This window comes from Physeter macrocephalus, chromosome 8 (genome assembly GCF_002837175.3).
Source record: "Physeter macrocephalus isolate SW-GA chromosome 8, ASM283717v5, whole genome shotgun sequence".
In the NCBI taxonomy this organism is placed as follows: Eukaryota; Metazoa; Chordata; class Mammalia; order Artiodactyla; family Physeteridae; genus Physeter; species Physeter macrocephalus.
The window spans coordinates 14,648,868-14,755,705 of record NC_041221.1 but is presented as its reverse complement, the minus strand read 5'-3'; the positions used below and the strand labels follow the sequence as shown (position 1 = coordinate 14,755,705).

The 106,838-nt window shown below is 60.7% G+C and overlaps 2 protein-coding genes across 4 annotated transcripts; one reads left to right on the top strand and one right to left on the bottom strand.

Annotated features, from left to right (window-relative positions):
• Positions 1 to 26,774: 26,774 nt before the first annotated feature.
• On the top strand, positions 26,775 to 49,776 carry SLC19A1 (solute carrier family 19 member 1). Of its 3 annotated transcripts, none has more exons than XM_028492730.2 (7): positions 26,775 to 27,140; positions 30,962 to 31,200; positions 35,237 to 36,005; positions 36,083 to 36,275; positions 39,067 to 39,208; positions 40,206 to 40,322; positions 46,947 to 47,108. In XM_028492730.2, exons 1-7 carry the CDS (start codon positions 26,996 to 26,998, stop codon positions 47,004 to 47,006), a joined length of 1,665 nt encoding a protein of 554 aa, XP_028348531.1. In that variant the 5' UTR covers positions 26,775 to 26,995; the 3' UTR covers positions 47,007 to 47,108. The 3 variants fall into 3 exon arrangements, with proteins under 3 accessions (XP_028348531.1, XP_023976133.2, XP_054942444.1); XM_024120365.3 differs by lacking the exons at positions 40,206 to 40,322; positions 46,947 to 47,108 and adding exons at positions 47,213 to 48,378; positions 49,702 to 49,776 and having other exon boundaries at positions 26,778 to 27,140; XM_055086469.1 differs by lacking the exons at positions 39,067 to 39,208; positions 40,206 to 40,322; positions 46,947 to 47,108 and adding exons at positions 47,213 to 48,378; positions 49,702 to 49,776 and having other exon boundaries at positions 26,785 to 27,140.
• Positions 49,777 to 50,428: 652 nt separating this feature from the next.
• Positions 50,429 to 98,118, bottom strand: COL18A1 (collagen type XVIII alpha 1 chain). The gene is given in 43 exon segments (XM_055086470.1): positions 50,429 to 51,579; positions 52,503 to 52,618; positions 53,121 to 53,318; positions 53,565 to 53,810; positions 54,886 to 54,918; positions 55,334 to 55,462; positions 55,853 to 55,926; positions 56,010 to 56,163; positions 56,685 to 56,807; positions 56,992 to 57,035; positions 60,545 to 60,607; positions 61,109 to 61,151; positions 61,685 to 61,753; positions 63,031 to 63,105; positions 63,358 to 63,411; positions 63,608 to 63,634; positions 64,557 to 64,631; positions 64,862 to 64,924; positions 65,141 to 65,167; positions 65,247 to 65,276; positions 65,750 to 65,839; positions 66,104 to 66,139; positions 66,451 to 66,522; positions 66,954 to 66,989; positions 67,789 to 67,815; positions 69,083 to 69,145; positions 69,497 to 69,628; positions 70,762 to 70,788; positions 71,661 to 71,723; positions 72,542 to 72,700; positions 72,855 to 72,908; positions 73,215 to 73,301; positions 73,388 to 73,450; positions 74,596 to 74,622; positions 74,947 to 75,105; positions 75,488 to 75,564; positions 77,914 to 78,043; positions 78,795 to 78,854; positions 79,644 to 79,733; positions 86,631 to 87,178; positions 97,340 to 98,038; positions 98,041 to 98,070; positions 98,073 to 98,118. Coding segments are annotated over 43 exon segments (4,632 nt in total). The 3' UTR covers positions 50,429 to 51,365.
• Positions 98,119 to 106,838: the final 8,720 nt, after the last annotated feature.

The window sequence follows — 106,838 nt, the reverse complement described above, 5'->3', positions numbered from 1 at the left end:
CCAGGGCTGGAACCCGTGTCCCCTGCATCGGCAGGCGGATTCTTAACCGCTGTGCCACATGGGAAGTCCCAACCTTCTTGTCTTTAATGACCTTGACGGTTTTGAGGACCAGTCAGGCGTTTTTCAGGACGTCCCTCAGTGGAGACCACAGAGGGGAAGGGCCTTTCTCATCACGTCCCGTCCGGGGTGCGTGCTGTCACGTGACCTGCACCGTGGACGCTGACCTCGGTCACCTGGCGCAGGTGTGTCTGTGCAGCTGCTCCCCCCTTCCCCACTGTCCTCTGGAAGGAGCTCTCCGTGCACACCCCGCACCCAAGGAGGGGCGACGCTCCCCTCCCCTCCCCTCCCCGAGGACGGAGTGTCTGCAGAACCACGTGGATTCTCCCGCAGAGCAGCTTCCCTCTCCTCCCGTTTCCTTATCAATCACTCATTTATGTCCGTTTGGACCCGTGGGTATTTATTTTATTCTTCGGGCCATGATCCAATACGACCTTGTTCTGTTGCTGAACCGGCTCCAGCTCTGGCCCTTGGGAGCTCCTTCGGTTGGCTCCACTGTCCCCCCGACACACCCATCCCTGGAGGCTGTTGTGCTTTGTTTCCGGGCACTTTCCTTCCTCTCTGGCACGAGGTGCTTCAGGCTCACCCCGGGCATTTCCTGCTCCTGTCCGAGAGTCGGCGTTTCTCCAGGGAGCCCGGGTCCCTTCCGTTGGAAGTGGTGTAAGAAGCCAAGATCTGGGCGCTGGTGTGCTGACCGCTGCTGGGGTGTGGTTGCTTCTAGGCCCTCTCAGCTGACAAAGAAGAAAGTATATGTGTGTCTATTAACCCATATGTATACAAGCACACCTCGTTTTATTGTGCTTTGCAGACATTGTGTTTTTTGGTTTTGTTTTTGTTTTTTGTTTATTTTATTTATTTATTTCTGGCTGCATTGGGTCTTCGTTGCTGCGCGCGGGCTTTCTCTAGTTGCGGCGAGCAGGGGCTACTCTTCGTTGCAGTGCATGGGCTTCTCATTCGGGTGGCCTCTCTTGTTGCGGAGCACGGGCTCTAGGCATGCAGGCTTCAGGAGTTGTGGCACACAGGCTCAGCAGCTGTGGCTTGTGGGCTCTAGAGCACAGGCTCGGTAGTTGTGGCGCACGGGCTTAGTTGCTCCACGGCATGTGGGATCTTCCTGGACCAGGGATCGAACCCGTGATCCCTGCACCGGCAGGCAGATTCTTAACCACTGCACCACCAGGGAAGTCCCAGACACTGTGTTTTTTACAAATTGAAAGTTTATGGCAACCCTGTGTCAAGCCATTTCTCTTGCCACAATTTTTCCAACATTTGCTCACTTTGTGTCTCTGTGTTACATTTTTCAAAACTTTTCATCATTATTGTATTTGTTATGGTGATCTGTGATCAGTGATCTTTGACTTTACTACTACAGCTTTCTGAAGGCTCAGATGATGATTAGCAATTTTTATCAATAAAGCATTTTTAAGTTATGTACATTGGTTTTTATATACATAAAGCTATTGCACACTTAATAGACTACAGTATGGTGTAAACATAACTTTTATACGCACTGGGAAACCAAAAAATTTGTGAGTCACTTTCTTTCGACGTTCACTTTATCGTGGGTGCCTGGAACCGAACCTGCAGTATTTTCGAGGCATGCCTGTACACGTACCTAACATTCTTCCATATGTAGCCATCTGCATCCTCATTAAGCTAAACGTGAGTTCATACTGATGCCTCTAACTCTAATCCACCACCACATGGATCATTTTAGCCTTCTCCCCTTCCTTAGGTGTAACCTCCCCCTCAAACAATGAGACCCCTGGCTCCCACTATCTCATCCACTTAATTGTTGAATTCCAATATTGAAACCAAGCAGCACCCTGCAGGGCATTCCCAGGAGCAGACCCCTGTGTTCCCTGTTTCTTGTTTGTAGAAAAGCCTTAGCCACCTAAGTCTCCCCTGACTTCCAAAGAGCAAATTTAATCAGAAAAGTGAGAGGGACTTCCCTGGCGGTCCAGTGGTGAAGACTCTGTTTCCACTGCAGGGGGCACGGGTTTGATCCCTGGTCAGGGAACTAAGATCCCACATGCTGCGTGGCACGGCCAAAAAAAAAAAAAGAAGGAAAAGAAAAGGGAGAAAATGCAGAAACAAAGGAAAGCAGTCAAGCAAAACAAAATAATAACACTTTAGCCATAAAACAAAGTCAAGCACACTTCCTTCCTCCTCGAGGGCTGTAGATAATATCCTGATGAATATCCTTGGGCTGTTTTGCAGAAACTAAACCCCACCAGGTGGAGGAGGTTGACTGCAGGCTGACCACCAGCACGTAGACTCCAGACGTGATGGAGCCAGAAAATCGATAGTTGAGGTTCCTGAAATATCACCCTGTTACCTCACCACCAACCAGTCAGAAGAATGTCCCTGAGCTGACCGTGCTCCCTGAGACCCTCACCCCTAATGTTGCCTTTAAAAACCCTTCTCTAAGAGTCATTGGGGAATTCGGGTCTTTTGAGCAAGAGCTGCCCATTCTTCTTGCTCGGTGTCCTGACAATAAATGCTGTACTTTTCTTCACCACAACCTGGTGTCAGTAGATTGGCTTTGTTGTGCATCAGGTGAGTGGACCCAAGCTCGATTCGGTAACAGTATACACGGATAGAAGTACCAGAATTATTAACCCATGCCCCCAGGAAACAACTTTATCAACCTATGCATAGTTTCTTTGGCCTTTGGACTTACAGATTCCACTTGTCTACAACACTGGTCATTCCTAAGGAGGTCAGTGCCCCGCCCTCCTCAGTGAGGATGCTTTATACATTTGTGATAAAGTTAGATTGTTTCATCACATTCTGGATTCCATCCTGAGATCCCCCAACCTCCTAAATGGTCTTTTAACTTGCACACAATAAGATGTACTCTTTGTGCTGTAAAGTTCTATGGGATTTGACAAATGCATAACGTCGTATATCCACCATTACAGTTTCATACAGAATAATGTAACCATGCTAAAAAAAAATCCCCTTTGCTTCACGTACCCAACCCCTAATCCCTCCTCACAGATTCCTGGCAATCACAGATCTTTTTACCATCACAAAAGTTTCACCTTTCCCAGAACGTCATACAATCATAATTACATAGTGTGTGGCTTTTTAAGACTAACTTCTTTCACCGAGCAATATGCATTTATGATTCATCTGGAATGCTTCTCTATATCTATTGAGATGACCATATGGTTTTTCTTAATTTCTGTCTGTTATTGTGTTGAATTACATCGATTGATTTTCAAATGTTAAACCAAGCTTGCATTCCTGGGATAAACCTCACTACATCATGATGTATTTCCTTTTTACATACTGTTGGGCTTGCTTTTCTAACATTCAGCTGAGAATTTGTGCATCTACATTCAGCCAAGGAGAGAGTGAAGTGAATATTTAAAGTGTTGAAAGAAAACCTCCACCAGCCTAGAATTCTATGTCTGGTGAAGTTATCCTTCAAGAGTGAGGGAGAGGGGCTTCCCTGGTGGCGCAGTGGTTGAGAGTCCGCCTGCCGATGCAGGGGACGCGGGTTCGTGCCCCGGTCCGGGAGGATCCCACGTGCCACGGAGCGGCTGGGCCCGTGATCCATGGCCGCTGAGCCTGTGCGTCCGGAGCCTGTGCTCCGCAACGGGAGAGGCCACGGCAGTGAGAGGCCCGTGTACCACAAAAAAAAAAGAGTGAGGGAGAAATAAAGACTTTCTCAGACAAACAAAAACTGAGGGAATTCATCGTCAGCAGACATGCTCTACAATAATTTTTTTTTTAAACTTCTTCAGGGAGAAGGGAATGATATAGGTCAGAAACTTGGATCTACATAAAGAAATGAGTGTTTAAGAAGGAATAAAGGTAAATTAAATCCTTTTCACACTTATTCTTAATTGATCTAAAATATAACTGTTTAAAGTAGTAATAATAACAATGTTTTAGGTGACTCTATATATGGATAAGTAAAACAAACGACAGCAGTGGCATAAGGTATGGGAGTGCAATTTGGGAACACTCTGCTATAAGGCACCGCCACTGTACATGAAGCAGTGCTGTGTTAACTAAAAGTGGGCTTAGGTTAACCTTAGACAAACCTCACTAGGTCATGTTTCAATGTACACTGCAAACTCTAGGGCTAACACTTAAAACTTTTTTAAATCAGAAAAATTGATATGCTAAGAGAGGACACGAATGGAATTATGTAAGATGTTCAATTAAAGCAGAAAAAGTAGAAAAAGAAAACCTCACATTTTGATAAGCTGTGTATTCATCTTCATCCTGGTTAAAATACTCTCTAATTTCCCTATATATTTTTTTCTGACTTGTGGGTCATTTAGATATCTGTTTTTAGTTTCTGGATATTTGGAGATTATCAAATTTTGTTATTGATTCTTAATTGATTTCCACTGTGGTTGGAGAACATACTTTGAATGACTTGGATCCTTTAAATTTATTGAGAATTGTTTTATGGCCCAGAATATGGTCTATTTTTATAAATTATCTATGTGCGGCAAAAGATTGTGTATTCTGCTGGTGTTGGGTGACATATTCTATAAATATTAATTTGGTCGATAGTATCATTCAAGTCTTCTATGCATTTATACGTTCTGTGTCCATTTGTTCTATCAGTTTTTGAGACAGGGTGTTGAAATCTCCAACCATAACGGTTGATTTGTCCACTTTTCCTTCTGGTTCTATCAGTTCTTTCTTCCTGTGTTTTGACACTTTGTTATTAGGTACATAAATGCTTAGGGTGTTAAGTCTTCTTAATGAATTGATCCCTTTCTTATTACAGAATAACCCTTTTTATTTCTTTCCGTGTTCCTTGCTCTGATATCTACTTTGTCTGATGTTATGAGTCACTCCAACTGTCTTTTAAATAGTATTATCATGGTATGTATCCTTCCATCCTTTTATTTCTAACCTATTTGTATCTTTACATTTAAAGTGTTTTTCCTGTTGTCAGTATATTGTTTGGTCTTGCTTTTTTATCCAGTCTTACAATTTCTGTTCCAATTGGAATGTTTTGGCCATTAGAGCATCAATGTGATTATTAATTGGTTAAGTTTGAATCTATCATCTTACTATTTATCTTAAATTTGTCTCATCTGTTATTTTTTCCTTTTTTGCTTTCTTTGAGATTAATAGAGTTTTTAAATTTCATATATCTTTTATGTTGGCTTATTAGCCATAATTCTTGTTTTTTTTTCTTTTATCTGTGGCTCTAGGGTTCATAGAACACATCCTTAATTTAACACAGTAATATTATGTAACAAGAGTACATTTCCATTTCCCCCTCCCAGCCTTTGTGCGATTGTTGTTATGCATTTTGCTTCTATGCTTGTGATAAACCCCATAATACACCATGTTTTTCTTTAAGAAGTCAGTTATATTTTAAGAGATTTAAAAAATACATCTTTTCTATTTATCCATATATTTTCCATTTCTGATGCTTTTCATTCCTTTGTACCAATTCAGATTTTCCTTCTTCTCAAAGGACTTCCTTTAATATTTCTTATGATGTATGTCCACTGTTGTGAAGTCTTTCAGTCTTTGCATGTCTGAAAAAGTCTATTTCACCTCCATTTTTGGAAGACACTTTTCTTGGGTGTAGAATTCTTGGCTGAGTTATCTTTTGGTACTTTACAGGTGTTGCTCCATTGTGCTCTTATTTGCACTGTTTCTATGAGAAGCCTGCTGTCATTCTTTTCTTCGTTCATCTATGTGAAAGTGTTTTTCCTCCCTCTGGCTGGTTTTAAGATTTTTCTCTTTGTCACTAGTTTTGAGCACTTTGATCATGATGTGCCTTGGTGTTATTTTCTTAATATTTCTTGTGCCTGGGGTTTATTGAGATTCTTGGTTCTGTGCATTCATGTTGTTCAGATATTTGTCCTTATACCTTTGGGGACTTTGGTGACAATATTAAAGGACTTTAACTTGTCACATAGCTCACTGTTTTCTATTCATTTTTTAGAATATTTTTCTGTTTCATTTTGTGTCGTTTCTAGCACTGTATCTTCCACTTCACTAATCTTTTCTTCTGCAATGTCTAACCTGCTGCTCTTCCCCTTCAGTGTATTTTTCACCTGAGACATTTTAGTTTTCATCTCTCGAAGTCTGACTTGGGTCTTTTATATCTTCCGTGTCTCTCTTTATCATGCTTCCTCTTTTTTTCTACCTTCTTGAATATAAAAATATAGTTATAATAATAGTTTTAATGCCCTTCTCTACTAAATCTATCTTCTTTGTCATTTCTGGATCTGTTTCTATCGATTGATTTTTGTCCTCATTTTCAGTCATATTTTCCTGCTTTTTCTGCATGCCTAATCATCTTCTATTGGATGCCAGATATCATGTTTTCCCTGTATTGGATGTTTTTGTGTTCCTATTAGCATGCTTGAGCTTGTCCTGGAATGCAATTAAGTGACTTGGGAACAATTTGTTTCTCTCGAGACTTGCTTTCAACTTTTAATGCAAGATCAGAGCAGCCTTTAGCCGAAGGGTTGTTTTTCTCCTTTACGGAGGCAAAACCCTCTGGATGCGCCATGAACTCTGCTCAGTGCCCCATGAAGTCTGAGGTTTTCCACTCTGACTGGAGGAAGCAAGCACCATTCCTCGAGCTGCGTGTGCTCTGAGGGTCGCCCCGTCTTCTCCTTTGGCGGTCCTCTGCCTGGCCTCGGGTACTGTCCTCGCACACACACACTGATCTGTGCTCACCTGAATTCTGGATGGGGATCCTCTGCAGATTTCTGGAATTTCCTCTGTGCAGTTCATTTCAAAGTAGGACCCTGTGCTGTGGTTCCTACCCGCCTTCACCTCTTGGACTTCCAGATTTTTCCTCCACGGGGAAACCTGTGGGCTCTGCCTGGACTTCCTTTCCCTGTGCTGCAGCAGGAACTCTCCTGCCCTGGCCTTGGCCACTTCTGGGTCACACCTCTTTCGCTTCTCATCTCAGGGAACACTTCTGCTTCCTGTTTTCCAGCGTCTGAAAACTGTTGCTTCCTAGATTTGTCTGTTTTTTCCGTTGTTTCATGTGGGAGAGTAAGTCTAGGCTCTGTTAGTCCATCTGAACTGGAATTGGAAGCTGTCAGAGCTGGTCTCTTGAAAAACTTCCCAGAGGCCATCCTAAGTCTTACACAGTTATGGGACTTGCCTTGAGCATGCGGGTGTGGTACGTGTGGTGAGAATGTAGCGGGGGGGTGTGTGGGATGTGTGCCTGTGTGGGGTGTGTGTGACGAGGCCCGATTGGATGTCATTTTCCACAGAAATGGCTTTTGGGTCAGGCCTGATACTTTGTCTTAGAGTCAGAGGGAAAGCCTGCTGATTCAGTGCACGTTTCTGGAAGCTCTGTCTTCCTTGGCTGCACAGGTGCTCCCAACCCGTCCTAGCACAGGGCCCAGCGGGGTAGCTCACACCCACTGGGCGGAGTGGGGACAAGGGAGGTGGTCCATGTTGCAGACACGCCACGTGCAATCCTGGTCAAAGGACGCCGTGAAATCAACGCGCCAGGGTCGTGACGAAGGACAAACGTGACACCAACCGAAATTGCTTTTACTACAGGTGGATGGCAAGCTATTAAGCCACAGAACCCACGTTTTTATTTTATTCATCGTTATTTTCAGCACATAAAGAAGGTCATTAACTGCTCCTTCTTTCTGCCTCAGCCGTGATTATCAGAAGCCATTTGCCCAAAGCTGCGTGTTTTCCAGCTCTCGCCCTTCGGCTGGCAGACAAACGCCACGTGGCTCACGTGGCCATCCACACTGCGGGGCCGATCAACCACTGCAGGGGCACCACTGTGAGCTCCCGGCACGTCTGCCGCTTCCTTCTCCAGGCGGCGGCGTGAGCCCGTCCCTCGCCTGGGGCCCCGCTGCGTCGCGGTCTGTGTCCGGAGTGGGTCTGGAGGAGGAGGCCACGGGGGAGTGACCCTGCAGAGGGGCGGGGGGCCACAGTGTCCCCAGGGCTCCGGCTGACCATCAGCGCCAGGCCCCTCTGCAGGACGGCTGCCCACTTCACACTCCACCCCCCCCGAGGTGCCCCAGCAGCCCACGTCGCGGCCAGTTTCCCCCACTTTGCCAGTCAGCCAGGTGACAAGCGCTCTTAACCTGCACCCTGACGCTTCAGGCCCCCTCACTGCTCTGTTCACACACAGCCCTGACCACGGGGCTGTGCCCTCTGCTGACGTGTGGGTGTTCTCACGCCTGCAGCGCTCTTTGCCCTCAGTCACCAGAACTGGGCGTCATGGTTAAAACGAGCCTCTCCGTGCGCCCCCAGCCCCACCTCTACTAGGGCCACTTTGACAGCAAACTTTATTTCCTTGAAAGGATTTTATAAATATCCTTGTGCACCAGTGAAATGGTGAATGTTCAAGGTGATTAGTTCTTCACTGCTGTTCAGAAGAGAACTCGAAGCTCCTGTGTGTGGGTTTGGAGCTGTCTCCCAGGCTTTACCGAGGGAACGGGGAGGTGGACACAGTCCGCCAGCAGCCACGCAGAAGACGAGGGGGCCAAGGACGCGTGTGCCACCTTGCACATTTGGGGCGGATTCTCCCCCCGGACCCAGGCTGCCTGTCGGGGGCGGGGCTGGGACGGTGGGACCCGGGCAGAGAGGGGGCAGGTGGGAGGGAGACATTCACCGCATCACCTTTTATACTTTTTGACATTTGAATTATGCAAATACACTACCTATTCAATAAAAGAAAGACCAAAAAAAAAAACCTGAAAAAATAGGTTAAACTTTAAAAAAATCTTTGCAAGTTGGGTTGTCAAAACACGGCCTTCTCATGACTTCAGCGTGACTCTTTTTAGCTCTTGTTTTGAGCCGTCGCTCGCCGTCGGTGCCTGTGTTTCAGCAGGCGTGCTCTTTTCCTCGTTGGTCCAACAATGCTCATCAAACACGGGAATGCGCAAATACGCAGACGCACCCACCGCCGAGGACAGCAGCCCCACCTGGCGGCTCCAGGCAGACCCGTTCCCAGTGGGCCTCGGGGCTGTAGTCCCTTGAGGTGCTCTTTGACCTAAAGATGTTTTCAGGTGAATGTAGGCATGCCCGACAGTCTTTTCCTTTGTGACCTCTCCCTTCGCCTCCCCAGATCCAAGTGGTCGTTGATGTTTCTGTTAAAATTCGATTTACCTGGAGGTGTTTTCTGTGTGCTGTGAAGTTCGAGTCTACCTTCCTCTTCTTCCCAAGGGCTGAGCGTCCCAGTGCGGTGGGGGGTGGGGGGACGGGGCGGGGTGCCTTCCCCGGGGCCGTGTGTCAGCTGCCGCCACGCAGCCCATCCCAGCTCTTCACATCAGCACCACTCTCTTCCCTGAGGCTGCTCTTCTGCAAACAGAAAGTAATTCCATTATACACATTTATTCGTAGAGATGAGCTTTAGAGACAGCTTTCCAAGTTGAAAAAAACATGTTCCTTGTATCCTGATGGACCTTGTACTGATTCTACAGATCCGTCCTGGGGGAAAGGCAACTCGGCACCGCGAGCCTTCCCCTGGGCTCCAGGTACATCTTCTACTCACTTAAATGTCCGTCCGAAAGCTTTCTCATTTCCCCATATATGTTCTGTACCTTTCTTGTTAAGTTTATTTCTAAATATCTTATACTTTCTTCTAGATATGTCCATACATATACATTTTTTTTAACAAGTTACTTTACTTAATTCTCTTAGGAGTCTAACATTTTTCCAGGCGTCACACTTGGCTCTCACGGGTGGTCTCGATCTGCAGCCAATGGCAGGGGAGTAGCTCCAGTGTGGGCCACGGGACTTTGGGACCCTTCCCGGCGTTCGCGCCCGGTCACACGTCGGGGGCCCCGTCACACCCTCTGCTTGCCACCCCTGCCTCCCCGGGAGAAGCCACAGCCCAGGGATGGGGCAGAGACAGGACCTGCTGACCTCCGGGCTAACGGCTGCACCTTGAGGGCCAGGGCCCAGCTCCTTGACCTCTTTCGCCCCAGGCCCCTGTGGTCACCTCCTGCACGGTGTCCATTCTTGCCCTTGCTGCTGCACGAAGCTGGGTGGGGACGCGTCAGATCTGGGGCAGGGGGAGGGCTGGTATGGCTCAAGCCTCCAGGGAGTGTGTCGGGGCGGCTGAGGGGGGCGCTCTGGCCAGCGTTGCCCGCAGATCTGTCTGCGGTGATGGAAACGGCCCACGTCTGCACTGCCATTCAGATGCGACCGAGGGCCTGAAACACAGGAACTGGACTTCAAGTACTGCTTAATGCATCTGACAGGACGCACACAGCTAGTGGCCACTGTGGTGGACAGAGCAGGTCTGGAGATGACAGGAAACCTTAGACACCCGGCTGGCCCAGGCAGGACCACAGTGGGTGGAGTCCCAGCTGGGTTTGGGCTGAAGGAAGAACATCTGGGTGCAGAACCCCCCATGAGGAGGGCGGGAGTCGGCAGAGGGCGCTGTACACTGCGCCCCTGTCTCGGGCCACGTCTGGGGCCCCCGGGGGACCGTGGCAGGCCAGCCTCGTAGATGCCACAGCTTGCCCTCAGGTTCCCCTCCGTGATCCTGGCGTATCTGGATGGCCCCTGTCACAGCCCTCACGTGAGGTGTGGATTTGGGGACCCCCGTGGGACAGGGCGGGTTCTGTATCGGAGCTGTTGGGGAGGCCGTGTCACCCGCCAGGGTTGACAGTGGGGTCCACGGGGCACAAGGCCTGGGGTTGGAGGGGGGACACGCCCCAGCTGCTTGCTGGTCCATCCTCTCTGCTCCTCTGCACCATTTGAAGGGGGGAGAGTCATTTTTCCAAGTTGAAAATGCGGCGTTCCCTCAATCAATGTGCACCAGAGGCTCAAGAGAGACAGGACAGCACCGTGGGGGACGTGGCTTCATCCTCTTGTCCGAGGGCAAGCTGGCTGGTGTGCCCCGCTTGGAGGTGGACGGTCGGGGCTGGGTGGCCACCCCCGCCTGTTCTCGCCCCCGGACCTGCTTCACTGCTTCCAGCCAGACAGAGCCCGGGAGCAGAGGCAGAGAGATAGTGGGACCCTCCCCTGGCCCCATGGCTGGCCCCTCTTGGCTCCCTCTCGGACCGGGGCAGGGCGAGCAGAGCACGGCCGCGGCCAGATCCCCTCGGAAGGAAGCCACGTGGACCACACAGGCCGTTCCATGCTGTGTTTCAACCGCTTAGCCAGGTCTTTGTACCTGAGAGCTGCCACCCCAACCGGGTCTCCGGAGGAATCGAGTGGCGTCACGCTCCACCCGGACGGGCCCCTGACCCGCAGCCAGGCTTGCAGGTCGCTTGTCTCTGACGCCCGGCAGCCTCAGTGGGCCCGTCCGGTGCGGGGTGCCCAGAGACGGCCCCCCAGCTTCCCCCGGGGGCAGCCTAGCCGGGCAGGGCATAGCCCGCACCCCAGCAGGACAGCCGTGCCCAGAGCTGCCCCAAGAGAGCGAGAGGACTGGGGGCTGGCCTTGCCCTCTGTGTGGCCAGGCCCGAGGAAACAGCCAGCGCCTCCCTGCACCGGGTCCCTGGAGAGGAGCGGCCCAGGGCGGTCAGAGCACCTGAGCAGGGGGCTGGGCCGGCCTGGAGCCGCCTGCAGTGCTCACGTTATGCCTCCGAAGAGCCCAGTCGGCCTCCCGGCCCCATCCCTACGTGTGGGCCTCGGGCTGCCTGTCCAGGGCCCCCACTGTCTCCCTGGGGCTCTCGGGGCCCCCAATGCGGTGAAGCAGCTGGGGTGAGTCCCTCCCGCCCTCTGGACTCAGCTCAGGATCTCTCAGTGGCTGGGCCTGGAGGCCGGGGGCTCGCAGAGTGGAGCCGGCAGCACCTGAGTCCCAGGGTCACCGGCTGAGGTCCTGCCCGCCCTGCCTGCCTGGGGTTCTAGAGACCAGCTTGTGAGCCATCCACCTCCCCGGCAGCGAGGAGGCCCTGGACTCCCTCATCGGATCACGGGCTGTTTAACTATCGATCTGCCAGCAGCCTCATGTTGAAAGCAAGGCTCTACAAATACCCCGAGTGGGTGTCCCCAGGGTGCACCTTACGAGGGCGGAGCTGGTGTTGAACGAGTAATGAGTCAGACCCCCACCGCCACCGGCCGTTCCCACGCACGCCCTGTAATGAGTCAGACCCCCACCGGAGGCCGTTCCCACGCACGCCCTGTCTCGCCGCCTTGCCCTCAGGGAACCGAGGCCCAGGGCCACGGGGTGCGGTCACTAACGCCCCAGGTTTCCCATGGCGGCATTCTCTGCTCGTGCTGAGGGTCTGTGTTGCCAGCTAAGCCGCCAGCTCCTCGTCTGAGCTGGACGAGCCCGCCTCTCTTGTCACCCGTGCACCATCAGATTCTCCCAGGACAGCAGGGCAGAGGGCGGCGAAGACGGCAATTTCTAGGGCCCTGGCACCTTCCAGGGTGAGTGTCGCCATCCTGTGCCTGGTGGCCCACCCGTGCCAGCCTATCCCCGCCTGCCGTCCACCCGCCCCAGGTGAGTCAGGATTGGGCCACCTGAGGGGCAAGGGTGCTCACACAGCTCCATCCGCATCCGTGGCCTCCGTGGGCCCTGGGGCCCACCCCAGGCGGTCAGCCTGGAGACGCAGCCCCAGGCCAGCTCAGGACGCAGAATGAGTCTCTACCCCGGCCCCAGCCCCGAGCGTCTCTCTGCCGGCTTCCGTGAGCGACCTCGGGACAGGCCTCTGCACCCTAACCCCTGTCGGCTCCTGTGCTGTGGCCACACCCCTCTCGGGGACCAAGGCCAGAGCTGGTCACTCTCGGGCAGACGGTCAAGTGCCAGTGGCCCCCAGCCCCGCCCTTATGCTTGTTGCCTTCCCTCCCCTGCGAGTGAGCAGAGACCGAAAGGTCCCCCCCGTTCCTGGTGGGGGGCACGGGGTTTGGGACCAGGTAGGGACAAAAAGCTGCCAGCCGGCGCCTGGATTCACCCCACGTGGACCCGAGGCCTGGGGGGTGTGGCAGGGGTGACAGGGTAGAGCCGTGGGGGAGGGGCAGGGGCCCAGGGGCCCAGAGGGAGGCGGGGTGGGGCATGGAGGTGGGCAGAGCTCCCGGGACCAGGCAGCGGCAGGCCGGCTGACCCCAGGAGCCTGCGTGGAGGGGTCTGGCCTTGCTCCCGTGCACCAGCAACTCCAGAAGGCCCCCGTTTCCTGTCCAAGCAAGACTGGGGGAGACTGGCCGTGAGGCACCCTTTAAATACTTGGCCACGTGGAGAGACAGATGGGTAGTGGCTGAACCCAAATCGTTTCTCTTGTACCCCCGGGCTCAGGCCCTTCCCGCTGGCACCGCCGCCCGCCTGCCAGTCGACGGTGTGTCCGTGTGTCTGGTGCTTTGGTCAGCTCCGTGCTTTGAACGGAATTCGATTAGTTTTAATGAGTACAAATTTAATCAATTTTAATCAGTTTTAACTAATTTAAAATGTTCCTTAGTTAAAAATCAGGGCTTTCACATAAAAATGTCCGATAGCAGACCCTTGGCCCCCTTTCCGCATCTCTGTGCCCCCCCTGCACCAGCTCCTTCCTGCTTCGAGGCTCTGGGCCACGACCGGCTGCCCTGGGGCAACGGCTGCTGCCCACAGAGAGCTCACCAGCTCACTCTGATGCACGCCGCGCCCTCCGCCCCCAGGACACGGGCAACCAGCCGAGAGGCGGCCCCGCCTGAGGCCGGCCAAGCTCTGAGGCCTCTCCTTGGGCAGAGGCGAGGGCTCACCTGGGGCAGGCGAGGCGCCGGCTCCCCTGGATGCACAGGGCCCATGCTGGGCTCCCTTCCCCTCCCTGTGCTGCCCCCCCACCGCCCTGGCCTGCTCTGGCCAGCTCAAGGGACGCAGAAAGAGTTGGTCTCAGGAGCCAGTGCGCAGCCTGGCCCCAGGTGGGGTGCCCTAACCCTCAGGCCACCACACAGCTCAGCCCACCCACAACCAGCTCTCAGGGCCCCCGTGGGGAGGAGCCTGGCCAGTGAGGGTCCCAGAGCCAGGAGGGCAGTGAGGGTCAGTCAGGACAGGTGAGAGGCATTGAGGACAGGTGAGGGCCAGTGAAAGCAGGTGAGGGCAGGGGAGAACCAGTGAGCACAGGTAGGGGCAGGTGTGGGCAGCTGAGGGCCAGGTGAGGGCTAGAGAGGACAGGTATAGGGCAGGTGAGGGCCACTGAGGGCAGGTGAGGGCAAGTATGGGGCGGTGAGGGCCAGTTTGGACTCCCAGCCTGTGTCCTCCACGCCCAAGTCCTCCCGCAAACCCCGCTTCCAAGCTTCTAATGGCGCTCCTGCCCGTGGACATTTCTGGTGGGCGTCACCTCATATCTCTGAGCACTGTTTACCCACCCGCCCCTCTGCCGACAGACTGTCCCACCAGTGTCCTGTCTGTGACCCCAGGGCAAGCCATATGCAGAGTAGCGTGGTGGGGTGGCCCAGTCCAGCCTCCTTCCTAGAGGCGGGAATAAGCACCTCGCTGGGCCCCTCGGCTTGAGGAGAATTCCCACTTGGCTACTGCCTTAAGCAGAGCCCCCCGAAAGGCAGGCACGTGGTAAGCCTGACCCCTGGATGCACAGGGCCCATGCTGGGCTCCCTTCCCCTCCCTGTGCTGCCCCCCCACCGCCCTGGCCTGCTCTGGCCAGCTCAAGGGACGCAGAAAGAGTTGGTCTCAGGGGCCAGTGCGCAGCCTGGCCCCAGGTGGGGTGCCCTAACCCTCAGGCCACCACACAGCTCAGCCCACCCACAACCAGCTCTCAGGGCCCCCGTGGGGAGGAGCCTGGCCAGTGAGGGTCCCAGAGCCAGGAGGGCAGTGAGGGTCAGTCAGGACAGGTGAGAGGCATTGAGGACAGGTGAGGGCCAGTGAAAGCAGGTGAGGGCAGGGGAGAACCAGTGAGCACAGGTAGGGGCAGGTGTGGGCAGCTGAGGGCCAGGTGAGGGCTAGAGAGGACAGGTATAGGGCAGGTGTGGGCAGCTGAGGGCCAGGTGAGGGCCAGTGAGGACAGGTATAGGTAGGTGACGGTGGGTGTGGGCACGTAGGGGCAGGTGAGGGCAGCTGAGGACCAGTGAGGAAAGCACCTCGCTGGGCCCCTCGGCTTGAGGAGAATTCCCACTTGGCTACTGCCTTAAGCAGAGCCCCCCGAAAGGCAGGCACGTGGTAAGCCTGACCCCCTGACGCCCTGCACCCCACCTGGCGGCCACAGGTGTCCCCACATCTGCCTTTCGTGGGGCCACTGCTGCTTGTGAAGCGGGTGGTGTCTGCACCCCGCCCACTCTCCACTTCCCACTGCTACGCCCCTCCCCTCCTGACCCACCCCACGGCCTCTCCCCACCTGCCTCCTGCTTGCTGGTGCCAGGATCCAGGGCCCTCACGGTGGGCCTGCCTGGCACCCCAAGCGTGGCTGTCGTGCCTTGCTGCCTGCGAAGCGGGGCCCCTGAAGCCAGGAACCGCTTGCCACCTGGTGGTCACGTCCCAGACAGGGCACGTCTCAGCCACCTTGCTTTCAGAAAAGGTAGTAGAAGAGAAGCCAGCTCCAGAGCCGTTTACTTAAACATTTTAAATGGGTCAAATAACAGGGTACCAGGTTTTGGAAACATAAACTATGGACTAGCCCTATAAATGCGGAATTCATGACAGGGCCCTTCAGGGAAGATGAGAAGGCTGAGATTAGGGAGTGCTGACCCCCTGGATTTTCTATCGAAAATGATAAGAAGGTGTCATGTTAGGATTTGGTAAATCTGGATGGTAGGGTAAAAGTAAAATAAAATAAAGTAGGGAAAACCCCAAACACTAACAAAAAGGTTCACCTATCAATTTGTCACTAACAATAATAAGAGTAAAAATAGTAGCAGCACCGCAGCCAAAAGTGGAAGCTACCCCAGTGTTCACGGACAGATGGACAGATAAACAAAACATGGTCCATCCACACAATGGAATATTATGCAGCCTCGAAAAGGAAGGACACTCTGACACCTGCTATGACATGGATGAACCTCGAGGGCATTATGCTCAGTGACGTAAGCCAGTCACAGAAGGACAAATGCTGTCTGATCCACTTACATGAGGTCCCTGGAGGAGCCAGATTCATAGGGACAGAAAGCAGGACGGTGGGGGCCAGGGGCTGGGGGAGGGGATGGGGAGTGAGTGTTTCATGGGGACGTTTCAGTCTGAGGAGATGGAAATTCTGGAGACGGCCGGTGGTGATGGCTGCACAATAATGTGAATCTAGTTAGTGACCCTGAGCTGTGCACTTAAAATGGTACATTTCATGTTATGCATATTTTACCACAATAAAAAAGTAATAATAACAGCCATGCCCCAGGTGCGATGGGGACCCAGCCCCGCTGGCGGGGTGGGTGGAGACAGTAGGTGTGAAGGGGCAGCCCTGCAACCGTAACTCCTCTGGGACTCCATCCTGGTGGGTTGGCAGGGGATGTGGCCTCAGGTATGGCCATTACCACCTGATGCAGGACCTGTCGCTCAGACGAAGCTTAAACGTGCGACGTCTCTGGTTCCCTTGGCCAGGATGAGCAGAGGACGCCCGCAGGACAGTCCCAGGGTGCGCAGGGCCCGCTCCCGCCCCTTCTGTGGGGACCAGCACCCCACTGCCCTCCAGCCACGAGGCACCGAGGGCCCGTTCCTGGTCCGGGGCTGGGGCTGGTCACCCGCCCAAGGCAGACACCGCGGCCTCACAGCACGGAGGGTCAGGGTTTATCCCCAAGGTCGGGTGGGCTCCTTCCCTGGGGTGAAGGAAGACAGCGGAGACTCTTCCGGTGCCGGGAATACGCACGTTTCCAAAGTGGGAGAGTCTGTTGGCTCAGCTCTGTTGGGAGGAAAAGCTTCTTGTGCCCCAGGTCTTGTGTAAAAACCAACAAAGCAGTGGTACATGTGGTGACCCGTCCCGCCATCACCTGGGCGCTGGCGCAGGGCGGGCGGACGGGCAGGCCCTGGGTCGGGCAGAGCCCCGACGGGGGATGAGCTCAGCCCAGGACTGAGGGGCACAGAGGGGGGACCCGCTCGGGGCTCAGCTCAGGGAGCCAAGGAACGGCTCGGGGCTCGGGGCTGCTCTGGGCAAGGCACCTCCTCCTGTTCTGGGGACGATGGCGACACGCTCGGCCCTCCACCCAGGAGCCTCAGGAGGTCTGCGCCCCGGGGCCGGGTCTCCGCTCGCTTGGACACTGCCGGGCGCTGGCCCTGGGCCCAAGTCCAAGTGCGCGGCCTGCCCTTCCAGCAGCGCCCCTGGGCAGCGGTGCCAGCCTGGTCCCCCAGAGTCCCCTAAGTGTCCCCAGGACAGACGCAACACACAGCGGCAGGCGGAGCCGCGCTGCCTGCGGTGGCCGCCCGCTCGCCTGAGGCTCTTCCTGAGGTGGGTTCGCTCTGGTTCCTGGTTCTCTGAACGGAGGAGAGAAGCACGCAGCGCAGAGCTGCCAGGACACGCACTCCACCTGAGGGCCCGGCCTTGGGGCGGCGCCCGCTCACCTATGCCGAGGGCCCCCTCTTCTGGGTCCCGGGACATGGAGGGGGGGACAGTCCCTGCCCCCTGGGGCTGCCAGAGGGGGCGGGGTGGGGGGGACCAGCAGGTGACAGAGACACAGATCCACAGGGGGGAGCACCTGGGTGTGCACCTGGGCGCAGGGGGAGGGGACGGCCGCAGGGGGAGGGGCAGGAACGGGGAGGGAAGGGGGAGGGGAGGGAGCACGGCTGACCCTGGAGCCTCTGTGGGCTGGCCCTGAGATCTCGAGCTCTCAGTTTCTTTAGGCACTGACTCTCACGCACGCGCGTTTACACGCGCCCTGCGCGCAGGAAGGTATGAACACAGCGGCCGTGTGTGACCCCGAGTTTGTTCTCTGCCTCTTCCGGACACAGCAGTTCCTGCGTCAGGATGTGGTTTTAGCAGCCGCGGTGTCTCCCGCAGCCCCGCCCCCACCCCAGCTTGTGCAGCCCAGCCAGGTCCCGCCGACGTCTCAGGGTTTGCTTTCTAAACAGCAGGATCCTGTCTGATCACAACTTTACGGAGGTGTGATTTACCCCAGTGGCAAGGTCTTTCATCGTTAGCACGAGCCGAGCCGGCCGTGGACTTCACGCTTGTTTGCCCTCAGCCTGGAGAAGGGACTCCTTCCTCATCTCGTTGCCCCCGCCCGGCCCACAGGCTGAGCCCAGACCCCAGCTCCGCAGAGGCGATGCCCGGGCTTCAGGGGACCCCTAAGTGGCCCTCTGTCTCCCGAGGGTTTGGATGCTTTGAACACAGCGGAGAGGGCAGCAGAGGGGCTGTGCTGGCCCTCGTCAGTGAGAAGGCCGGGCCCCCAAGCAGACCTGAAACATCCAGCAGGAGGGTGGGCGGCAGCAAGCCCCAAAGGTCTGGGGTGGGGGAGGGGGGCACCGGTGCCGAGGAGCAAGTCCCCCTCCCCACCCCGGGCTTCCAGTCTCACCAGGCCCCGCCCCCACCCCGCCCTCAGGGAACCTGGGGAGGTTGGGCCGCGTCTGGCTGCCTTCCCACCCCCGCATGAAGCCCTGAAGGCAGGTGGTAGCTGAGCCGGTCATCGTCTTCCCAGGACCCCGCGAGCTGAGGGCCACCCTCGTCCCCCCTCCCTGGCCTATCCCCTAACCCTCCCAGAGCAGGGCCCACTGCAGCACTCTTACAGCCCCTGGGCAGCCACAGCACAGCGTCGGGTGGACCCCAGGCTGCTCACACTGACCCCATCCTCCAAGTATCCCGACAGTCACTGCTGCAAACGGATGGCCCTAGTAGCCTGTCTAGCGAGACGTGAGGGACATTTAGACCCCTACGGAATCACAACGAAGCTGTTTAGAATAATAATAATATCAAGTAATAATAGGAAAGTGCTCAGAAGAAATTAAAATAACCAGTGGGAAAAGAGCCAGTACAAGGTAGAATTTGAATGTGACCATTTCAGAGACTGCCCTGCCCGGTTCTCATTTCCAGAACACTGAAGAACCCTCTCACCCTCCAGAAGCACTGGTGTCCTTAGCCTTCTCTCCCACATGGAGTGACACCCTCGCTACCTGAAATATCTGGGGGTAAGAGGGGTTTCCATCCAGCCCGGAAATCACTGGCAGTGGACGCTGGCTGCAAACAAGCTATTTTTAAAACTTCCATATAACATTATTCTTAGTGGCCAGAGACTAGATGCTTTGCCTCTGAGGTTGGGAACAAAGCAAGGATGTTGGTTCTCACATGAGAATCAAAGTGATAAGGCAAGGAAAAGAAATAGAGGCATAACAATTGGAAAGGAACACGTGAACGTCTCTATACACAGATGGCATGATTGTGAGTACAGGAAAGTCTAAGAAAGCGATCCAGAAATACTAGGATCAATAAATGAACTTAGCAAGTTTACAGGATACAAAGTTCATACAAAAATAAACTATATTTGTATATTCTAGGAACAAATAATAGGTAGATAAAAATTTTAAAACACCATTTACAGTACCATTAAAATCATAAAATATCTAAGAATTAATTTAATGAAAAATTGCATGTTCTTTACACTGAAAACTACAAAACATTGCTGAGAGAAATTAAAGAGTATCTAAAAATGGAGAGATGTACCATGTTCATGGATTGGGAGGCTCATTGCTTGGGTGAAAATTCTCTCAAAGTTGGTCTATAGATTCAATGCAATCCAATCAAAATCTCAACAGGCTTTTTATTTTGTAGAAATTGAGAAGCTGATCCAAAATTTATATGACAATGTAAGGAACATTCAATAGCCAAAACAATTTTGAGAAAGAAGAGGAAAGTCGGAGGGCTCAGACACACGGAAGATCAAAGGGAATGAATAGAGTCCAGAAAAAGACCCCCCCACACACAGACAGCTGACTTTCAACAAAGGTGTCAATATAATTCAGTTGGGGAAAGAATAGTCTTTGGATCAATTAGTGCAAGAACAGCTGTGTACCCACTGGGTACCCATTTTCACAACACTGGTTTGAAATGGGCGATGAACCTGATGACTAAAAAGTCATTCTCCATCTGGTTCTATGAGAATTAGGCCACTGGCCACTGCAGTCCTGACCTTTAACACAGCCTGAAAGGTGTTCAGGGCAGAGATCAGGAATGAGGCGCTCTGGGTGAAGGGCTCTGGGAAAACTGGAAGAACAGGATGTCAGATATTTTCAGGAGAAAATTTTATGAACCCAATTCTTGCATCTTCTTATACCTAGAAAAGCAGTAAATCCATTAACACAGGCATCTGCTCCTCATGACCAGCAGCAACCTTCTACCGAGATATGTGCTTGATGGCATGTACTGCCTTCACCAAAATCACATATATACTGACCTCCCCGCTTTACCTCTTCAGAGCAGCTCCTCAGAGCTACTGAGAGGCTGTCTCCTGGGCTATAGTCCTCAGTAAGTCCCCAAATAAAACTGAACTCACGGCTCTCATGTTGTGCTTTTTTTTTTTTTTTTTCAGTTGGCAAACCTCAGTTTAAGAGCTAAATCTGTAAAACTTCTAGACCTGTGTTGTCCATTTGGGGAGCCATTAGCTATACGTCGTATTTAAATTTAAATTAATTGAAGTTAAGTTAAAAATTCAATTCCTAGGCATACTTCTAGTGCTCACACATATCTGGTGGCTGCCTGTCGGATGGCACAGACATGGGACATTTCTATCATCACAGGGACGTCTATGGGACTGGGCTGTTATACATGAAAACATAGCAGAAAATTTCCCCAAACTTGGGATGGGCAAATATTTCTCAGGATACAGCAAGCAATATTCATGAAAGGAAAATGGATGGACTGGACTTCATCAAAATTAGATCTTCTGCTCTTTAAAGGATACTTAAGCTAACAAAAAGACAAGCCACATCTGGGGGAGAATATTAATATCCCATGTATCTAACACAGAACTGGTATCCAGATACATAATAATGATTACAACTCACCAAAGAGAAAACAAATATCCTGTTTTTAAAATATGCAAAAGATTTGAATGGCACTTAAAGATACACAAACTACTAATGAACACATGGGAATGTGCTCCATATCACGACAGGTTGTTAGAAAGGCTGACGTTTAAAGAGATGACATCACTCTGTTGACAGGGCTGTGGATGGGGCAATGGTACAGCCTTGGAACACAGTCAGGCAGCTTCTCGCAAAGTTAAATGTGCACCTACAATCAGACCCTACAGTCCACTCTTAGGCATCTACTCAGAAGGGGTGAAAACATACATTCACCAGAAAAACTCGTGCACGGATGTATGTAGCATTTTTATTTATAATCCTTAAAACTGGCAACAACCCAAACGTCCATCAAGGAATGAAGGATGAACACGTGAGGTGGATCCATATAATGAAAACTACTCAGAATAACAAGGAAAGAACAGTTGAGTGAATCCCAGAAGAACTGTTGAGTGCACAGCCCACCCTGAGTAAACCCTCTGCCCTTAAAACCCTGTCCTGAGGGAAGCAGCTCAGCGCTTGCCTGTGGCTGGGAGGGGGCTGTGGGCTCTCTGGGTGGATGGACGTGCTCTGTATCCGGGTGGGTGAAGAGGTGGGCGGGGTGCTGTCAGAACTCATTGAACTGCATACTTCAATTTATTTCACTGCAACTTATTGCATGTGAATTGCACCTTAATATACTTGATTCTTTAAACCCTGCACTGCCCTCAGTGGGTGAAAGGTCGTGGGACCCCCGTCTCACTTCCTCATCTCCTGAGGGTCTAGCCCCAGCTTGTTTGGACAGGGAAACAGGCATCGGGAGGAGAGGGTGGTGAGCAAGGGAGTCCGAGGGAACAAGAGGCCGGGGCAGGGAGCAGCCGTGGGTGATGGGGAGGGCTTCTGCCTGGACCCCCCCCCACCAGCCAGGAGCGCGGGCTGCCAAGCGGACGGGGCGCTGGCACCCTGGCCCTCAGTCACAGGTCAGTCCCGGTGTCCTTGGAGCCTTGAGGTGCGTTGGGGGGAAGGTCAGGTGCACTCCATGTGACTTACAAGCATCTCCCATGGAGACCATCCCCCCCGCCCCTTCTCAGCCCCAGGGCCGCCCTCCCAGGCCGCAGGCCCCCGAATCCCTCCTGCACTTTGGGGTCGATCTCTCCCCGGAACCCAGGCTGATGCGCTCGGATTTCCAGGGGTGGCCACGAGCGGTCGGGGCCGAGCGCTGACCAGCACCTGGCCCGGCCTCGCCGCCCTCCCATCCCCGTCTCCCCAGCATTCTGACAGTGTCCCCCAGTTGCCCACCTGGCCCCGGGGATGCCTCCTGCTGGTCTGAGTCACCCTCCGGGTTTGGGGCCTCCCACCTCCCGGTGTGCCCCAGGGGGCGCGCGGGCCTGGCTCTGGGGACCCCTACCTAAGCAGCAGCCGGTGGTCCTCGCCTGCCCCCTCCACGTGCTGGATCCACTGCTGACACCACTGCCGTGTGGAAGTGAGTTATGAAGGGCTCTTCTCCTTGGAGTTTCCTTGGCTATTTTGTCTTATTTAGTCTTAGAAATGAACTTGAATTTTATTTGCCAAGTTCCATAAAACAGACAGCTCCTCCTGAGATATGGAGCAGAACTGCATTAAATGAAGAGGCGGTGTCTCTGCAGACTGAGGTCTCGCCAGACAGCGTGCTCTCCCTCAGCTGTCACGCTCAGGGGGAGGGGCTGTGCCCAGACCCCCAACTGTGAGCACCGTCCTCCAGCCCAATGGGGACATTTGTTTTTACTGTGTTTCTTGGTCAAACTGGCAAGCGTTTGACAAGCATTCCCTATGCCATGTTATCTTAATTTTTTGAGGAACTCTCTTTTGGATTTAAAAAAAAAATCAAGTTTTATTTGCTTTCCAGTTAATGAATTTCTGGTTTTCTCCGTATTTCATTCTTTTTTTACTTTCTTTTGTTCATTTTGTTCCGTTTTTGTTCTAGCTTCTGAGTTAACTGCTATGTTTCTTTCATTTTAATAGTACAGCCAGGAGAAGGTGAACATGACCTCACAGGGAATTCTCCTGGGGCCCTCTGTCCGGGCCCCACCCACGTTGGTGATGGGTGTTTATCCACAGAAGCCTGATTTCCTCTTCGGCCTGTGGCTCACTTGGAAGAATGAGTGAAAATTTTCAACCAGTCAGATTTGATTGCTTTTTTGGTATCATTAATATTTAGTTTTATGAAGTTAAGATGTGAGAATATGGCCTAAGCGAGTTTTCATTTTTTGAAATTGGTTTGAGCTTTGATTTGCAGCTTGATTTTGGGTCATCTTTTAAACTTTTCCATGGGATTTTTGGGGAAAAAATGTCTATTCTCTCTATGCATACTGCACTTTATATAAAAAATAGTATCAAAATTGCTCACAGTGGGACTTCAGTCTTCTACACACTCACTATGCATGTTCCATGGGGATCTCTTGCGTTTGGCCACAAGAGTCAGCATCCCCTCCATGGCTGGATGTGGCCGCATCCTCCCTGCATATTCCTGTACCCGGTGCAATACCATGTGACTCTTAGAACTTCTGCACCAGGCGGGGTCTGGGTGAGAGGCAGGAGCGGGCAGGGCAAGTCCCACCTCAGTGCATAGTTCAGACCTCTGCCTGTTATCGCCTGTCATCCATGGGCCAAAGCCAGGGGGCGATGACGCCCCCACCTCCCCCTGGGCCACGCGCACCTTCAAAGAGACCCCTGTTCCCAACAGCCCGGCACCCACCTTGGCTGACATGGCTCAGCTTGTTTGCTCCTGTCCTGACACAACCCCGCCAGCCAGAGGCTCCGTGACCCTGGAGTGGAGCCGAGGGTGCTCAAGCATCCCTTACACCCCTGGGGGAGGACAAGGCCCCTTCCCTGATGTCCTGAACCCCCAGTGCGGCCATTCCTGGTCTCCACTGAAAGCAATGCTGCCCACGACTGCGGGCCCTAAGCCTCAGAGGTGCCCTGACTCCCATGTCCCCCTTCCTGCGGGTGGCCGCAACCCTCCTGAAGTCCTCATCCAAGTTTTCTGGGCACCAGAGACCGCAGTACACACTTCGCTGGTGAGGGCTGAGCAGATGTTCAGGATGCGAGGCGGCAGGATGTCCGGGGCCGATCCGTCGTGCAGACCAGTGCCTCAGGGCGAGAGCCTGCGCCCCTGGCCTGACCCTGTGGTGGATGCGTCCTTGGGTGCCTTTGAGGGACTCTTTCCAGAAGGTGCTTGTTGGGGTGCCTGTGGCATGCGTGTGTGCCCATGTGTGAGTGCGCCTATGTGTGCTGGCATCTGGTCTCAGCCTTGCTTCCAGAGGTGACACATGATACCGAGGCCGAGGCTTGGGGGAAGGCACGGTCCATCCCACCGGCCGACCAGGCCAGAGGCCACAGGCTCCCCAAGGGGCCCTGAGCCTGGGGCGGCCCAGGTGTGCTGGGCGGGTCCAGGGCCCCGTGTCCCTCCTGCACTGAGCACCGCGGGTATGTCCTGGTCCCCTCCCCCGGGCTCTCTGTGTCGCTCCCTCTCTCTCCCGCCGTCCTCCTTCTCTCCATGCTCCCACACCCCTCAGTCTGGTCTCACTCAGCAGGGGTCACCTTGGCTCCTGTCTCCTTTCTGTCCCCGCTTGTTGGGCATTTTGCAGTCGAGGACAGTCAGCTTCTCCGGTGTGTGAGGATCACATTCCTTCCCCACTCTCCCCTCGGCGCAGCCTGAGGCCACCCCCACAGCCCGTCCCTGGGCCCTCCTTTCGGGGATGGACCGTTTCCCTGGCTTAGGCCAGGGTGTCCCCGCAGAGCCTGAGGGGCCTGGGCAGGAGCTGGCAGCTGGGAGAAGTCCACCATCCGCCACCATCCGCCCCGCGAAGCCTGGGAGAAGCCCTTTGGGAGACTGGGCGCCACGGACCCCCAAGGATGAGCCTCCCTTGAAGTCCTCCCAGGGGGAGTCGTGCCCCGGATTGGGACCCCGGCAGGCTGGCCTGGACAGCAGCGAGCAGGCCCCTCGCTATCTCAACCTGGACTTGGGCTGCGGGGCTCTACCCGGTGGTGGAGAGGGAAGGGGATGGAAGGGGGATGGGATACACTCTGGGGGGGCGTCCCAGGAGGTGGTGAGCTGGGGACGCCTGGAGCTGACAGCCTGGGGCACCCCGTCGCGGGGAGACAGGGCTGGGTGGGCCAGGTATGGGCTGGGGGCTGTCATTCACTACAACGGCTGAGCGCGCCTGAGCTCCCCTTTGAGAGGGGAGGGGTCCCGTGGGGCAGTAAACCCTGGACATCTCTGTGAGCAGGCGTGACTGGAGCCTGCAGGCTGGTGAGGCTGTGGTTCAGCGCTGCCGGGCCCATCCCGACCCCTCCCGACCACGGGTCCACCCAGGGACCAACTCTCGCTCCCTCTGTGACCCCCGCGGCAGCTACCCCGATCCTGCGTGGAGCCGGCATGTAAACATCTGACGAATAGACTGTTAAAGCCAAGAGAACCACTTAAAGCTACGATGACTGAAGCACAAGATCCATCCTCCAAAATGACCGCTCGCCCCAAGCCGCTGGATTCTGCACGTCTCTCTGCCTGGCAATCGCATCTTCCAGGCAGCTGCACCTGCGGGGCCTCTGGGCCCCTGTGCGCTGGCGTCCGGGCTGCTCCGGCAGCAGGATCACATCCTGGACTCCGGAAGCCCCTCCCTCTTCCGCGGAGGAGCGGCCTCCTGGTGGCGATGCCCATGGGGTGCTGTTGGGCACGTGGCCCAGCCAGACAGTGCAGCCCCAGCCGGGCTGAGCCCGCCTGAGCCCCCCGTCGGGCCAGTGACCCCCCACCCCGCCCCAGGCCCACCCCATGCAGGATCCCTGAGCTCCGCGTGGCCGGGGATCGCAGCGAGGCTTGGGCTCTGTTACTCGGGCTCCACGCATGCCCACATGCCACAGAGAGACCACCGGGTGCGGCACTTGGGGGACGGAGCTCTGACCCTCACTGTGGGCCTGCTCAGGGTCAGCTGCTCTCTGCACACCTGTGCACACCTGTGTGTGCCCTGGGCGCCCACCCTGCCTGTCCCGGTCCCAGGGTGCTGTGCGTCCTGCCCCCCAAGGGGCCGCACTGCTGGTCTGGGCCCGTTCCCAGACTTGGCCAATGGCAGTGGCTCACTGGTGCTGGGTGCCCCGTGGCCACGCTCCTTTGCGCCACCCTTTAGGGCAGCGGGAGGGCGTAGCCACTTTCCGAGGTTGTGAGGCCAGCCTCCAGGTTCTCCTCCTCCCAGCAGAGAGGAGTGGGGCGCAGTGGGGCTGCCACAGGGTCTGCTCCCCACTGCTCCAGCCTGAGGGTCACAGCCTGGGCACCCGCAACCTCCCTGCCATGGCTCAGAGGCCGGCATCCCTCACTGCCACGGGCCTCACTGCACCAGACAGGTCAAGTCCAGGGGGCTCGGTCCTGCCGTGGGGAGCGGGGAGAGATATTGGCCTGTTGCTTTCCTGGGATCCCTCCAGGGGACCTTCTGCTAGGTCCAAACAGACCTCTGGTCCATTCCTTTGTCTCTGTGCCCCTCTCCCAATTTACTCTGCCTCCCTCGGGAAGGCTGAGCCTGTGCCTTGTTGGAGTCCCCGGTCAACCGCCAGAGCAAGTGTGGGTCAGGGTGATCCGCACGGACGGCTGCGTGGGGGGAGGGTGCCCCTTCCAACCCCACAGTCCTGTCTCCTGCCTGGCTCAGTGACCCACGTCCCTGTTGAGTTTGCGGGTTGGCTAGGAAAGGAACATCTCAGAATGAATGAACCCAAAAGAAAAGGCACAGGGTGGCGGCGGGACAGGCTGTGCAGAAGTCAGGGGGTCTGTACTCGTCGAGGGGTGGTCGCAGCTTGCGGGGCGCGGGGGGGACGCGTCTCGGTCCAGGTCCGTTCCCAGAGGCCTCCAGCACAACCCCGAGCTGTGATCAGTATGACCAGAGCCAGGCGCTGGGGGGGGGTAGGCGCCACGGGCGCGCGAGGAGTTCGGGAGGGGGCTCCGGAGGGTGCGGCCGGGCGTGCGGACGCACGGGGAGTAGCCCGCGCTGGGCGGCCAAGGGCGCGTGATCGGGGACGGCGACGCGGTGGGCTGGGGTGGGGACTGAGTCCCGAGTCCCGGGGCGCGGGGCGTGCGCGCGGGGCTGCTGCGCCCGTCCCGCGGGGACCTCGGGTGCCACGGTGGGGCGCGTGTCAGAGACCATGCAACTGCTGTCCGCGGTGACGTGCGGCGGGGGCGGGACCAGGTGCGCCCCCTCCCCCAGCCTCCCGGAAGCGAGCCGCCGCGGGGCATTGTGGGCAGTGTGGTCCCTTCTAGCGCCAAGCAGCGGAGGCCGCGAGCGCTCAGGTAGTGGGGCTCCCCTGTCTGCAGGAGCTCCGGGGGCGAGGAGCGGGGGCTGCGGGAGGAGCGCGGGGGTGCACGCGCTCCGAGTGGCGGGGGGGCCGGGGGCTTTGGGGCCCGGGGAGAGCACAGGGTGCCTGGGCCCCTGGTGCCGGGCTGGGCGCGGGGGCGCTGGCGCTGAGTGAAGGGGCGGTGAGTCCCACGTGCAGCGTCGCCCCACGTGGGAACCCAGGCGCACGCTCCAAGCGTCTGGCACCTTCGGTCTCCGCGCGGGCCTGTGGAGAAGCCCCTGGTGCGCTTCTGGTCTCCAGCCAAGCCACTGTCGTTTCCTGCGCCCGGAGCCTGCAGTTGTGAACAACTTCCCGTTGGAGCAGCTCCTGGCGCGGTCGGAGCCCAGCGCTGGAGACTGTCCAGAGCAGTGAGACGCTCTACACGTCTACGGGAGAAAAGCCGCGTCACCCGGGTCCTGTCCGAAACACTTGTCCTGAGTGTCTAGGTATCCGCCAGGCACACACGTGTGTTCATGGGGTTCCTCGCCATGTGGGGATCCCCGGCCGCAGGCCTCAGATTACAGGTTGGAATCTGGGCCAGCTCAGAACTCCAGCATGCATGTAGAAGCAGCTGTCTCCCAGGCTGCCCGCGGTGCCGGAGCCGTAGTCCTCGGAGCTCCCTGCTGGGGGCCCAACCTCGCCAGGGGAGAAACTTGCTCCGCGTCCGCCCTTTCCTCTGCTCCCCCATCCCAGGCCCCAGTACAGGTGGCCTTTCCTCCCGGGGGCCCTGCTGCTCCTGTGTGGCGGCCCGTGCTCCTGGGATGGGGCCAAGCAACTTCCCATGACCCTGCAGTCCAGACATGGACCCATGAGCTGGCAGCCCTCCGCCTGTTTTGGAAGCTTTGGGAAGCGCGTCGGCGGTGCGGAGCCAAGTGTGGGAGACCGTGTGGGAGGGACGCACCTTCCAAAGTGGGCCCGGCCTGGTGTGGCGGGTGTCCCTTGAGTTCAGATCAGTGCCACCGCTCACGGCCCCGGGTGGTGGTCCCGCAGCGGCCGCAGTGCCGGCTTCTTGAGGCCTGGCCCTTCTCTCTTCAGTGAGGCCTGTAGGGGCGTTTCCGCCTGTGACGGGTGACAGAGGTCAGCGCTGCCTCGCGGCCGCCTCCCCGCAGCTCTGCCCTGGGTGCCCCTGCAGGGGCCCTCTCACCGTGGGGAGCCAGGGGTGCTGGTGAAGGGCAGGCCCAGGACTGTGCCCCCCACAAGAAGTTGGAGGAGGGCCTTATGTGGGTGGAAGGGACAGATTTTAAAGCAACGCTCAGGAAAAAACGTCCAGCAGGAATGCAAGTGGCCGTTTCTGAAGGGAGCCCCGCGGGGTCTGGTACCTTCTGTGCTTCTAGGCATCCTCACTGCTGTCTCTGCTCCCCTGGCACGGGGTGGGGGGAGGCTGGGCTCCAGGGTCACTGGGCCGCCTGGGGTCGTAGAGGTTTCCTGGGATAGGCGGCTGCCTTTGTCCGGGGTGGGCATCTTCTCTCACGTCCTTGGAGAGCGGGTCCCTGGCACCCGGGCTGAGTGAGAAGCACAGAGGTAGTTTGAGTCCCTCTTTCTGGCGCGTGTGATGGCCCTTCCCAGCCCCGGTGAGAAGGCTACCTTCCCTCGGCCACCCCTGCTGGGTGGCAGGCCTGAGGCTCCGGGGCTCCTTGAGCAGATGTTTTGGAGACAGCAGGTAGAAGGCTCCCCGTGCAGCCTGGGAGGCCCGCCAGCCAGTGGGCTGCAGCCCAGAGGTGAGACTGTGTGCACATGAGCCCTTGGCCCTTTGCTTCCTGTGATCCAAGAGCAGAGGAGGCCTGGGTTTCTCCCTGCTGCCTGGGGGAGGCCCCTCCTTCCTTCCAGTTGTCCCGTAACTCAGGAGGAACGTGAGGGACTCCAGCACTGAGCACAGCGTCCCCAGATTGTAGAGGTGGGGCTGGGAGGGAGGGGCCGCAGCTCGTGGGACACTCCCTGAGACCCCATGTAAACCCCGTCCCTTCAGCCCTGCTCCCCGGGTGTCAGCAGGCACTGCCCCCTTCCCCCCACCGCCAGCTCCCTGGCCATTGCAAGATGCGGACCCTTGCATGTCCTTGCTTCTGGGGATGGCGGTGGTCCGCCACTGTGTTGTGACCCTGGAGGACTCCTGGGACCCTCAGGGCTGGGCACCGGGGCCCTGGGGCCCATCTGCGTGCCGGTGGGGGCGGGATTGCCGGTGGGGGCGGGGTTGCCGTGTCGGCCTGAGATACTGGAGGCGGAGCTCTCATCGGTGACCAGCTGGGAATCCCGAGGCAGCAGCTCCCTGCGTGCTTGGTCACCTGTTTGGGCGTGTCTGGGGGCCGTGTCAGGGTGCAGAGTCCTGGGCTGTGTCCGAGACCTTCGGACACACTTCTGACAAGCTCTCACTGGAGTCTCAGAAGCGCCGCCTTGGGGTTTCAGAAGCCATGGGAGTCCAGGAAGTAGAAAGAAGAAGTTGATGAGCTTGCTGGGTTCTGGCGTCTGAGGCTTCCGCCCCGGGATTCGGGGGACGCCAGGTAGGGAAGCCTCTGTCATCTCTTTCAGAACAGGGGGGCCAAGAGCAGGGGCCCCCAAGCCCCTGGGGGCCAGGGAGGGTGGGGGCCCACTCCTGGGGACCCTGGGCTTTGTAAGTTCTTGGCTGTTCACCCCACGCTGGGTGCTTAGCTGGCTGAGTGTGCATTTTTCTGGCACCCAGGGGGCAGCGCCCTGGGAGTGGGAGAGTGAACTTGGGGGACTCCTGGGGCTGGAGTGGGGGGCCGTGTGTGCACCCCCCACCCCAAACATCAGAGTCTTTCTGCCGGAGCCATTTGGCCTGTGTGCTCTTGGGGGGACCACACCTCCCGGGGGGAGGGGTGCCGGGGGAGGGGCCGGGTGCCAGCCTCCGTCCTAGCTGGTGTTTCGCTTGGCCCTTGAGAACGTTGGGACCTAGGACCCTGTAACTCCTGGGCCACTGTTGCCCCCCTCACCTCTACCCTGCCCCTCATTGTAGCTTCACAAACAAAACCTGCCAGCTGCAGCTTCTTCAGGGGGTTTACTGCTGTCACACAGCAGCCCCCCATTTTCCCTCAGTCACAGAAATAAACACAGGAGGAAAGAAGAACAGCCGGGCTCATTTGACTGTCGTAGTTCCCCTTGCTGAGCAAGGCCCAGGCCTGTGTTGAGATCATGGTACTGGGGCGCAGTCTCACTCTGCCCTCGGTGGCCCCTGGGGGTTCTCTACCCCCATCACTGACCCCTGTACTGTGGTCTGGCGTGTGCCTGGCCCGGCAGGTCCTCCGTTTGCCACGTCCTCTGGGCCATCGCGGACACGACCGCTCCTCCTCTGGGTCTGGCACTTGGACACGCCTGGTGCTGTGACACCGTGAGGGTTAGGCCGTCAGGCCTCGCGGGGGAGGTGCACGCAGCCCAGCAATCGCAGCTGGCGCCGCGAGCGAGTGAGAGGAGCCCGGCGTCCCTGGGGACCTGCACCTTCAATTGCACTTAGTTTTCGTTACTTAATGTTTATGGGCCCCACGTGGTTGGCAGCCGCCCCACGTGGTTGGCAGCCACCCTACGGGAGCTGCAGCCCTGGAGCCCCCAGAAGTGGTGACAGCGTGGCCTGGCTGGGCCTGGCTCCTGGATCGTCACAAGCTCCAGGTTGGACCACGGGGCTGGGGCTGGGGCTGGGGCCTCTCCACCGTGTGAGGTTGAGCCCGATCGAATGACGGGGGGAGGAACCCTTTGCAGCCAAGTTTGCGGGGGTGGGAGACGGCTGCGGGCTGTCTGCTGAGCCGCCCTGACTCTGGCTCTCCTTCCCAGGTACAGCGTCCCCTTCGGTCTCCTGCAGGGCCGTCGGGGACCCGGGCAGCATGGCCCTCTCCGGCCCGGAGGTGGAGAAGCAGGTGCCGGCGGAGCCCAGGCCGGGCCGCAAGCTGCAGTCCTGGTGGAGCCTGGTGTTCTGCCTCTGCTTCTACGGCTTCATGGCCCAGATGCGGCCCGGGGAGAGCTTCATCACGCCTTACCTCCTGGGCCCCGAGAAGAACTTCACGGAGACGCAGGCACGTGGGCGCGCGTGTGAGCGGGACGGGCCGGAGTGCGGGGGCTGCTCGGGCTGCAGGCGCTGGCGGCTACCAGGTCCCCGCGGCTAGAGGGATGGCGGGTCCGGCAGAGGGGTCCATGCCTGCCGTGGGCCTCTGAGGGGAGAGCACAAGGGGGCCCCCGCCCGCCCGCTGGGCCCTTGCTTCCAGCAGAGGCCTGTTTGCCCAAAGGGATTACGGAAGGAATTTGCCTTTTGCTCAGAACAAGGACAAAGGATCTCATTGGAACCTGACTAATGAGCTTATACCCGACGGGAGTCTCTGGGGTCAGACGTGGGGTAGAAGCAGCAACAGGCAGGTCCCTCCCGGTTTCTGTCTCCATAAAATAAAACAGATCAAAAGGGCTCAGAGGCCGTTGGCTGACGGCGCTCACGGTCAGGGCTGTGGTCGCCACACCTGCTCGTCCTGCCTGAGGACTGCCCGCCGCCCCAGAGCCTGGCCCCGGCCCGCCAGCCCTGTCTGTCCCCTCCAGGGTGGCCACCGGCCTCCACACCCCGTCGCCGTCGCTGGCCCCCGTTGGGTCCCACCGGGATTTCCCACTTGATTTCTTCAGGGAGCCCCTGCCTCTCCCTGGCCCAGAGCTCGGCCCCAACCCCTCACCGACCCCAGAATTAAGTCACGTGGAGTCGCCGTGCAGATGAGGGCTGTTCCCTCAGAGTAGCCCTCTTGGAAAATGGACACACCGGGGTGCCCGGGCCGCGTGCACAGGCTCAAAGCCGTGTGTGTGTGATTGTGTCTGGCTGCGCGGCCAGCACTGCAGCCAGAGGGGTCACTTCCCAGGTGAGTCCGGGGTGGGGGCTCGCCTCCCTCGAGCAGCCCGTCTGGCACATCCCTCGCTCACTGATTGGCCAGTCCCCTGACACCGCTCTGTTCTGCGAGGGGCCGTCTTCCAATGCGGAGATGACGCAGGAGTGAGTGGGGAGCCCCGTGAAAGTGACCAGAAGGAAAACCTGTCACGAACTCCCCCAGCTGCCCTCTTAGCCCACACGGTAACCGATGAGACAGTAGGTGGCAGGAATTCAGCCACCCGCCAGGCCTTGGACGCGCCCAGAGGGTGGCAGAGGCCTGTCTGGGAAGAGCCCGCCGGGTCTGTGGCCCTCCCACGCAGATTCGGGCTGGCGCTGCCCACCTTGCACCCAGGACCTCAAACCTCAAACAGAGGGCCTGCCCACCCCAGCTCCAGGGGTCTCCGGGGTCTCCAGCTCGTCCCTGGGGGAGACGCTGCTGCTGGCGGCTTCCTGCTGTGACCCTCTGCAGCGTGAGGCTGCCTCCAGCTCCTTGGGCCAGCACCCGCGAGGCGCTGTTGAGTTTCTGCCCATCAGATAGACGCAAGAGCCTGCTGCTGGGTTTGCATTTCCTCGATTTCTGCCACGGTCCCGTGTTCCTGGCTGTCCCCGGAGCGAGGCCTTGGCCGGTCTCGCCCTCCCTGCGGGCGTCTGCCTTCCCGCGCCTGGCAGGCTCCTGGCCCTGGCAGGACCCACCGCCTGTGGGCAGCGGCTTCTCCTGTCTGCGCCGGCCTCCTCCCTGCTTGCCGCGTCCTTTTATGCCGCGGCGTCACCGTTTAATTCTGCCGCATTTTCCTTTCGCTTTGTGCTGAGTGTTGCCCCGCGTGCCGCCACCCCCGCCTTGTGAAGAACCTCCGGGAGGGTCCGAGCTTTGCTTTGCGCCCGTGATTCCTCTGCATCTGAGCTGCCTGGGTTGGGTCACGGCCCCACCCCCTCCACGATGACCCCTGCCCTTCACATCATGACCCCTGCTGTGTGAAGGGCGCTCCACACAGCAGTGTTCCAAGCCCGTGGCTGACCCTGCCCGTTCTGGCGGGATCCTCTGTGACGGCCCCTGTCCTGTCCTCCCTCCCCTAGCAGGCAGGGCTCAGCGCCCCTCTGGGTGCTGCCAGGTGTTGGCTCTTGAGGCTGCTCCCCTTGGAATTCAGGTCCCCTCTGGCCTGGCCTGGCCCTGCCCTGCTCCCCTGGTCCTGGCTGCTGCGGGGCCCCAGCCAGGCCTCCTGACTTCAGAGCAGCCGCTGCCCTGAAGCCACCTGGGTCACGACCTGGGCCCAGCCCCCACGTCCTGCCCATGAGCCTGGACCCGGCCCGTCCAAACTGAGGTGTTGGGAACGTGGCCCAGCGGTGCTGGACCGAGGCCAGTGGGAGGCCGTGCTCGTGCCCGCTGCCCGCCCAGGGACCTGGTGGGTGCCCCTGCTCCCAGCACTTGACAGGTGTGGCACGGTCAGCCCCTCGCCCGGCCTGTGGAGTGTGGGCGGCAGCAGCGGGAGGGAAAGCCCAGCTGGCCTGACCCTCAGCTCTGACCCGTGGCCCTTGCCGCCGTGCGAGCCATCTGCCCAGAGGTTTCGTCAGCTAACTGAGGGATGGCTTGATGTTCCAGGAATTTTCCATGAACAAGGTTCTGACCCCTGCCGCCGGCCCCCGTGGCTCTGGGACCGGCGCTGGTTACTCATCCTGCCCCGGGGACGGACTTGCACCAATACTGCCTTGGACTGTCCTGGGGCCACTAGTGCTTGGTGTTCGGGTGACCACAGCCTTTGGGGTCAGCCATGGCTTCTGGTGGGCAGGTGGTGCAGGAGGCCACCAGGCAGGGGAGCCCTGGAGGTGGTGGGTGTGCGTGCCGGCCCGGGGTCCTGGGCACACCCTGGGAAGCACTGCCCTGGGGCTGGCTGGTCAGGTGGCACATCCTGGGTGGACAGATTCGAGGGCTGCAGAAACCCAAGGTGAGCCGGCCGCTAAGCGGTGGGCTTGGCTGGGCCCCACGTGCTGGCCTGGGCTCGGCTCTGGGTCCTTGGTAGCATCTGTAAAGTGGGCCTTGGTGCCTGCTGGCCTTGCAGGGCTGAGGGCCCCCTGGGCTGGCGCAGAGATCGCCCTGTGGTGTTAGCAGGTGGTCAGGCCTGAGGCAGGTAGGACCCAAGGGAGGCCAAAGCCTCTGAGAGCCCAACAAGGCCCGAGGCTCACCTGGTGCGGCCCTGGCTGATCTGAGCCGTGGCCAGGCCCTGGGCAGCATCAGGTGGAATCCCTGGGTGGAGCTCTCAGTTGGCGCCCCTGGGAGGTGTCAGATGGGGTCTGGTGCAACCCCTGTGAGGGGCCACCTGCTGAAAACCCACCCGGGCCTCAGGAGAGGCTGTGAGCACAGGGTGCCTCCCGTGTCCATCCCCCAGGAAGGGGCCGAGGCCAGGGACCCGGGCCTCTCGTGAGCTGGGACCTCTTGCTGGGGGCTCGGCCCGGGTGAGTCCAGGATGGCCCCTCCTGCGCAGCCAGGGGCACATCTGGCTGTTGTCCCAAGTGGGTCTGGGGCTCTGGCCCCTGCCCCGTGTGCCCAGGAGGGAGCGTCGTACTGGGCCAGCCCTCTTTGAGTGGAGAGCTGAACGGCCGGGGCTGCGGGCAGCTCCCTTGCTGGAGCCGGGAGTCCTGGCTCCCGTGGCCGCATCCCCCTCGTCCTGCCTGGCAAAGGGGGGTTGAGGGCCCGGTCCTCTCCTGCATCCCCTGTGCCCTGGGACCGAGTGGGACCGGCCACTGAAGGCCTTCCTTGGCGGCCAGCATGAGTGTAGAGTGGTCACAGCTCTGTTTTCTGTATCGGTAGACTTAAGGTGAAATCGTATCATGTTTTTATTTCGTTCGAAACAGACAAGCCTGGAGCAGCACGGCTTAGCATGTAGTTACTGGTTATTTTCAGCGTACTTACCGGCTCTCTGCGTGTGTCAGCACCGAGCTGCCGTCTGAGAAGCACGCCCGTGGGGGATGGGGTCAGGGTAGAGCACGGTCTGGGGCTCGGGCTGTGCTTTTCTCCATTTCCCTGGCTGCCCCGGACAGTCTTAACGGGCTGCGCGTTTTTGGAGGACGGCGCTCCCCACGTAGTGCTGGTGGGGCGCCGCGGTAAAGGGGTGCGTGGGGTCCGGGTGGGGCTCCCAGGCAGCCGGCGCAGCCCGGCAGGCGTGACGGGCGGCTGGCGCTCCAGGGGCTTGGGGTCACACGCGTGCTGTCCGCAGGTCACCAACGAGATCACGCCGGTGCTGTCCTACTCCTACCTGGCAGTGCTGGTGCCCACCTTTCTGCTGACCGACTACCTGCGCTACAAGCCGGTGCTGCAGCTGCAGGGCCTGAGCTACGTGTCCGTGTGGCTTCTGCTGCTCTTCGGCACGTCCGTGCTGCACATGCAGTTCATGGAGTTCTTCTTCAGCATCGCCGTGGCGGCCCGCATCGCCTACTCCTCCTACATCTTCTCCCTGGTGCCCCCCGCCTGCTACCAGCGCGTGGCCGGCTACTCGCGGGCCTCCGTGCTGCTGGGTGTCTTCACCAGCTCCGTGCTGGGCCAGCTGCTGGTCACGATGGGCAGGGTCCCCTTCTCCACGCTCAACTACATCTCGCTGGCTTTCCTCACCTTCAGCCTGGTCCTCACGCTCTTCCTGAAGCGCCCCAAGCGCAGCCTCTTCTTCAACCGCGGGGCGCCCGCGTGTGCCGGGGCCTCGCCCTCCGAGCTGGGCCCGATGAACCTGGACCAGGTGCAGCCCACGGGTGGGAAGCCGGGCCGGCCGCCGGCCTCCTGGCGGGACTCGGCGCTCGCGCACATGCTCCGCGAGCTGGGCCACACCGCGCGGCTGCCGCAGCTGCGCCTCTGGTCCCTCTGGTGGGTCTTCAACTCCGCCGGCTACTACCTGATCGTCTACTACGTGCACATCCTGTGGAACGTGGTCAACCCCACCACGGACACCACGAGGGTCTACAACGGCGGGGCGGATGCTGCCTCCACTCTGCTCGGTACGCCCCGCCTGCCTCACCCGGACGGTGGTGACCCGGGAGGCCGAGGACGGCGCTGACGCGTCTCGCCTCCCCAGGTGCCATCACCTCCTTTGCCGCCGGCTTCGTGAAGATCCGCTGGGTGCCGTGGGCTAAGCTGATCATCGCGGTGGTGACGGCGCTGCAGGCCGGGCTGATCTTCCTCATGTACAAGACCAGCAACATCTGGCTGTGCTATTCGGCCTTCGCGCTCTTCCGTGGCTCCTACCAGTTCCTGGTGCCCATTGCCACGTGAGTCGGGCTGCTGCGGGGTGGCCACGCGGGACTGCTGGCGGGAGACTCCCGAAAGGCTGGAGCCGGGGGTGGGCACCTGGAGGGTCGTGCGCTGTGTGTATCGAGAGGCCTCCTTCCAGAAGGTTCCATGGGGAGCAGCAGGGGTAGGTGCCGGGCGGCGTGGAGCAGGTGTGCTGGCACATCCCTCACGTCAGGAGGCGCGTGAGCCCTGGCTGCCTTTGGCCAGGGCCCCACGCGTCCACAGCATGCCCCGTCCTGGCCACCGGGATGGCAAGGCTGGGCAAGGAGCCACGTGGGCGTCCCCTCTGCCCCCCCCCTTGAGCCACGGTGTCCACAGGGACTGGACCTCGGCCAGTCCTTTCTTCCGGTCTCCTGGCCCTGCTGTCCCATCTTGGGTCATTCCCATCCCCTCCCACTGCTGGGCACGGTGGCTCACAGCCCAAGAGTGACTGGTGACCCAGCTCGCCTTCTGCCTGGGGGAGCCCTTCCCCCGATGCCCTCGTGTTCCTCACACTCCTGGGGGTGCTCCGGCACTGGCCCAGGGACGTCCCGGGAGCTGCCCGCCGACCACCCGTGCCTTCCGGAACCTTCCTCAGCCCGCATCTTGCTGGCTTCTGACACCCTCGTACAGCCTTTGAACTGGACCTCTCACGAAGCCGCACACGCACACCATGTGTTCACCCCAGACACGTGCTCACACCATATGTGTTCACACCATAACATGCCCTCGTGCCACACACAGCACACATGCTCAGGACACATGCTTACGCCTCCTGCACCTGGCAGGTGGCCTGTCATTGTCCCCAGCCATTTGGCCCTAGCTCCCCTCCGAGCCCCATCTCCCTGGGGGCACCTCCCTCCCCACTTGGACTGTCCACTCCGGTCACGCCCAGCGAGATCTGTCCCTGCCTGGTGTTGAGCTCAGAGCGTGTCCTCGGACTCCTGACCCTCTGCAGCCGTCGCCCCGCAGTGTGGTGGCCTGGCTCCCCTGAGCCGTCTCACAGGAGCGCCCGGCACCCAGCGTCCCTCTCCTGCCCTGGGCTGTGTCCTTCCCCTCCTCCCCCTCGGGGTCAGTGCTGCCCAGACACCCCGACGACCCTGGGCCTGCTCTCTTGATTTCTTCTCCTAATGGCCCCCTGCCCCCATGGCCATGGCTGTGGCCTGGACTTCGGCGCAGACCGGACGCTGTGTCCTCCCCTCCCGACTCTCAGCCTGTAAACGTCTCACCTGTCCTGTCACTGTCAGCGTTTCGGAACGGGCGCCAGGGCCATGGGTGTCTTTCCCTCGCTTCTCCCAGGACCACTTAGTGTCTCACGTGTTCTTGTTAATTGTAAAAGCCATAGATGTTCGTGGCAAAAAGATCCGATACAATGCAGAAGAGGTCAAATGTGAGGCACAGAGGCGTGAAGGAGACAGCAGAGCCCCTCCGACCGCAGCCCCCGGGGCTGACATGGGTGTTGGGCTGCCTGGAGCGAGGCGGGGTCACCCTGCACCCCTGCCCCTCGTAACCGCGTGGCTCCACGTCAGAGGGCATGGTGTCGGTCCTCCTGGTGATAAGGCCCCTGTCTCCCGTATCTTCCCGTGACAGACAACACGGGAGCCACGCCCTCTCACCTACGTTTTTCTTCCCCAGTTCTCATAGTGGCCTCAGGTGGGTCCTGGAAGGGAACCGGCCAGGTCAGAGGGCACGCGCTTTGGAAGGGGGTTTCGGAGATGGTTGCAGACGCTGTCCGGGCAGGCACACAGCCCCTGCGGGTGGTGGAGGGCGGCCCGCGGGCCAGTTGCCTTTCCCTGGTGTCCTGCCCAGATTATACCTGTGACTTCTTTTTCTGCTGGGATTTCTTTTTTCCTGATTATCTGCAGCGCGCTTACATCTACCACATGTGATGGGAGCCTTTAGTTATGTGTTGCCGTGTGACCGTTGGCTTTAATTGGACTCTGGGAGTTCGTGCAGCACCACCTGAATCAGTTGTGTGTGTGCTGTGGCGTTCTGCCTGTGCCGGCGGGACCTGGCCCGGCTCCGGCTTTCCAGGACTTACTCTGCCGTCAGGGACCCTCGATCCACCTGCTGTCTTCTCTTAGTGCGCCGTTTGTCACGTGACCGCTCATCCTTGCACTTCGTGTACTGTACCCTCCCCCTGAGCCCCCCCTCAGGAGCTCCTGGGTCATTCTCTTTAAAGGCTTCTTGGGTATTTTTGTTCATTTATTCTTCAGAACTTTAGGACACTTCTTGATCAGCTTTTTCTTTCTTTTTTTTAAAGGCACTTTGGGGCTTTTAATTGGAAGTACGTTCAAATGTTAATTTCTTTGCAGAGCACTGCAGGCTCTGAGCGTATTAATTCTTCCTGCCTTCTTTACTTGTTTTACGGTTCTTTCTATAATTTACTGAATCATTTAACGACAAAGGACTTTAATCCCGGAATTTTCCTCGTGCCCTGTCCGTGCGGTGCCCTGTCTGTTAATGCCCGGCTCTCATGAGGCTGATTTTCTGGGGACCCTGTAGTGATTATGACTTACTCTGTCCTGGAGTGACCAGGAGACTTTAGGCGTGTCCCGAGGTGGCCTTCTGCACCTGGTTTTGCACTCGCTTTGTGAGTCGTTGCTGCAGGACGTGCCAGATCAGGACGCAGCCCCGGAGCGGTGGGCAGCCTGGGCACCGGGCGGGTCTCGCCTGTCCCCCGCGGCTGTTCCTGGCGGCCCAGGAGCGCTGCCTCGCACCCGGGCCCTCTGCACCTGTGCGTGCATCTTGCCCCCAGCTGAGTCTGACCTCGGCCGCTTCCCCGTTAAGTTTTCAGATCGCGTCTTCTCTTTCTCAAGAGCTCCGCGCCCTTGTCTTCGGAGTCAACACGTTCCTCGCCACTGTTCTCAAGACCGCCATCACCCTCGTTGTCTCCGACAAGCGGGGCCTGGGCCTCCCGGTCCACTCTCAGGTGAGCCCCCGTTTTGGGCTCACTTCCTTGAGGAGGGAAGGCTCTGGGGCGTGTCCTGGCCAGGCCTCCTGGTGGCCACCCAGCCAGTGGCGTTGCCTTTCCCGGGACCCAGACCACAGACCCGCTGAGGGTGGGGCGTCTCCATCCAGACCCTCTGGGCTGAGCGGGAGCAGGGAGGGAAGGGTCAGAGGGCCAGGTGGCAGGGGGCCACGATCCGGCCTGTGCGGCTCCCTGCCAGGGCTGAGTTGGGGGCTGTAAACGCCGCCCGCGTCTGGGCAGTGCGGTGGGCACGCGCGGTCGAGTGTGGTGAGACCTCTGGGGCCTCCAAGGCCGGCCTGGGTGCAGGTCGCTCTGGAGGCGCTCTCACCGGCCCTGGGCGCCCCCTGCACTGGCTGAGGTCCCAGGAGGGACAGAGGCGTGCCCTCGTTCAGGTCCCTGCCTGCGATGGGTCCTGGCTCACGTGACAGCTGTCTGTCTCCTCTGTGGAGGGCAGCGGAGAGTGCAGCTCGTGGGGTTGACGTTGGCGCGTGCTGGCCCCTTTCCCGTCCCCTCCCTCCATCCAGTCCTAGGCGGGTCCTCGGTCTTCCAGGAAGAAGTTGAGAATTCCTGTTCGCTGTGAGACTGGGGGCCGCTCGGGCATGTGACTCCCGGTGGCCTCACCCAGGGCAGGCCCACTCTTGAGTGAGCTGGAATTAGCCAGACGATGGTCCCGTGGGAGGGACTGTCACCGGGCTCCCCGGGGAGCCTGCCCCGCCCTCTGCCTGTGGGACGCAGCCTCCATCTGCTGGGGGCCCAGACCTCCCTGGGGCTTGGTCGGCTCCGTGGAGAAGTCCCAGCCCTCTGTCCCAGGTGCCTTGGTGATCCCAAAGCTGGCCAGGAAGGAAGTCCCGGGCATGAGAGACCCCCTTGTTCAGAAACTGGCTTCTTGGATGGGGTTCGGACATCCATTTTGGTGGAGGACATCAGAGCCTCTGGCCCTTTGTGTCCACATGGGCAGGCAGGTCTTGGCCCTTGGTCACCAGTGGGGCCCTCCAGGGACGCTGCCCCATCCACCCCAGGCCGAGCACTGGGGACTGCGGCTGAGCAGGTGGCCAGGCTGCACCCAGGTCCACAGGTGCGTGTGCAGCTGCGCCTACGGGGTGGGCGGGAGGGCTTGTCCGGAGAGCACGAGGCCTGTCGTCCAGAGGTGGCGGGCTGGGGCCTCCTTCACCGGGGACCCTCCAGGGGAGGCCTCTGTCCCAGAGCGGTGGCCTCCGCGGGGGAGCATGTTGTCCCCTGGCCTTTCCGTGGGGCCTTGCCCGGCAGCTGTCCAGCCGGCCTGGGAGGGGCCCCAGCCCCTGGGGGAGCCTCTCCCTCCCTGGAGCCCTGGGTGTCCCGGCTCTGGGCAGCGGGGCTTCCGAGGGGCCCAAGGCGGGGGGCAGGGGCTGGGCCTTCCTCGCCGGACCTGGCCCCGGCCCCTTCCGCGTGACACCTTCTGGCCACGTTGGGTCAAGCTGACAACAACGTATTGATTTTTCTCCTGCTGGATTAATCTTCCGGTTAAAAGGTAACTCTAGAGGTCTGTTGGTAGTTAGAAATCCTGGTGGCGTCCAGAAGGAAAGTCACCCCAGCCCATCCTACTCACCTTTCCTGCGTGTGGCGCTCTGGGGGCCTTTCCCTCCGTGCTGGGTGGTGAGAGTGGGGCCGAGCCGCTGGTGGGGAGCGGCACGGAGCGCGCAGGGAGCTGGCCTGGGCTGGCTTGTCTTTTAAGTTGAACTCTACTTCTGGGCCAGCACACACTCACCTGTGGGGTAACAGGTGATGCAAAGACCCACGTAGCTGGTGCGGGCCCAGCCTCCCCACCGGTCACGTCCTGCAGTTCTGCGGTGCGGGCACTCTCGGGGTACGGACCGCGCGGTCGAGACGGGAGCCTCCCTCCCTGCCCCCTGCGGCCGCACCGGGCCCCCGCCCTACCTCCTCCCCGAGCCCTGGCCACCACGCTCTGCCCCCCATTTCTATAGTGTTGTCATCGCGAGAGCGGGACCCTGCAGCTGGGAGTCGGGATTGCCTTCCCCCCTCAGCCCAAGTCCTGGAGACGCGTGGCTACTTCACTCCGGTCCTTCGCTGCACGGGGCTCCGCGGTGGCTGGGCCACGGCTCATTTACCCACTCGCCGCCAAGAGCCCTGGCTTTGTCCGGTTGGGGGCTGCTCTAAACATTTGTTTATAGCTTTTTGTGTGAACCCAGATTTCCATTTCTCTGGATAAATGCCCTGAAGTACAGCTGTCGAGTCACGTGGTGGCTGCCCGACTGTTTTCCACGGTCGCTGCGCCATTTTACATTCCCACTGGCCGTGCCTGAGGGATCCGGTCTCCCCGCGTTCTCGTCAGCTTTCAGTGTGGTCACCATTTCTGTCCGGCCATTCTGAACAGTGTGGGGTGCTGATGATCCCCGTGGGTTTAATTTGCATTTCCCTGATGGCTGTGATGCTCTTCTTCCCACGTGCAGCTGCCATCTGTACATCCTCTTCGGTGAAGTGTTTTTTCACTTTTCTGCCCATTTCCTAATTGGCGCCTTTGTTTTTTCACTTGAGTTTTGAGAATGTCTATATATTCTAGGTAGTAGTCCTTTGTTGGATGTGTGCTTTGCAAAGTCTTCTCCCTGGTTGTAGCTCACCGTCTCATCTTCCTAATAGGGTTGTTTGCAACATAAGTTTTTAATTTTGATGAGGTCTGGTTTATTCATTTGTCCTTTTGTGGATCTTAGTTTTGGTGTCACATATAATAACTCTTTGGCCCTGGGTCCCAAAGATTTTCCCCAACATCTAAGTCTGTGACCTGTTTTGAGTTAATATTTGTGTAAGGTGTGAAGCTTACATTTCATTCCTTTGTCTGTGGATGTCTGGTTGCTCTAGCACCTTTTGCTGAAAAGACTAAATTGCTTTCCACCACTTGCATGAGTCTGTTTCTGGGCTCTCTATCTGTTCCGTTGAGCTATGTGCCTACCCTCCCTCCATCACCACACTGTCCTGCTTGTGTAGCTAGGTGGTAAGTTTTTGAAATTTGGTACACTGATTCCTCCAACTTTGAAATTAAAAAAGAAATATTTTAGCTATTATAGTTTCTTTGCCTTTCCCTATAAATTTTAGAGTAATCACGTGTATGTCTACAAAAATTTTTGCTGGGCTTTTGCTAGGAATTGCATTAAGCCTGTTTATCAATATTGGGAGAATTGACATCTTTTATTATGTTGAATCTTCCAACCTGCGAACATGGTATGTCTCTCCATTTATTTAGAACTTTGATTTCTTTCAGCATTTTGTGGTTTTCAGCATGCAAGTACTGTAGTGCTGTGCATGTTTTGTTAGATTTATTCCTAAGAATTTCAGTGTTTTTTTGAGCAATTGTGGATGATACTGTATTTATAATTTTGGTGTCTGCATTAATCTTCTAGGGCTGCCATAACAAAATATCACAGACTGGGTGGTTTATGCAGCAGAAATTTATTCTCTAACAGTCTGGAGGCTGGAAGTCTGAGATCAAGGTGTCAGCAGGTTTGGTTTCTCCTGAGGCCTCTCCTCAGCATGCAGACGGCCGTCTTCTCCTTGCGTCCTCCTTTCCTTGGTGCGTGTGCACTCCTGGTGTCTCTCTCTCTCTTATAAGGAGTCCTACTGGATTAGGGTCCCACCCTCATGACCTCATTTAACCTTAACCATTCCTGAAAGGCCCCATCTCTAAATACAGTCACACTGGGGCTTAGGGCTTCAACAAATGAATTTTGGAGGGATACAGTTCAGTTCATAACAGTGTCCAGGTGTTCACTGCTAGTACAGGCAGACCTCATTTTATTGTACTTCACTTTATTGTGCTTCACAGATACTGACTTTTTTACAAGTTGAAGGTTTGTGGCAACCCTGCATTGTCAGATGATAGTTAGCATTTTTTAGCAATAAAGTGTTTTTATTAAGGTATGCACATTGTTTTTCTTAGACATAATGCTATTGCACACTTAATAGACTATAGTATAGCATAAACAGAATTATTATATGCACTGAGAAACCAAAAAATTTGTGTGACTTGCTTTATTGCAATACTTACTTTATTGCAGTGGTTCGGAACTGAACAATATATCTGAGGTCTGCCTGTATAAGAAAAACACTGATATTTGTGAGTTAACCTTGTATAGTCTTGCTGAGGTCACTTATTAGTTCTGGGAGGTCTTCTCTTTTAATGCTTTTTATCTATTTTTCTTGCCTTACTGTTACTGGCTAGAACTTTTGTCCTTATTATTTCCTTCTTTCTACTTGCTTTGGATTTATTTTGCTCATCATTTTCTAGGTTCTTTAGATGGGAGCTTAGATAAATCGTATGAGAATTTTTCTTTTCTAATATTTCCATTTATTGCTATACATTTCCTTCTCAGCCTGCTTTAGCTACACCCCACAGATTTTGATATGTTGTATTTTCTTTTTCATTCATTTCTGTGTATTTCTATCTCCTTTCATACTTTCTAGTTGACCTATGATTATTTCAAAATGTGTTGTTTATTTTCCAAGTGTTTTGATATTTTCCTGTTATCTTTCTGTTATTGATTTCTATTTTGATTATGTTCTATTGTGATCAGAGAACACAATCTGTATTATTTCAATTCTTATAATTTGTTGAGGTTTGTTTTAGGCGCCAGGACATGGTCTATCTTGTTATAAGCTCCATGTACACTTGAAAAGAATGTGAATTCTGCTGTTTTGGGGTGGAGTGTTCCATAAATATCAATTAGGTCCTATAGTCGATGGTGGTATTGCTTTCTTCTCTGCCTTTATGGATTTTTTTGTCTGGCCTGTTGTTGAGAAGGGGTGTTGAGGTTTCCATTTATAATTGTGACTTTGTCTGTTTCTCCTTTCAATTCTGTCATGTTTTTGCTTCACATTTTTGCAGCTCTCTGTTGCATACACATACACTGGATGTCTTGGTGGATTGAGCCTTTTATCATTATATAATGTTCTTCTCTGCCTGTGGTCATTTTCTTTTCTCTGAAGTCTACTTTACCTGATATTAATATAGCCATTCTGCTTTCCTTTGGTTAATGTTTACATGACATATTATCTTTCATCCTTTTACTTTTAGCTTGACTATATTGTTATACCTGAGTTTCTTGTAGATAGCATATGGTTGTCATGTTTTTTAAATCCAGTCTGCCAATATCTGTCTTTAATTGGTTTATTTAGACCGTTTATATTTAGTGTAATTGTTGATGTATTAGTCCTTACGTCTGCCATTTCATTTTTTGTTTTTTTTTATTCTCTCTGCCTTTTATTTCTGTTTTCTTTTTTGGGGGCCTTCTCATAGATTATTTACAGATTCTTCAGAATTTCATTTTGGTTTATCTGTTGTATTTTTGAGTGTATCTCTCATGGTAATTTTTTTGATGGTTGCTTTGTGTATTAAGTGGCCAGTTGTAGTGAAGTATTGAAATCTCACGTCCTTAGGTCACTTTTCTCTCTACTGTTTAAGTACAGGTGTCTTACTTATTTCTTCTGTATACCATTAGAGCCACCTACGATAAGATAATTAGTTTTGCTCCAGCTGTCAAACATTTAGGAAACTGAAGAGAAGGAAAGTCTGTTTACCCACAATTTTGATCACTGTGTTCTTTCTCCTTCCTGATGTTCCAAGTTTCTTATCATTTACTTTCTGTTTAGAGAACCTCCTTTAAGCATTCTTTTAAGGCAGGTCTGCCGGTGACAAATTGTTCTTTTAGTTTTTCTTTATCTGAGAATGTCTTGATTTATTTTTCATTCCTGAATTTTTCAGTGTGAGAAAAATTTGTCATTTCCTTGTGGCCTTCCTGTTTTCTGATGAAAAATCCACTGTCGTTCTCATTTTTCCCTTAAGGTGTCATTTTTTTTCTGGCTGCTTTCAAGATTTTTCCTTTTTCTTTGTCTTTAGCTTTCAAAAATTTGAATATGGTGTGTGTTGGTCTGATTTGGGGGGTGTTATCTTGTTTGGGGTTCTCTCAGCTTCTTGAACCTATAGGTTTATGTCCCTTGCCAGACTTGGGAAGTTTTCCCAGTCATTATTTCCTCAAGTACTTTTTCAGCCCCATTCTTTTTCTTTCTTCTTATTTTACACCCATGACACAGTGTTACATTTTGTCCCCTGGAGAAGGAGGCTCTGCTTGTTTTCCCCATCTGTTTTCTCTGTTGTTCAGATTTGGTGATTTCTATTGTTCCATCTTCCAGTTCACTGATTCTTTTCTCTGTGCCCTCCATTCTGTTGTTGAGACCATTTGCTGAGTATTTATTTTGGTTATTATGTGTTTCAATTGTAACTTTTCTTCTTTATCCCTTCTGTTTCTTTTCTGAGACATTTTTCATTTGTCTCAAGCATGTTTGTTATTGCTTGTTGAAGCATTTTTGTGATGGCTACTTTAAAATCCTTCTCAGATAACTTTAACATCTCTGTCTTCTTGGTGTGGGTGTCTGATGATTGTATTTCATTCGTTTAGAGATCTTTGTGGTTGTAAGTATGCTGAGTGATTTTTTTTTTAATGAAACCTGTACATTTTGGCTATTATGTTTTGAGACTCTGGCTCTTATTTAATCCTTCTGTTTTAGCTAGCTTCTCCTGACACCAGCCTAGCAGAGGACTAGGGGCATGCACCTCGTTATAGCCAGATAGGGTGGAATTCTAGGCTCCTGACTCAGCCCTCCTCACACTGAGGGGTGGGGGTGGGGCTTCTCCTTACTGCTGGGCAAGGAAGGGAGTGCCACCTCTCCACATGGCCTGCAGTGGTCAGGAGGGCCATGGGTGCCTCATTACTGCTCCCCATGTGGCCTCCAGTGACACTGGTCGGGGAGGGGCATTCTCACTGCTGCTGGGTGGGGTAAAAGTCCTGACTCTTCAGGGAGGGGGGGCACCACCAGGGGGGAGTGAAAGTCTAGGCTTTCCATGAGGTCCCTGTGGGGGTGAACATTCCAGCTCCCCACTAGGCCCTGACCAACACCACCCGACGGGGGTGGGGGGTTTTACAGCCTGGGTCACGAGGGTGGGGTCTGGCTGGAGGAGAGTGGTTCCCATTCATCAGTGTCCTGTCCTGCTGGGTGGGGTGGTGGTCCCTCTCCTGATCCTTTGGTCGGAGCAGCTTCTGTTGAGTGTTTTCTTCTGTGTTTCCTGGTATTTCTGGTTTGTGGGCTTCTTTGGTTCCTTTAAAAATACTTGCAGCAGAAAGAAAAAAAGCCCAGGGAACACATTGCCGTGGCGCTCCTTGGATTCCGAGGTCCCAGCTAGTCTGCCCCCAACCACGTTTCAGAGTCACCTTCTGTGTGTTGTCTGTGCAGCGTCCAGGGTTTTAATCGTACTTGCGAGGAACAGGCAAGTCATGCCAGCTCCATCTTCCCGGAAGCCAAGTCCCCGACGCTTCATTTCCTGCTTTTGCTTCTGAAAATGAGTTTTCCTAGAAGGGCTGAGCATGCGGTGCTGAGGGGTTCTCGGGGAGACCACTTGGGGCAGCTGAGCTCCGGGGCCGTGGGCGGGACTCACGCGCTGGCCCACACACGGAGGAGACCTCCCCGGACCCCCTGCCCCTGCGGTCTGAGAATCGGGGGGAGTTCCCGGTGTGCCGGGCACTCCTCCCTGTGCGTCACCGCTGTGCAGCTTCACTGGTCCCGGGGCGCAGGGCTGCACTGCCCCGGGGCCGTGCGGGCTGTGGGGGGCCGGGAGACCTGGGCGCCTCTTCTCCTCCACCAGCCTCCGCCCGCACAGGTGTCCTCCACGAGGACTTGGCCCCAGAGCCAAGTGCACATTTGCTGTCACACAAGGTGATCGAAGTGCTACGGGGCAGATGGCGGAGGCGCAGAAGTGCTGGGTTTGCAGAAGCTCCGCTGGGTGGGTGGGGGCTGGGCCCTGCTCCTGCCTCCATGACCCCGGGTGCCCACCCCCCTTGCCGTGCGTGCTCCCCTGGCCTCTGAGCAGGAGGGCCGTGAGGGCGGGTGCCCCCGCCCGCCTCACCTGCACCCTCTCTGTTCCAGTTCCTCATCTACTTTGTGTACTTCCTGGTGCTGTTTGTCGCCTATGTCCTTGCGGCCTTGCTGGCGGGCCTGCGCCACTTCCGACAGGGCCGCCACCAACCCCTGCCGCCGGCCCAGGAGCTGATGAGCCCGGTGCAGGAGCAGGCCGCGCAGGACGGGCCCGCCCCAGAGGACGTCATGTGCCGACCCGCTCTCCTGGCCTGTGGACGGCCAGATTCCTGACACCAGAGGCAGCCGAGCCTGGGCCTTGACCTCAGAGCTGACACGTCCCCAGCAGCTGCCTATCTTCTGGGTGTCAGCAGCCGGGTTTCCGGCGTTGTCCACGTTGTCAGGTTGCGGCGCTGGTGACTGACGGGCCTCCGGTGCTCTGTCCCTGAGGCCCAAGCCTCGGGGGCCTCCAGCCTCCGCGCGGGGTCCTTGGCTCACCCCGATCAGGGCACCCCTCAGCCCTGCTTCATGCCCTGGCCATGACCCGCGGCCTGCCGGGGACGCTCAGGCAGCTGCCCGGCCCCCGGGGGCTGGTTTGCTGTCCCTGCCTACACGTAGCTGGTCGGGGGGGGGGTCCACGTGCCCGCCAGACCTCCCTGCTTTCACCCCCTTGTCCCGGGGAAATGGCAAGGTGGTCCCAGACGCAAGCCCAGGGACCCTGCGCCCACGGGCTGTCCCGGGCCCTGGGGGTGGGGACCGTGTTCCTGAGCCTGTGGCTGAACTGTGACGTCTGCAGTTGTCCAGGTACTTTGGCTGTAAACGATGCTCTGTTACTTTTAAAAAAAAAACTGACAAAACTGAGGACCCTCTTCTGGCTTGTTTCTGGGAGAGAAGCGGGGCGCTGGGGGTGGCGGTGCCGTCGGGTGGAAGCCCGGGAGCACCGGCTCCTCCGTTCTGGGCTTCACGAACCCAGGTCCTCTCTGCCCTTCGATCCGGAGCTGGGTTGATGCTGACCCCCTCCCGGTGATGGGGGACACTCACGCGCCAGCCCCCGGGGGACTCGCCCACGTTACCCGGGCACTGCCGCCGGGCCCGAGAGCCGGTCGTGCTTCCTCTGAGACGTGACACCGTCCGCGTGGCCCCAGGCACGTGAAGCAGACGCACAGCCCAAGTGAGGGGACCCCTGACTCCACGCATCCATCCGGTCAAGAGAGGCTCCCAGCCCTGCCCCCCAGCAGGTGAGGACCCAACCCCGTCCTGAGCTGAACCCGGCCCTTCCCATGGCCTCCGGCCCTCATCCAGGGTCTTCAGGAAAGGCCGCTGCTGCGAGTTCAGAGCAGGACGCCTGGTGGAGGAGGGGCCGGAGCTGGCTGCCCCCTGGGACCCCCGAGGTCGGGAGGGGTGAGCAGGGCGTCTCGGGGCTCCCTGAGGGTCAAGGAAGAGGCTGTTCACGCAGCTTGACTCAACTCACGGCCGTCGGTGTGGGTCAGATAGGGCAGGGGGTCCGCAGGCGCCTCCGCACGAGACACCACAGCCGACCCCGGGACGCTGCTGGGAGGGGGCAGCACCCCCTCCCCGCTCAGGGAGCGGCGGGGCTTGGTGGGTGGAGGAGGCTCGCCTCTGGCTGCTGACCCAGGAGGCAGGGCTCTGCTCTGTGCCCCCCACGAGCACCACCCAGCGCCCTGGCCTCCCGCCTCCCCCTGCTCCCCCTGCAGCCTCCCCACAGGCGCTGGTCCCCCCACTCGGCCTCTGCCACCCCCGGTCCCGAGCTCCTGGGGCGCCACTGAGCCCCTGCTCCGTGCAGTGTGCACGGCCCCTCGGGCTCAGACATCTGCCACAGCTGTGGGGGACACGGGGGCCGGGGCCGGACCACCTACCCGGCTCCGAAGAGCTTGTGAGGCTGCTGGCCACTGCCAGGGAGACCCTGAGAGAGAAGAAAGGTGTGGGGCACCTGTGGCATCCATGGACAGCCGTGTACCTCCACGTGTATCTGTATCTCACACCCGTGTACGTGTGTGGACACCCGCGTGTAGCTCACACCCGTGTACGTGTACACCCGCGTGTAGCTCACACCCGTGTACATGTGTGTACACCCGCGTGTAGCTCACACCCGTGTACATGTGTGCACACCCGCATGTAGCTCACACCCGTGTACATGTGTGTACACCCGCGTGTAGCTCACACCCACGTATATCCACTCACATCTATGTGCCTCTGCGTTTATCCATGCACACCCATGCACAGGTGTGTATATCCATGTACACCAGCGCACACCCATGGCGGCCCTCCCTATCCGTGCATTCCACATCTGAAGATTCAACCAACTGTGGATTGAAAATATTTTTTTCTAAATTCCAGAAAGTTTCAAAAAGCAAAACTTGAATTGGCCATGTGCCAGCCACTATTTACATGGAATTTACATTGTATTTACAACTATTTATGTAGCATTTTTCTTGTGTTAGGTATGGTAAGTAGCCTGAGATAAAGCATACAGGAGGATGTGCATAGGTTATATGCAGGTATTAAACACCATTTTATATAAGGGTCCTGAACATCCGCAGGTTTGGTATCTGAGGGGGTCCTGGAACCCACCCCCCATGGGTACTGAAGGACGACCACGCATCTGGGAACCCGTGTGTCTTCATGTGCCTCCGTGTACATCTGCACACCTGTGTATAACTGGGCACACCTGTGTCCTGTGCACACCTGTGTGTATCCGTATACAGCTGCTGCGTATACCTGTGCACACCTGTGCTCCTTTAGCAGGATTGGCCAGCCGGGCCGTCCAGGACAGAGCTCCCGAGGACTCATGACAGTGAAAGCTGCTTGCAAACCAAGTGTCAGCGTAAATGGTCATTTTTATTTGGCGCCCGTTTGGAAACCACAGACACAGTTCACAGGACCAGCCCCTGCGGTTTACAGTCACAGCGCCTGGACAGCAGACTCGGGGGCAGCTGGGCTCTGGGCCACCCCGCCAGCTCCCCTGGAGGTGCCCGCACGCACCCCAAGATGTCCCCTTCACTCCTCCCACAAGGAGGGCAATGACCTGGGTTTTCCCCGAGACGTGCTGCTACAGACAGTGGTGAGCAGGGTCCGAGCGTGCGTGGCCCGCCTGTGGACACGGCCCAGTCCTGTCCTGGGCCGGCCCAGCCCCTCCATGCAGCCTCGCCCGTCCCGGGGCTCGGCTGGGCAGCCTGTGGGCTCTGTCCTGGCGGGAGGGCACGTGTGGCCTTTTGCCTCCGAGGGCTTCTGCCTCTCTGTCCTGCAAAGGTGAACCCGGGGCCTTGGTGCCAAGCTCAGCAGGAGGCAGGTCTGACCCAGGACTTGAGGCAGCCTGGGTCTGGGCCCATTTGGGTCCCCGGACATGCTGCTGGGCAGAGCTGTTCAGGCATTGGAGTCAGGGAAGGAGCGCCCGGTGTGAGGTCTGGGCCCAGGGACCTGGTGCTGGTTTATGGATCCCTCAAAGCTCTCCCAGTACAGTCCGGGCCGGGCCAGGCTCTGTGCCGGGGGGACCTCAGGGGACACGGGAAGCCAGCGTGGGACAGACAGGACCGCAGACGGGACCACGTGGCGGGGCTGGCTGCACACAGCAGCGCCAGGAGCCCCGGCGGTGTGCGGCGGGGTTTGAGCTTGGAACCTTGCAGCCAGGGGAGTTGCTGCCAGAGGCTGAGAGGAGGTGGCCTCCCCTGGCACCGCGCGTGGCCCAAGAGAGGGCCGGCCAGCTGGAGAGAGGGCAAGAGGGAGGCCCCAGCGCCTCCTCGCGGCTGCCCTGCAGACAGGCCTGGCATTGGCGCCACAAGGCTTTCTGGGCAGGAAACGGAGCCACCAGCACCTGCCTGGGCGGTTGGGGGCCCCTCTCGGCACCCGGGAGGCCTCCCCAGGCAGAAGGTTCCAAGTCGGCCTCTTGCTTAAATGGGCCGGGTCCACCTCTCGGTCCACAGGCACCGAGGTTGTGCCTGTGCAGGGGAGAGGGGGGAGGGAGGAAGAGTCTGGGCACCAGGCTGTCTTAAACTTTTTAAAAAATACACTCTTTGGCTTCTTTTTATTTCTGGAGGATTACATGAAACGTGAACCATACAGGAAAGTGTCCCAGCCAGGTGCCCGCCCTGGGCGCCAGCAGAGGCTCCCTGCCAGGCCGGGGGTGTGTCCGCTCCCCCGCCTGCCGCCTGGCTCTTCTCCAGCCCTCTGTCTGTGCGTCCATCTGTCCAGGGAGCCAGCAGAGGCCCTACTTGGAGGAGGAGGTCATGAAGCTGTTCTCGATGCAGAGGACGATGAAGGCGTTGTAGCAGCCCGCAGCTTTCTGCTCCAGCAGCCGGCCCGCCAGCAGCGAGGAGGCCTGGCCCGTGGCCGCCCTGGCCTCGGTCCGCCACGTCTCGCAGTAGCTCTCCGTCAGCCGGCGCCCGCTGGGGTCCGAGCCGTGCCACAAGCTCTTCTGGGGCCTGCAAGAGGCACCGGCCGTCAGTCTCACCGGGGGCCACCCCCGCCCCACGCTGGAGGCCACCCCAGGCCGGACGGGGCGTCACCCAGACGGAGATTTGGCGGGACGCGGGGGCCGCTGGGAGGGCAGGCGCTCAGGTGGCCGCGAGTCACGCCCACCTCGTCCTGAGTGCTCGGCCTCCCACATCACACCCCGTCCTGCTGCTGCTTTTGGGGGCACAGCCTGGCCAGCAGCGCCCGGTGACCTCGAGGGCTGACCCTTCGGGGCCTGGGTGGACCTGGCTTCGAGTGCCCGTGCTTCGTAAAGCCCGTCTCGGCGCGGCCTCCTCGCTGGGAACGAGGCGCAGGCCTGGGGTTCTGGCCTCGGACCGGCCCCTGGGCCGGTGGAGCCCACAGCCCTGCCCAAGGCTCCCACACGGGCCGGAGCGCGGCCCCGGGCGGTGCCGCTCGGTGAAGGCAGGGACGCGGGCTCGTCTGAGCCCCCGAGCCCCCGAGTGCTGGGGAGCTCACACCTGCAAGCAGGGGCACCGTGGGCGTGAAGCCGACCTGAGGGCAAGCTAGCGACTTCTGCCAGCGTGTCCAGTAGGCACGCGTGTTCTCCGACCCGGAGATTCCATGTTGAGGGATTTATAGAAGTGATTCACTGTGATGTTTATGTGACAGAGAGGGCTGGAGCTTGCCTCCCCAGCAGGAAGTTGGGGGCACTTGCCCGGGGAAGCAGGCCAGGTGAGGGTGTTTCAGGTAACACCGCAAACGACGCTCTCTACTCTTCCTCCTGTGCTTCTGGATTTGGGGGGTTTTAAGCCGCGAGCGTGTTCCAGGATTGGGTCAGCCTGGAGGCTCAGAGCCAGGAGTGTCGCCCCTTTGCTCAGGGCTCTTGGATCCAGAGAGGCCCCGAGCTGCTGCGCCCACACTGTGGACCTACCAGGCGGGGTGCTGTAGGACGTCTCTGCCATCGAAAGAGAAGATGCGGGCGCCGGGCTTCAGCTGGCCCTCGGAGCCCGAGAACAAGGCCTCCCAGCTGGGAGACAGCACCTCATCCTGCGGAGGGAAGCGGGGTCATCCCGTCTCTGGTTACATCTCCTGCCAGGGGGACGAGCGGCCGAGGGGTCTCAGCCACGCCCACGCCCGCCCAAGGGTGCGCTGGCCCCAGGCCTCCCGCCCTCTCCCAGGAACGCAGGGCACCCGCCCCCAGCCCTGGACCCTGGGCCAGAGCGAGTCCACCGCCTTTGGTCCCGAGGAACGCCGGCGCTCGGCGCATCCAGAGAGCACGTGGTTCCGTTCGCGGAGGAGCCACGGAACGCATCCCCGTGAAGAGCGCCAGTGCAGAGACGCCCAGCCCTGGACTGACACCCGAGTGGTGAGGGCCCGAAGGGCCAGGCCACCTCCGGAGACCGGTGATGCACCAGCGCGCCTGGCAGGCGGGGGCAGGGGTCGGGGGCCACGTCGGGGCTCCATGGGGTGCCCGGTGGTCCTCAGGGGCGAGACCTGCCCAGCGCCCACCCGACCCCCAGGCCCGGCCCAGGTTGGGGCGCGCACGCACTCTGAGGTTGACGATGGGCAGGGAGGCGCGGTCTGCGCGGCGCACGATGCTGTAGAGGTCCTGCAGCCGCGAGGACAGGAAGGCGCGGAAGGTGCCCGCCAGCCCCGCGGCACGCGCCTGCTGGAAGCACTGGAAGTCGGCGCCGCGGATGCCGCGCAGGCCTCCCGACTGCGGGCTGTTGAGCGCGACCAGGTGGAGCTGCGGGTGGAGCCGCGTGTCAGCCCCGATGGCCCGGGTCTCCGCGCCCCACCCCCAACCCCGCGTGGGTCTCTGGGATGCAAGCGGGGTGGACCCCGGGGCAGCGGCTGGGGGGGGAGGGGGGGGGAGGGGGGGGAGGGCGGGTCCCCGCACCAGCACCAGCACCAGCACCAGCACCAGCACACGCCCCGGCTGCTCTGGGCTCCGGACTCTCCACCCCCAGCGCCGCCTGGGGTGGTCACTCACCACCGGCTGGAAATCGTGGTGAGTGTGGGCGGGTGAGGCCGTGGGGGTTGCCGGTCGGAGGTGCGCGTAGCCGCCGGGGTGCGGGGCCCCGGGGTAGGGCTGGGCGTGTGTCAAGCGCGGAGGACTGGCCAGGATGCCGTCGGCCCGCCAGGACCGCGCTGTGGGGTGCGGGGGCTCCCGGCGGGGGTACGGGTTACCCTCGTGCAGCTGCACCACGGGGGGCTGCAAAGCGGCCACCTCGTTGTCCTGCAGGCGGAGAAGAAGACGGCGCCGTGGGGCCGGGCCTCCTGCACCGCAGGCCCCGCTGCCCAGCCCTGCAGGCCCTTCGTCTGCACCCGGCTGTACTCTTGGGCCGGTGACGCTGGACTGGAGGTGGCAAGCTGGACCCCGGGGCGCCCGGCGTGTCGGGCCAGAGCCGGCCTGTGACACCTCAGTCGGGCTGGGTGGCCCTGTGCTCAAGCCCCCAGGTCCAGCACCCTCAGGAGCCAGCTCCTCCCTGTGGCCCTGGGCACCCTCGGGCCGACCGCATCCCCGACCTCCCCCTGCTGCACCCATGGTACCTGCAGCCCCTTAAGCCTCTGCCCGGTTCCTACCTCCGACGGTGACCTCGACCTCCAAATGCCAGCCCCTGTGCCCCACCCGCTTCCCAATTCCGTCCTTTTCCCACAGCACCCAGCACCTTCAGACACCTGTTACCTAGTACCTGGTAGTAACGTCTAATGCAATCATAAGTTATAGAATGAGTTCACGTATCTATCTGAAATGTTTATATAATTATATGCTATTGCCTAGTCACCTACTGCCCTCACTGCCCGTCTCCCCAACACGATGTCACCTCCGCGGGGCGGGGGCTTTGCCTGTTTCAGGCACAGCTGTCCCCGCGCCTAGAACAGCGCCCTGGACTAGGTGCCGCGTGAGAGAAGGGACTCCCCGAGCCTGGCGTCGGGGCAGGCCAGCCCACACTGAACCCAGACCCCCGAGGCCTAGCACGGAGCCCTGCTCTTGAGCCGTCTGAGAGGCTGTGACTTCTACTCAGAGGAGCCACCGCCTGGGGGACGCGCCCCCTGCTTAGGGGGACTGGACTGTCCTGGGCTCCTCCCGCCTGCCCCCTCCTCCCTCCTCCCCCACACCCTGAAGGTCTGTCCCCGTGCCCGGCCCTCTGGACGAGGGCAGACAGACAAGGACTCCAAGAAGCCCCTCGCCGGGGGAGGGTGATGAGCACGGTCTGCACACGCCCTGCCCGGCAGGGGGGCCCCACCCAGGCTGCACCCCTGCCCACCGGTCCCCTGAGACGGTCGTGGGAAGAAGGGACACTCCTTACCGTCCCGCGGGGAAGGGGTGTGCGGGCCTCCAGCTGAAAAAAAACAGGGCGTCACCCCGGGACCTCTGACCCAGCCAGCGCCACTCGCCCTGGCCGCCCCCCACACCGGGGAAGGCCGGCATGGCTGTGCCCCAGTGCCCCCCACCCGGTGCCCGGCACACAGTAAGCATATCTGTTAGTTTACAAACTGAGAGTCACTTCTCTGTGAACCTAAAACTGCCATAGAGCAGCTTCTAATAAAAAGAGAAATGGAGGGAAGCGGGTGAGGATGGAAGAGCGCTGGCCGCATGCCCACGGGCCCCGCCCGGCTGGTCCCTGCCACTTGCCAGGCACCGGGGCCCCCTGCAACGCAGGTCCTCCGCCTCCCGTCTTCTCTGTACCCTTCGCCCCAAAAGCGAAGTGGGAAGTCCCCCCACCATGTGCAGGGATCGCCCTGTCCAGAACTCACCAGAACCTTCCGGAACCCGTTCCGGACCCGGACGTACAGCTCCTCCCTGTCGGCCACATAGATGAGCCAGCCCTCCGGCACTTCGGGCACCTGGTCCAGCAGGGTCTGGTACGTGGCCCAGACCCTCACCTGCTGGAAGCCCAGCCCAATGGGATCCCCTGCGCACAGAGGGCCTCTGGGCTCATGGGGAGGGTAGGGGGCTGCAACAGTCTGAAGACCTACATGGCCGCCCCCTTACCAGGCTGGCCCCATGAGCGCCACGGGGAGACCTCAGCCCCCGAGTGGCTGGGCCACCGCAGCCTCTGCACAGCAGACCCGCCCCCAGGGACCTTCTCAACGCCCCTCCTTCGTCCTCCTCTCCTGCCCATCTCAGACCCCAGCCACACCTGGGTCCCCCACTTCTGCTTTGGAAACCTCGTCTCAGGTCTCTTGGTGCTGGGGTACCCACCCACACGCCTCCAAAGGGAAGGGCAGCTGGGCAGTGAGGGTCCAACAGGTCATGAACAGGGCGGCACTTACCCCTGAGGAGGTGCCCATGGATCCGGGCGGTCCTGGGGGCCCAGGTGGGCCTGGGGGGCCAGGAACACTGATAGCTACACGAGAGAAGCCAGAGTTGGGAACAGTGGCCCTTCCCGGATGAGGCTGGATCCCAGGGCCCACTCTCCACCCGACTTACTCTGCCTGTAAGGGCCAGGAAAGGATGGCGGTCCCGGGGGCCCTGGAGGTCCGGGGGGCCCAGGAGGCCCCTGGCGTCCCTCGTAGCCGATGCCAGGGGGTCCCTGAGGTCCAGGAGGGCCAGGCTGGCCCTGGATGCTCTCTCCCTTGGGCCCCTAGCGTGGAAGACAAAACACAGGGCGCTGTCACCTCTGTCCCCAGGCTGGGGACGAGCAAGCTCGAAGGTCCTGGCTGCATCTACCACGAGCCCCGGCAGGGAGCACGGCCCCCAGCCCCCGGAGCCCACTGCCCACGCGGGGCCTGGGAAACCTAGCCTTCCCACCCCGTGTGTCCCCCACTGGGACGGGGCCCTGGGACGTCGACGAGGACAGCCTCCCACAGAGGTGCAGCCCCGAGGGCCCCCGCCCGACCTCCACTCCCGGACGGAAGCTGGGGCCCACGGTCCCCCAGACGCTTTTGGGACAGAAGGGCTCCCTGAGGGGGTTTGGTGGAGAACAGCGCCAGCAGGAGAAAGAAGGATCAGGTGCCCAATCCGGGAGGGGCACGCTCGGGGCCCAGGCCGCAGGGTGGGCCTGCCCTTGGCTCCAGGCCCCAGGGACCCCGGGGACGCGAGCTCTGGCACAGGACGGGCCTGGGCCTGTGTGTGGCACCCACAGGCAGCTGGGGTCAGACTCACCGGAATCCCAGGGTAGCCTGGCGGGCCGGGGGGGCCAGGCACGCTGGAGCTGAAGAACCCGCCGCCCCCGGGCTCGCCCCTTTCTCCTTTCTGCCCAGCGGCCCCTTGGTCGCCCTTCTCCCCCTGTGGATGGAAAAGCTTGTCGGGTGGGGAGGGGTGGGCGCCGACCCCCAGAGGCCCACGGTGAAGGGGCTCCCAGCTTCCCACTGCGTCAACCGAATTCCCGGAAAACGGAGCCAGGGGTGCGCGTCCCAGGTGCCTCTGGGGCCCCGTGTGGGGGACGGCGTGGGGGCCAGGGTTCACCCACCTTCATCTCAGCGCCCAAGTGGAGGAGGTCCAACGGGAACTGCCCTACGGGGGCGAGAGTTTGGGGGGGTCCTCGGTGAGATGCTCTCTTCCTGCCTGGTCCACCCGTCCCCCCGCCCCTGGATTTACCTAAGGCTCCTCTTTCTCTAACTCCTGTATTTCTGTGTAGAGAGAGATCCCCCGCATGTTTTGTTACACTTATTCCCAATCACTTGATATTTTTTGGTGTTTTTGTTCATGGTGCCTTTTTCCCTTCAGTTTTTATCACTGACATACGGCACTGCAGACGGTCAAGGGGGGCCACTAAACGACAGACTTGACGTTTGCTGCGAAATGACCACCATAGGACGTTTAGTTAACAGCCACCACCTCACAGAGACACACGCACGAAGGAAAAAACATGGTTTTCCCTTGTGACGAGAGCTTTTCTCTCCTCGCACCTTCAGGTACACTGGGCAGGGGTGTTGGCTATAGCTGCGTGCCCCCGGATGCTGTGTCCTGTAACTGGACATTGGTATCTTCGACCCCCTTCACCCCCCACCCTGCATCCCACCTCTGGCAACCAACCTGATCTTTTTCTAAATGGTGCCTTTTAAAGATTTCATTTAGCCTATGACTGGCCATCAATGTTTGTGAACTGCCCCTGTGACTTGGGTAAATTTACTCATTAATTCTGACGGTTTATCTGCATATCCTCTGGTTGTTGACATTCAAAAAGGTGTCCTCTGTGAAAACAGCAGGTTTGTTTCTTCCAGAGTCACACCCTGCGTTTGTTTCTCTCCCCTGCCCCACAGGCCTGGCTGGGCCCCGCGCCGGCAGCCATGACCGGCCACCCCGCCATGGCCCCAACCCGCCACTGCGGATGGTGGAGAGAGGGTGCCCGCTCTTTCCAGAGCACGGTGGTGCCATCTTCAATGTCTCTTTCCTTCATCAGTCCCTCGAGGGGAGTATTATTAGTCTTTTCAAAGAACTAACATCTGACTTCTTTGCTTTCTTGATGCTTCCTGTTATGTACATTTTTTTCTTCCATTGGCTGCATCTCCCATCTGTTTTCTGGAAGTTAAATCTATTTGTTTTCTAACTTCCTGGGCTGGATGCTTGAAGCGCAGCCTACTTAAGGCTGTGACCTTGTAGACAAGAAGCTGACAAGACCCTCACTCCTTCTGGGTGGGAAAGCGACCTTGGCTTACCCTTCTCCTGTGGCCTTTCCCCTTGGAAACCTGATAAAGCTGGGGGTCAGACCCCCAGGGTGAAGTGATGCCTGCTGAGTGAACAATGGGCCTAGGGGGCTGGGGGAGCCCCAGATCTGGGATCCTCCACGGCTGCTCCGGGAAACCCACGCCCGCCCAGGGCCACCCGGCTCATGTTCACGGCCTGGAGCTCCTGTCCTGGGTCCTTCCTCAGAGCGGGGTGACCCCACTGCCACCGCGGGCCACGGAGTGAGGGTCGAGAATCCCAACCCCAGCCCTGGCCGCACCCTTGCCCCTCAGACACATCCTTGTCCTTCAGCTCCAGGGTTTCCAGTTCCCAGCGTGGCCTCTCCTCCCCGCAGGCGCCCTGCTCGGTGGGCCCGTCAGGGTTGTGTCTTCGATGCTCCCTCGAGGACAGACAGGCCTGAGGGACTTGCTGTGTGCCCGGCGTGGGCCCGTGGCCTCCCATGTTGGTGCTGGGACTGGGGGCCAGGTTGTCACCTGCTGTTCACATCTTCCACCTCCCAACTGATCTGTTCTTTCGTCTGCTGCTTCCCTTGCTTAGAGATTTCCCCCTGTACTGAGTGATCTGTGTGTTTTTCCTTTTAGTTCTGTCAATTTTTGCTTTTCATATCTTGAAGCTATGTTATTACCGGCGTAGAAATTTAGAATCGCTGTACTCTCCTGGCGGGTTTACCCCATTATCATTATGGAGTTTAAAAAAATTTTTAGCAGTATTTCCTGCTTTCAAATACACTTGTCTGATTTCTCACGAGCACACACACACGGCTCCCTTCGCACCGGACTACCACCCCCTTCCCCCCCAGCTCTCACGTCCTTACGCCTGGGGGCGTCTCTTGGAAGCAGCACAGCTCTGCTTTTGTCCCACTGACGACGTTCGTCCTTAAACGGGAGCGAGGACCCGCTCGCTGAACACACGCGCCGACGGATCTGAGTTTAATCCATCTTCGCTCCCCGCTTCCTGTTCCCCCGCCTGTTCCGAGTTCCTCTTCTCTCCTTTGCTGCCGTCTTCGGGGCGGGGTTTCCTATGCTGTTCTTCCCCCCTGCTCGGTTAGCAGGGTCACATTCCCTCCTGTCCTCGGCTGGTCCCTGAGGTGACAGGCGCGTCCTTCACTTGGGTCCGATGTAACGAGGGTTCGGCTCCTCGGGGCCAGGCTGGGGTCTCGGGGACGCGACCTCGGTGCGGTGGGGCCGAGCGCGGACGCGCGGGCTCACGGCCCTCCTGCTCTTCCTCCGTCCCCGTGTCGTCAGCACCACTTCCTCCTCCCCAGCGGCCCTCGTGGTCCCCACTGAGGCTCGTGTCCTGAGAGGCCTCGCTGCCCACTTGCTCTTCCTGTAGAAGACGATGTCTTTACCGGATGCAGAATTCTAGGTGAGCGGTTACTTTCTTCAGGCCCGTGGGACCCTTTATGGTCTCTGGCTCCTCTCATCCCCGTGAGGACTCAGCCTGTGGCTCGTGCTGACGCTTCGCGTGAAGGGCTCCTTGCACCCTGCCCTGGCGTGGAAGCTCGGCCGTGACGCCTTCCAACGCTCTTCTGCCCGCGTGTCCTCACCCCACGCGTCTGGCCTCCCTCGGCGCGTCCGCCTGCCCAGCGCGTGGCCCAGACGCCGGGCTGACCCCGCCCTCCTCGGCCGCGTCCCGCTGCCTGAAGTCGCACAGACTCCTCACGGCCAGAGGCTGCGGGTCCTCAGTCCCGGAATTAAACCCGCCTCTTGCCCGTGGGCTCCGGCTCTGCGCTGCCGTCTCCTCTCCGCGTCTGGGCGTCATCGCCGCGGCTCAGGCCAAGCCTGAACTCCTGTCGGTGCCGGCTGGTCGCCTGCCCGCTTGGGAACCCCAGGCCCTCAACGAGCTCGCCTTCCTCAGGGGGAGGGTTTTTGCTTCTGCTTCCGGCAGCTCGTAGGGGAACCCCGAGCTCACGCAGACTCTGGCAGTGCCCGGGGGTCCGGCTCTCCTGGCTTCTGCCTGGCCTGCGCCGGCATCGCACTTGTTCTCCTGCTTCAGCAGCTGCAGAACCAGGATTCCGCAGCGGATTCTCGCCGTCCCGGGGGGCGGCCGAGGTGCTGGGAGCTCACCGCCTGGATGCTCCGGGCCGATGAGGCGCCCGCGATGCGCTGGGGGCGCCGGGCCTCCCCTGGGAGGTGCACACTGGGGCCCAGCCCTGCTCCTCAGCGAGCGGGGGGCTGGGACATCCTGCCTGGCCACCACCTCAGGCCCCTGTCCTTTTAGCCCCCAGCCCTGACCCGAGCCCGCGGGGTTAACCAGGCGTCCCGAGGGCTTCCTTCCTCCGGGAGCCGGGTGGGCGGGTGACCACACACAGCCCGAGGCCCCCATAGCACTCTCACCTGGTAGCCCGGGTGGGCCCACTTCTCCTTTGTCACCCTTCGGTCCAGAAGGCCCCTGGTGCCCTGGAGGGACAGAGACCCCAGTGCCTGTTACTGAATATGTGACAGAGGCGCCTGGGACAGGCCCTCCAGCGCACGCATGGCCCGACCCTCGTGGGCACTGTGTGCGCTGCAGGCCTGGACAGGGAGGGGGCGGCGTGTGGACCCGGGACAGTCAGAGCAAGAGCTCGAGCCCGGTGGTCGCGCCCCAGGGGCTGCAGCCTCTGCTCCCAGAGGCCATGCCACACCTGCAGGGAGGGGCTCGAACCAACAGCAGGCTTGGACGAGGAGCTGGAGCTGGACAGTGGACGGCCAGTGGGCGGCCGCCTGGTGTTCACTCCCATCCACGGCTGGACCGCCTGGAAGGCTGTGCTGGGAGGACCCAGGAGCCCGGCAAAGGGGGCCGTGACCATCTGGGACCGGGCGGCCTGAATCATCCAGCACCCCTGTGAGGGCCGCCCACACCCTGCTCTGAGCTGTGGCTGGAGGGGTGACCTGCCCTCCCCGAGGCCCCAGGACGCTCACCTGGCAATCCCGGGGGTCCAGGGCGGCCAGACTCCACAAACGCCTGCGAAGAACAGGCCAAAGATGGCCGTTGAGAGAGACGCTCTGGAAATTGAGGCCAGCACCTGCCCAAGGGTCTGCGAGGCCACACCCCCAAGCACCCCTGCCCCCCAAGACAGAGAAGCAGGGAGGGGGAGGGGGAGGACACGGGGTTTGGAGTCGGGAGCCCCGATCACGGCACGACTGCCCCCCGTGATCTCTTCACGTCACTGAGCCTTGTGAGGTAGGGGGTGCTCACCCCCCAGGACCCCAGGGCTCGAGCTCAGGAGCCCAGATCCAGAGAGCCCTCCCCCGACCTCACTTCCCCCGCGGGCTTGTCTTCTAACCAACGGCCCACCAGGTGCGGCCTACAAGGCAGGTGGGCCTGGGTCCCACCACCGCGCCCCTCCCAGAAGCCCCCCGCCAGGGGCTCAGAGGCCGTGGCTCCGGCTGCCCTGCCTGGGGTTCAGCCCTCCCGGGTCAGCAGAGGGGAAAGGAAGCCAGTGCAGGGAAGAGTGTGAGGACACAGAGGGAACAGCAGGTGTCGCGGTGACTTACGTTGCTGTCATAGACAGGAGTCCCGGGAGGGCCCGGGGGCCCTTGGGGCCCAGGTGGGCCGGGCGGACCCTGCGTGGGGGGAAGAGAAAGGCTGGTCAGTCAACACTGGCCGTCGACACTGGCCGGGACAGCAGATGTGGGCAGGAGCATTTCTGAGAATCACGGTGAAGCCAGAAAACGTCAGCTGGAGAATGCGTCCACTTTACTCTGTGGTCGTGGGGTCTCTGAGGGCAGAGCTGTCCCCGTCCCGTTCCCAGATCGGAGCCCTGCTCAAATCCTCCCACGGGAGACGTGCGGGCGGCCGACTGGCCTGGACACGACCTCGGACACGGCTCGCGTGGTTACTAACTGCCAGCTGGGTGAAGGTCGGCTCCGTTCACTCGCCCGCTCGCAGAAAAAGGACAAACGGCCGATTCAGGTAGTGTCAGAAGAGCCTGTTCTGAAAGTAACGGCTCACTCGCCAAAGGGCTGGCCTGAGTGACGAAGATGCCAGGGGACAGGGTCCCGGGACCTCACGGGCACCTGCTCTCGGGCCCCTGGGCACCTTCGCCCCCACCCTGCGGCCGAGGAGAGAGGGCTGGCAGCGGAACAGAGGCGCAAGCTCAGGCCCACGAGGAAGCCGGACGCGCTGGACGCCCTGGCCAGGGCGCGCGCACAGCGGCTGGCGCTCCGCCTCTACGACTCAGAACCACGGGGAGAGTTCGAGAGCCCCCCGTCCTCCTCGACGGAAGTGGCCTGGTCCACCTCCATCTCAGAACTCTGCAAGACGCCGCCTCGTGTTCTGAGATTTCATGAAACCGCTGCACGGAGGACGGAGCCCGAAAGAAGACGCGCGGTGACGGAAAAACCGGAAGAGCCGCAGCCTGAGCCACTGCCCTCAGGACCCCGCGTCGCTCGGCCAGGCCGGGTGGGAGGAGGTCCAGGAGACAAGGCGCCGGGTGCAGCCGGCGGGCCCACTGGGTGCCCGGCGGGGTCAGGGGCGAGTCCTGCGCCTCGAAGGCACCGTTTCAGGTAGAGGTGAGGACAGAGCCTCACCCGGGGACTCTACCGAACGCTCGGCTCCCGAGGCGGCAGTAACTGCAGCGTGAAGGCGGTCGGAGCAAGAGCCCCACGGGCCAGAGGCGCCCACCCCAGAGCCCACGCGGCCTAGAGGCCCTTCTGAGAAAACCACTCCGGGGCACTGGCCGGTGGCCTTGGCGCGTGTGTGTGCGCACGCGTGTTTGTGTGCGTGGGGTCTGCGTGTCCGAGGGCCACGAGGCTGCTCAGAAGCCTCCCACAGGTGAGCTCTGGGACCCGAGCCACTGCGGCCAGGCCTCCTACCCCCGCCCGCCCCGCAGGCCACTCACCCTGGCGCCGAATCCCACGCTGGCATCTCCCGGCTCCCCCTTCTCCCCTTTCAGTCCGTTCATCCCGGGGCGCCCCTGGGGCAGAGCACGGTGGGTGGCAGCTGTGAAGGCTGGCCCGGCAGCTCCTGTCCCCACCCGGGGCCTCCTCGGGGTGCCCGTCCCTCTGCGGCCCAAGCTGCCCGCGAGCGGGGCTGGAGAGAGCCACGCTCTGGCGGGGGGTCCTCAGGAGGAAATCAGCGGAGAGACTGCAGCCCACTCCCCTCCGGGCCCAGCGTCCACGTGGGCCTGGGCCGCTGTCCGCACCCGGCACGAGACCCGGGGACTCACCGGCCGTCCAGGGAAGCCAATCTCTCCCTTGTGCCCGGGCCGCCCGTAGGGACCCTGTGGGGGGAGCCAGGTTTTAGGTGAGCCGTGACCGGCCCCCCACCCTGCGGTCTCCCTCCCGACACCTGCCTCCGCATTTAGAGGCGCAGCTGGGATAGAAGCTCGGCTGCCACGCCCGCCCAGCAGCCAGGCAGGGGATGGTGCCCTCGGCGGCACGCGCATGTGCACCGTGGGGCAGCCCGGGTCTACTCACCGGGGGTCCTCGGAAGCCAGGGTCACCCTGAACAGAAAACCAGATGGCACGTTAGGCGGCCGCGGGTCGCACCCCCCAGCGCGCGGCGCCCGAGCGGTCCCTGTGTCTGGATGCCCCTGGCGGCGCCCGAGGCACCGACAACGCCCAGGAAGAAAAGGAAACAGCAACAGGGAGAAAGCTCTGGACTGGAGTTTGTGTCCCGGGGCCCACGCTGGGGGCCCGGAGACCCGGGGGGTCGGCCCCGCAGCGCCCGGGCTGGAGGGGTCTGCGGGCCCCGACCTCAGCTGTGACACACGGCGGGGCCGGCAGACTTCTCTCTGCCCTACGGTCTCTCGGCCCATCCCCCGACAATCCTGGGGGCCTTTGGGGACCCCCTGCAGGCCTGTCCCCAACAGCCTCCTGACCCAGACCCAGCTCTCCCCCGGGCTGGGGGTGCCCTGCTGGGGGGCAGGGGACCCAGGGCACAGGCCCCCGTGGAGCCCATTCCCGAGCCCAGCCATGCTTGGCCCCCTCCTGAGGAAGGAAGGCCCGGATCCCTGCCCGCAGCGGCAGTGCCCCCAGAGGGCCAGTCGGGCACACAGGGGTGCAGCTCCCACAGGCGAGGCCCGGGCCGGGGCCCCCAAGAGCCCCCGGCCCCTCTGCAGTGTGGGCTCCGCTGACGGGCAGAGGAGAACGAGGGGTCAGCCAGGCTGAGGCTGATCTGAGGTGCAGGCTCCGAGGGGCCCCGAGGACCCTCCCACCAGGGTGGTGGGAGAGGAACAGACGGACGGGCGAGGGGCCCAGGCTGCGGAAGCTTCCAGAGCCCGATCAGCAGAGGCTCCCACGCACGGGCAGGAGCTGGCCCCTCTCAGGAGGACAAAACCCTCTGTGCCGTCTCCATGGCCCCCAAGCCCCGCTGCCCGGGCCAGGCAGGACAGAGGGTGCAAGCTGGGCCCAGACGCCCCCTCACCTTGGCTCCTTTATGGGAGGAGGTCAGCGCTCTGCCGTCAGGGCTGTAGACCATGCCCGGCTCACCCTTCTCGCCCTGGAACGGGGGGGCGTGTAAGGGAGGCCGGCTCAGGCAAGAGCAGGCCTCGCGCTCCCCCAGCCCTGCAGCGAACGGCCCTCAGCACCGACGCGACAGCTCAGGACACGGAGCCACGAGCGGGGCCTCCGGCAGGTCCAGGGAAAAGACCAGAGGGGAGTCCGCACCAAGTTCCCGGGCACGGCCCCTCCCCCTGAGCGGTCACCCGGTGACCCTGGACGGCCCCTCACCTTGGGTCCCGGGGGGCCCTGCTGGCCTCTGGAGCCCAGGTCTCCCTTCGGCCCGGCTGGCCCCTGCAGGAGACACAGAGCGCTGCCCGGAAGGCCCCTGGCTCCGGCCCGTGACCCCCCGCCCCGCCCGAGACGCCCGCCCGAGATGCCCGCCCGAGACGCCCGCCCGAAGCCCCTGTCCCGATGGGGTCTCCGGCTCCGGTTCCTCGGCCTCACGGGGGCCCACCCGGCCCCCTGCCTGCGAAGCAGAGGCCCCGCGCCCGCTGGGGAGGTACTCACGGGGAGGCCCGCGAGCCCCGCCCGGCCCTGCGGAGAGAGAGACAGCGACGGTCAGGACCGGCCGGGGGAGGTGCCGGCGCCCAGCCCGTCCCGGGGCCGCACGTACCTCGGGGCCCGGCACGCTCGCCAGTGCTCTCTGTCAGTGAGTCAGCAGAGCCGGTGTCCCGGGAAGGAAGGAAAAGGACCACGTTTACCATGAACACCCAGCTCCCGTGACATTACCCACACGAGACCCGCAAAGAACGCCAGGAAGTCAACGTGAAAGACACCTTCCTGGCTTTGGCCTCAAGGTCCCTGAGACGAGAAATGAAGCAGCCCCGGGAGTCCGCTCCCGCATCACAGAACCGGCCCGGGACCCTGGGACCAGGGGGACAGCGCCCCCAGCCCCCTGGGTGCTGGGCATGGGGGCCGGAGGGGGCCTGTCACAGCTGGAGCGGGTGACACGCGGGCAAACAGAACGGCCAAAGGGCAGCTCTGGAAGGGCCAGCTTCGATGCCAAGAAGCCCCATGGAACCAGCAGACTGGGACCCCGGTGTCTCTGGAGGGCGCCCTACAGGGAGGGCTGGGGGCCTGGGGCAGAGCACGCGTCCACCCATGCGGGGTTCTTACGTCCTGCTCCGACACGTAGACGACAGGCCCTGGGGGTCCGGGGGGTCCCGGGAGGCCTGGCTGCCCCACTCCGTCCTTCCCTGGGTCGCCCTGGAAGAGAGTATCCCCTGGGGGTTGAACTGCAGCCCAGCCCGGACTTGGAGGGGCTTCCGGTGCCCACGGGGTGTGAGGAGACGCCTGAGGGCGGAGCACGGTGGCCCACAAGCCCCCACCCCAGGCAGGGCAGGCTCTGGGCCCGGACCCCGCCCAAGTCCCTGCACCACGTGGGCGGGCACGGGGCAGAGGGCAGCACCCCCGGCCCTGCCGTGCACCTGCCACCCGGCCACCGACACCCGCCAACCCCCGCAAACTCACTTTCTCTCCCTGGGGCCCTTTTTCTCCTTTTGGTCCCTATGGAGACGGGAAGGAAATCGTTCATCATAAATAGCACACAAGCCCCGCCTCCTGGAGACCCCAGGCCGCCGGGACTGGCCCTGAGTGAAGATGTGGAGTTTCCCGGCACTGAGCAAATGGGGCCCGGAGGGTGGGGGGTCAGCCACGCAGGAAACCCCCTAAGGCAGCCGGGACCGCCGACTCACGTCCCACGGAGCTGGGGTCTCCGGGCCCTGTGGGGACCCTGAGATGCACACTGGGCGCCGGCTCTCACCCAGGCGTGGCCGCCTCGGGGGTGTCAGCCGCAGCAGCCCTGGGTGGCCACTCACCTGGAGTCCGGCTGCGCCCTCCCTGCCGGGAAGGCCGGGGAACCCAGGAGCTCCGTCGGCTCCGGCCTCTCCCTGCAGAGGACATCAGGAGAGCACGTGCGTCAGCCGCGGCACCCGGGGGCCACGGTGTCCCGGAGCTGGCCAGGCTGGGGTTTCCGCTGGCCACCGGCCCACGCCCGATTCAAGCTGGTCTGTTGACCAGGCTGGGGGAGACTCAACCTGCTCGGCCCCCTGGGGAGTGCCGTGGGGCGGAGGTCAGCGGACTCTGCTGCAGAGCTGGCACGGGAGGAAAGCTGTCCCGTGGGCAAACCTGGGGGGGCCCAGGGGGACGGGCACGGTGGGAGGAGGACGCTGGGCCTGGCGTGGACTCACCCCTGTTTCCTGAGGCCCCAGGCAATGGGGGCCAGCCAAGCTCCTGGTCTCAGCCTGGGGACCCCACCCTGCACCCCAGACCAGGGCTGCTAACGACTGTGGATTTCCTGAACCCGAGGTACTGTTCTTACCTTGGTCCCTGGTGGCCCCATGACTCCAGGATCCCCCTAAAGCGGACAAAGGGTTCTGTGGGGCCGCGAGCGCTGGCCCAGCCCCCAGGCAGCGCCCACCCCTCCTCAGGTAACCAGGCGGTCCCCACGCCGCACCCCGCAGCTCAGAGCTGAGGGCCCCGGGCCCTGCGCCCACCCACGCGCTCAGCGCACAAGGCCTGGACTGTTCTGGAGGCCAGGCCACCGTTTCCCGCAGAAGCAGGAGCATTCAGGTGACTCCACCTTGAACGGTTCAAGAAAGCTAAGAAGTACGTCCTTCTAAAAAAGCCATCTTTCCAACCGTCTCAAAGGTTTGCAAATCAAACCAGAACGCTCTAAGGGACTGGGTGGCACAGCTGGCCCGCGGGGGGACCCTGCGCTCCCGGACCGCACGGGTGCCGGAGGAGCAGGGTGGGGCTGCTCCTGCCCTCGCCCCCCGCCCCCCCCGGGAGGGGTGGGGGCTGCTGCCCCCCGGGGGCGTGGAGGGGGCAGGGCCAAGCAGGGAGGCGGGGCCAGCGGCGGCGAGAGAAGCACCCAAGTTCTGCCCCTCGGGCTGGGGGCTCCTTCCCTGAGCCCCTCGCTCTCCCCAAGTCCGCACACACCTGGCCCGTGTGGAGCCAGAGATCTCGACTCACGGGGTAAGAAAGATGGGACGGCGCCACCCCCTGCCTGAACTGAGCTCTGGGGACCGTCTCCCTGTTAGGCTTTTCTTTATTTTGCAAGTTTCCCACGAGGAACTCAGGGCCACTGAGCAGTAGCTCCTGGTGGGGAGGGGGTGGGGGGCGGGCGCCCCCGGGCTAACAAGTCTCTCACTGACCTTGACTCCGGGAGGGCCAGGCGGTCCCTGGGGGGGGCAGAGGAGGAAGAGGGCCGGGTGGGCGCTGCTCCCACCCCTTGGGGAACAGCCTTTCCCCGCAAGAAAACTAGCCCCTCTTATGAAAAACGGAAGAAAAGGGCGTTTGCGTTAACAAGGGCGCACACCCCCCGAAACCCCACCAGAGGTGGCCTGTCCTCGGCACCACGTGGTGTCCCGCAGATGGCACACAAACCGGCCGCGGGGAGGGCATGAGCAAGTCACCCCAACGCAAGAAACTTGCATTTTATTAACTAGAAACAAATGCATTTGAACGGATGGGATGCTGCCTTTTGGCCTCCCCAGGGCACTGGCTGGTTTAACCCCACCCGAGGGTCTCCATCACCCTGAGGCCACGAAACAGCCCACAGACCCCTCCAGGGGTCAAGCGGCACTGGAGCTGTGTCCTTGGACCTAGAGGAGGGGACCCTGCCCTGCGACCTCGCCCTGTCACCTCGGCTCTGATCTCACCTGATGCCGAGGCAGCCGACGGCTACTGCCCCAAACTGGGCCTTTCTAACGCATCCAGGGAAAGGCACCAACTTAAAGGGGCAGAACTGCACCACAGAGTCAGCTTCTGCCCAAGTGAAAATCCTCACCCTCACCTGGGGTCCCACCACCCTCCCGCTGGGCTGAGACCCCAGGGGCCAAGCTGGGCACTGGTTCGAGGTCCCCTAAGGACCCCCAGTGGGGTCTGTGTCGGCCCCGCGGGCTCCTGGGGGAGGGAACCCTCTCGCTGCCCGTCCCAGGCATCCTGCCCCCGGGATGATGGCCCCTCGTGTGTCCGTCCGGTCTAAGCTCGGTTACCTCTGGACGCCAGGAGCTCCAGCTGGACCTAATCCTGACCAGTGCTCGTGCCGATGGCACAACAAGGTGGGATTTCGTAGGAATCCGTCCATTTTTCATAGGAAAAGTGTCCCCGTTTCTCTTTAACTAAAGTTCTGCTCAGGTCAAAACTGCGTAACTTCCCCAAAGTTAGAGCCATAACGAGAACTGGACTAGCGTTTCCCAGGGAGACCTGTCTTGGGGGCCATCCCGCCCCGCGGTCCTTCAGCTCGACCACCAGTGGCATCCCCCACACTGGAGACCGGACTCTCTCCCCAGCGGCCCCGAGGCGGACAGTGTCCTGGAGGCAGGTGGCTCGCTGGCTCTGCAGGGCTGCTCCTGGTCCCACCGGAGGCCAGTCCCAGGGACGCTCCCCCGGACCCCCCAGGCGGCCCCGCCCCCAAGCTGACCAAGCCCAGCTCTGGGGCAGTACCTGCGGCCCACTGGCACCTCGGGCCGTCGACCAGAAGGGGGCCCCGGAGCCTTCCATGTCGTCCTGGAGGAGAACACAGGGGGACAACAGGCTCTGCGTGTCTTCTCATAGGAAGAGACCTGCCCCAGGCTGGGCAGGGGCCCAAACGCCCGAGCGGGTGGATTCTGAGGGTGGGGCTGCCGGTTGCAGGGCCCCTGCTGGGTGGGTCACGGGGACGGCAGGGCAGGCACGCGGGGCTGCCAAGGCCCCCATCAGCGCTCATACGTGGGGAACTCTGTCACCAGCCGGGGGGAGCCCAGGCAGGGGTGGCACCAGTCTGGCTGCTGCCTGGCAGTGCGGGTCAGTGTGGGTGCCCGAGGGCGCCTGGGGCCGCAGAGCCGGGCTTTCCGGGGGCCGGGAGCAGCGGGTACTCACAAACCCCGCAGCGAGTCCTGGGCCTGGGGGCCCGGGGGGGCCCGGGGGACCTGGTGGTCCTGCCGGTCCGGGGCGTCCTGCCAGGCCGCGCTCCCCGGGCGTGCCGATGGGGCCGGGGTCTCCCTTGCTTCCCTGCGCAGGTGGGAGAGAAGGTCATCACCCTCGGCCCTCGGGGTGTCCCCAAACCCCAGGCGCCCCTGTACTGCCGGTGCACCTGTGTTTTCTTACGAGCATTTTACATCTGAAGAGCCAGGGGGGTGAACAACCAGCCAGGAGCTACGCCAACCCCACAGCACCTCTTTCTTCTGGCCTCACCAGACTTTATCCACTTAACACGAAACCACCGAGCAAGACCCCCAGGCGGGGGCCTGAGACGCTCCTTCCAGGAGGAGGGGGGGACCCCACTGGAGGAAGCGGGGCAGGGGGCCCGGACCCCGTTGCCACAGGGATGAGGGAACCACGAGCGCGTCTGTGACTGGAGCCGGCCCAGGCATCTCAGTCAAGATACTCGAGAGCCCTCTCTCAGCTCTGAGTGGCCTTGGTAGCTGAGCATCCAACCCTGGTGTCCAGGGGCTCCAACTACAAGTGGAGTCTGGCCTCACCTCTGCTGAATTTCACCCCCGCTGTAGCCTTTTCCCTCACTGTGAATCTCACCAGCTTTCCCCGTTTATCCCTGAAGCCCGTGCCCGCGTGTGCACGCACGTGTTGTGCGCGCCCGCGTTTGCACACCCGAGTCTCTACTCTGAACCTCGCCCCTCCCTCCAGGCCCCTCCCGTCCCACCGTCATCCTCCCCCTCCTCCTCATGGGTTTTCCCGGCGGACGAGTCTGGAGCTGCGCCACCACAGCGGCCTCCCCAGTGACGCGCCCTCCCTCCTGGGAAGGCTGCCGGTTTGGCTCATGGAGGGGCTGGTGTGGCCTCCCCAGGACCTGGCCTGTGTGACGGTGCTAGGGACCCACTCGGACCACACTGGGGCCCCAGCAGCACCCGACCGCCGGCAGCCCACTCCACCGCTGCAGCCCCCGGGACCCCAGGGCTGCCTGCCTCCGAGCACATCTGCTCTCGTTTCGTCCCCGAACCAGAACTCGGGTGGAAACGGCCTTGCAGGACAAACGTGGTGCCTGCGGCCAGGGCGGTTCCTGGCCGGACCCCACGATCAGTGCCCGGGAGCTCGATCTCTCGGCCGCCATGCCCTCACCCCCACCCCCTCAGCTGGCGGGCCCATTCCGTCCAGAAAGAGCAGCGGCACTGGGGCTTTGTCTGTACCTTGGGTCCTGGGGCGCCCGCCTCGCCCTGCGGGAGGAGAGAACAGTTACTACACAATCGGACCAGGGTGCAAGGCAGCAAGAGAGAGCAGACAGCGTCTCACTTGCTTTCTCCCGACCCATGAGGTCAAGTTTTCCCCTTGTACCAACTATCTCTAAAACTCCAATTGTCTCCTCTTGGCCCTGGTGCACCCCTGGCTGTTGCCGCCATCCCCCGTTTCAGACGGAGATGGAGGCTCCTGGGAGGCTCAGCCGTGGAGGGGGCAGGGCTGACCTCGCTGAGTGGCAACGCTCGCCCCCCCGCCCCCCCTGGAACCAGGAGGAGAGTCCTTCTAGCTCAACGGCCGCAAAGCAGCAAGCTCGGAGCACAAACGGTTCCCTCAAAACTGGCCTCCTCTGCTGAGCCCCAAACAGCCAGGTTCTCGCTGAAAGATCACAGGGAAGTGTTATCTCCAGCTGACTGTGTGGGTATCTCCCGCGGTCCATCCCCGAAAAACCACGTGGAAACCACGGGCCCCGGTTACAGGTCTGTGCAACCTTGAAAGTTTCTCCATTATCAATGCAACCAAAATGGAAACTAGAAATAAAATGTCCAAATCAAGTAAAGCATCGATATTCTTCAAAACCATTAGGCCAATTGTCATCATGGAGAAACAGCGTTATGTAGTGAAGTCCTGGATTTTTACAGGAGCCCCAGCGGCCGGTTCTGAGCCAGCGTGGGAAGCCCAGGGTTCCCTGGCTGTCGGACCGAGAAGACGGCGGCTCCCTGTTGGGTTAAAGCCGTCACCGCCCTGCCCTGTGGCATTTCTCCTCTGTTGACCCGGGGCCGCACCACCCAAATACCCACACGCCCGTGGCGCTAGGTCAGGTCCGCCCTGGACGCCGGGGGCAGTGACTTACAAGGCTGCCCTTCTGGCCGGTCTGTCCCGGTTGCCCATCTTTTCCTGGCGGACCTGGGGGTCCCTGGGGAGAGAAGAGCGGAGCGTGAGGCCAGATGGAGACTGATTGGGTTAGCAGAAGACCATCTGCGTATCCGGCACCCGAAACACTCCCGGGACACGGCCCAGAGTCCCACGGCTCACGGGAGACCCGCCCACGTGCACGGTCAAGGGCGTCAGACAGCTCTGTTGGGGTTTTTATTTCTTTCTTCCCCCTTTTTAGTTTAATTTGAGTTGCCAATCAAATTAGGGAGGATGAGAAGCGCCGCCAGCCCCGCGGGGAGGGGGTGGCCTCGCGTGCAGAGGTTGGGGCTGGTGACCGGCCGTGGACCCTCAGTAAAGGGTCATCGCGCCTTCAGCAGGAAACCGCGTGGCCCATGGGCTCTGTGTGCCGAGCACGTTTCTGGGTGAAAACCAGGTGCACACCCTGGTTCCTGGGACCCAATCTCCACAGCGACAGCTCCAGGCGCCTGCCAGGCCACGGTGCCGTGTCCCCAGTGCCAGGAGGGGGGCCCGCAGGGCCAGACGTGGGCCCGTCTCGGCCTCCCACCCTCCGGGCATCAGCGCCAACCCCGTCCCACGAGTCACCCCCGAGACGGCCTCTGCAAGGGCAGGGCAGTGAGCAGCCGTCATGTGGGCACCAGCGGCTCGGCAGCCAGAACCACGGGGCTGCCCACCCGGGTCCCTCCCACCCTGGGGGGCCCAAAGACGGGTCCCAAAACCTTTTGGGGGGGAGGACGGAGGTGGTGAGGGAGGCTTTCACCCAGACGGAGGAAGGCCCCAAGCTCACTGTCCCCCCGACCCGGACGCGGACACAGGCAGGTGAGGGGAGGCGGGCCTTACTGGGGTCCCAGGAAGCCCGGGGGGCCCATCCCGCCCAGGCACTCCGGGAAGGCCTGCGGGTCCGGGGACGTCCGAGCTGTTCATCCCGAAGCGGCCTGGCTCTCCGGGCAGGCCTGGGACGCCAGGGGGCCCAGGGGGGCCGGGGAAGCCTCGAGGGCCCTGGACACGGAAAACACAGAACCGTCACTGCATGCAGCACTGGCCGAAGGATACCCACCGCACCCCACCCCGCCAGGCCTCGTCGCCGCCCAACGGGCTCCGCTGGCGCTTGGGGATGTCAGGGCAGCGGCCACCCCGGCCAAGGGTCACTCACGCGGAGGCTCTCCAGGTCGCCACCAAACCCGGACCCCTCCATGTCGATGAAGGTCTGAGGGGAGAGGCCGAGTCACCAGAAGCCCAGACGGCCCACCTGCGGTCAGCCGGCGAGGCCGCACCCCTGCCCCGAGCTCCCCCGCGAGCACCGGCCCTCGGTGCTAACCGTGCAGGACTGTCACAGTGACCTCGAGCCCCCCGACCCCCGAATGAAAACACCCGAGGCGGGGCAGGGGCCAAATGCCTGGGGCCTGCACACGCCCCGGGGAGGCCGGTTCCGGACCCCAGCAGTGCGGCATCGGAAGCCAAGCGCGACCAGAGGCCCCTTGGCTGCGACCGGGGTGGAAGAGAGAGGACTCACCAGCCTGTCACGTCTCAAGGAGGGTCCGGGTGGCCCCGGAGGCCCTTGGGGTCCTGGGGGTCCCCTCGGCCCGACCCCAGGATCCCCCTGGGAACAGAAGACCCCTGTCACACCAGGGTTCACAGCCCCACCTCGGGCCGCGCCCGCCCCACGCCCGGCCCGTTACCTCTCACCTTCTCGCCCTTGGGGCCCACGTCTCCCGGGGTTCCTGGGAAGCCCTGCGGCCCGGTGTCCCCCTGGAAGACAGAAGCCAGGAGGCTCGCTCAGGAGAAGACCCTGTGCCCGTCACCGGCCAAGCCACCACCGACACGCGGCTCTGTGCCCACGGAGATGGGGCTGTCACGGGGGCCGCAGGGGGGCACCGCCAACCTCGGAGATGCGAGGCCGCCGCCAGGGAGCAGCGGCCCGCAGAGGTGACCTCGGCGTCCCGGGGACACCGGGCCGGAGGGTGGCACCCTGGCCGTCGCGTGTGCGCGTGCTCGCGTGTGCTGCGGGGGCACTGAGGACGGGAGTGCCTCCGTGGGTGCTGCCTGGGTGAGCGGGCGGAGGCCGCGCGGCCGAAACGGCCCCCTATGTGTTTGAGCCTCCGCACGCAGGGCGCGTCCGACTCGAGGCCCCGGCGCACCCCGATCCAGGAGCTGGCTAATCCGGTCCCCGGACCCTGGATTCCACACGTGCACGCACAGGCACCCCGCCTGCAGAGGCTCCCCGCGACCACCGAGCCAAGCTTTGTCCTCAGGCGCAAAGGGGCCGACGAAGGACAGGCTGAGTCCGCGTGAAACGTCCCCGCCGTCCTTCCTGACGTCCCGCCGGGCGTCTGCCGTGTCTCCGCTCAGTCCTGAGAGCCTCCCTCCCTGCCTTCCCGTCACCATTTGTGGGTCTGTCGTTTCCCAAATCTTTATTTGAACCTTCTTGTGTCATTTTATTCTGTTATTATCAACGAATAGCATTTGTTGATTTTTAAGAATCCAGATTGTCTTAAGATAGAAGCTGTCCTATCCACCGTGACGGCTGACGAGCCTGTGGTTTCTCCTGCGAGCGTCTCTCTTCTTCTCTGCGTGCTGTGTCCCCGCTCGACGGCCCACCCCCAACTTCAGGCTGTTCGTCTCTCACCTCTAAGAATCTGGAAGCTTTACTTTTACTTCTTTCCTTTTCTTTGTTTCCTGGTAGCCTAAACGTCTCAATACACACACATAACTTTATATTTCTCTGTCAACCATTATACTTTCTTAACAAAAGTTGCATTTTGAAAATGGCTACATTTTGACATCTCTTCAGTTTGTTGAGCTTAAAAACAGTCACTGGGTGGGGAAGAGGGGGAGCCTGGGGACTCATGCAAATGTCACAGATAACACAGGTGCCGAAAGAAAAGGCAACTTACAGGTTTCCCATCTTCGCCAGGATCACCCTGGAAAGTGGGAGAGAAACCATGAGTGACAGAAAATCACACCTGACCCCACCCCGAGCTGAACACGGAAACGGGCCCCTGTCCCTCCGGCCTCTCGGCTCCCACGGCAGGGTGGCTCTCTGCACGGGGCTGGAGAACCTTCCGTCCAGGGCACTGCGGCCGCGTCCCCGCCCGCGGCCCTGGGCTGGCTCTGCCTGCCCCCCCGGCCGCCCTCCCGCTGCACCCAGGGAAGGAAGCGGCCGTCCAGAGCCCCAGGACCCTGCTGCCCTCTCCCCTCTGGCCAAGCCCCCACCCCCGGCTGGACCAAGCAGAGACAGTACTCACGGGCTCGCCATCCTTCCCCGGGGGCCCCGGGGGTCCCTGCGGCCCGGGAACGGGCTGTGCATCGGGGGTCTGCACGGCCGGGCCTGCGGGACCCTGGGGACCGACCGGGCCGGGGGGGCCCTGAGCGCCCGGTTCTCCTTTCTGCCCCTTCAGGCCTTGCTGGGGACGAAGAGGAGAGGGTACAGGCTGGGGTGGGGGCACACACGCTCGCCTGCGTCCTGGGCCGGGCCCAGGATCACACAGCGGGGGGGGGGCGCACAGACAAGACAGGCGCAGGGGACAGGCAAGGGAACATGCCTGTGGATGCACACGGGGCCGGCATGGTGGTGCCAGCACCAACAGGGGTCTGGCTGCCCGGCGTCCCCTACGCCCGCCCTTGTGCTCTGGCTGGGGAGCGTCCCCGGCCGTGGACACCCAGTGCTGCTGGCGCCCACGGGCCCGGGGGGCACAGAGGACGGCCGGGAGCCCCAGAACTCTGTCAGGGTCCCCGGTGAGCAGAGCAGGGGCCCCGACGGCTCTGGGGTCCCCGTGGTGACCTCACCTCTTTCAGGCCGCCCCCAGGGCTCCACTCGCTCCCGTCCCACGTGGCGACTGTGCTCAAGCTGGGGAGGGTCTGCGCTGCAGGAGGCAGAGGTGGCCGTCAGACCGTCCGCAGGCTGCCCCCGCCTGACGCCCAGGCCCGGCCGGGCCCCGTCCCCTCGCACTCCCATTTCTCCTCCCGATGACCCGTCCGAGGGTCTGCGGCATCCTCACGACCCTTCTCCCGAGTGCCGGGCGTCGCCTGGGAGCGAGGGCCTCCGAGAATCCGGCTCGCGTGTGGGAAGTGCAGCGCTCGTCTGTGCGGTGACCTAACCCAAGTCTCCCCTCGCGCCCAACCGCGTCCCCGTGGCTTCCTTTTGGGGGATGGTGATGGTGGCGGTTCCAGGACCCGTGGAGGGTCGGCCCACCCGCCAAATCCGGCCAAAGCCAGCCTCAGCCCCAGCTAAGGATGGTTCCCACAGAGCTGGGAAAGCAACAAAACGGCACAGAGGAGAGTGCCCGCGGCACGGACGCCTGGCCCCAACCCATCAACCTGCGCGTCCCCCTCCCCCGTCTGCGGGTTTTCCCCCCACTGGGTGCAAGATGGCGCCTCCCCTGTGTGATGGACAGGGATTTGGGGGTGGACTTTGAGACTGTTTCCCCAAGGCTTTCCTCCAATAGCGTCAGCACCACTGAGTCAATTACACAACGGGATTCAAGCCGCTTTCCAACGTCCCGCCTCCTGAGGGGTCTGTGCCCTTGCGAGGTCCTGATCTCACTCTGACAGTGCCGGGCGCTGAGCTCGGGGGCCGGACAGGACCTAAGTTTCCAGGCTCGCACAGCTCTGGGGGACGTCCGTGCCCGTTTCCAGAAGAATTCGGGGCCACAACCCCCCATGCCCACCTGCAGCCGCCCCTGGGCTCGCCCTGCTCAGTACGCGAGCCGGCCGGTGCCTGCTGGGGGCACTGTCGCCTCAACCAGCCCCATCCCACCCCCGCAGACCCGCCAAGTCACAAGTCAGCCACCAGAGGGCACCCCATCCTGCTCCAGGCTGGCCTGGGAGGACACGCCCCAGGCCTCTTCCTGTGTTAGCACGATTTAAGGCAAAACTAAAATTCCTGCCTCAGAAACATTTAAAACCGCAAAACTGTCGCTCAGAGAAAGCAAAGGCCTAAATAAGCCAAAGGAGACAGATCCTGAGTCCGGGGTCGGAAGACTCAACGTTAGCTGGACGCCCAGGCCGGTCCCCACGCTGACCTGTAGCGCCAAAACCCTGGCAGCCCTTCTCGGAGAAACTGACACACGGATCGAAAATTCACACGAGACCGCGAAGCACGCAGGACGCCAAAGCAGCCTCGTAAAGGAAGAGCAAGGCTGGAGGCCGCACACCACCCGAGCCCAGGCTTATCATAAAGCCAAGCGATCGGGACCGTGTGGAACAGCTGTGAAGACGGTGAGACAGGGTCCGGAATGGAGCAGAGTCCAGACCGACTGGCACACGCGCACAGCTGTTCTCAGCAAAGGCCCAGGGCAACGCAGAGGCGAAGCACACTCCTTCCAACAAACGTGCTGGAACCACATACGAGAACCACGTACTCCTGTGGACCACAGGCCCGGGTGAAAAGCTAAGACTGGGCCGGCTTCTCAGACGTGACGCCAACACCGAGACCCATAAAGAACACAGTGATAACTCTAATCTCATCCCAGTTAAAACCTCGTGCTCGTCTAAGTCCCTATTAACAAAACGCAAAGATAAGCCGCAGACTGAGAGGATACCTGACAAAGGAGTCGGGTACAGAATATAAAAACTCTCAGAAATCGATAACAGGAAAACAAATGGCCCGTTAAAAAACGGGCATGAGACCGGAACAGATTTTTATTAAAGAAGATACAGGAATAGCAACGGAAGGGAGACGTGGGCCCCGCGTCAAGCAGCAACCTCCGTGGGCAGCTGCGTGCGGCGACGGGCAGCTGTGCACGAAGACACGGTCCACTTCCCAGGGTGGCCCGGGCGTCCGCGCCTGTGCGCGCTCTGGGCCGGGCCTGGGGGGAGCCCCTGAGCCCCACATGCTGCCCTACTCCGCGGAGGGCCTGAGCAGAGACACCTGTGCACCTCTTCCCTGAAACCAGCCCTCACATCCTCCTGGGGACCCCGCTGTCCCCAGGCTGGGAAGTAGCAGCACCCTTGGGACGGTCCCACAGATCCCTCAGGGGCAGCAGAGAGGGAGAAACAAAACCCAGGAGAGACCACGTCCACGGAGCAGCTGAGGAGCCGCCGCCGGGGCAGCGAGGGGGCGGGGCAGGCACGGGCCCTCCCCAGCGGGGCGTGCGTGTGACGGGCGGGAGCCCCTCCTCTGCCGCACGGACACAGACGCGCGCTGGGCGCACACGCCGAACGCACACGCACGCCCGCTGACACACACTCACGCCACCCCAGCAAAGCTTTACCTCCTAACGAAGACACCGTGGTCTCCTCCTCGATCTCCTCGGTCCTGAAGTCTTCCTGGTGGCCCGCTCCAGCCAAGGGTGGAGAAGCGACCGGAGGAGCCCCGGGGAGCCTGGGCCCCAGGGGTGCGCCCTGGGGTGAGAGTGGGAAGCGGCTGTTATTCAGCGGCGCGTGTGGGCCGTGAGCGCCGGCAAAGCTGTGTCAGCTTCACACGCGTTTGGTTGTGAAACGAGATGTTTACGGACTTGAGGAAAGCTAAGGAGGAGCCGCCAGAGGCTCCGTCACGGACAGCAAGGAGCTCTAGGCCCCTCCAGAGCCATTTTCGTCCGGGCAGCTCAGGGGATGGGGGCTCCTCGCCCTGCAGGTCGGCACGTCCCCAAACCCCCCACACCTGGAGGGACGGCTGAGCGCCGGCCCTCCCCCTCCCCCGCAGGGCCCAGGACGGCCCCTCGGAGGCTCGGGAGCCCCAGTTCCTGCCCGTGGTCCGGACGGTGACCCCTGCATTCACCGCACGAGGGGAGGGGTGGCCCTGCCCTATAAGCCCGCTTCCCTGTCCCCAGAGGCACCCGGAGCTGCGAGGACCTGGGCACAGGCGCGGGGAAGACGCTTCCCGTGACCAGCCGTCCACACTAGGCGCGAGCTCCCTAGCAACAGATGCCAAGGTCCCTCAGACAACCGCACGAGGTCTGGAGCAGACACCGGATCCGACAGAACATCCCCCCCAGAGGAGGCTCAGCCGGAAGGCGCGCCGGCCACTCGGCCAGAGCCCCGGTCCCCGGTCTCCGGCGGGAATTTGTCTTGGCCGCCCAGGGAGCCCTTAGAATTCGCACACGCGTGTGCACACGTGTCCCCGACACCCCACCCCGAGGGCCCCGGCACTCACCAACTCCCCCCCAACACGCTCCCAGGTCTCCGCAAGCCCGCTGCCCAAGTCTCCTGACGCCTGCAGGGTCGACAGGAAACAAGCCGGTGACCGAAGCCCCCAGCCCCCCGGGAGCTCGGGGCGGGGGGAGAGGGCGGGCTGGGTGTGGGGGTCAGGGTGGCCCTCGACAGGGCACGTGTCCATCAGACCACTTAGAACGAAAGGCCCGCGGGAAGCGAGCTCAGCGACTGGCCGACACACAGACCCGCACGGAACGCGTTCCTTCCTCTCGACGGGTCATCCTGTCCCCGGGACGCTGTCCTGGGAAACGGCCGAGAGGGGAGGCCCCGCCCAGGGACCCTCGGGCTCGGACTCAGCGTGAAGGTCGTGCCCCCTCTCGCCTGCCCTGCTCCCGGCACACGGCTGAGACCTGGGCTTGCCCTGGGGACACAGGTCCCCTGCCCGTCTGTCCGTCACACACCAGAACCGGTGTGCTTTCTGCCTTAGGTCCCACGGGACAGTGTGCGCACGCGCACACACTCTCACACGCACACGTTTTTTGCTCTGCCGGCTACTAGTGACTCTATCGCCAACTGGCTATTCTAGGGGTGATTTTGAACCTTCAGGTTCTGTAAGTGTTTCTGTGTGGAAAGTTCTAGGCAAGGGAGGTTCTCTCTCAGGCTACAGGTAGATAGAAACGTAATCCCAGGTAACATCGACCCGAAGTGGCATCTTTCCAAAGAGACCTTTCTGGCCCCGTTACTTTGGGTTTCCAGGCAAGGCCACCCCACTCCCAGCCTCGAGTCCCTCCTCCCGCAAGGTGGGGGAGGGGAGGGAGCCCCCTGCCTGAGGCAGGCGGCGGCCACTCACCCTATCGTCATCGTCCTCCTCGTCCGCATCCAGGCAATGCAGGGGGCTCACCTGGGGGTCCTCACGCAGCCTCAGATCCGAGATCAGGCCCTGAACACAGAGGGGAGGGTCACCAGGGGTCCCGAGGCAGGAGGCCCAGGGCGCAGGGAGACCCCGACTCAAGCTGCAGCCAGCTCGGAGCCCGGCACGTCTGAGGCCAATTCCAGGGGTGGCACCACGGCGGGGGACACCACAGAGGGGGGCATCACTCACTCCCTCCTTTCCCGCTTCACCACGAACGCTCATCACCCTCTCGCGGGCTCCGCGCTCCCTCTGTGGCCCCAGCCCCACACTAGGTGCCAGGACACAGCGCAAACGCATCTCTCGGGTCCCAGAGCAGAGAACAGGTCAGCAGCGTGCAGCGTCCTTGGAGGTGGTGTCCCCTCGGGGCACGAGGCAGACGGCACTGGCCGGGGGGAGGTCGGGGCAGCAGGCACGGAGAAGGTGCGGGACCCCCGCTCCTACAGAAAGCCCAACGCTGGGGCAAGGCCACCACCAACGGCGATGGCGCGATGGCCGAGGACCTCAGCCTGGCTGCACCGGGGCCCTTGCCACGAGGTCTCCTGCTCCCCAGAGGGTGACACAACCACAGGTTCTGAATCGCGGCCGAGGTCTCGGAGACACGTGCGTGAGGCCGCTGGACCCCGGGACCTTGGTGCCCTTTCTAGGAGGCTTCCCTGCCTGGAAGTTATGAGTGTTCACACATGCTTTCCTGGTGTTTCTTTTGTTTTCATTTTAATCCACGGGATTTATCAGTGCATCTTCCCCTGAATAGAGAGACCGCATGTCATCGACTCTAAGATGCACGTTTTCACAGCTCTTAATACAGACCAGTTTAGGTCAGGAGCTGGCAAACTTTCTCCGTCAAGGGCCAGATGGTGCATATTCCCAGGTCTCTGCTGCCGCTCTTCTGCGGCTGTGTCGGGAAGCTGACCACAGATGGTTGGTGGACGCTGGACGCAGCTGCTCCCACCAGACGGTACAGGACGCTGGAACGTTCACACCTCACAAAGTATTCTTTTTCTTTTGGTTTCTGCAACCACTTAAACATGCAAAAGCCTTTCTAGTCGTGGGCTGTATAAAAATAGGCGGCGGGCGGGATGTCCTCGGGCCGCGTGCCGACCCGGTCAGGTTACTGCTTATCCCCTAGGCGCCCTTCACACTCCCTTTACCTCTGCTCCTCCGTCCATGGCCATCCTGCTCCACACGGGACCACAAGCCGACAAACACCCCCGCGTGTCCCCATGAGCCCTCGCCCGAGGGCTCCACTCCTCTCTCCGGGCCCAGCTCAGGCCACCTCCTCCAGGAAGCCCCCCGGACTCCCTCCCACGGATCGGCACCTCCGGGGGCCAGTTCTGCCCGGCTCCATACTCCCCCTTGCACCTCCGCTCCCACTGATAGCGAGGCCTACGGGCTGGGACACCCCACCTCCCTGTGTGTGTGTCTGTGTGCACTCATCGCGTGTGTCCCGTGCACGTGGATGTGCACGTGTATACATGAGCGTATGAGTGTGTCACGCAGGTACGCGCATTTTGTGTGAGCACCTGCATCCACGTGCTTGTATGTGCACACGTGGGTGTGCATGTGCACAGGTGTGTGTGCATCTTCAGGCACACACACCTGATCCTGGGAGGCGAATGAGGTCAGCTGGCCCAGGTGGGGGGCTGAGGGAGAACCCCAGAGCCCCCAGTTACACGAGGTCCTCATGTCCCCAACACAACTCCCAGCCGGGCCTGCGAGGGGAGGAGGGGGCCAAGGACACAGGTGGGGAGGAGGTGCAGGCGGGGGGTTTCAGCTCCACAGCGCACGTGTGACCCCCCCCCCCGCTTTCTCAAGTAAGCAGGAGGGCTGGCCTCAGGGGCGGTGGGCCCTGCTCGGGGTTCCCAAAACTGCCGCGGCCTCACCAGCCGACGGGGGCACCAAGTCGCCGACAATGGCGTCCTGTCGCTGGTCGATCTCCGAAGGTGGAGAGAACAGTGTCCGTTGGTGGGAACACGGGCCAAGTTCACCGTTTGCCCCACCTGACCACAGCTCATTTCAGAAGCTCTAAGGCAGAAGCGCCCGTGGCTTCGTGGCCAAGGCCCATCCTGCCTGGTGAGCCCCTCCTGCAGCTCCGACCCTCACACCATGGCAGGAGGCTGCTCGCTTCTCACACTCGGGATGACCAGCGGTTCCAGAAGGCTCTGCAGGATGGCCTGGCGAGGACCAGCACCTGCCTGGTGATGTCCGGGCCTCCGGGGGAAGCTGACAGACCACAAGGCTGGGGGGCAGGGGTCACGGTCAGCACTGCCGTCCAGGAGCCTGTGCCCTGGCTGGCGGGAGGGAGGTGGCAGCGTCCTCCCGGAAGTGACCAGGCATGTGGAGCGCCATCTCCCTCAGTCTGAGGTTAGCCCGTTGTTTCAGCTGAACCAGCGCAGACACCTATGTCCAAAGCGGGATCCAGCCGCTTCCGCCCTTCACATCCAGCTCCATCCTTGCCTCCCCTGGGTCCCCCGTCACCGGCCCCCCGAGAGCCGAAAGCCACGGTCTTCTCTGGAGCCTTGAACCAGCCTGCAGCATCCCCGCAAGGCCCACAGTCAGAGTGGAGCTGGCCCCTCCTCATGGCGGCCGCTGGGGAGCTGAGGCTGTGTCCAGGGCTGGAGATCACTGGCGGGACACAGGATGGCCTGACCGGCCGCGGGGCTGTGCGGGCATCGGGGTCCCTGGGCCCCGTGTGGCACGTGGATCCTACGGGCAGAACCTGGTTGCAGGTAGAGGAGAGGCTGTGAGGGGCTGGCGGCCTGCAGACCACCCAGGGCCGGAGCTCCGGTCTGAAGAGGGACAGTCCACCCGGCCGTGATGAGGGGATTCGGCCGTGGGCAGTGGGTGGTCTATCCCCCCTGGAATCCTGAGATGCTCCAACCGCCAGGGAGGGCAGTGAGCTGCCGGGAGGGGCGTGCGGAGGGTCTGTGTGCGGGAGGGCACACGTGAGTGCACGCACGGGGGTTGGTCCCCGGGCTCGCGTCAGCGGCAGCAGCATGCTGGGGATGGGAACTCTCGGCCCACCCAGCCCTGCTGGAGGAGGGACGGGGGTCTCCAGGTGACAGAGAGTCATGCCGGGGCGGCACGAGGGGCCAGACGTTCAATTTCTAGAAAGCCACACTCTGAACGGCGCCGGGGGCACTTCGCGTGTGACAGCGATGCGGGGAGGGCACGAGGCTCCCGGCAGGTGGAGGGCATCTGGGCATGACCGTCCCCACACGGACACTGTCCCCTGAGGCGAGGGTCCCCACACCAGCCGGCCTCAGGCCGGCCGCTAGGCAGCAGGCTGCCCGACGCCGGGAGCCATGAGGAGCAGGCCACGCCCAAGGCCACGCCCAAGGCCACGCCCAGCTGGGAAGACGGCAGCAGCACAAAGGCCGCGAGACCCGCTGCCCGCACTGGACGGACTTGCAAGCAGAGGTTATGAAATCCAGACCGCCCGAAATCTGTCCTGTTGCTGCCTCGCTAGGGCCACTGGGCTTAGGGCTGTGAGCAGACGACCAGAGCCCCACGCCGTGAAAGCGCATCCCTAGTCGCTGGTGCTGGGTCTATCTCCCTGGGACCCCAACTCCGGGCACCCCAGGGTTCTCCAGGGGGCCTCCCACACCGAGGGGTGTCGGGGTGTCTGCTCCATCTGGAAGGGCCGTGTCCCGGCCCAGGGCAGTGGGGCTGAACAAGCCTGGACAGGGGGTGGGTGGGCCGCAGCCCTCCTGGGCCTGCTTCGCCCCTCCTCACCCCCGGCCCCTCCCTCCTCTGCTGGCTGACCCCCAGGTTGCCTGGTCCCTTGTCACCTACCCCGGCTGTCTCTGTGATTGGCCCACACCACCACTGTCCCATTTCCCGTATGTCCTGAACTGAGTGGCTTCTGACCAGCTTCCCATATCAAGCCCCAACTCCTCAACTATTTGCGTCAAATTCTCTTACAAGCAACTCTCTCCCTATTTCTCCATTTCGTGAAGTCAGGAAATTGCGTGACTGCTGCAGGACTGTGACCAGTTACACTACGGGTCCAGGTCAGTTCAGATGACTGACAGAGGAGTACTGGGAGAAGCGGGTGACAGTGACCTCTGGTGCCCCGAGCTGTCCCTCTGTCAGGAGCAGCAGGTCTGGTGTGGCTGGACTTGGGGGCCACAGCGAGAGGACTGAGGGGTGTCAGAGGATGCCGGCACTTTCCCTGCCCGCCGTGCTCCATCCTTGGGGCCAAGCCTACCCAAACCTGGCGTGGCTGGTGGGCACCCTCGTGGCTTCAGTGGACCAATCACTTATTTCTTATATAGCATGGCCAACAAAGCCGCCTGCTGAGGAAAATTCACAGCCTCCAGCGCCCTCATCATAGGACAAAAGCAATGAATGTCCAACACGAGGGGCACAGCTGGAGCGCAGCCGGGGAAGCTGGGCCGTGTCTCTTGTTCCCAAGCACAGTCCTGCCCTGGCCCAGGACCGGTTTCGGACAAGGGTGTCAGGAGGTCTGAATAAACAGATGACTAAACGTCAACAGAAACCTGGGTAAAGAGGAAGGTGGCTTCACAGACAGAAAAGCCAATAGGAATGAGAAAACAGGAACACTTTCAACAAAGAGAAATTAAGTCAGGAAAATTCAACTACATAGTATTTGAAATAGTTAAAAAAAAAAGAATGAGGTCAATAACCACTGAAAAAGAATTGGAAGTAACATTTTGAGCAGAATGTTGCAACAACTGGGTGGAATTAGGGATTTCCCAAGAAATACTGATTACCAAATAAACTCAAGAATAAGAATGAACGTCAAAGACCAAGGACGTTCGTAACTTTTGTGACGGGAGAAAACAACACGGGGTCTGCAAGGATCGTCAGGAGGGGGGCCGGGCTGAGTGCCGGGTGGTCGGCGAGGGGCTGAGCACCCTGCTCCGGAGCCCATCGGGGTGGGGACGCCCTGGCTCATTCCCCACCCTAAGCTCTGTGCTCCTCTGGGCCAAGTCTTCACAGTCACACATGTGAGTGATTCTTTCCCAAGAGTCTGAATTCAGAGAGGCTGACAAGCCCTGTCCTAAACCCATCCTGTCTACTCCTCCCCCGAGACAACACGCTTCACCTCTCACTTGGCTGGAGTCTGATCAAACTCCCAGAGAGATTCCTGGAACTGGAGTCCGAGGGGACGGAGGAGCCACACCACCCTGGACTCAGCTGGAAGTGGCACGTTACAGCAGGGGGAGGGGCAGCACCCTGACCCTGGTAAGCAGGGCTCCAGACAGAGCCGGACAGTCCCCTCTGCTTCTGCCTTCTGCTTCTGTCTCTCTAATCTTCAAAGATTTTTCTGGGTGTCTATTCCAGGCCAGATTTAACCACATAAACATTTTAAATATCCCAATGGTTAAAAAGAATGACTAGGTGAAAAGGCAAATGAAAAACTGGGAAATAAAATCTGCAGTGTATAAAACAAACGATCAGTGTCTTACATACATAAAGAGCTCATATAAACCAATAAGAAACAACTGAAGCCATTAAAACAAAAATGCAAAGGACATAACAGGCTAGTCACAAGAAGAAATACAAATAGCCAGTAAACACGTGAAATATTAAAGTTTGTTTTCACTCACGACTAAGAAATGCAAATTAAAACACCCAGACACTGTTTGCCCATGTATCTAACTGGCAAGTGTGTTTTGCACAGATGACCCCAGCCTGGTGAGATCCTCTGGCTGTCCTCGATGCAGGAAGGCGGTGACCTCTGTTAGCACCGTGAGACAGGCAACCCCTGTCCCCACCAGCACACGAGCAACTTTTCTTTTAAAGTGTTAAAGAAACATGGAACTTATGGGGGAGATTTCCGTCTAGAGAAGCGTGGGAAATCTCACAACAACTCGCCAGTCCACACTGCCCCTCCCTAGATAGAATGTCTCTCTCCAACTTCGCTCCAGTTAAACAAGTTTGAGGATCAAAATGAAAACACGAAGAGGCCCAGTTTGGTATCAAAGTCCTGCTGGCTCCCAGACCCCATGGGTGAAAGTTCCTGCCAAAGGTGAAAGGTCAGCTTTCAGAACCGAGTCACCAGGACTTAGAACAACTTTAACCAAGCAGCCTTTGTCTGGGCAATAATTAACTTTCTGTCCCCTGGGGACACATCCCCCATTAGCACACACAGGGACCCCTGTCTGGACCGCTGGGCGGGGCGTGCCAGCTGCAGAGTGGCTGCAGTGTTAGAATTCAGGGGCTTGTGGATCAGTGCCTGCTGGGGGTGCCCACGCACTGTTTCCAGGAGGCGGGCTCCAGCTAAGGGTTCTAAGAACCGTGAGGGCCGAGGGCCCAGGAGAAAGACCCCGCTAGGATCTGGGATCTACCTCCCCCCAAAAGTGAAGGCCAGGGCCAGGCCTGGGGGAAGGGGCTCCCCTGGGGACATGGTAGAGACCGCCACATGCCAGTCACCGCTGAGGAAATTCTGCCCATGCTGCTCTGAAGCGGAGGCCTGCCCTGGGCTCACCGGCCATGGGGCCACGGCACAGTTGGGCAAAAATAATAACCAGCACAATGAATGTTGGTGCGTGGCATGAACCCCCTGGCCCAGCCCAGCTGCTGTGCAGCCAGCCCCGAGAAAGGCCCACACTCAGCGCTCCACTGCCGTCTTGAAATTCTTAATTTTCACTGTGCGTGGTCTGCCGTTGGGCCTGGACAAAGCCCCCTGCTCGCTGATGGCGGGGGCACCACGCCCACGTGCAGACACACATATGCACACATGGGGTGGGGCCCCTGATGGTGGCAGAGGTGGGTATCCAGTGAAGAAGGCGGTCCCAGAGCAGCAGGGGAAAGCCCAGGGGGAGCTGGGTGGACCAAGGGCCCGCTCCCCCCGGGGTTTTCCTGTCCCCGGAGCCCCTGCCGCAGCAGGTGGGAGCAACCATCGTCCCCAGCCCCAGCCCGCCCCCCGCCCCGGGTGCTGGCGGCCATCGCGGTTACCTGGAACTTGTCAGGGTCTGCTCGGCCGGCCTGGGCCACGAAGAGGCGGGCGTCGGGCTCCACCTGCAGGCCGCGTGGGGGGCGCACCAGGGGCTGGCGCTGGACCTCCTTGCAGTCCACAAAGAGCGCGGCATGCGCGCCGTCCACGGTGAGGGCCAGGCGCGTCCAGCGACCGTCCAGCGCGGGCAGCGCGAAGCTGGCGGCCGTGTGTGTGCGGGCGGCACCAGGCTCGGTGTAGAGCAGCTGCACCTGCTGCCACGCCCCGCGCGCCGCCGCCAGCTTCACGCCCACCAAGACCACCGCCTGCGCCGCGTCCGTGACCGCGAAGAGCACGCCCGCGCGCGCCGAGGCCGGCCGCACGCGCACCAGCACGGAGAAGTGGCGGAAGAACGTGCTGGGCAGGAGGCTCCGGGCCGCCCAGCCGTCACCGCCCACGTCGGCGCCGAACTCGTAGGCGGGCCCCACGTCGGGGTCGTGCACCAGGGCCACCTGCCGCGGCAGGGGCTCCCCGAGCAGCGGCTGGAGCCCCACCTCCACGACCTGGCTCTCTGTGGAGAGAAAGACAGCAGTGAGGCCACGCACCCCAGGGGGACCGAGGCCCGGCTGCCCTCCCGCCCGCCCCCACAGGCTCGCTGCTTCCAAGTGGGGAGCAGAGACCCTCCCAAATCAGCGTGGCGGGAGGGGCAGGGGCACAGCCCGCTGGGGACCCCGTCCCCCGTTAGCACAGGGAGCCACCGCCGGGTGCAGAGGGCTCGAGCCCGCCCCCGTTCCCACACTGGAAGCACAGGAGGAACGCACCGGACGCTGGTCAAGGTACCCTCACCCACCCCGGACGCTGGTGTAACTTCAAGACGTCGAAACGTTACAAAAAAGAGAGAGATGCACACAGGGGGTGCCCTGAGCTGCGTCTACACTAGGAACGTCCCGGAAACGAATTACACTCCTAGGAAGGGAGGCCCTAAAAGGGGCCGCGTTTCTTGGGGGGCCCTCCTTAGCTGTGGTCTCCAGGTCTGCTCACACTTGGTACCGCAAACTCCGCCCCCGCCTCCCAGGTTGCTGGGGGTCTTACCAGCTGGCGGCTGCTTCACGGGGCTCCTCATTGCCCAGTGTCCACACCAGGCGCCACACACAACCGCCCGACCTGGACAGGGCTTCCTGATGGACGACCCTGGTCTCCTCCCTCACCGACCGTTCACGCTCTCGGCCCCACACCACTCCACCCATCCTCTGTTACCCCGTGGGCCTTCGTCCCTCCTCCTCCTCGTGTGGTCAGCGACCCCCCCACCAAACGGAGCCCCCTCGGCAGCATGGGCCCAGGCTGGGACACAGCCACGTGCCTGGACCCGCCCGAGCCGTGGGCACAGCATGGACAGTGCTGCTTCCCGGCGTGTAGGGGCCACTAGTGGCCTGGACTCATGATCGCGGGGACCGGGGGTGTCCAGGGCTGGGGCCGGCAGGGCCTACCTCTCTGTACAGGGGACGTGGTCACTGGCCGCCACAGGAGGGGGAAACACCATTGCGAGGAGAGGCCGGTTCACCAGGGGCTTCCCTGAACGCCCACACTGCCGGGCAGGGTGGGGACTCGGGGGCCGTGGTCTGGCCAAGGGCTCCCCCAATGCCTTCCCTCTCAAGACCCCCCCGTAATCTGGGTGCGGTCTGCCTCCAAAATGAGGTCCACGGGGAGACGCTCTCCTGGGGAGCGGCTGCTGGCGTGTGGGTGTCCTGACCAAGGCGCGGATGAGCCCGCCAGTGTGCACGCGACTATGTGTGCCGGTGACAGCGTGGCTGCGTCCGTGCGTCAGCGTGTGGTGGGCGCCTGGAGTCTGGCCCCCGAGCGCAGGGTCAGGCCGACCCGGGACTTCCTGGGACAAAGCAGAGGGAAGAAAAGCTGGACCCCAACTTCCTAAGACAAGCCATGCCTTTCTTTTATTTTTTTTTTTATTTTTTTTATTTTTTGTGGTACGCGGGCCTCCCCCTGCTGCGGCCTCTCCCGTTGCGGAGCACAGGCTCCGGACGCTCAGGCCCAGCGGCCACGGCTCACGGGCCCAGCCGCTCCGCGGCATGTGGGATCCTCCCGGACCGGGGCGCGAACCCGGTTCCCCTGCATTGGCAGGCGGACGCGCAACCACTGCGCCACCAGGGAAGCCCCGAGCCGTGCCTTTCAAAGAGCACCCTGAGAACAAAATGTGAAAAGAGAAGAGACAAGAGGTGCCCACACGAAGACCAGGGCTTTGGGTACCCGCCAGGCTGGTCCCTCCCAGACAGCGGCGTCTCTGCGTGGCCCCAACTTCCCACAATGTGGGCTCCCCCTCAGCCTCACCTTGCCCCTTGCAGGTAAGACCCCTATGCAGATGAGAAGTGGGGAACGACCAGGGCAGTGCAGACAGCAGCATCCACGGAACAGTGGCCTGGCCTCAGCGCCTGCCCAGGGTAAATGGCCCCTCACGGGGGCAGGGGATCTTCCCCAATACCCTGGGCTCTGGGAGGCCAGCAGTCACTTTCTGCTCAGAGACAGACACTGCTGTCCACCCAGATGGCGGCTGCTATATGGTCCCTTTGTATCAGAAGTGCCCAGGGCCCAAGTGTCCACTCGGGGAGATGCTCTAAGATTAGGAAACAGGACCCTCACCAGCCTGAGTGCCAGTGGCCCCAGTGGCCCAACTCAGCTGCCCCCAAAGTTAAACATGGATGTGCCCCAGCAGCGCCCTTCCTCCCAGGCAGCTAGAACTTTTCCAGATTAATTGAGAACACAAGATGCAGCAGCCGTTGACGTCCTGGGCTGGAAGACAATAGCGTGTTAGGGACAGCCCAGGGACCCCAGAGATGCACGAGCAGTTCCTTTCCAAAGTTCTCCAGTTTCCTCTCCATGAAATTCTCCATGGTTCCCATCGGGAGTAGGCCTCCGAATGCCACAGCCCTAAGATCACTGCTCCATCCTCCAATTACAGGCGTCTTGAGCGGGGGATGTGGCCACACCTCCCTGCAGATCCGGCAGCTGCTGTGCTGGAGGTGCTGGCCCGAGGCGCTGGCCCAGCTGTCTCGGGAAGGGAACCAGTACCTCTCCAGAGAGCGAGTGCCCAAGCCAAGCTCTGAGAGCTCAGAGGTACGCCTTCCTGGGAACGCAGTGGGTGGCACCGACGTAAGCCGGGGCCCTCTGGTCTGCCGCACTCGCTTCAGATCAAGGAATCGGGGACTTGCTAGTTGAAGACAGTTTCCCTTTCAGCAAACAGGCCGGCCAGGACCAAGTGGGATTTAGCCCAGGTACTTAAGATTGGTTCAACATTTGAAGATCAATTAATGGAATCCATCACATCAACACAATTAAGAAAAATCACATGGTCCTATCATTAGATGCAGAAAAAGCATTTTATAAAATCCAATGCACATTATGATCAAAACTCTTAGTAAACTAGGTATAAAGGTGAACTTCCTCAAGTTGATAAAGACTATCTACTAAAAACCTACAGTGAACATCATAATTAATGGTATACTTAACGGCGAGAAACTTGAAGCTTCCCTACTAAAACCAGGTAGGTACACGGCAAGGATGCCCCCTCTCACCGCTCCTTTTCACCATAATAGCTAATGCCATAAGACCAGAAAAGGAAATAGAAGCACACAGATTGGAAAGGAAGAAATAAAACTATCAATCTGCAGAGGACATGAAAATCAAAATGTAGAAAACCCAGAACAATTACCCAAAAAATACTCCTGGAAGTAGTGATAATGGCAAGTTTGTAGGATATAAGATTAATGTACAACAGTCAACCATTTTCTATATACCAGCAATGAACAAGTGGAATTTGAAATTAAAAACACAGTACCATTTACATTAGCACCAAGATGAAATATTTATATTTATACCAGGTATAAGTATGACATATATGTGTACAAGACCTACATGAGAAAAGCTACAAAACTCTGACAAAAGAAATCAAAGAAGAACTAAATGAATGCAGAGATATTCCATGTTCATGGATAGGAAGACTCAATGATGTCAAGATATCAGTTCTTCCCAATTTGATCTAGAGATTCAGTGCAATCCTAATAAAAATCCCAGCAAGTTATCTTGGGGCTATAAACAAGTCAGTTCTGAAGTTTATATAGAGAGGGAAAAGACCAACACACTACGGAAGGAGAAGAACAAATTTGGAGGACTGACAGTATCTGACTTTAAGACTTATTATAAGCTACGGGAATCAAGACACTGTGGTATTGGTGCAAGAGAGACAAACAGATCAATGGAACCGAACAGAAAGCCCAGAAATAGACCCACATAAATACAGTCAACTCATCTTTAATAAAAAAGTCAAAGGCAATACAATGGGGAAAAGATAGTCTTTTCAACAAATGGTGCTAGAACAACTGGACAGCACATGCAAAAAAAAAAGAACCTAGACACAGACCTTACACCCTTCACAAAAATTAACTCACGATGGACCACAGACCTAAATGTAAAATGCAAAACTCCTAGAAGATAACATGGGAGAAACTCTTGATGACCTTGGGTTTGGCAATGACTTTTTAGATACAACACCAAAGGCACAATTCATGAAAGAACTGACAAGCTGGACTTCTGTGCTCCAAAAGACACAGTTACGACGAGAAGACAAGCCACAGACTGGGAGAAAAAAATTGCAAAACACGCATCAGATAAAGGACTGTTATTCAAAATAAATAAAGAACACTTGAAACTCAACAATGAGAAAATGAACAGCCTGATTAAAAAATGGACAAAAGATCTGAACAGACGCCTCACCAAAGAAGATATACAGATGGCAGTTAAGGACTTGAAAAGATGCTCCAAATCAGCTGTCATCAGGAAAATGCAAATTAAAACAACGAGGGAATTCCCTGACGGTCCAGTGGTTAGGACTCTGTGCTATCACTGCCGAGGGCACAGGTTCAATCCCTGGTTGGGGAACTAAGATCCCACAAGCCGCGTGGCTCGGCCCCAAAAAGTATACATATATATATATATATATATATATATATATATATAAATAAAATAAAATAACAATGGATATCACTATAGACCTATCAGAATGGCCAAAATCCGGAACACAGACAACACCAAACGCTGGCGAGGGTGTGGAGCAACAGGAACTCTCATCACTGCTGGTGGGAACGCAGAATGGTGCAGCCACTTGGGAAGACAGTTTGGCGGTTTCTTATAAAAATAAACATACTCTCGCTATAGGAACCAGCAATCATGCTCCTGGGAGTCAAAAGCTTATGTCCACACAAAAACCAGCACACGGAAGTTTCTAGGAACTTTATTCGTAATTGACAAAACCTGGAAGGAACCACGTTGTCCTTCCGTAGGTGAGCAAATAAACTGTGGCCCATCCAGACAATGGAATAGTATTCAGAGCTAAAGAGAAATGAGCTATCGAGTCAAGAAAAGACATGCAAGAAACTTGAATGCATATTTCTAAGTGAAAGAAGCCCATCTGAAAAGGCTACAGGCTGTATGATTCCAACCACATGACATTCTGGAAAAGGCACAACTATGGAGACAGTAAAAAGATCACTGGCCGCAGGAGTCGGGGAGGAGGGACGAACAGGTGGGGTGCAGAAGATTTGTAGGGCAGTGAAAATACCCCTCGTGATACTATAACGGTGGATACATGTCATTTGCATTTGTCAAACGCACGACGGAACATATAACACCAAGAGTGAACCCTGAACTTTGGACTCCGGGTGACTGCAATGTGCCAGGGCAGGTTCATCAATAAGAACAAATAATGTACCACTGGGTGGGGGTGCTGACAGTGGGGAACTCTCTGGACCTTCCTCTCAAGTTTGCTATGAGCCTAAAACTGCTCTAAAAAAAAGTCTGTTAAAAAAATTAAGCAAATAATTTTAAAAAGTAAGTAAATATTGCAACCCTATTATCAGATACAACAGAATTCAAGATGAAAGGCATCAAGTGGGACAAAGGGGGTGGTAATTTTGACAGTCCACCGAGATGTGATGAGCCCGGTGCCACCCCGTGCACCCAGGATGCATGGCAGAAAGGGGAGAAAGTCCTCCTTCACGATGCAGAGCCTGGGTCTCTCTCCTGCCCTACTTTCCCGGTAAGATGGGACATCACCACCTCAGTAAGACAACCTGATCACGTGCCTAAAGAAAGTCCATCCTGTCCCTTCCTCACTCATGGCAGTGGTCACCAAGTCCAGGCAGCTGTGGGGGTGGGGAACCTCATCTCAGCATCACAGAGAAAACCCACAGAGAACAAACATCTCAGAAACATGCAGGACTGGGAAGCATCCTAAACAAATAGAGAGGTGACCCAAGTCCCTGCGGATGTGCCGACATGTTTACAACGTTCAGATCTGCACACACGTCCACCAAGAGCAATCATAGCCTCGGGGAATGTTTCTGATGATCTAGGAGAGAAAGTGCCCGAGGGCGTCCGAGGAGTCTCTGAAGGAGACGCTGCGTTCCAAGTGGGGCGGGGTACCCAGCGCCCAAAGCTGGGATGCACAGGGCCTCTCGGGCCGCCCGTCATTAACACAGACGTGAACCATCGAGGAGCAAAGAAATCGGGAGGCTGAGTGGGGCCACCGGCCCTCCAGCGACACAGGGAGGCTTCCCAGACCCTGTGCAGGAAGAGGAGACTTTCAGGTACACGTCCACAAAGCAGGACTCACAAGTATGTGTGGGTGCACGCACGTACACGCACACGCTACGGCAGCAGAATACCGCAACGCCTGGAACCTGTGGGTTGTCGCTGCACTCGGCAAAGGGGACTTTGCAGGTGTGACTACGGTGACGGCCCTTGGGATAAGAGCATCCCATCTAACCACGAGCTGAGCAGAGAGCCAGAGGGACGCGGCCTGAGCAGGGCGGGCGGCACCACTGGCTTTGAAGGTGGAGGGGCCGTGAGACAAGGAGCGCGGGCTGCCTCCAGGAGCTGGAGAAGACGGAAGCCGAATCCCCCCTGGAGCCCCAGAGGAGCGCAGCGCTGCAGACACCTTGCTTCTGGCCCAGAGAGACGGATTTCAGACTGCCGACCCCAAAGGTGACACACCTGTGCTGACCTGAGCCCCTGAGTTTGTGGTCATCGGCCTCGGTGGCCACAGGACACTCACACACCGCAAGTGTGCAAATGCTCAGAGACGCCCCCACAGCGAGCTGTGTCCGGCCCTCCCTTGTGAGGCCCCGACCCTGACGAGTGTGCCCACGACTGGCTCTGGAATGAAGACCTAACACGGGGCGACGAGAGCAGGGCGGCCCTCGGGGGCGAGAGAGGCAGGCGCAGGCGGCCCCGGGGCCAGCGCGCGCGCGGCGGCGGGAGGAGGGCCCGCTCTGAGCAATGGCCACGCTGCACTCTCCCTCCTCGGGACTGAGGCCGCTCGCCCGCAGAAGCTGCCCCTTCCAGTGGGGCCTCCCCCGACCCCCCAGGCGCCCTCGCCCCGACCCCGGCTCCGGCCTCGCTCCCAGGGGTCAGCCCCCCCGCTGGCCCACCCAGCAGGGTCCCGGGAGGACCTGGGACGGCTGTTGCCCCACCCGCCCCCGTGTGGAGGCCTCACTCCCCGATCTCTGGGGCCTGAGGGACAAGAGACCCTCCCGAACAGTGCGCTCTCCCCACGGCACCACAGACGGGGAGGGGGCCGGGACACGCACGGCCCACCACGGACCAGCCAGGCCTGCCAGGCAGGGGCCGGGCACGGCTCAGGGGCCCAGCCTGACCACAGACACCGACGGAGCTGGTGGGGTCTTGGCGGCGGCAGCCGCCCTCCCCTCCCCTCCCGGCCACAGGGGGCTGGGGGCCCCGCACGGGGGTCCCTCCCGACCCCCTCCCCGAGCCCCACACCGCCGGCCGCGCATCCCCCCAGCCGCGAGCCGGCGCCAGGGAGGAAGCAGGTCCGGGGGAGGCGCTGTGATGGGCTGCTGTGCACCCGTCCACGCCCCACCGGCCACCGTGAGGTGAGGGTGCCCGTCTGTCCCGGGGGCCGCCACCGCCCTGCAGGACACCCTTGAGAGGAGGGACGCAAGTGGTGGCACCGCGGGGGTGCGGGGCCCCTGCGGGCAGCTCCGCTGGGGCCTGGGAAGGAGGCAGCACCCGCGCACGGCTCGGGCCTCGCCCACCCCACCCCACGGCCGCCACAAGCAGCCCCAGGACCTCGCCCGGCCAGAGCCAGTTTCATCCCAGGGCCGCCCTCCCCCACTGCACACAGGCCTGGCCCAGGGCACCGACAGGGGAGGGAAAGGGCACTCCCGCCCTGGCCCCGTGGGACACCCCGGCCAGGCCGCAGCCAGCAGGGCCCCTGGCGTGGCGGACGTCCGAGCGGCCGGCAGAAGAAGCCCGCAGGCTCCTGCTTTGAGCACGGCCTCAGGCCGCGGCCCTGCCAGTGTCTGCCCACACCCAGTGAGAAGTCCCCTTGAGGCCGCTCCACAGACCGGCCAGCTGCGGTCAAGGAAATGCCACAGCCCGCGCAGCCCTGCCTGGGCCCTGCCCGCATGAGGCCCATCCTGCGCCAGCCCCCGGCCCCGGGCCCACGGTGGCTGAACCCCCAGCCCGCAGGGGACCTGGGCCCAGCCGCGGGATGTGTGTACCCGGGGCTCTGAGCGGGCAGGCCTGGCCCTTCCCCGCTCCCCGCCCCGCCCCGTGCAGGTGGGCCTCTGCGTGGCACCGGGGGCCCTCCTGGCGGGACACCTCCCTGCGGTGCTGCCTGCCCCTGCCCCATGCGCTTGGCCAGGGCCAGGGCAAGGCTGGCCGGGGGATGCGGCACAGAGGCTGGAGGGGCCCGGGCTGGCCCAGCGTTCGGGTGCACCGGGCACCGACCGCACGGAGGGCGAGGGAGCCTGCAGCTCGCTGCAGCCCCCGCCCGCGGCGCGAGCTCAGTGCCCTCCGTGCCCTCCGTGCCCGCAGCCGGGCAGGCCCCTGCCTCCGCCTCGGCCCCGCTCTCAGGCACAGCCACAGGGCCCATGGGCTCCTCACGCGCCGGGCCCTCCCGGGGAGGACCCTGCCCGGCGGTTCCTCGAGCACCCTCCCGGCCATCGTGCTCACCACAGGGCCCGGCCGCCGGCCCCCTCAAGCAGCGCCCCCACCCGTCTGTCTGCAGAGGCCACGGTCTCTCCTCCCTCTCCTTCCCAGCCTTGCTTTGCTTCTCCCTTGGGGTGGGCGCCGCCCGTCACGGGCACTTGTTCCTGCCCTGCCGCGGCCTGGGCACCGGCAGCCACCTCCTCGCTGCATGCCAGGCCTGGCCAGGGCATCGCCGGTGCACCTCCCTCAGGGGCCCAGCAGAGTGACACCCCCTCTCGGGGTCCAGTGCAGGCGGCCCACCCCCACCGGCCCAGCTCCAAAGCCCAGTGACTTCGGAGACCAGTGAAGGGTCAAGGCTGCTCCCCACGGCACCACGGTCGGGGTGGGGGGGGTCAGCAGTACACACAGCAGGGCACGATGGGCCCGCAAGTGCAAACGGGGAGCAGGCTCCGCTCAGGGGCCCAGCCACACCGAGGACGCAGAGAGGGAGCCGGTGGGCCCTAGGAGGCTGCGGCGGCCCGTCCCTCTCCCCTGCCAGCCACGTGGTGATGGGGCGAGGTCCACGTGGGGGTTTGGCCCCCAGGAGGGAGTGGCCCTTTAGCTGCCCCGGGGTGGAGAGGCTCTGGAGCTCACGGACCGGCTGGGGGGCCCCCGTGAGCCCCTCAGACTCACTGGCCGCTAGACGGTCAAGACCTCTCGACCTTAAGAGCAGCAAGCGCCCCCGTCCCTTCCGCCCCCGCGACCGTGCAGGCTGGGCAGAGTTCGGTGGGAAGTCCTGTCGCCGTCCTGTGTCCTGGCTCCCCCTCCGCGACACGCGTGTGGCAGGCGACCTCAGAGCGTGGGGGACCTGCCGTCACGCACAGAACCTCTGGTCTCGAGCACGCCTCTCGGCCTCCCCAGACCTCAGCCTGCCCCCCAAAGGAAGCAGCGCACGCCGTCCAGCCTCCCGAGGGCGCTCGCCCAGCCGGACCGACGGGAAGGCGGGCGGCGGGCCGGCCGTTACCTGCAGGCGGCCCAATGAACACGCAGCGCCCGTCCTCGCGGGCCGGGAGCGCGGCGCAGGGGAACGGCAGCCCGCGCCCGTCCAGGTGGCTCCAGCACGCGTCCTCCAGGGCCTCGCAGAACTGGCGGCAGGGCGGCGGCGGGCCGGGCAGGGCGCCGGGGCCGCAGGCGGGGGCCGGCAGCAGGCAGAAGAACGAGGCCAGGAAGCGGTGGCAGTGGGTCTGGAGCAGCGCCCCCCAGGCCCGGCCCGCCGCCTGCACCTCCTCGCCGCTCGCGTGGGGGCGGTGGTCGGGCGGCCAGAAGCGCCTGACGCCCAGGTGGCCGCAGAGCGCCAGGGAGGGCAGCGGGGGCGGGCAGCGGCCGGCAGCCCCCAGCAGTGCGGCGCTGTCAGCGAGACCGGGCCCCGCAGGGTTAGCCACGCGGGGAACCCAAGCACCCCTGTCCCCACTTAGAGCCAAGAGTGCGGCGTGAGACAGCCTGGCGGAGGGGTCAGAGGAGAGAGCCCAGGGGGCGGCGTGCGCTCCCGGGGAGCCCGTCACCGGGGCAAGCGGAGGAGGCGTGCGCGTGCGGTCATCAGGGCGTCGGTGCTGCTGGCCGGGACGGGCTGCCGCGGGCAGGAGTCCCTCGCTGTCCAGCTCCTGGGGCCACCCCGGGGGCGGCTGGCTTCCCTGGGGAGGGGCCCCGGCCGGCGCGGAGGACAGAGAAGCTCTACCTGGGGATGGCGGTGGTACCGCAGGCTCCCCGAGCAGGGCCCGGGGCCTGTCCGTGGAGGGCGGCGGCTGGGTGGGCGCTGGCAGGGTGCTGGCCTCGGTCCTCTGGGTGTCCGGAGAGCTCGGGGCCCCGGTGCTCAGCCAGAGAGTGGTCCCGTCGTCCTGGGGGCCGCTGGAGGGTCCAGGGGTGGTGAGGGGGTGCGTGGGGCTCTCGGGGCCTGGCGTCCCCGCCCTGGCGGAGCTCTTGGTGGGGGTGGTGTCGTCCCACAGCTGGACGAAGCTCCGGATGCCCAGAGCCACGTTCAGGATCTTGGCTCCGACGCCGGCGATGTTCTCCTCCTTTGTGTCTGGGCTCGCGGTGGAGGCCGCCGGGGGGACAGCGGGGGCCTGGCCCTGGCCCACCTCCGGCCTCTCCAGAGGCGGCTCGGGGCTGGCAAGGGCTTTCCACCGCTGGCTGGGGTCATCCTGGGGGGCCACGTGCGTGGTGGTGTCCTCCGTGGGCCGCACAGGTGAGCTGTCCGGGGGCTTGGAGGCCGGTGCGGCCGTGGACCCGGCAGCGTTAGCGGGCCACAGCCAGGACATCAGGTCAGCCCGGGCGGGCGCGAGGCAGCAGGCAAGTAGCAGCAGCAGGCCGCGGTGGCCGCGGTGGCGGCGGCGGCCGCTGGGGTCCGGAGCCATCGGGCTGTGAGCAGCACGGAGCTGCGGCGGCCGCTGCTGTCCAGAGGCGGGGCCCGCCCGCCCCGCCTCCCAGCCCTGGGCCCGCAGCCAGCTCCCCATTCATGCATCCGGGCGGCTCCTCCTTCTACCTCCCCGCTCTCCAGGAGGAAAACAGACGCGAGCCTCTAGCCAAGGTGACAGGCCCCCTCGAAAACGCCTCACACCTCCTTAAAGCAGCCGCAGACGCTCCCTCCACCGGAGGCCGAGGGGCACTGACAGAGCAGCCAGAGGACTTCCCAGCTCCTCCCCGGGCCCCCCCCGACTGCCCCGAGCCCCTGCTCCGGAGCCAGCGTGGGCACGGCGGGCCCCTCCAGGGCGGGGGCGCTCCTGGGTGCTCTGGGAAGGACCCTCCTCCTCGCCTGCAGCCTGCGGAGCCCAGACCCAAGAGAAGGCGCCGGGCACGGCGCGTCCGTCCTGCGCGTGGCTGGGAGCCTCAGGACACCAGGGCACAGCCCCCCGGCCCCCCGTGCCCGCGAAGCTCTGCACTGGGAGCTTCTCTGACTGAGAACAGCCTGGAAGCCTGGCCTCGAGCCACGGCTCTGGGGCAGAGCTGGAGCTTAGAAACCCCGGGGCTCGCCCTGAGTCCATCCTTCCGCTGCGGCTGCTGCCCTGAGACGGTAGCGCCCAGTCCCTGGGGCCTGCCCGGTCACCCGTTCCGCAGCCGCCCAGCTGTGTCCCCCGCGGACGCCCGGCCGCCCTCCCTCCACGCCGCCGGCGAGCACGGCCTCTTCTCAGCTTCGCTCTTAAATCCTGCTCAGACACGCCGGCCCCCGCCTCACGGGCTGCTACCGCGCTCCCCGCCGGCCCTGCCAGCGTCCGCGCTCTCACCAGCGCTCAGCGGAGGCCCGGCGGAGCTGCTGACGAGCTCCTGAGAATTGCTGCACAGGCACGGGGCACGGCAGTGGGGGAGCGACAAAAGGCAGAGGAAGATCAGTAGACAGACAGACAGACAGACAGAGGTCCCGCCTGCCACTCCCACACCTCAGAGCTCAGCCCGTGTGCAGGGTGGGTGACTGGGGGATAAGCCCTTCACGCGGCCCCCGGGCGCCGGCCTCCTCCAGACATCACTGGGCGCCCCTTCGGGGGGGTCCCACTCTGCGGACCGCGCCGGGGCCGGGTTCTCCAGGCCGGCCTGCAGCTGGACTCTTCGCACCGAGCCCCGGCTCCCTCCCTTCATAAAACTTCAGACGACACAGTCCCTCCGTCCAGAACACTATGGATGCTGCCCCGTGGCCCGAAGTCCGGCCAGCGCCTGCTTCGGGGTTTGGGGAGAAGGCGCTGGCCTGGGACTCACAGCCTGTGCGGGCGTCTGACCTGGATGATGGCTGCTCCCTCCCCACCTGGCGCCTGCCCTCGAGCGCGCGCTCCAGGCGGGGACCCAGCTCAGGCCTTCGCTGCGGCAGGCACACCGACCGAAGGGTGAGGAAGCCTCGGCCGGAGACCAGAGGCTCTGGGTCACAGCCCAGGAGAGGGGGATCCGGAGCGGAACCCAGGTGTCTCTACACACGCCCACACACGCCCGCACGCGCCCACACGCGCCCGCACACGCCCAACGCTCGCTTATGCAAACACACGTGTTCCCTCCCGCAGACTCACGTCATCACATGCACCCTCACACATCCACACACACGCACGGGTCTCACCACACGTTCCACGCCAGACCCCACGTGTGCCCTGCGTGCCAGCGCCCCCTTCTGTCTGAGTCCCCTCGGAAGCCCGTCCTCTCCAGGCCGCGGCAGGGACCCCAGCTCAGGATGCTGAGGGCCGAGGATGCCATCGATGAGCACGGGCCAAAGGGCAGAGCTGGGCTGCGTGGAATCAGAACCCACGTTCCAGGACAGCTGCACAGCGGGTCCCCTCTCGAAAGGCGGGGGGCACCCTCTACGCCAAAGCTGGGCCCCACCACCCATCCCAGAATTCTTAGAAACGCCCAGAGAACAGTCTCTTGCTAGTCACTGCCGCTAATGTGATTTTATGCCGGAAAGTCTCTGGAAAATCTCAGGACAGATATTCCAAAGGCCCTTCCCCTTCTCCTACCACGTTCTGGAGAGGGACTCTGGGCCCTTGTGAGGCAGAGCCCCTGAGCCCATCAGGGTGGGGCTGCCCTTGTCCCCCCGATGGCCCCGTGCCCTCAGTTACTCCCTGGGGGCCACTCGCCAGCCCCCAGCCCTGCATTCACTCGCTCATCTCACGCTTCCCGGGAGAGCCAGGAACGTGGAACCGCGGGGCAAAGGGGGATGGTAGCTGTGACCCCACTGCACTGAGCGACACACCACCATCCAGCGGGCAGCCCCCGCCCTCCCCGCTCCAGACCTCACCCTTCCTGCCCACCTTCTGGAGGCCGCGGTCACTCCCCGGCACTCCTAGAACGTCTCACGTCCACCTTCTCTGGAAAACGTCAGCACAGCTCTGCCCCAGGACTCAGCTCCCATCAGGAAGCAACCTGCCGAGGTGCTGGTCCGTGAGGCTCCCTGCACACACGTGCCCCCACGTGCGCAGGCTCGCACGCACGCCTGCACACACGTGCACACGCACACACACGTGCGTCGCCCCACACGTGCACACGCTCACATGCACACTCACACACGGACACTGCAGCATTCAGAAAGCCTGAGGTTGTAGACCAGGCTCCCCCAGCAGGCTGTGGCTGCAGCAGGCCCCGCCCGGGCCCGGCCCCTCAGGGACACACGGGGCTCCGGTCCATCCGTGCGCAGGGCCCTGTCAGCACCGGTCCCTATGGAGTCTGCTCATCGTGGGGGTTGGATAATCGCCCTGTCACTCGTGCGGATGGAGAAGGAGGGGAAAATGGGCTTCGAGGGAAACCACCTGAATTGACTGAAACACGGATCCCTCTGGGTCAGGTGCCACGTTTCTGAAAGCCCTTCGTTCTCCAAGGCCGGGCGCAGAGAGCCCTCCGCCCCCGAGAGAGCAGGATCAGACGGGACGCTGAGGGCTGCGCAGGCGGGCGCGTCCAGGCCAGCACCCCCCACCCAGCCCCAGCCGTGACCTGGCCTTTCCTCCCTCTGTGCCCACCGCCCGGGGTACCACAGAGGCACTTCCGTGCAATCTGAGAAGTTTCGGGGTGCCTCGGCGCTGCCCAATCAGAACTCGGGAGCACAGCCTCCTCTGGCCCTCCCGGCCCCCCACGCGGAGCAGCCCGGGGGCCCTGTTTCCCGGGTCCCAGCCTCCTTCCTGGCGGGGACTGGGCCAGCTTCCCTGCGGCTCCTCAGCCCAGACTAGAGAGCAGAGGCCCAGGTCTCAAGGGCACTCTCCCTCTCGCCTCGGGACTGAAGTGGACCACCCACCCGCCCACCCTGTGCGCCCTGCCCAGGGCTCCCAGCCGCTCCCGACGAGGAGCACGGAGGCCGTGTCCTCAGTTACTTCACGGGGAGCTCAGGAAACAAACCAGCCCCTGATCACACACCCCCAGCCAGCATGTGCAGACGGGTGGGCCCCCGTGGAGCCCAGAGCATCCCGGGACCCCGTGGGCCCCGTGGAGCCCCTTCCTCTACCTCCCTTGAGGTAGTCTGTGGCCTCCCTTCGGGTTTCACTTACGAGAACAGCCGGCAAAGGGCCGTCCAGCTGACCACGCGCTGCCCGGCAACACCTAAAGCCTTCCTGGGCTCCTAGGACCTTGGGTGACTCTCTAGTCATCCCCTGGTAACCTGGGCACTGGTGTCGGTGGGGACAGCGGCACCTGAGAGGCCAGCCCCTTGGAAGCCGTCGCGGGGGCTCCCTGCACGTAGTGACTCGGAGCTGGGCAAGCCCCCGGTGGGACCCTGGCCAAGAAGCCACCTCCCGAGGGGCCTGAGGCTAAAGGTTCCTCTGCCCCCCGCAGGAGCTGAGCTCTGTCCCGGGCCCTCCAGCCAAGTTTGGCCACGAGGGTTCCAGGAGTCTGAGCCTCTACCTGGCCCTGGAGGGCCCCGAGGGCACTGCCCCACCAAGAAGTGGCCTCGATGTCCACAGACCCATGCGTGGGCTCGCCACTGCCTGCCACCGGCCAGCTGGGCTCAAAACTCAGAAGCAGGCAGCAGCTCGGCGCCCAGGTGGGATGGCCTCCGGGGAAGCCTGAGATGCATCTGAGAAGACGCATGCATTGATCTAAGCTCCCAGAGCGGCCCCCTGGAGGACGCTCTGACCACATACCAGTGCCCAAGAAGGGAGAAAGCCCACGGCTGCCCAGAGGGCCGTCCTCTGAGGACCCACGGCAAGTCCTGCCCTTGCAAGCAGCCCTGGGCCCCCAGCATCGAGTTCAGGAACGCCCATGACCCAGGAATTCCTGGTGAGCTGGGAATTCACCAGGTCCAGGGACCAAAAGCCAATGACAGCACAATTGCTGCTGTGGTCTCCATCTGGCAAACTCTTACACATCCCTCAAGACCCCATCCCCTATGCTTGCTGTCCTGTGGCTCCCAGACAGGGCTCGCTGTTCTTGCCTTGGATCCTGCCTTGGCGACGACGCCCCACTCCTCGATGGTGTGGTAGCTTCTGCTCTTTGTTAGCCTGGTGTCCGCCTGTACTCACATTTCATGCTGTGTCCTGACTTAAGGCAAGTCCTCCTGCGTGGGTGGGCTCCTCCCCCTACCTGCAGAACTGTCTCTGGTGGCTGAAAACTCCCCTGGAGGACATCAGATTTCTGTCTGAAGGCTCCTGGATACTATCCAACACAACAAGGGTAATTTAAATTTTAGAAGAGAATTCTGGACCCAGAGGGGACATGCGGGTGGCACTGGTAATAACAAGGAGGCTTTCTCTTTCTTGGCAAGGAACTGGCCAAAGCTCCTGTAGGTGCCTTGTAGGTGCCAGGTGACCCCTAGCAAAGCTTTGGGTGGATTCCTGATGCCCCTTCTCCCCTCACGCCGTCACTCCGCCCACGCCGCCTTCCTGAAAGGCCCCCCTCTCTCCTCCACCCACGACACACACAGCGGCTCGTGGCCCAAACCAGCAAACACCTTCACCCCTGTTAATTCACCCCAGGGCTCGCCAGGTGCACGGGTGCATGTGCGTCTACAGGTGTGTGTTTGTGTCTCTCTGATGGGCGTGTGATTACGTCTCTGTGTGCGTGCATGTGCATATATGTGTACACACACGTGTGCACACGTCTTGGGTCTGTGCCCACCTGCGTCCACTCACTCCCGTGCACAAGATTGTCTCTGGGTTCCTGGACGCCGGGGAGGCTGCAGGAAAGCCCCGCCAGGCCGGGGTTTGCTGGCCACCCCCTGGGGTCTGCACTACCCGGGGACGGGGGTTAGGACTTGCTAACTCGTTAGGCAATGTTTGCACGTTCTCGTTGGAATGACGTCCCAAAACCGCAAATGTCTAAGTCGCTCCCTCAAACGCCTGCCTCGGCCTCCCCACGGGCACCCGGGTGCCGGCCTCATCAGACGGGTCTCTCTGGCTCAGGATCACTCCCCTGACAAGCACCGGGGGCGGGGGCGAGGGGCCGGCCACCCATTCCGAGAGGACCCAGCACCCAAAACTTCCAGAAGGTTCTGCCCTCCTGCTGCTGGGAGACCCGCCAGCCTCCGGCCCCGCCTCCGGCCCCACCCTGTGCCGTGCCAGGGTTTGTTCAGTGTGGCCCTTCTGGCTTGGATTCCTGAAAAATGTGGTCTTTTATTTTCATGTTTTCAAAAGCACAAAACACCCACATGTGAGCCAAGCAAATCCGAGGAACAAAGTGGAGAGCGTGTCCAGGACTGAGGCTTTGGGCTGTGAGCTCAGAGGACGGCCTTGTCTGCCCGGGTCTCAGGGATGCTGCCGCTGGGGCCTCAGCTGTCCTGGGCCCACGGCAGGGTCTCTCCTGGGCCCCTCTGGGTGGTCTGCCTGCGGCTGCCCACACATAGCCCAAAGGCTGGCCGAGATTCCTCAGACCATCCCCGCCCCCACGCCCCCCAGGCCAGCAGTGTCCTGCAGGGACCCCTCCTCAGGCCGCCCAGGGTCACCTCTCCTGCTCCTCCCTTGAGGACCAGATACTAGAGACCATTCAAGATGCATGGGCCTCCAAGGAGCAGGCCTGGGAAACCACAGTCCCAGCATCCAATGCCGGGGACAGCCCCCAGGGCGGCAGCACGTCCAGTAAAGACCCGCACATTGTGGGGACTTCCCTGGTGGTGCAGTGGTTAAGAATCCGCCTGTCAGTGCAGGGGACACGGGTTCGAGCCCCGGTCCGGGAAGACCCCACATGCCGCAGAGCAACTAAGCCCGTGCGCCACAATTGCTGAGCCTGTGCTCTAGAGCCCAAGAGCCACAACTACTGAGCCCACATGCCACAACTACTGAAGCCCGTGCGCCTAGAGCCCGTGCTCTGCAACGAGAGAAGCCACCGCAATGAGAAGCCTGCACACTGCAACGAAGAGTAGCCCCCGCTCGCCGCAACTAGAGAAAGCCCGCGCGCAGCAACGAAGACCCAAAGCAGCCAAAAATAAATAAATAAATAAATAAATATTTAAAAATTAAAAAGAAAAAGACCTGTACGTTGTGGACACGTTTACAGCCCTTCCAGAATGGAACACACCTTCTCATCTTTCTGTTTATAATTGTCCAAAGTGTCCAAACGTTCTGCCCCTACCCTGTGTTTCATGGTGACTTTTTTGAGCCACAGTGATAAAGGCCACAGCTCTTGAGATGCCCAGTGAAGGCCCCGCTGCTGGGCCTGCTAACGACAAGCTCTGTGCGGACCGCTGGCCAGGTTCCTGCGCTGGCCGGGCCTCTCCTTGTGGCCACTGCCCACCCTCAGGCTGCTGTGAAGATTAAGTGGCACGAGGTGGCCGGGCCGCCGGGGCTACAGGTCAAGGCCCACGGGTGCCTCCCCTCCCCTCGGCTGTCGGTCACCCAAGGACCCGCCTGGCCACACTGCCAGTGAGAGCCGAGCACACAGACATGAGGACCCTGGGCAGCGGGGACGTTGCGACACCGTCTAATCTTTAACCACCAGGCTGTCCAGCCCTCCCCCTCCGCCCTCAGGTGTCCTTTAACCCACTTCGTCCCAGTGTGGGAGAGTGGAGACCCGGGTTCAGGTCGCCAGGTGCAGGCCCTCGGCTGAGCCCCCAGCTCCCGCGAGGGCCAAGGCCCCGCTGCCTGGGCAGAGAGGGCAGGGGAGGTGCTGCCTGGTGGGAAGGAGGCCGTCCCAGCCCAAACCCAGATTCCTCTACGGTAACAGCGGGGCCCACGCGAACCCTCTGGTTCCCAGATCAACACCAAGCGTCGCCCCGCACTCAGCTGGGCCTGCTGTTCCCACAACCCCACCACTGGTCTGGGGCGACAGAACACAGAGGACCCTCCGGCCGCCACGCAGCTGGCCCTTCGGGAGGCGGGCGTGGCAGGTGGAGACCCCCGGCTGAAGGGGTCGGCAGTGGAGGTGAAAGGTGTCTGGGAGCAGAGATTCTCAGGACGTCGACACATCTGGGGGAAAAGGCACCTCCCCGGGGCCACCCAACGACCGCCAGACACCCGCGCCCTCCCACCTCCCGAGGGGAGGCCACGTGGCACACACGCGGTTGCCTGCCCAGGTGCGCAGCCGAAGCCTTAATCCAAACACGAGGAAACAGCTGGACAAGTCGGACAGGGCGTTTCACGGGACAGCGGCCGGACTCTCCAAAAACGTCCACGTCAGGAAAGATGAGGAGCAAGGGGCGGCTCTAAACTAACAGGCTGAGGGGCCGCGGCCACCCAGTGCCACGTGGTTCCTCAATGCTCCCAGGGCCGCCGGGCAGAGACGGGGCCAGCTTCGTAAAGGACGTTATTGGGACCTGCAGGACCCCTGAATGTGGCCTGTATGACAGAGGACAGGTGGACAGGAGGCGCACGCGGAAGAGCAGCACAGGGGTCAGGATGCGGCGCTCACGTCCCCAGGGAGCATGTGCATCTGCACGGGGGTGTGAGCGTGGTGCACGTGGACACGGTGTGCGGGTGTGCACGGCCCTGGGTACACACAGGGCCAGACCCGGAGACCAAGGGGAACCGCGGTGAAGGAAGTACGCGAGCAAACCCCACACTGTCCTTCCGACTTTTCTGCAGGTTTGAAATGTTCCCATGGGAGAAGTTCATGGGGAAAGTAAAGCTATCCTCCTGTGTCCGCCTGGAACACTCTCTCCACCAGCTTTGTCTCTGGAAAGGCAGGTGACGCAGCAGAGGGTGGTAAGAACTGCTTTCCAGGCACGTCCCGTCCCCGGGGCCACACGTGGGTGTTATCCCTGCCGAGCCTTCAAAAGCCCCTGGCAGGTCGCCACACGGCTGGGAGTGGCTCCCGCCTTCCCCGAGCGCCCAACGGGCAGCAAAGTCGCCGATTTCTCTTACTTGGCGTCATTTAGGTTCACTTTCACAAAACGAAGATCTAAACGTGTTTCTCTCGGTCAGGTTTTAGGCTCTACAGGAATCATCCAAGCTACACCCCAAGGCAAAGCAGATACGTTTACAGGCTCTAAAAACTCCTTTAAGAACCAAGGGGTTATTCTACTTTGTTCTTCTTTTTTCAGGAGTGTTATTCTGGGTGCCTTGAAATTCCATATGGATATTAGGATCGGTTTGCCAATTCCTACAAAGACATCAGCTGGGATCGGGTAGGAGCTGTACTGGCCAGAGGTTGTTTGCGGGAGTGATGCCGTCTTAACGATGTTAAGTCTTCCAATTCGTGAACACGGGATGTTTTTCCTTAATTTCCCTCTGTTGTTTTTTTAAGTTTTCAGAGTATATACTTTGCACTTCTTTGTTAAATCTATTCCTAAATATTTTACTCTTTTTTTTTTTTTTTTTTTTTTCGGTACGCGGGCCTTTCACTGTTGTGGC

Coding starts and splice junctions, on each gene's coding strand:
- SLC19A1 (XM_024120365.3), top strand. CDS start 26,996: ATGCAACTGCTGTCCGCGGTGACGTGCGGCGGGGGCGGGACCAGGTGC. Junction 27,141..30,961: donor CGGAGGCCGCGAGCGCTCAG/GTAGTGGGGCTC, acceptor TCTCCTTCCCAG/GTACAGCGTCCCCTTCGGTC. Junction 39,209..47,212: donor GCCTCCCGGTCCACTCTCAG/GTGAGCCCCCGT, acceptor TCTCTGTTCCAG/TTCCTCATCTACTTTGTGTA.